General features: G+C 39.9%; 1 protein-coding gene across 2 annotated transcripts; it reads left to right on the top strand.

The window, feature by feature from the left end:
- The first annotated feature begins 25,476 nt into the window (after positions 1-25,476).
- LOC126266865 (isoleucine--tRNA ligase, mitochondrial) lies at positions 25,477-130,622 on the top strand. Of its 2 annotated transcripts, none has more exons than XM_049971487.1 (17): positions 25,477-25,567; positions 53,003-53,125; positions 64,841-65,000; positions 80,009-80,157; positions 87,337-87,386; positions 91,167-91,489; positions 99,449-99,618; positions 106,195-106,431; positions 106,520-106,686; positions 106,786-106,915; positions 106,994-107,151; positions 111,585-111,719; positions 114,784-115,000; positions 115,095-115,201; positions 115,282-115,427; positions 127,098-127,282; positions 129,286-130,622. In XM_049971487.1, exons 1-17 carry the CDS (start codon positions 25,532-25,534, stop codon positions 129,529-129,531), a joined length of 2,739 nt encoding a protein of 912 aa, XP_049827444.1. In that variant the 5' UTR covers positions 25,477-25,531; the 3' UTR covers positions 129,532-130,622. The 2 variants fall into 2 exon arrangements, with proteins under 2 accessions (XP_049827444.1, XP_049827443.1); XM_049971486.1 differs by lacking the exon at positions 25,477-25,567 and adding an exon at positions 43,192-43,489.
- The last annotated feature ends 13,557 nt before the right edge of the window (positions 130,623-144,179 follow it).

Genomic DNA, 144,179 nt, shown 5'->3' with positions numbered 1-144,179 from the left:
GTATACTCACTTCTTCCCATCCTATACCTTGCTGTTGGTCTTCTGCTTCAGCTGATCGTCTCCACGTCATTTTGGGCCTGCCTCGTCTCCATCGTCCCTGAGGGATCCAATAAAGTGCTTCCTTCGCAGTATGTTCATTTGTTCTAAGTGTATGTCTTAACTATCTCCTCTTCCTGCTACTTGTTTGTGGGTCAATTGGCTTCTGGCTGGTTCTACGAAACTGATCAGCAATACGGCGAAGCAGAAGTTCTAAGGACAAGACAAAAAGCGGTATGGAGAGGGCTCCTCTCCAGTAAACCCTGTCGGCTGGTGATCTGGGGAGTTAAGATGTCCATTCACTACGTCAGATGCATGAATGCTAGTAAAAAGATAGAATAGTACCTGACACGCAGCTTGATTGAGACCTGTGGCCTTGCGGATCTGCATCAAGAAACCGCGACTGATCGGTCAAATGCCTTTTGAAAATCAATAAAAAAAAAGGCTCCAGAGACAGAAGTCGCTGCAACAACCGAGACAGCGTCCCGACATTCGACAACCGAAGTAAGAATCGTGCACCCAGGCACACAATTTCGGTGAACAGCAAGTATTTTCTCTAGCAGTATCGACAAACGGCTGTTAACCGTTCGGGTGACAGTTTTGTAATCGGAATTAGGTGTATGATCGGGCGGCCTTTATCAGTGTCTGGACGTCCGGTTGTCTTCAGAATTAGATTTTACTAGTCTTGAAGGGGTCAGGAGTCAAACCCCCGGATCACCTCATTTGCCAGTGACGTAATGGTATCATCTATAAGAGACTGAAATGTACATAAAATTTCTAAGGAATACCGTCGAGTCCGATTTTTGCGATCATGAATTAATAATAACGCGATATATCTCATCGCGACTAAAATCACTTAGAAATTCATCGTTTAATGCGGGAGTAACCGCACAATAATGGAGAGGAGTAGATGCATCAGGGACAATTTTATCAGTAGCAGGGACACCATAAAAGTTGGTAAAGTAGCTATAGATCGCTCTGGAAACGTCACGTTAGGACGTCAGAACGTGACCATCTGTGTGAGTAAAGGACGTGATACTTGCTCTTTTTAGATGGGTACGCCGACGGATAAGATGATACAAGGAGGTCAGTTCATCCTGTACGAACGAGAAGGATTTTGATCTCACCATGAGTCCTTCCAGTTGTTGTCTCTTTAACTGAAGAAGTTTCGCCTTAACATGGCGGACATTCATAATCGGTAAGGGAGCTTGTCTGGCTCCGTCATAAAGTTGTCGGAGGACGGAATAATAAAATCTTTGGGTCCGACGGAAATTCTTCGCCCTCTCAGCGCCGTAAAGCAATAACGCTTTCCGGAGCAAAGGTTTGGCATGCCCTGACCACCATACCATAAGAAAAGGATAGCGGTACTACGAATGCAAGCTACGGGCCCAAATCTCTCTAACGACAATCTGGAGAGAAGGATCCTTTAAGAGGGATGTGTTCAACATCCATGGAAGGCGATACAGTTTTACTGGCTGCGGCACATGGTTCAAAGTTACAGCTACGGCATAGTGATTAGTGAAACAAATGGGTATCATGTTTGATGCTAACATCCGTCCACATAAAGAGTCAGGAAGATAAAAGCGGTCGAATCTGATGCTGGAACTAGCTGTAAAATGAGTATATCTGACGAGAGTGGGATAGTGACAGACCCAAGCATAGCGTATTTCCGAAGAGCGCACCAGATCGTCTAGTTCCTTACTGAAATTAAAGTTACAGATCTGACCCATAGGACACAGAACACAGTTACAATGCCCGCCTGACAGTTTCTTCGGAGTTTTACGAAACAAATAAACTATGTCTTCTTTACAAAAACGCACAAGATATGTGGAACGGCCAGATCCTGAGGGGGCACATAGAAGACTTAAAATAAGGTCACAAAAAGTGCTGCCTATTCCCGGCCGTTATCAAGAATTTCGAAATCAGTCACTGGTATTCTCTCACTGTAAAACAAAGCAGTATCGGTAGATAGTTCAGGAGTCACATTAAAGAAACTAGAAACGACAGGAATAGAAATGTGGTCAAATAGCAGTTCTTGCAAAAATGTCACGTCTCACTTGAATCGTAAATAAATTCCGCAGAGCCGCAAGTCTAAGCAAGGAACTAATTCTCTTCACATTTGAGGTATTTCACTCTTTCAAATAACTTCCGAGAATTTTGCCAGGTAACACTTTCAGCGACCGCCGATATTTCGGCGCGAGAACACACCGTCATTTTCAAGGCAAACTGCAACTGACAGGAGTCGCGACTGAGATGTCGCAGCGAACAGACGTGGGGAGTGCGCTCGCGCGCTTCGCGAACGATGCGGCAACCGCAACCGCGCCGGCCGGCCGCGGTCCGGCAGGGCCTGCCCTGCCGGCAGCCCCGCCATCAGCCGGCGCATCTATGACGACTCAACCCGCGGGCCAGGGAAGAAGTAGTACCTCGACCGCGGAGACATACATGGACGCTGATATGGAAAACGGTTCGGATTCGAGTGCCGCTACAGCGGAGGACGACAGAGTAGAAAGGAGGGGGTCCGCGCTGTACAGAAGAAGCCGACGAGACCGATCTTTAGAGCGTCACGCAACGCGCCGTGACACAACTACAGAGGGCTTCAAGCAGCCGCTGCCGAAGAAACAAGCCCGCGCGAAAAACCTTACGGTTGTAGCGCGAGAGCTGGACGTGAGCAACCGCTACCAGCCTCTGCAGGGGGAGGGGGCGACCCTAGAAGAAGCTGGCCGTTCCCTCGCCGAGCAGCAGAATCAGAGGGAAGAGCAACAGCATGCTGCCAACGCATCGCACCAGCAACAGGACGACGCTCCGCCATCGCCGGGCCAGAATGCAGGAAGCCGCGCACCGCCGCCTGGTCCACAGCGACGAATCCCGCCGATTGTGCTAGTCTACAAGGAATCATATACGGACTTCAGAAACTGGCTCCATTCCACGTGTACACAGCCGTTCACCGTGCGTCAAGCCGGAAACGGCGACACGCTGAAGTTGCAACTGAACTCAATCGATGACTATGTGAAAGTCCACGACGAGCTTGGGAGGAGGGGCGTCCCGATGTACACGTTCCAAGCTGTTCGCCCTCCAACTTTGAAGACGCTCATCAGACGCATTCCGCCGTCGCTGCCGAATGATGAATTAAAAATCGCCCTTGAAGATGCAGGGTTTGCAGCTTCAGTCGTTGACCACCATCGCATGCCGGGCACTAATGAAAAGACGGGACACAGAGTCGTTGTCCTGCCCGACACGCCAGCTCACAGGAAAATATTTGAGCTGACCAGGCTGTATGACTTGGACATCAAAGTTGAGAAGCTCAGGAAGTCAAGGGGGCCGGTTCAATGTTTCCGGTGTCAGGGCTTCCGCCACGTTGCCCGCCTCTGCACCATGCCTTGGCTCTGCGTCAAGTGCGGCGGGAACCACGACAGCCGACAATGCACCAGGGGCCGCGAACAACCCGCTACCTGTGGCCTTTGTGGCGGTAACCACCCAGCTAACTACCGCACCTGTGTTAAACACAAAGAAGAGAGCCGACGTCAGCGAGGTCTTCCACCTGCTCCGCCGAGGCCTCCCAGGAACCACAGACGCTGGCAGCAACTGCCACCACCAGCACCCCCGACGCCTACTGTGACCAAAGCGTGGCCCTCGCTGATAGAGCGGAGGGCAGCTCGACTTCACTCGCAGCAGACTGCTACGGATGCCATGAAGCAGACACAACCACCCTCGACCACGTCGACTGCCCTACCAGGACCAGCAGCACCGCCACCTTCAAGCCAGCCGACTCATCCAGCACCATCAACATCACAGACTGAGCTGAAGGACCTATTTACACTTTTGACGACCATCGCGGCGTCACTGGCAGAGGTCACCAAGACGCTGGCCCAACTACCAGCCACCATCACCGCCACTGTTGAAGTGTCGGTCAGCAGAGCCATCCAGGCACTCAAAGAAGGCAACGTCCACCATGCCTAGACACCTTCCTCTCGACGACCTTCGTATCCTCGAGTACAATGCAGACAATCTCACTCATGACGTCGCAGAACTCCAGCAATTCCTCAGTGATCATAATATCGACATCTGTCTTGTCAATGAGACTTTTCTTAAACCGGGGATCAGAAGCAACGTGGCCAATTACTGCTGCTATCGCACGGACCGCCTTACCCATGGGGGTGGCACTGCCATCTACATACGTCGCTCCATCAAACATTACGAAGTGCAGGCGCCTACCACAAGGACCATCGAAGCAACAGCGATCGTAGTGGAAACAAGGACTGGACCTGTGACATTTGTTGCGGTGTACCGCAGCCCTCGTCGCCTACTCGACCTCGACGACGCCAGAACGCTATTACGGATGCCGGGAAAGTTCCTTATAGCTGGGGACCTGAATTCCAAGCACGCTGCATGGAACTCGCTACACACGAACATGAGCGGGCGACTTCTCCTGCAGGCTGTTGAAGAAGCCCAGGCACACGTCTGTGGCCCTGAAGAGCCAACTTGCTACCCGTCCAATGGCACACCGGACATCTTAGATGTGGCAATTACTAAGGGAATTCCCCAATACATGACTGCGGAAGTGATCCATGGACTGAACTCCGACCATCTGCCGGTATTGTTCCAGCTTCAGGTTGCGCCGGAACTTTCTGCAGGACGCCTCAACCTGAAGCACACGAACTGGGACCAATTTCGTGATTCTGTTGCCTTCTCTCTTGACGTCATCCACGACCCAGACGAAATCGACGAGACCTCCGTAGAACGGTTCGCCACTTCCATCACGGACGCCCTGGAACTGGCCACACCACGTCCAAGGCCACCTCATCGTCCACCACCGGATCTGCCACCGCACATATTGGACTCCATACGCACCAGGAATAGACTCTGCCGTGAGTGGCGCCTCACGCGCGACGCAGCACTGAAACAACGCATCAACCAACTTAGACGAGACATACGGGCAGCCATAATTGAACACCGGAACTAGCGATGGGCTGCGAAGCTGCGATCGTTTACGCCCGACCCGATGAACTTTAACTCCATCAGGTTCTTCACAAATAGACGAAGCCGGATACCGCCGTTGACAAATGATGACCGCACTGTGTACAAGTCGGAAGACAAGGCCAATATGCTGGCGGACGTTTTCGAAACGAACTTTCGACCGCTGGACGACGGAGTTGACCCCCAGCGGGTTGCAGACATTGAAAACGAAGTTACTACCATACTTCGTGCAGCCGACGACGACGCCGACAATGATGACGACCTCATCCCTCCAGTAACGCCTGCTGAAATCGACGCTGGCATCCGGGCCTTACCCGCCAGCAAAGCACCTGGCTGCGACGACATCACGGGAAGGACTTTAAAACAACTCCCGTGGACCGCGATTGTGCACTTGGCAACCATCTTTAATTGGATTTTTGCTACGGGCAAGTACCCAGCAGCGTGGAAACATTCTATAGTGGTGGCTGTCCCGAAACCTGGGAAGAACCGACGACTACCCACCAGTTACAGACCGATAAGCTTGCTACCACACCTCAGTAAGCTCTTCGAAAGGCTCCTGTTGACGAGGCTCCACACCATCATGGACCGCCTCCAAGTTCTGCCACCGGAGCAGTTTGGCTTCCGATCTGGTCATTCCACGACACAGCAGATTCTTAGGGCAACAGAATATATTACGTCAGCCTTCAACAATGGAGAGTTCTGTGGTGCTGTTCTTCTGGACGTGATGAAGGCGTTCGATAGTGTATGGCATCAGGGCCTCATTTGGAAGCTTAGCGCCTTCGGATTCCCCAGGGCGTACGTCAAGCTCGTTGCCGCCTACCTCCACCAGCGCACCTTTGCGGTCAGAGTAGGGGATGCACTTTCCACGGCTAGACCTATCAGTGCAGGGGTCCCACAGGGCTCGGTCCTCGGACCAGTCCTGTACTCCGTCTTTACATCGGACCTTCCGACACCACCAAGAGTCGACAAAGCCATTTACGCCGATGACACCATGATATACACGAGGGAGAAATGGCTTGAAGTCCTTGTCCCACGACTGCAGAGTGCCTCCTATGCCCTGGAGGAATGGGCAGGAAAGTGGCGCATCCGGTTCAACCCACAGAAGACGCAAACCATCATCTTCGCCAAGAGGAGACCTGGCCCTCGCCGACTTCGACATCTTCGGAACCTCCGACTTTATGGAACCGAACTGCAGTGGACGGACTCTGTTAAATACCTAGGAGTGGCCATGGACAAACAACTTACATGGAAGCGCCACATCGACGACGTCCGCGCTAACGTGTCACGAAGGATAGGGGCACTTTTCCCCTTCATCAACGAAGGCTCGGACTTATCGATAGCCAACGGACTGTTGATATTCAGGATGTACATTCGCCCCATCTTTGACTATGCCTGTGAGGTATGGGGCAATGCAGCAAAGACACATCTTCAGCGCCTTCAATCGCTCCAGAATAAGATACTTCGCCGTGTTTTCCACGTTCCCCCGCAGTTTCCACACCGATACATTCATGAAGCAGCCGAAGAATTGGAGGTACCGCAGAGACATAAGCAGCTTGCACGACGATTTTATGCCAGGACTGAAACTTCGACCAACCCACTGATACGACACCTTGTAGCACCGCCTCAGCCAAGGGAACGCTATGCGCGACCCATTGCCATGCTTGAAAGGTAAAAATGTAAAAAGAAAACAATCCGAAATACGACGGAATCTGCACCCAAGATGGAAACTGATTCGTGCCCGCCCACACCCATGACACACAAACAAATAAAGATGTTCAACACAAACCTACCCCCCTGAGAGATGTAGGAAATGCTTACAAGTAAACCCTGCACCACCAAGCTGAAGCAGATCAGCCAGAAGAAATGCGGAAATAGCAACGGACAGGCGACGAACATGCAAATTTAAAACCTCGGTTCTCGGACTGAAGTAGGAAAGATAACACACACACTGAACACCAGTGCCACCAAAGACGACCAAAGTCAAAGCTATCGATAGTGATATGTAGCATTGACTTTGCCACTGTTTTTTGACGAGGGAGAGAGCCGGATTCCAAACAGAGTTTAAACAAAATCCTCCATCGCTGTTAACGAGGTTGCTCGCTAATTTAATCTCAACTGCCTCCTTTATAACACTGTCCCAATAGCTGGACGTGCATGCAAATATCTCGGTGTTATTACATAATATGGGGTGACCAGCATCCAAGCAATGTTTGGAAATAGATTTATTTGGTGTGTGCTGTTTATGCTCAGTACATCGGTCCTCCACGGTCCTGATAGTTTGACCAATATATACCTTGCCACAGCTACAAGGAATACGATATACACCCGCCTTACGCAGACCAAGATCATCCTTAACAGAACTCAAAAGCGCTCTAATTTTAGATGGAGGTCGGAAAAACACATGTCACGTCGTATTTCCGTAAAATACGACCGATCTTGTTAGAAGTGTTTCCTACGTAAGGCAAAAAGGCAGTAGACTTATGTGTCGACTCAGAATTATCATCAATCACCCGGTGTACACTTGGTCGATAGCGCAGCAAACGTTCAGTCGGTCTATCACTATTGTAAGTAGGCTGTTTAGGTTTTTATATTGGTAACGTCACGTAGCGCTTTGTATGAAAACCACTGGCTGTGCTGTGTGCAGTCTGTGGCTGGTTTGCGTTGTTGTCTGCCATTGTAGTGTTGGGCAGTTGGCTGTTAACAGCGCGCAGCGTTGCGCAGTTGGAGGTGAGCCGCCAACAGTGGTGGATGTGGTGAGAGAAATGGCGGAGTTTTGAAATTTGTAAGAATGGATGTCACGAACTATTATATACAGTTAGAATCTTTTATTTAGCTGGCAGTAGTGGCGCTCGCTGTACTGTAGTAGTTCGAGTAACGAAGATTTTTGTGAGGCAAGTGATTTGTGAAAGGTAAAGGTTAATTAATGTTAGTCAGGGCCATTCTTTTGTAGGGATTATTGAAAGTCTGATTGCGTTGCGCTAAAAAATATTGTGTCAGTTTAGTGTTGATCAGAATAGGTAAAGAGTGAAATGCCTGAATACGTTCAGCTTTGTTCAGCTATTTGAAAATCAACTAATGTAAGAGATTTATCAGCACAGTAATTCAATAATTTTTCTAAGGGGACGTTTCATATATAACCATTTTGACGAAATGCAACTTCAAGATGGGGCAGCTCAGCTGGCAAAGTCTCAGCGTCAGAAACGACATGTGCCCTGTGTACCAAGGTACGAAGTCACATAGGAAGGGGTGCTGGCGCTTTCGAATCTTGAACAGCAATAGACATGTTATCATCCGTTCTGAACTCGGGGAGAGGAAAGGTCCCCTGCCACGCAATATTTTCAGTAAGGCGGACAGGGGAAGAGGAATCGTCTGAGTCCTCGCCATCTTGCGACCGTCCACGCTTGTTTTGAAGTAGAGGCGGTGGTAGCGCGAAAGCTACGGTGGCAAAGTCCCCACGCGAGGTTAAGAGCGGAAATGCGCTACGTCCATCACGCAATAGCTCGTGTTGTTCCCAGAAACTTAGTCAGGCACAATGGCTGTCGTTTGGTGAACCAGGTCCGCTGAAGTTAGCCTTTTACGTTGTTCATAAATGGATTTTAAGACGGCGACGCGACGCGGGCTATTTGCACGAAGGTGTTCCACACATCTGCAAATGAGAGGGGATATTCCGTTTGGCCACCATGTTCACATATCAAACTCCACTATAAACTTGTAAACGATGTTGAGCGGAACAGCGTTTCCGCCGTATATTCCGTCTGTCTGCAAACGGAACCAAGACGATCTTGAGGAAACTGTCATCGATTTCGGACTAAAGGTTAAACATCCTAACATTCGTAAATTCCACCTCCGCATTCGTCAGAATAACCATACTATCAGAGCCATCGCAGTGAGTGAAAGGGATTTGTCGGTGCAACAAAAGGAGCCTGTCAACCCGAAGCGGGTCTGGAAACTTAATACAAAACACATACAGTTCAGAAGCTAAGTAAACCGTGTGAATCTATTTTGAAATGACCTTGATTGTATCTACAACCCAATCATGAATTTTTAACCAACTTGACTGCACATTCCGCATGATCTTGTGAAAAATAAACTGACGGTACCCGTGCGTGCAATGTTCCTGGGACCCTTGGACGACATCAAGGCGCAAGACAATGCCACGTCAAAAATGAATCACAAATACGAGACGCCGAAAGACAAACAACGTTGTAACGCACACTAGGACTTAAAAGACACATAACAGCTGGCCGGGGTGGCCGATCGGTTCTAGGCGCTACAGTCTGGAACCGCGCGACTGCTACGATCGCAGATTCGAATCCTGCCTCGGGTATGGATTTGTGTGGTGTCCTTAGGTTAGATAGGTTTAAGTAGTTCTAAGTTCTAGAGGACTGATGACCTCAGAAGTTAAGTCCCATACTGCTCAGAGCCATTTTTGAACACATAACAAGGAAGCTCTCGCAGCGCTACGGAAAAAATGGGAACAGGCAGCACCCCCACTCGCCTGGCGAGCGGTGGGGAATGTCCCATGGACCATCCGTAGACACTCGACCGTTTTCGAGTTTATTTATGTACCTTTCAGCCGGTAACAGGTTCCATTGAAGTGCATTCGGCTCATCGTCGTGACACAGGCGGACTTGCTCAGTGGTCTGAGCAGCGCCCCGCGTGCGTGTTTTTGTTTACACGTTAGCCCATGGTACTACATCACTATCTTTTAATTTATGTAGTAAAGACATTCATTTTCGCATATGAATAGTTACTTTTTATTAGTGGCTCAAGAAATAAAAAGTAACAACTTACACACATCCGCGACTTTACTTACTAAATAAATTAAATATTATTTGATCGCTGTTTCCTAAAACAATGTTCCAAAAAAAATTTTTTTTTTTTGAGTTCTGGCCTGCAATGGCGTTATCTTACCACCGTACGATTATAATGATCACGTTTCAAGCAAATCCTGCATGACGTCGAACACAAGGAGTGGGATAATTTATACGCGACGAATTTCATCTCGTACCTCAAGATGTTGCAGGGATTCACTTCTCCATCAAGAGTAGTGTCATGTACATCAGACTGCAGACAGAAGAAGTTTGTGCTGATATTGTGCAATGTATCACCCAGGGACAGAAATTCTAGAAACCTGTTGTCCTTGTCGGGGCTGCATCGGTTGATCATACAGGGTTCAGCCTCAGCGTCCTGTGTGGTTTTAAACTTCCTTTTCAGGTACCGCAAGACATGGTAGTAGCTGCCTTTCGACTTTACAACGTCTCGTTGCAGAAAAATGGCAGTCCTTCGAGACCTACCACTTCTTAATTGCCGTGCTTCAGATCAGACTAGAACTGAAGAAGCAAGTGCCTTCTTATTTGCTGACTGGCAGCATGCGGGCTATCTTAATGTGTGACGGTCAGCCGCTAAGTGTTGCGAGCTGTGGCCAGGAAGGCCACGTCTGGTCGGAATGCCTCCGCAGACGCCTATCCGGACGCCAGAAGAAGATGTCTCACCACCTGTGACACCTACTGTACTCCCTGTCATCTACGCCGCTGTTTCGAAGGTGTCAGATGCACCGGGACAGGTTCCTTCCGGTCTGCCTTCGTTGCTAGTCAATGTCGGGGTGGTGAGTCTTCAGATTCCCTCTCTGTCACCTTCAGTAGAAACGACGCCCTCAGGCGCCTGTCAGAACCTGAAGAGCGAAGTTACAGTTGCGATGGACTTTGACTCGAGTGTCGTACCAAATTCTGCTTTCCTCCTGGTTCGGACCGGTGTTGGATGATGGCCGATCCCACTCCGATATGGAACATGTTTTGGAAGCAGAAGTCACTGAGGATGTGCAAGAAGCGCAGTCGTACACTATCTGAAGATTGTCTCCTCAGGATGGCCAATTGCGAACCACATAACCAACTGAATCGATCTCGGAAGACCTGCAATTGAGCATGCCTCCTTTCCCGCCTACCTCAGCGGTTTGCCCTCCACCGCCTGCACCCTCTGTTAACCAGCTGTCTCTGGAGACCGCCGACATGTGGCGGCATCCTCATTATTCTAACCGTGGACCATGCACTGATGCTGTTTCTTGGGTGGACGACGTAGTGGAGGAAACGGAACAGCTCGTGAATACCGTAGGTGGGCGCGTTCTATCAGTTGTGCCCGCTGCTACCTCAGTACAGTGACTGCCACGGCTTCGAGCGTCTTGTGCAGTCTGCCTCGGCTGGATGCCTCTAATAGACCCATCTTTCGACAGCAGGAGCGCTAGAGCAGACATGTCGCCTAGCTATGATCAATGTCAGCGCTGTCTGTGACCAACATTAACTACGTGCAATGGACCTAAACGTGGCACTCTTACAAGAAGTGTGTATTGATGGTTTTCTTAACCCATTTGGGTAAATTTCTTTCTTTTCCCAAGCCATCAGATACCGGTAGCGGTGTGGCGATTCTCATCCGTGAAGAGTTACCAGTCGACGATCTCCATCTCCCGGATGCGAGGGGTACCACTCTCACACTATTCGGTGTCCGAATTATTAAGATCTATGCTCCTTCAGGATTGGGGAGCAAAGGAAACACTCTGCCTTCTTTGCGAAAGCAGTCTTACCTGTTTTCACGGGATGGCAAGATGCACTGGTGCCGGCTAGTGATTTTAATTCCACCCTCCACGCGAAATATCAGCTGCAGCGTCATTCGTCTTGTACAGAGCTTGCCACGATTGTAGACCGTCTCCAATTTGGACGTGTGGGAGGGCGACCGCCCTCGTTTCATGCACTATACCGCACATTATTCCAGTCACTTTGATCGCTTTAATATCTCGCACTTGCTTGTGGGAGAAACCCATTGGGATCAGGTTTGGCCTGTTGCTTTTTCCGATTATGTGGCATATGTCTGCACAGTCACACTCGACTGCCAGAGGGTGTAGTATGGAAGTAGTGTGCAGAAGGTGAATGTGGCCTTATGGGTGTATCAAGGCTGTCAGCAGCTTATCGAGGTAACTTGTGATTCAAGTCACCGCCACCTTGGCACTTGCCCATCTACGTTGTCATGGTGGCTGTCCTGTGCAAAATCTGCCCCCCGCTGGGCCATGATGACAGAGATTCGGCAGTATGAAGGAGGCAGTACCTGAACGTTTATTACCAGTTGCTGAGGGACTGCTATGTGATGCCTTTTTCGCATGAACGAATAGCAGTGTTGAACTGCATCAAATCACAGATCACAGCCCTTATCCATTGCCACTTTGAAGGGACGGTGGTGCGAGCCCACACTTGTGGCCGTATGGTTTTGGAAGTTCCGTTGCTGTACCACCCTCTAGCACACAGGCAATGACAGCGCTAGGACCTGATTCGAAATATCACTGTTGACAAAGTCAGCCAACATGACACCCAATGCGGCATTGGACGCGCCTGTCACGGCCGTTATGCTAGATTGTACACTAACCACTCCCATTCACCAGCTGTCATTGAAGAAGTCTCTCATTTCACATTTGGCACGATACCGGAGGATGCAGCATTAGCATTGAAGGCACCATAACAGAAGACAAAGTCATCGATGATATCCAAGCGAGAGTTGTTGACAAGTCATCTGGTCCTGACAACGTCCCTCTAGAATTTTATCATGCTTTACGACATCTCTTATCGCCTATTATCTATGGAGAACTGATGTCCCCCACAGTGAGGGTCCCTGATGCCTTTTAAAGGACATCATTCTCCCTATACACAAACACTACAGGCCTCCAAACATCAGAAAATATCGTCTCTTGACGCTGCTAAATAGCGAGATGAAGATCGTTACCCACGTTTTGGCAGTGCGACATAAGAGGATGGCTCATCATATCGCGTCCTGTGGTCAGACGTCACTAGGCTGAGCGTACAACATTCAGACTGCGCTCTGCAGTTACACACACTTGATTGTCCTCTATCGATCTCAACATTTGCCCATGGCTTTGGAATCCTTAAACTTCAACCAGACGTTTGATCATTCCATTGTTACTTATGTTCTCTGTCATATGGGATATCCAGAAAATATTGTTGAGGTGATCATGTCTCCTGCACAACCCGACTTCTTGGGTGCTGTATAATGGTCGGCTCAGACAACCGATCCTGATCAGGCATTTGGTGCGACAGGGGTGCCCCCTGTCGGTACTGCCATAGAACCATTGTTATGTGGATTATGACAATGACTGACGGGGATGTAGCTTAGTGAACACTGATTTCGCTGAACTGCCTACGCAGACAATTTGGTACTCTCCCTTCGAAATGCTGACTATACCGAGACAGTGCTTGAATGGATGGCGACCTACGGTGAGGCGTCGGGCAGCTCTCTCAGAGTACATAAATCACGAGCTGTGTGCCTCGGTGAGGCCTACCTGAGGGGGGTGTTGACCATTCAACGTGATCGATACCTTAAGCTACCTTTACATCGATTTCACTGCTGACGTATGGCATTTTGCGGTCCTTAACTGCAGACGGCTGTTGCAACGGATCAGGTTTGGACTTGAACATCGCCTCCACTCCCTTGACCTTCAGGAACACATGCGCTATGTCAACACTTTGTAATGGTTCTTTATTTACGTGACCATTACGGCACTCCAACCTCAGTTCTCGATACCAGTAATATTGTACTACTTTTCTGCGAAGTAACGGACATATTTTTATGACAATATTCACATTTGGTTTTATTAATGTATAGGTACTCCAATGTATCGATAAATTACAATGATATGTCTTGTGTGTATTCATTTCTGTGAGACTGTCATAATCTTTGACTTATTTGTAACAGTTTTGGCGCGAATGCACACAGAGCAGTCTTTGTTTCACTTTGCAGAAGTTAAGTTGTTATTTCGCTTTGTAAAAGAACAGTCAAGTCTTGTGTTTGGTTAAAGTGGAAATTCAATATATGAAGATTGATACAAAACTGTTTTCTTGATGATGTGACAATGAAGAAGAAGTATATGTGAATTTACAAGAAGTTTAATAAAAATGTGGATCGTGAACACCAAGTCAAAAATTATTTCTACCATACTATTGTTCTGACCTGGGATTGTTTGATCATTAAGAATTTCCTGAAAAACGCATTTGTTAGGTCTTCAAATATTGCTAAAATACAGATCTGGAACTTCTAGCAGTCAAAGTGGAGTCACTCTAGAATCTACAAGATGAGCCATAACAACTTCACGAAATTTCCGTGGGAATCCATTCAAGATAAGTGCCAAAATTTATGACTTTTTTACCGTGACTTTATTATTTCCATTCTGACAATACCACCCACAGTCAATAACTTTGTTGTTGCCCAATAAAGCGAACATATGCTGGGTGAGCAACATTATTAATCTGATTTCTAACCTACTTTGTAAGTGGTGGTATTGTTAGAACCTACATGGCGCTGTTAGTTTCGTAGTACAACAAAGAACCAATAGATGGCGCAGTCAGTCACAAAAGCGTTTTCGGGAGTTTACGTCAGTGACAGAATTGAGAACTTTACTAATACAAACTAACATTCTATTTACTTGACAGGGATGCACTGCTTTACTGGTTTTTCCTTATGTATTAAAAAACTCAACGAAACAGTTTTGCTTCTTTTGATAGGTTTCATTTATATTTGACTTCTTGGCTATGAAAAGCGACTGTATTGACAAAGTGATTGTATAAGGGTTTCGTCTTTACCGACTAAGATACTTGTGCCTGATTTCCTTATCCTGAAGTTTCTCCACTCTTATCCTCCTACATATGGACCTGACCTCCTGCATTTTCGGCCTCACAATCCCAATTTCACTGCAGATTAAATAATGATCAGTGTCATCAAAGAATCCCCTGAATACACGTGTGTCCCTCACAGCCTTCCTGAATTCCTGATCTGTTATTATATAGTCAATGACAAATCTGGTTCCCCTGCCTTCCCAAGTATACCGGTGAATGTTCTTATGTTTAAAAACTAAGCCCATACTGGCACAGAAATCCAAGAGTTGTTTCCCGTTCCTGTTGGCCTCCATATCCTCTCCAAATTTACCCATAACCTTTTCATACCCTTCTGTTCGATTTCCAATCCTGGCGTTAAAATCACCCATGAGCAGAACACTGTCCTTGTCCTTTACTCTAACAACTACATCACTGAGTGCCTCATAAGAACTATCCATTTTATTTTGATCTGTCCCTTCACAATGCGAATATACTGACACAATCCTAATTTTCTTGCTAGACACTGTCAAATCTATCCACATCAGTCGTTCGTTTACATACCTTATTGCAACTACGCTGGTTTCCATTTCTTTCCTGATGCAAAGCCCTACACCCCATTGTGCTATTCCTGCTTTGACTCCTGACAGGTAGACCATGTATTCTCCCACTTCCTCTTCTTTCTCACCCCTTACCCGAATGTCACTAACAGCTAAAACGTCCAGTCCTATCTTACTTGCAGCCTCTGCCAGCTCTATCTTCTTCCCAGAGTAGCCCCCATTGATATTAATAGCTCCCCATCTTATTACCATTTGTTTGCAAGTCGTATCTTAGGAGTCCCTGGTTTGTCAGTTAGATGTGGGACTCTGTCACCTCCAAAGGTCCGAGGCATTTTGCTCTGATTGTTGCCAGCATCATATTTAAAGTACCAGGGAAGCAGGTTGCTAGCCTTACTTGCCCCGAGTCCCATTGGGTTTTACCCCTAACGGTTGAGGGACTCACCGGTGGATTTGGTAGTCTTTGCCGTATGAGCACAAAGGTGACCACGACTCAGAATATGTCCGAGATGCCCAGCCTTATTCCAAAGTAATTGGTATCCCGACTGTCGGGACCACTTACTTGGCCACTCATACGTTGCCCGTGGTTCATGAACTAGGACATAACTACAGGAACCCACACCATGAACCACTGAACGGACAAGACGAATTCTTCACGCAATTAGTTGGATTTGAAGAGTATCCAGAGTGATCGAAAGATGTCATGCAGTTTAAGATGTGCAACTGAGACGTAAGAATAAATGAGAATTGTTTTAAATTCTTTCTTTTTTCATTACAAGAGGATGAGCTCTCATTTCAGTAACCTTACATCAACACTTGGCGGCTCCCAACTCACTGTGATGGTCTCTGCTAGCATAAAGAACTTAAAGGACATTATAAATGTTAGGGGATATCTATTTATGATCGCAAATAAAATAATGTCTACGTAATATATGAACAACTATAGCGTTTCTCTTCTCTTTTAACTACCTTCTTTGGCTAGTTTTAAGCATTAAAGAACAAGAGCATCGCTACGACCTTCCGCCGGAGCCTAGTACGCCCAGAAAAGTAAGCTGAGAGCTGCGCCTATACCCTTTACAGTTAAGAGTGCATTTCTTCAACAATCGTCTGAGGTACCATCAGACTTGCACGTATCCAAGGCTTGCCGGAGGTTGATAAACGGGCAAGTAAGTCGGGCATCGACTTGGGTAGCATCCGCCGGTTATTGCAAAATTTTTAAAAAGGCTGAATTTTGCATCCCGTAAAACCAACGCGATTACTTTCTAGCAGATGAAACCGACTTCCCGTTTACTGGTGCTGAGCCACCGGTTTCTCGCATTGTTTTCATTGCTTTTTGGCTCCTGATTTTAGGTAGTGGATCCATGTCATACACAATGTAACAAATCGCTGTACAAAATCAATTGGTTTCGTTATAATACTTTCCAAATGAAGCTGAGAAATTTATTTTCGAATATGATTTTGGTCAGCGTTCAATAAGGTCCCCGTACATTACAAAGTTTTCTCGTCGTTAATGCTTCGCATAAACTGTTTCGTATTCTTTCCTCTTTTATGTCTTTCACATATTTTCAGTCACAGATCACCCAATGACTTGCACGTTCTTGATGTATTCATTTGTGGTGACAAGTTTCCTGAGCCCTAGACATGGTTTGCCTTAAAAAGAGTACGTCCCAATCCGAATTAAGGTGCTCGGTCCTACTAAATTCCTTATCTATCACTTAACGAAGAATTTCACTATGGTTCAGTATTCCAGTTTATCCATTTGAGTGCAACATTTGCGTCATAACCTCTTTAAAAGCCATGTTAATAAAAATATTCTGCAGATCATGTTGATACTTGATTTATGTCATTTCACTAGCTCCAATGCAGAGAACACAAAAAAAATTAGTAACATGGACGATATCTCTAAGTCAGGCCGAGAATGTTGCAACTTGCCCTCTTATACCATATGGTGGACATCAGCTGTGTTTCACAATATTTTCTGCAGCTAGCGACACTTCACATTTTTTCACCTACATCTCTGCACTTCATTTGGGTGGTTTGGTTCATAGTTGATGTGTCTACTGTCAAACTGCTTTAGCATTGCAGATTTCAACAAATAAATAAACCCGTGTGCACACATGTAAGAGTCCGCTTCTTTAAATGACGTAAAGACTGCTAATGCATAACGGAATTTCACGCACCTCTGTACTGTTTAAATGAGCGCAAACGTTTATGGGATGTGTTACCTGACGACAAAGTCAAATATTCCTGTTTAATTTGAAAATGTCGCTCATCATATGTCATTTTTCAAAAGTGGGGGGGGGGGATACATCACACCAAGCGGTGTGTGGCGGAGGGCATTATTCGCGCCAAAGTCATATTTCCGTCCCTCTGTTCCACTCGCGGATCGCGCGAGGGAAAAACGACGGTCTGAACGCCTCAGTACGAAGTCTAATTTACCTTACCTTTGAATGGTGATTATTTCACGATTTGAAATTGGTGGTAATAATATATGCTCTACATCCTCGGCGAAGATCGGATTTTGGAATTTAGTGAGCAGCCCCTTCCGTTTAGCGCGTCGTCTATCTGCAAGTGTATCCCATTTCAAGCTTTCTATGAGATTTGTAACGCTCTCGCGATGGCTAAATGTAACAGTCACGAATCTTGCCGCTCTTCTTTGGACCTTCTCAATCTCTTGAATCGGACCCAAACGGTAAGGGTCCCATACAGACGAACAATACTCTAAGACTGGATGAACTAAAGTATTGTAAGCAATTTCCTTTGTTGAATGACTGCATCACTGCAGGATTCTACCAATAAACCACAAATTACAGTTCGCCTTACCCATTACTTGTGTAATCTGATCGTTCCATTTGAGTTCTTTTCGAATAGTCACACCCAGATACTTGACGGCTGTTGCCGCTCCCAAAGACTGAGTATTTACTTTGTACTCGTTCATTAAGGGGATTTTCGCTTTGTTGTACGCAGTAGGTTACACTTGCTTTCAAATTCGTGAAAAGAATCTCTCATTGATCTGTTGACAGTTGCTTTCGTTTCGCATAATTTCTGATTGCAGGCGGGGCAGCGACTACGTTTAAAACGACTGAAAAATTCTCTGCTTTCTCAGCGACTTCCTGATATGTTTTTTGAACCAAGGCGAATACTTTTCCTGCCTATATTTTTGCTAGACACATGTTTCTTTAGCACTTAGTGGACAATACCTTTAAATTCCGACCAAAAATGCTCAATATCTTTGTGTCCTGTGGTGAATGCTTGGAGCTGACTATGAAGCTATTCATTAATGACACTTTTATTTGCTTTGCCAACAAGAAAGCTCTACGCTGTTTGTTTTAAGCTCTACGCTGTTTGTTATTTATTTAATTATTTTTGTAACTTTCACTGACATAGAAGCAACAACAACGACATTATGGTCGCTAATACCTTCTTGTAGATTAGCTTCCCCAAAAAGATCAGGTTTTTTGTCGCCAAGATATCTAATATGTTTCCATCTCGAGTTGGTTTTCCAACCAATTGCTCAAGGTTGTATGTTGAGAGCGCTCCTAGAATAACTTCACACGAGTCTTTGCTTCTGCCCCCTGTGATAAACATGTAATTTTCCCAGTCAATGGATGTCAGATTAAAGTCTCCAGCTATAACTAGTGGATAATTTTTGATATTTATTTCCTGTGTGCTCAAGACTTTCCCTGAAACGTTCTGCGACGTTTGTGGCGGATGCTCATGGTATATAAAAACATCAGAATACAATGGTCAATCCTTGACTGATTGACAGCTTTATCCAGACTATTTCACAGTCCGACCCAGTATCAACTTCAACTGCGTTTAAGCAGCTTTTAACTGCAATTGACACACCACCTCCTATGGAATCAGTCCTATCCTTCCTAAACATCGTCCAACCCGAGTTCAAAATTTCACTGCTACTTATGTCTGGTTTCAGCCAGCTTTCGGTACCTAATACAATATTAGCATTGCTACTGTTTGTTTCGGAGAGTAACTCGGGGATCTTGCTACAGACACTTCGACAATTTACTAACATGAGATTTAGAGTATTTCAATGCTTTGGAACGACCTATTTAGGCGAACTAACAATTTTTACAGCTGGCACACCCACATCAGTGCCAAGAACTGGTAATTTTTCAGGCCAACAGTTTGTTTCCTGTGGGTGGGAACCTAAGCTAAAAAAAAAAAAAAAAAAAAAAAAAAAAACATGTGCACGCCACAGGTACTGTGCTACCCATGTAGCTGCTTCCTATGTATAGTGCACCCCCGATCTATCGAGGGGCATACTACAACCTTCCACCCCATTGCGTAGTTCGAGGAAGCTACAACCATTTTCGTCACAGAGTCGACGTAGCCTCTGGTTTAGATTCTCCACTCAACTACAAACCAGAGCACCCCAGTCCACCCTGGGTACGATACTGCAAATCGTCAGCTTGGCTTCCACTCCTCGACAGACGGAGGCCGCATTCGCCAGTTCAGCCAGCCATTGAAAGGACTTAAGGGTATCCTCAGAACATCGACAACTGACATTGTTGGTGCCGACACCCCACACGCTCAATAGCCGCAGGAAAAGCCTCTTCCACATCCCGAGCAAGGCCCCCTGGCAAGCACAGCGAGTGAACATTGGACTTCTTCCCTGCCCCAGCTGCTATGTTCCTGAGGGGCTCCATGACCCACCTAACATTGGAGCTCCCAATGACTAATAAACCCCTATACCCATGTGCCTGCCCAGACCTTGCTGAAGAAGAGGCCACTATCCTGGCAGAACGTGCATTCTGATCCAGCTCAGCCTCCCCCCCCCCCCCCCCCCCCCCAGCATAAGATAGCACCCTGAAGCTATGACCAAAGTGCATGAGATTTAGCAGGAGCCTGCGTCCCCCATGTAGCCTTTGCCTTGAGGCCTGAGACCTCGATACAATCCGCCACCTACACTGAGGTGAAAGTCGGTCGGTCGGCTCAGTCATCCCTGAGGTCGGCTGTGACAGAGAGCTGTGACATCGCCCCCCCCCCCCTCCCTCCCCCGCCCCTGCACATCTAGTGCAGCAGAGACTGCCCCAGGCACCCCATCCCCACTGCCCCTCAAGATGGCACTCTGGAGCCTGTTGACTGTGAACAACGAAGTTTCCAGCTGTATTTCGACTGTGGCCAACTCCTTCTGCATTCGCACACAACAGGCACAGTCCAAATCCATCTACCTAATATGTGATTTACTGTAAGAAACTTAAGGAAACCTACTACCACACAAGGTTAACAGCTTGGCAGAAAGGAAATTCAACAATGAAAAACAATAAAAATATGTGGCAGAAGCTAGATCTGGTACTTATTTTCCTGCTACAGGTTATCTAGTGAATACTACAGAAAAAAACAGTGACCTACAATAAACTGCTAGGAGCTATCTAGTGAATATTATTAATGCGTTAAACAGTAACCTACGGTAAGATAAACCCACTGATTATCCCTTGTATTTATAATGTAAACAAACGTTTACGTACACGCGAAAATAACCTAATAAAACCATAAAAACTGCTACCTTCAGTGTATCGAGTCTTAATGACACTAATAAACGTAAAAACTGAGTATTGTACACTGACAGATGCAGGTACAAACCAAAACCTTTAGCTAACAATAAGAGTGCAGAATGTAAAGCACAAATACGAACTCTACTTTATAGGAACTAATGCCCACAACAAGCTAAGGAATTTAAGCAGACAGCGAGGTGAGTTTTAGCTTTCTGCTAACTAAACAGTATGTAAGAAATGCTCAGAAGTTTTATTATAACACTGATTTACTCAGATATTGTAGTGTAACACTAATTTATCACGAATTTTACGTTTGATTAACTGTTAACACCCGCAGGTTGCGCTAGTCAAACGTATACAAGCGAGGTTACAGTTCACTGTCAGTAACACTATTCCTAATAAAACGTATAAAAACTGCTACCTTCAATGTATCGAGTCCAAACGACACTAATAAAGGTAAATACTGAGTATTGTACACTGACTTAATTGATAATCCCGCGTATTTAACGTCCGTTAAAAATGTCAACAAACGTTTGCGTACATGCGAAACTGTCCTTAATAGAAACTTCGCTTTTCCTATTCAGACGCAAATAAAATCTGAAACCTTCAATTTATCAAGTCTATCTCACACTAATGCACGTAAATACTGTAGAATATACAGCAAAATTATTAATTACTAACTACATTACTTATCTCGTTACATAGCAAGCGAATAGCGCTCGTAGCCGGCGTCAGGGCTGCTAAGTAAGCCAATTTTTCCAGTATCAGTTGCAAGCGATAGGCATAGGGCGTGCAGCTGTCAGGGCGTCAGATATCGATTTCGTTTATACGGTTGACATCAACAACGACGAAAGATGGCTAATTTAACTTATCATATTCGTCATCCAGATCTTCATCATCGACGATACTGTGTGCTGTGTACACAGCCAGAAGCAATCCTCTTTTTACTGTAGCTGCGATCCATTGTAGCTATGTTTCAGGAAAGGTGTGAGAGTTTTGCAAGAAGGTATTTTGCCATAAAGCTGCAAATTGTGTAATTGGAGGTGCTTGAACCAGGTAGAGTACATCATAATCACACAACACAAATCACGACATAAACCACAGTATTCGTAAACAATATTTGTAGACAATCCAGTTTCTCAAGCACCGACTTCTAGAGACTAAAATAAGACTCTAGTGTGTCTTCAAATTACATCTAACGAACCACGTGTTTTTCCTGATTGTAGCTGTATTTCGTGCAATATAATTTAAACGGGAAATCAAAGTGGATCTCTTTCTTCTTCTTTATCTAGTTTCACACACGTCTCCACATGAAAACCCACACAACTCCTAAAATCGTGGTCCGGCAATCAACAATATTTGCAACAAAAGTCTAAACCACTTTCAACAGTACGCAAACTCGAAAATAACTCCTCCAGATAAGAGTTGTGGATGATGTTATTGTGTTGTGTAATAATATACACTGCTTCGTACTCGAAGCTACGCCAACAAGCAACTGGTAGAAATCAAAACATACACATTTCATCCTAATTCTTCCTTTATCTGTTTAAGATAGAAAAGATAAAAATAAATACCTTTCAAAAGAGGAAACGTAGATGAAGTAAAATATGTACTTATACACCCAGGAAGGAAAATTGTTGTGCCTCCAAACAACAAAACAAATGTTCTATAATAGGTAAACACGTCTCAGAGTTATTTCTTTTGGTGTCCGAAATAGCACCTTGTGAAGGATGTTAACCAGTGACAGCAACACCCCAAGCGGCCAGCAAGCGACACTTCCGAATACAATACCGGATGAGAGCGAATATTAACGTTTATATTGACTTGTAGCATAGTTTTTACAGTAGAAAGTGTAGGAAGTACCATAAAAATCGTCAACAACTAAAAAATTTCACCACTTTTCTCATTATTTCTCATAAGGACCCTGGGAGATACGAAACGGTGCGTTACAGGACGGTTTATTTCCGATTCTATTGTAACGTGTTCACATTTACTGAATAATGTCATTTGCCTTTAATAATAAATATTGCTAATAAACACCAGAAGATTGACCTTTTACAGAAAGACGTCGTATGTGTCTCCAACAAAGAGGAGTCAGTCAAGTTAAAGAATGTGGAATGTAGGAAGCCTATATGAAATGTAATACTTACATTATTTAACCTCTCAAGTTAACCACCACTACTTAGCTTAAGGGAGAACCATACAGACGTGATAACAAATCGTCAGAAGCAATAAAACTGTTCCCTACGCCGGAGAGACCAATCCCACAATTGTTGCTAAATCTGGGCCACAAATGGTAAATTTACATTACGGTACATTCGCTTTTGAAGCATAATTAATTACATTTACAAAAATATTCGTGTATTAGAAGGTGGAGTGAAGTGTAAGAAAGGACAAATGGTTGGAGTCCATTAAATTGTTTTAAGTGTCGAGGGAAGAGCCTCTGAAAAAAAAAACACAGACAACAACAGAAATGTATCCTACTCATGAATGAAATGTGTTTATATTCTCTTCCTTTCAGCGAAATAAGCTGCAAATATCGAGATATTCGAAAGCATTTCTTCATGAATGAGTCGTAGCTTACGTCACTGTGTGATTCGGCTGTTTCACATGCAATTTGACGATAATTCATGTCTCTTGGTATCTTACTAACGCACGGAAAGCAAAAATATAACAACTATTCCATTAATTATGTAGAAAATAATTAAAAACAAACATTATCCTTGTCGCACTAGTGACTGTCTTCTTCCTCATTGCTTGGAGCGTTAGCGTCGCTCTATTTAACAAACGCTAACAACTTACGCAGAAGAGTGTGTCGTCACTGTACTTGTTGGACTCTGTTGTGAACTTATGTACTCCAGTGTAGCCATAAGAAATCTGTACCTATGAACTCCATAGAGTTACATTAAAACATAAAATCACACAGTGGACATAAGGAATCTGTAAACTGCGTTGTGCTCTGCCCGCATTAAATTGCTTAAGTTTTAATAATTTCGAACCAATAAAATTGTACAGCAAACGGAGTAAAATGCATGTACACCTCTGTCGAATTACAGCGGAGATCTGTGTAAATTTACTTACCTGTGCTCCAGAGCACTGGCTTCTCGACAGCATAATGATGGCTAGCATTACGAGTTTACATTGTCACGTTTACTTCCAGTTCCTTTTAGTTAGTAACATCAGCAACACCTGGAACAAGAGTATCGTTCACTAATGTAACGTCTCGGATGAAGTCTCTAATTCCGCCAGTGACGTAAAGAACAAAATGATTATACCTCAGAATACGTAACGACTACTGCGATCATACCATCTATTTTTGACCATGGTCTGAACCATAAATGTAAGACAGTATTTATTAAGCGAATTTTGTGCAACGGAAAAAACTCTAGTTGCAAATACGATGTTCGATCACAGGTCAATGAAAGAAATGTATGAGTATATAGAAAAAGAATCTAGTGAAGTAAGGGATACAACCAGTCGGGTTTGACCAGTGACATCATACATTATTCATAGATAATAATGTCTTCACTTTAAGCCATAGATAATAAAACAGTTCTGTGTTTCGGACAAGCGCTATCATTGTACATTAAAATAAGTGAATGTGTTTTTAAAAGAAATCGCTACATACTGCTCAAAATATTCTTCGTGTGCATTTATTTAAATAATTGGTTGTTTGCAATTCATTTGGTACTTAATTTCATTCTTAGTGATGTTGATGGAATTCGGACTATTAGTTTCTTATTTTAGGACAATTTTTAGTATCTCTTTTTCGTTTGGAGATATGGATTTATCTGTTCCAGTAAATCTGGATGATTTGAGAGAGGCTATGGGCGTAGTCATGTTGGCCACGATTTGATTTTTACAAATGTGTGGCCTCATTGCCGAGTATGTTCGATGTCGTGAGTGCAGCGAACATATGCGCCTCACAAGTGTATCTCGTCGCCATACTCACTACTTATTCGTATAGCGCTGCAACAAAGATCGGTTGTGTTGGTCCATTAGACGAGGGACGTGGTTCGAAAAATCTTAGTTCACCTTGAGAGACATTATGAAAATCATGTACTGTTGGTGTTTGAGATTTCCTGTGAGTAAGCGTACAGTTTTGAATTGGTACTCTTTTTGTGGGGAAGTTTGTGGGTAATACATGAAATATAGGGGGCCATTGGTGGAGCCAGATGTTATGGTCGAAATAAACGAGTCGCATTTTGGCAGAAGGAAGCACAAAAGGGGGAACCTCCGGCGTGATTATGGGTTTGGGAGGCTGTAGTTTCAGGTCAAGAGTGTGACGATGTAGTGTTTAAAGCAGTGCCCAATCGAAGTACGGAATTTTTGGTCAGTTTAATTGAAGATGACGTTGCAGAGGGTTCCATTGTAATTTCAGATGGTTTTTCTTCATATGGGGATTTAAGGGAAAGGGGTTATCAGCATCTTGTAGTTAATCACAGTATTGAGTTCAGATCATTATCCACAGGGTCTTGCACAAATACCATGGAGGGTTGTTGGTCAGCTGCGAAATCTCTTGTAGGGAAGGGGAAACGGCGGATTTCCACACTTCAAAGTCACTTGGACGAATATTCATGGAGGCGTAGTTTTCCAGAAACATACTGCCCGTTTAAATGTTTTGTTAAACGTGTTGGGCAAATGTACCTTCCGAAATATGTTAGCTAATTTCACATTAGGAGGAGCGGGGGGAGTGAACGTTTGTGACTGTGTGTATGTGTCTCTGTGTCTGTGTGTGCGTGTGTGCGTGTGTGTTTTCGTAACGTTTTGTTTCTTGTGTATGTGATTTTTGTTTTGTTTTTCTATGCGAGCTTCTGTTCTTTTAGGAAGTTCTCGTGTGGTAAGTTCAGTTTTCCATATTTTTCTTTTACTGCATTTGGCTATTTTGTTGCATTTTAGTGTTGCATTACACTATTACGTATGTTTTTGTGTACTCCAGTATGTAACAGAAATTTCGCAGCTGTCGTTCTTCTTTAGTTTCCCAGCACTTGTATCAGCACGAGTTTTTTCGAATCTGTACAAGCAATATTAAAGGCGAAACAGCCGACACAACTAAAATTTGTATCCCGTCCTTCAGTTGACCTTTACACTGACACTACCTATTCGTAAAGAAGGACATATGCAACATTGACGAGATTTACCTATTTTTGTCAACTGGAGAGCAGGATACAAATGTTATGTATAGATATATAGCTGAACTAAAGAATGGGATTCTATTGTCACTGCTGTGATGAAAGCTATAACTGTCAGTCGATACTGTTAGCATCGAAGGCGAAAAAAAATTGTACCCCATAGTGAAGTACGGGTTACAAATTGTATATGTGTCGTCTTATTGACTCTTCGCGTAGTTCAACTGAGGTATAGGTTGCAAATGTAACGTACGTCCATTTCCACGTTTTCGTTAGTAGTGTGCATATATATAGGTCAACGGAAGTATGTGATACAAATATCATGCACGTAGCTCCTTCTGCCATCAGTAGTACTACTATACTATCTACGTAAGAACAGACTAGTAGTGGTAGCGGAGGCGAAATAAACGACACCTAAATAGTTCAACTGAACAACAGGATATTAATGCTAACGACAACGAAGAAATCGACGTACGCTAAACTTGTATCCCGTACTGCAGTTAACCAATACAGTTCGAATGAGGTTCGAGATACAACCCACATATATGTGACGTGAGGTATTCTATGTTATCAATATTTCCATCCATTTTCCGCCCTTAATTTTCCACAGAAATAATACGATACAAACACGCGATATCCTTAACGTGAAAATACTATTTGCCTTGATATGTGTCAACTATATTTTTCGTCTCTCGTATTCCTTTGTTTCTGAACAGTCTTGCCAGCTCTTTCATCTGTGTAATAAATGCTCTCTGGCCAATTCTGACTTCATTGGTCAAAGCCAACGGGTTGTATCCCCTGTTTCACTAGATCCTAGAAAACAAATGTTTTACTCGTAGAGTGAGATAACACCACAAATAACAAAGATATTCCTCGTAAGGAAATAAATTTCGGCATTATAGCTATACAAATATATGTGTGAGTCAGGAGTATATCGAAACGGTTATCGCAAAAAAGAACTTCAAGTATTTATTGCAATGAAAACGAATCAAACATAATAAAGAAATTTTTACAGCATACTTGAAGATCATGAAACACACGACGAACTAGAAAGAAATTTCGTTAGGAAATTAACGTCAGCGTCGCAGCATAAACTTTCGCTGTGATTCAAGTAGAGACTACGATACACAGTTATCAGACGCACTAAGTCAATTACAAGACATAAGCGTCTATTAGGTACGTATACTATATGTGACACTAAACTGTTGACAGTAAGTATATCTAACACTTGACATCATAATACTACTCATGCACCTAGCGAGTTGGCGCAGTGGTTAGCACAGTGGACTTGCATTTGGGAGGACGGCGGTTCAATCCCACGTCCGGCCACCTTGATTTATTAGATCCACTACTTTTCTTCTGCCATTTCGTAATAGACCGCAGTAGCAGCAAGTGGGATTCTGGTGGTTGGTCATAGGTGTAGTACAATAAGCTTAGACGTCTGTAAAGATAATGCCATAAAATTATTAGTCGATTTGTGATTGTGGGAAGTTTTAATTTTCTGCTTTAACATGACGAAATCTGCGGCTGTGGCTCTTAAAATGCTGGGTAAGACCAATGGTGACGGAACTATTAGTGGAAGAACGTGTAGAGAATGTTTTCAAAGCCTTAAGAACGGTGATTTTGATGTTGAAGACCGGTGTGGCGGTAGAAGATAGAACGTTTTTCTAACTACTGAAACAGACGAAGACAGGACATCATTATCGAAAGCAATTGATGCGTTCGAGCCCAGCACTGCAACACAAACGGCCATAATACAGCTATAGACACGTAAAGGTAATTTTGAAACAGGTCAGTGCTCGACCCCATGTCGCAAAACCCCTCAAAATATACATGGAAACGTTGAAATGAGAAGTCCTATCCCTCCCCCCACATTCTCCATACGATGCTCTCTGAGTACCAGCTTTTTCCATCAGTGGCATACAGTCTGGCTGACCAGCTCTTCCGATCATATGAATAAGTGCAAAATTGAATCAATTCATGGATCCCCACAAAAGACGCCCAGTTCTTCCGCCACGGGATTCGTATGCTATCCTAAAGATGGGAGAGTGTAGTGGCCAGCGATGGGCAGTAGTATGTATCATAATTTTTTGTAAGTTTTTCACAATCAGGCCCCGAACTTCGAGAAAAAATAGCGGAAGCGAAGTTGTAGACCAAGTAGGTTTTTTGTGATTTCTCTAAATCGCTTCAGGCAAATGCTGGGACGGTTCCTTTGAAAGTGCCCGGCCGACTTCTTTTCCCGTCCTTCTCTAATCCGATGAGACCGATGACCTCGCTTTTTGGTCTCTTCCCCAAACAACTCAACCCCCAACTACTCACGCTCTACACAAGAAAATTACTTTTTAAGAAAAATATGAGAAACACGGCAGAGGATTTGGCAAGACTTTATGTTGACTGACTACTAGTTGTATAGGTTCACTACCATTTTTTGCAACTGTGATGAAATTCGTATTAACACTATACGCGTTTCGCTTTATTCTAAAGTAGTGGTCAGGTTTTTTGCTGACTATGTCATTCTTCCTATTCTTCCACATGTATGTGTTAGATTTTAGCAAACAGCACATCCACAGGACCACGTATATTTACTTTTCTGTGTTGTGAAGAATCACTGTCATTTCGCCATTTCTTAATTCACAGTTTATACTAGTATATTTGTTCACTTAGATTTATTGTTTACACATATCAACTTCACTTACCACACACATATATACTATTGCATATGTCTTGTGTTTATGACAGTTGATGAGAATGTAATTGTCGAAAGTTTGGACCTACAGTCAATTTAATTTGTTTTGTATTTCTGCTAGCAACCACTAATCAGGGAGACCGTATTTTTAGGAGTAGAGAGGTGTTTTAATACATTTTATCAATTGTATTAGGTAATTTCTACTCTGTTCTCAGTAAAGGAGTTGGAGTGTTGTCATTCTGGATATGTTCCAACAATGTTTGACTGTTTGTCTGAGATTTTTGCATAGACAATCCGGTCCTACATATTAAAAAATCAGCCACATCCATCATGACCTCCAGTGCGTATTCAGCAGTAAAGTATATATTTAATATTTGTAGGCATCCGTGAGGATGTTTCTGTGGTGGGTATTGGATCATTTTCTTTCATTTCTGTCTGAAGCTTGGCAAAGTTTATGCCTTTTCTTATCCATTCTTTATTTTGATTAATTCTTGTAACAGTAAACAAAAAAGTACAAGTTGTTGCTTTTCCATTCACCACTACCATGATTTAAGTGCAACACACCCCATGTAGAAATTTTCTGTGGGTAGAGGGCTGTGAAAGGCTGCAAGTCTTTTGGACTCACCCTTCTTTCATTTTATTTATCTAGTTCATGTGGGCACATGCAATTAGGGCACTAATATCTAGTTAGGATGACACTGTGACCAATACGAAGTTTCTGAAGAGGGTTGACAGCAGTTGTGTACTGAGTTCGTGATAGTTAAATGCATGGAGTAATTTTTAATCAGCTGGGCGAATGGAAGCTTGCAAGTGTCAAATAGGATCAAGGCCTTTTTATTGGCGTCAGTTCGTAGAACAAAGAATTGACTTGGACACAAATACAGCGACTGGGCCTTGGAGTCTAGGCCACTGCTTTTATGCAGAAGAACGGACACTGGCAGACATGGCCTGAGCAGAAGGGGTCTCCCAGCCACAGGGAGAGAAGTGCTCTCAGCGGATCACAGCTCATTGTCCTAGAGACATTCGGCACACTTTTTTTCAACTTCTTTAGCTGACTAGCGATCATACAGCGCTCTGATCATTACTCTATGTTGAGGAGAATGCAGTCTTCAGATTCTGTCCGTATGCACCCAATGTTTTCCTGTAAATTATCCTGCGAGATCTGTATCTGTTAGGTCATGAAACCATTTCGCCATGGTGGGTGAAATGGGCCACAACAGCAGGACACTCCACACAGTGTCGCCAGGACAGCCATTGCACTTTTGGAGCCACACAGATACCCACGTCAAGCTGCTTTCCACATTAGCGGAGAAGCAGTGACTTGATTTGGGCTCTGATAATGATGTCAGAAGACAAACAGGTGAGTACCCATTTTATGTCATAGGAATCAATAGGACTGGAGGAATGGATTATGTTCTGAGAGTGGATAATTATTTGACTGGCGTATAGAAGTGCTGCTGCAGTATGATTTCGTTGTTTTAGTTTTCAAGAATCTCCACATGGAGTGTTTTTGGAAATGGTATTGGGGAGACTGAGAAGTCGTGCAGATAGATTCAGGCTCTAGCCACAGGTTGATGATGTGGGCTATTGGCCTTGTGAGTTTATTCAGTTGGGTGTTGGTCATAAGGCAAGTTTGATCATATATTTGGGTCTGATCCAGAGGCACAGTCATGGTTTGTGGGACGAGAGAAGAGGACAGACCTCCATAGTCTGGGACAATGCAGAGACACACTAGAAGCCACATTGCAGACCCCTGCAGGTGTGTGGTGAGTATTTCACACCACTAACGCTTTAGGAACCTTTAATGTGAAATTTCATTGATCACAGTGAGCTCTTTCAGTAGCAGTCACTGTCCAATTAATGCATATTGTAGAAACTTGGAGCTTTTCAGTTCATAATCACTGTATGACAAGACAGTCAGCCAGGCTGCGTTATCCATAGTTAAGAGTCAAAGTAAATTTTCCGTCACCCCCAGTCTCTGTAAACTATATATTGGGACATATTTCATTTCACTGAACAGGAGCTTTTATATGATCCCAATTAGTGTCCAGTGTCATTCTTGTTTCTTTTTTAGTAAATCTCTTGTTATCTTGAATGTCACCAGTTATTTCAAAAGTTAGCTATCGTTGGTCACTTATTAATTTGATTCGTTTATGTGGGAGATAATAGGAGTTATTATGGAGAATTCTACATTGTGACGACTTCTGATCAATTGCCAGGGCCTCCAATAGTCATTTGGTTATAAATATCCCATATTGTAGCTTAAGGGTGGCTATGTGATATAGAATATTGCACAATAGAAGTTCACTGTAAGTACACAACACACCCTCCCATTATACAAAACAATGTGGAAACTGAGTTCTTCATATTACAGAATGAAACCATTCACACTTACATTTCAAATGTGTTTGTCAGTAATCTCCTGATGTATGTCTTCAAAAAAAATTGCAGTATAAAAGAATTTTTTCTTAACTCTAACACTATACTTTCTTACACTGTTACTCAGCATAAGAACATTGAAAATTTAGAATAATATCCTCCTTTAACCAGGCTTTATTCTTTTTCTCCACTTATTTGTGTGCATGCTTCCTTCTGATTTCTGGATTACATCTTGTTGAAGGCTGAATCTTATTTAAATACGATGGTAATCCAGGGAATAATTTTGACACAGCTTCTGATAAAAGCAGTGGCCTCTCTCAGAACAGCCCCCATAAGAGTCGTCATAAACTTCCACTCTTGATGCATCATGTTAGTCATACTGTTTAACGCAATTAACACTTGTGTAGGGTGGATTCCAGTCACTTCTGGAGATGCCTTTCTTCCAGTGTTTTCTGTTATGCTCTTCAGTAAAGACATTAAGCACTAAGATATAACCCTCTTCCATGCTGGATTTGTAATTGCTCTTGCAACTAGTAGCACAATATTTTCTGGCATCTGCAAATACAATGATGCATTAATTGTTAACACCTTAAATCAAAGTACTTTTGTGTAATAATAACAACAACTGAGAATTTCAATCGACTGGTTAGTAGGAACACCTGGGCATCATGAAATTCAGTCTATGAATTGAGATGAATGTATGCAAATATTCATAATATTAACACATAATCACTTAGGATAAGATTTACATATTAAATTTATGAATGCAAAACATTATTTTAAAGATCTGTGTAGAACTTTCTTCTGATTACATTGCCGAAAGTCGTTCAGATAGCACAGCTGCACACATATGTGTAAAAATAAATAAATAAATAAATGTTAACTGTTAAAAATGCTCCAAACTACACAGAATTTTTACCATGTTAAAATTGTGTTTGGTCTTTGCCTGTAGTTATGGCTATTTATGTAATTTTCGCAGAGTCCAGTATGGCACAATTTCACTTAAAGTCGGGCTAAGCAGTCAATGAAAAAGTACATAAACAAACATTCTATTCACGGCCACACAAGCGCAGCAGTTATGTAGGCCTTAACGCACCATTGCCACATTTCAACCCTTTGGCGTCTAATAGAATCGGATCTGTGTTTTAGCCCTCTACAGGAAACATATATCTTGCTTGGCGATCTGTGTGTTTTGCCTGCAACAAACGTGGAATGTGTCTGTTCTCTGTCAAACCACACACATCCTTCCCCATAGAGCTGTGTTGCACTGGTCAGCATCAAGCTGGTGCCCTCAGTCAATACTAAAACTCCACTGAAAGTCATGATCTTACTGGTCATCAGCAGTGTAGACATGGATTCCGAAATGGATACTGAAGCATTTGTATCTCAAGGTAATGCTGAAATATAGTAGTTTATTAGCTCATCATCATCCGAGGCCACTAAACATCAACTTCTACCATATAGTGATCGACCTGTTGGTTTGTAAGGTCACATATGAATGTAACACATAAATACATTTCGATTTTTCTAGTATCTTCACCAGTAGCAAATAACATTTTATTTTTATATTTTACTGGTTCCGATTTCAAATATAAAATTTATTTTTATATGCTTTTCTAGTATTCCATTTAGTGATTTGGACTCTTATTTAAGGAATACACTAAATGTAATATGAGTAATGCACAAACATTCTGAAGTACACTTATAATTAAAACCTAACACTAAACTGCATTTGTCCTGGGCTGGAGCAGAGCCTTTTACTAAGAGGGAAATATTAGAGCAGACGTAGATCATTTAGAGATATTATGTGTTTTGACTCCAATCACAAACAGCCAATGGGCATCACTTATGTTTGTAATTAAAAAGAACTAATGATACAATTCATATTTATGGCAATTTTAAAGCAGCTGTTAATAATGAGTATAGTGCAAAAACAAGTGGCACCTCAGTAGGCCTCAGAAGGGCTGAGTGCACCCCACTTGCCAATAGTGCTTGGAAGATTCGGACAGCCACCCAGCCAAGTGCTAGCCACCCTCAGCAGAGGTTAACTTAAGTATCTGATGATAACTGGTGTACACATTTCGAACTCCCGAAGATTGGCTAAGATTTAGAGACGCGCGAAATTTGCCACGGACTTCGATGCGAGATGCCTTTAATAGGTTCCACAACGAAACATTGTCTCGAAACTTGGTAGAAAATCCGAAGAAATTCTGGTCATATATAAAGTACACAAGCGGCAAGACGCAGTCAATACCTTCGCTGCGCAGTGCCGATGGTACTGTTACCGACGACTGTGCCACTACAGTGGAGTTATTGAAGGCAGTTTTCCGAAATTCCTTCACCAGGGAAGACGAATGGAATATTCCAGAATTTGAAACACGAACATCTGCTAGCATGAGTTTCTTAGAAGTACATACCTTAGGGGTTGTGAAGCAACTCAAATCGCTTGATACGGTCCAGATTGTATACCGATTAGGTTCCTTTCAGATTACTCTGATACAATAGCTCCCTGCTTAGCACTCATATACAACCGCTCGCTCACCGATAGATCTGTACCTACAGATTGGAAAATTGCACAGGTCACACCAGTGTTTAAGGGGTAGTAGGAGTAATCCATCTAACTACAGACTTATATCATTGACGTCGGTTTGCAGTAGGGTTTTGGAGCATATTCTGTATTCAGACATTATGAATCACCTCGAAGGGAACGATCTATTGATACGTAATCAGCATGGCTTCAGAAAACATCGCTCTTGTGCAACGCAGCTAGCTCTTTATTCGCACGAAGTAATGGCCGCTATCGACAGGGGATCTCAAGTTGATTCCGTATTTCTAGATTTCTGGAAAGCTTTTGACACCGTTCCTCACAAGCGACTTCTAATCAAGCTGTAGGCCTATGGGGTATCGTCTCAGTTGTGCGACTGGATTCGTGATTTCCTGTCAGGAAGGTCGCAGTTCGTAGTAATAGACAGCAAATCATCGAGTAAAACTGAAGTGATATCAGGTGTTCCCCAGGGAAGCGTCCTGGGACCTCTACTGTTCCTGATCTATATAAATGACCTGGGTGACAATCTGTACAGTTCTCTTAGGTTGTTCACAGATGATGCTGTAATTTACTATCTAGTAAGGTCATCCGAAGACCAGTATCAGTTGCAAAGCGATTTAGAAAAGATTGCTGTATGGTGTGGCAGGTGGCAGTTGACGCTAAATAACTCAAAGTGTGAGGTGATCCACATGAGTTCCAAAAGAAATCCGTTGGAATTCGATTACTCGATAAATAGTACAATTCTCAAGGCTGTCAATTCAACTAAGTACCTGGGTGTTAAAATTACGAACAACTTCAGTTGGAAAGACCACATAGATAATATTGTGGGGTAGGCGAGCCAAAGGTTGCGTTTCATTGGCAGGACACTTAGAAGATGCAACAAGTCCACTAAAGAGACAGCTTACACTACACTCGTTCGTCCTCTGTTAGAATATTGCTGCACGGTGTGGGATCCTTACCAGGTGGGATTGACGGAGGACATCGAAAGGGTGCAAAAAAAAGAGCAGCTCGTTTTGTATTATCACGTAATAGGGGAGAGAGTTTGGCAGATATGATACGCGAATTGGGATGGAAGTCATTACAGCAAAGACATTTTCGTCGCAGCGAGATCTTTTTACAAAATTTCAGTTACCAACTTTCTCTTCCGAATGCGAAAATATTTTGTTGAGCCCAACCTACATAGGTAGGAATGATAATCAAAATAAAATAAGAGAAATCAGAGCTCGAACATAAAGGTGTAGGTGTTTGTTTTTCCCTCGCGCTGTTAGGGAGTGGAATAGTAGAGAGATAGTATGATTGTGGTTCGATGAACCCTCTGCCGAGCACTTAAATGTGAATTGCAGAGTAGTCATGTAGATATAGATGTAGATGTAAAAGGATGTATGCATATGAAAGAGCTACTGGGAAAATAATCAGTGGGCCAGTACTATGCAAAAACGGATTTAATTAACACTTATTTGATATACCCTCACTGTTTTACAGTAAGCATTAAGTCTTTCAGGCCATATTAGTGTAACAGATTACCTTCTTTTATTATGAGTGCTCTTACAGTATCTAAAAGATAGAATTTCAAACAGCCACTTCAACCTACTATCTCTAATAGAGGAGAATTAATTAGCCAACTTCGTGATCTACAGGCTCCCAGGTACATCTGTGGTCTCATTAGTTGTCTCAAACATGTATTACAGTATCCCTGTGGATCTGGTCAAAATATTGTCAGTGACAGTTTGAAGCATCATAGTGGCAGGCCACTAGAGGAAGTGGAGGATGTCTCACACTCCTGGATTTAGTTTTAAATTTCAGCTATTTCAAATTTAGTGTTGATGTCTACATTCAGACTCATTGCCTTTCTGTGGATTCCCCTTTGTCGTTTTCTTTGCAGACTTTTTTAAGACTAACATAGAGCATTATATTTCCAGTGAGTAACGTGTGCACTATTTTATTACTATTGACATCAGCGAGTGACCTGTGAACTATAATAGAGTCGTGCTTTGGTCACTCTATGTCGATGCCAACTTTCTTCGATGTAAGTATTCACCCTGGAGTGTTACGACTTTTTCCATCGTCTTAGTTGTTTCAATGAGATTGTAAAATTCACAATATAACATAGTGTATATAGGATTTAAGATTTTTAGACATGTGAGTCACTATTTCAGGGAATTCCTTTCAGTACGACATTCATAGCAAACCAGCAACCACGGATTTGGCCACCCACATCTCTTCCTCCCACATTCCAAAGTATAAAATGAGAGCTTTTCAGCCAATACTTCGTAGAGTACATAACACATTACTGTCTAAAGTAGTTATGAATGTAGATATAGGCTCATCCAGGTAATAGCACATTCTAATAGGCACTAAGTTGATTTTGTATCGGATATTAGAAAGAGCCTTTTAAAAAAGAAAAGGAAAAAGAGCCATAAGTCTACTCTGGCCCAGAGTCAACAGGATATTTAACCTACATTACTCCCAATACAGGAAAATGACCCTAGGATCGTTTCTTATCATAGGATTCCATGCTACAGAACAGTTTCAAATAGGTTGGATATACAGTTGGCTACAAAAGATAATATCCCAGTACATTTCATTCCTAGAAATAATGGGCTGGAAATCAAACACGACAGAGGACAGAACGGGAGCCTCAAGATGTCAGTTATTTACAACATCACCTGTGATGATACACAATCTAAGTATACATGCCAGACTGGAATATCCTTAGAAGTTAGGTTTAAGGAACGTATTTCTGGTTCAGCTTCCATGTCTACCTTGAGTTCACGTTCATCTGAAACAGGTCACTCAGTTTCTTTTATTACATCTGGTGTTACAATTTCACATACAGAATGCAAGAGTAACGTTTCTAATATCTTGGAAAGGCTGGAATTTTTTTCTGTACTAGAAAAATCTTCAGATCAGATACTTAATTCTCAAACTGAATTAAGGCATAAAGCCATTTTGTCTAACTTTGATTACTTAAGGGAAAAGTGTCATTCGTTTGCCCTCTCGTCCTTACCTGCCTTACCTTGGTACCTTTACTAGGGATATTCCCCTTTTTGAAAAAAGAATCCTTAAAATATTTTATTACCAATGTTATGGTTATAAATATAGCACACAGGATCTAGGCTTTTTTTCCTTATTCGCTTGACATTTGCTATCTTTTCAACCTGCTTATTTTTGCATGCCCAGTTTCTGTTTCCTTATGTATGCTTCTGCACATGTACCATTTTGCTCAGGGCCTATATCTTGATACCATGCTAGATCGTGGTTGACAGTTGCAGCACTCCTTTTTTTGTGCAGCTTCAGTTGAGGTGCTATTTGTTCTACACTTTGTCTTTTCCATCCCTTCCCCTTCTTTCTGGCGTTTTTCCAACCTTTCCTCTTGTTCGATTATTTCATAGAATCCATTTTCAACATCATGTTTAATTAATGATTATCACTTTTGGGAAATTACCCAGATTTAAAAAAAATTATTAGGATCAGTCTGTAAATCTCTTATAATCTCTGTGACACTGTCTTTGCACAATACTGTTTATAGTCTACATTTGCTTTTTCTTCAGATTTGCACCTGATGATGCAATTTAAATTACAAAACTTGTCTTTAATAAAAGATTTACAATGCCTATAGTAGATTTTAATGAACATCTATAAATTTATCTGTGGGTGCCTGTCCAATAAACTGCATATTACACATTAAAAACAAAAACATGAAAAAACACAATTATGTTGTACACTGGTTTGTGGTAGTCCATAAATTGCACAAAAATATTTATTTACAATGCAAGATACTTCTCATATTTCAGCATTTGTTTTATTTCCTTAGACAGAGTGTATTCTTTGCCAGAAAGATAGAGTGGGATGGCGGATTGAACTTTTTGGCTGCACTGCATCGAATTTGCTCTCATAACAATTTATTATGGCAGTCTTTTTATTAAAAACATAAATTTAAATGGTTAGAATGTCTTTCAGATTGACATTCTGCTTATTATTACTGTGTCTCAATGCAATAAGCCCCTTTGTAATGGCCATGGTTAAATCATTGACAGGCAAAGTGTCTACAGTGCAAAAACGATTGCCTCCAGTTTTGGTCCCCATTGTCATTACCTGTATCCTGGTACACAACTGCATCTGGCATTAGCTATAGTTAGTAAGTCTGCCTCTATGATGTGGCTGGCCAGTCGTAGGACAAATTTTACTGCAGGGAAGTCTACTATCAGCTACTAAGCTGTAAATAACAAGGGGGTGTGTGTTTTACATGCTTGTCCCTTAAGTCTTATTGTGAGACTGGCCTGTGGTTTTACAGTCTTACTTCACATTCTTGCAGTACCTTATATTCCACATGTAGTGACTGGTAATGTATGCACCATTTTCTTTTCATAAATCCTTGTGGAAAGGCTGTCGACACTGAAGCAAATTTGACTTCAGAATCAATTATTGCTACATTATTTATGTCCTCTACTTGAATAACAATAAACAGTTGTTTTTTAAATTTCCTTAACTCTAGAGAGTAGTCAATTTAGCGACTACAAATTATTTCATTTGTGTCTATTTAGCCACCAACACATTATTTACTTTTCATTTAATCAGTGATCCACAATGTTGAGAACAAAAACGTGTAAATTCATGTAAGCCACATGAAGATTTCAGAATCTGGAAACTAGTTGTGTGTTAAATAAAATCACCTTCTATTGTGACTGGTAGTAGCTACTGTTCTACACCCTATGTGTCTGTTCGTTTGTGTAGGCTGTGAGCTGAGTATGTGAAACTCTTAACATTTTTCAAAGTAAGAGGGTGCCAGTTGTAAAAGAGCTAAATAAAATGATATCTATCTTCAACTTATTGGCTCAGTTATCACTGATCTGGACAGTTAAATTTTACGATAGATGCATATAGCATGTGTAGAAAATATGCCACCAAGATTTTTCTATAAAAAATTATTCATAGAACAAAATTTATCTACTGTTCCATTGCTTTACGTATTTGAAACAGCCATGTGGATGAAAATTATCAATGCTGTTTTGTTGAACAGACATACATGCACACATACATACTTGTAATATAGGGATTAGAAATGTCATATATGTGTGAGACAACTTCATTTGGCTAACATGATACCTATAAATGCCACTCGCATTTTACGAAACAGACTTCCAAACTGTGCAGAATGATAGACATTACTTCAAAGGTAAATAAAAATGTGGCTTAAGTAGGTGTTTAGAGCTGAGTTATCAAAGACTTATTTAGAACAAATAAGAATCTTCCAAATACTGAAAAACGTTCAGCTGAAAAAGTAACTAGTTCTGTAAGATGGGTGAAGTGATACAGTTTGCAAATTAAAAATGTATTCACACATTTAATTTAAAAAAAAATGTTTATACCAGTGACTTATTAGGTCTATGTTAGGAGTATCTGTCCATACAATCCTTTTCAATTTTGTATTTTTTACCTTTTTTTTTCAAAAACCCTTTTTATCACTTCACCTCTGTTAAGGGGTTCTGACAGTGTTGGGGTGAACTGAGATACACAGCATGTTTCTAAAAAAACTATTTATTCACAAAAAAATATAAAAACATTTTTTTTTGGAAATTGAAGGCAACCATAGTGAAGAGTCGCTGGCTTTGGGAAATATGCAATAACTTCATGAGGACATACAACACCTGACTCCTTGATTTCTGGCCATACAAAACCGTCTCTTTGGCATCTCTAATGTTTTGGAACACCTTTCTTCTATAACCTTATTACTAGCACTGCTGGTTTGTGACACACCTGAGACTTGCAAACTTCTCGATTTTGTTATTTGGTATTTTAGTTTTACAAGTGAAAAGTTTCCTACAGTGAGGGTCACATAATCAACATCTGTGATTGGCTCAACTACATCAGTTTCTTTCTCACTTTCTTCTGAGGCAGCCATATAGTATTCCTCATTCTCATCATTGTTGCATGGGGCGTTTCTAACTCTTCTGATTCTGGTTCATATTCCCCAACATTCTTGACACTTCTTCTTGGTGCAATGTGGAGCTTTTCCATCTGCCTGGTTATTTGTCTCAGTGTTTCTTTCCCATAGCATAGCTCCCAAAGCAGGCCTTTAACAGATTCATCAATTTTTTCTTCAATACCAACAGGATTTGAGTTCACTCCTTTGTTAGGCAGCAGATTCAGAATTTCCTGGTGATATAGTGGAACAATGCCCATTTTTCAATGAGTTTCTTCAACATAGGTGGAAAGTGTATCTTAGAGCAGAGAGCTCTAGTTACCCTGGTTTCTCCACATTTGGAGCAGAGACCTTCACTTACTTTCCAAATGTTTAAAAAAGGCCAGATGAGTTGAGTGTTTGGGCAGCATCATAAATGTGATTCCATTGTCTCCAAGATGTCAAACCACCTTCAGAAAAAGTGTTTGACTAGTTGTTGCCAATGAGAACACTTGGTTGGGGCTGTTTCTGCAGATAAGGCAAAGCTATTGTAAAATACAAGTTCTCAAAACGTTTTTGGTCAAACCAGCCATCCGTTGTACACCTGTAAAGTGTGAACTTCGACCCACCTATGTGCTATGAATCATACAAATTTTAAGCTTTTTAAACAATGTAATTTGCTAGCAATTTACCATCACTACTGCAAGCAAACATCAAGCTTGTTGGTTATTTTGCAATGTCATTTACTTTTTCATGGTGCTTTTGATCCTTCTTCAAATAATTTTTTTGATTTCCAGATCGTATGTCAAATTTGTCTCACCATAGTTTACGATACTGTAGGACTCTACACCACTAACTGTTTCTTCAAAAGTACCAAAATAATCATTTATTGTTTGTGCAAAAATACCTGCTCTGGCCCTTTTTATATTTTGGCTCATTCTTGAGATAAGTTGCTCTTTGTGCCTTGTAAGAAAGGAAATGACCCACTCTTCACCTGGTAAATTATTTTTGAAATTCTTTACAATCCTGCCCTTGCTTTTCCAAATATCCTTTAACAACAGTACGCAAATACATGTATGTTAATGTAAAACGCCATTCTCTGAGAAGAATGATTTTATTTGAAAATGTAAAATGCTTAAATAGCATAGTATGTTTGTGTTATTAGGTAATTTAATTATAGTATAGGATACTTGGCCTAGTTGGATTCTGCCTAAACATTGTATCTACAGTGTCGATACTGGTACTGTAATTATCTACAGTAACTGTTTAATAACTTAGAATTAAACTGGTACTTTACTGTACTTTAGCGCAGCAAATTAATAGGACCTACTTTTCAAAACAGACTTTTCCACAGAACTCAAAATTGTCTGCCCAGTGTGAGAATTTTGATGGATGTTTTTGCATTTTCGATATATTTTCATCTATGTGATACTTTTCTGGAGCAGCACACCAAGTTAATTTTCCGCTTTTTACTTCATTCACAGCTTTACCTAAATCAGCATCATTGTACTACTGATTCGACGGTTTTGTCTCTTTTGCCTCTTGTAATTTAGGCATTTTTCTCTAGCCAAAACAATTAAAAACATTGAATTTGTAGAATTTAGTTTCAATCGAGTGAAATGATACATGTGCCACTTCACCCCAGGCTTTTTAAAGTTTTAAAGAAACTTTTTTAAAATGTGTAATAACAATAGCAAGTTAATGATCTTAGATGTATTCCTTATCTTTAACAAGAACTTCAGCTTTATTCAAATGCAGGATATGTGTTAGTTGAGTAAAGTTTCCAGTACTTTAGGAAAAAAAAGCACAATATAATCTGTCAGAGTAAATAATACAACTGAGCAGCAAAATTGGTGGGAAAAAACAGTAGACTGTCACAGCTTTAGAATAGACCATGGAGGTAAAAATTAGAGGAGTTGTCATGACGTCACAAACTTGAAGCCGACCCAAGTGAAGATCCGCCATATTAGCTACCTCAAAACATTCGCTTCTGGTGGTTAGATTCCGTGTAGTCGTGAAGTGTTTTGATAAAAAATGCCGGCCTGCGTTGCTTACGGGTGTACTAATCATTCTGATTGTAGTCTAAAGTTTAAACAAATCAGATTTCCGATCAATCCAACACGAAGAGCTCTCTGGAGATGAGCGATACACTTGGCTTTCATTGTTTGGTTATTCCCAAGTAACTGAAAAGCCCTGGCAAGAAATATCCTGGAAATGGAGACTAATGTTTTAAAATGCAGTGACTAAATACAAAAGTAATGTAACTACAAGTAGTTAGTTAAATCTTCAGTAAAATGTGTGGCACACCTGTTACAGTGGTTAAATTATAAGTACTTAGTGGGTTACATATTTGTCAAAGCAAAGTTCCCTATCTAAATCCAGGCTATTTAGATCATTACATTAATCACTGTGTTTTCATGTTACCCCGTAAATTGCTGTCATTTGCCGCACTGAATGTCACTTCGTAGGTACAATTTAAAGACAAAGCAGATGCGTAAACTACAATGGGCCTGACAATCTTAAATTCAGTTCTCTTCCTTCGTAATTTAACGAACCTTTCACTTTGTTGACGTGAGAACTGGCTTGTTTGTATCATCCCTGCGTACATCTAAGGGACACCAATGGAAATAAGGTAAGTTTCTTGCCAACTTGAACATTTAAAATTTGCATTTGACTTGAAAATGCAACGAATACAAATCGGTGCCTCTAAACTATCAATCATTGCTTTTGGAGTTCTGGCTTTATCAATTATCGACACAAACACAATGAAAGTGAATAGAAATGGATTACGAAAGCACGCTTTTCATAGCACATACTTCTCTTCTCGGTTATTCGAAGTGTAATTAAAAAGGAGTTAAAGTACTGAGGCCAGAAGCGTCATATTTTCGTGTCGTATTACTGCATCGAAAACGCATTTAAGACCAGAAAAACGTTTGAAGTTGCGTACCTTATGCTGTGTTGTTCACTAAAACAGTGCAACATTAACTATATAAAACAAATATCGCGTGAACACAGACAGAAATGACAAACGAGAAGCAGTTGTAGACACTCGTCTGCTAATGTTTTGGGGGATCCAAGATGGCGGCAGGCCCCGCCTACTGGCTTCAAAACGACGTACAGCGTAAGTCTGTAGCGCCATCTCCCCTTATTCTACCTCCATGGAATAGACCTAAATGGTCAGAGAAACATCATTGTCGCCAACATTTACTTTGTATTGCTAATACAGAGTTATAACAAAACTTGCATTTTGTCTCAGTTCATCCCATTATATCACTTCATCAGAGATTACGGTACGTATTTTCGTTTCTGCATGAGACTGCAATATAGTACTCTATACGGTTCGAGACGAAAAAATGATTGTGCTTTTCGTGACGTGTATCTGCTCCAAAAATAGTGCCTAAATTTATGCAAAATTTATTGTTTACAAATTAAAATATAGCTGCAAATACGTAAGAATATAATTTCGGTTCACGTTGCACAAGCCAGAGTCTTCAGGATGTAATATCATACCAGTCATGTGGATCGCAAGTGTTATCGTACATTTAAAAACAAGCTGTGCTATTCTGTAGTAACTGAATTTATTATTTGGTTATCGCGTGTGCACGAGAATGATTCACTAATATAGCCAAGATTGGAATGATTCCATTATTATGAAACGCCAAAAAATTACATTGTGTGTAAAACTGGGTATAATTAATGTGTATGCAACTGAAGTTGGTGATTTCTGTACAATATCGGTTCAAACATCGAGTATCACAGTATATCAAAGATGAAAATAGAGACCAAGGAGGTTAAATGTTCTGGAAACTCTATGGTATAAATGTGTATGTGTCTTTCTTTTAAAGTCTTTGTCAAGTGTAATTCAAATCCAAATGTAAATATTTTGGTTTTGTGATGTGCTATGCATCAATATGACTGGATTTAATTATTTAGTGAGGAGGCCAGTGCATTATCGTTGTTTCAAGAAGTTGAACCGTTACAGTTCTTCAGATACAAGCGCCAAACATGAAGGAAAGGCTGTTAGAAAGAAGTATTCGGACACAGTGAACCTTCCTAACACTAAGTTTCCAGCAAGGATAGAAGGCAGAAAAAGAGCTGAGCGAGACAGGTTTATTTACGAAGTACGATACATATTGCCTTATAAACGTTAAAAAGAGGCTTATCATTAGCTATATACTTCAAATGTTTCTCAGTTGTTCTTGCTTGGAGAAACAGCCATGTTGTAATGTTCGTACCGGTGAATTCTTCCTTCGTCTAGACTCACCTGAAAATGTTGTATCCGTATTGCGCACTTAATTATTTTTCTGTTATATTTGTGTCAATTAGGCTAGACTACAAAAGACATTATTTAGATACGCCTAAAGTCATGTTTCATACTATCGCATGGATCACGTTTCGTAAGAAGACAAGCTATGTCGTTTGTTTGGAATTGCAGCTGTTGTTAATTGTACTTGACATGTTAAAAGATGCTGAACAACATTTATCTTAGTTGTGGGTGGCCTGGGAACGTCACGGTAGGAATAAATCATTTGCTCGAACTACAATTTAACTTTCTGGGATTCTCACATTTTGCTGCCATAGTGGTGGATGGAATTAAGGAAGTGTTTGCAAGTTACCGATATGATGCATATATAAATGTTAGTCTTCACTACTGGTCAGTTTGTTACTTCAACCAGATTTTCTGCTTTCACATGCATTGAATTTGCCAATTCACAACCAAATTGTGACCTTCCACTGTAACCTAGCCTGGGCTGCACTACAGATCAATATGTCGCCACAACTAAGATTTAAGAGTTGGGCCAATATCACACTTTAGCTGATAATTCCAGATACTATAACACGATAAAAAATATTACTGAAGCATTAAAACTGTGTTTGAAAAATGTGATAATGGCCCACCAGTGGGAATATTTATATCATAACCTTCATTAGATACAAGTTTCTTTTCCAAGTGATTGTCATTTGGTAGAGTGATCTGTGGTAAATTTGAACTGCTCACAAGTGTAGTTTGTATTTCACATAGTTGACCATGGTTAATTTGTACATTAGCCTGTTGGCTGTACAGTATATTCAGTTTAGGATCCTCTTAAAGCCATTTCTCATCCAAGTAAAGTCCTAGGTGTCTACAGGTAGTTGTTTATTTTGGAAATATTTCATGTAATGGATGTTCCCAAAGTTTCTCATTCAGTACCAAAGATACAATTTTGTGCTGAATTTCGTCTAATTCGTTCCAGCTCACCATTGGAATGCTCTCATAATATTGCACTACCAATGTATCATATGTATTTTTAGTGATTTCTTTCATTCCTTTGTCCTTATTCATTTTTAAGGAGGTTACCAGACCTCAAAAACATGTTCAACATATTGTCCTTTATGAGCACACTTTTGCAATCTGCACGATAGTTTTGTGCAGTCTGTTATATCATTTGACCTTTACAATAATCTGTGAAACATTGCTACTATGTTGTGGTAATCAAGAATATGCCAAGAATCCATAGTGGTGGGGGTGGGGGGCAGTTAGTTTCATAGAGCATAGAGAATGATGGAATTGGTCACACACTTCATCCTGGCTCCTCTATGATTGGTGGAAGTGGACTGACATCACACTGCTATGGAGTGTTTACGCTCGTTGCCAACTTTAGCTGTGTGACACTATTGTGTGCCATAACAATAAATAACCATTGAGAATATAGTGTTGATCCATTGCGGTGTTGTGCATAGTGGTTGTTAATATTATTTTACAAAAATATGAGCTAAGACGCTGTAGCTGGTGCTTTTAATGACTTAACCATCAACAATCAATTCTGCCATGAGCTGCTTGCTCTGGGAGGACAAGTCAGGGCTTGTCTCAGTAGCCAATGTGCTAAGAGCAGATTGCAAGCTTCCATCATAGTACCCACTGCTCAGGGGCCAAGTAAAAGCTTGTGATCAGTAGTTGTGGTATTTCACAAGATATGGCTCTGTGTACTCTTGCTACTAGCCAGTATCCATTACCTACTGTAGTTTTCTTCAGACTGATACTGAATTGATACATATGCCTGTTAGGCAGAGAAGTTACACACCATCTACAGAATAATGATATAGGGCCAAGGCTGTTATGTCAGTGAAATTCTGAAATTAGTTCTAAGAAAAAGTTAACTGGATAATGAGCAAATTCAGTTCTAAGAAAAACTTCTGTCTCCTTTTTTGAACTGAAGTAACTGACAGTTATAGATCCACATATCTGTGCGCCATTACTTTTTGTTGACAACCACTTAAGTGGACCTGATACCCGGTTAACATATGCCATCACGGCACTAGTAGCACACAGGATTTTAATGTAGCAAGGCGGAGACTAACAAAGACTAGAAACTCTCACGAAATAACATGTTAAAGTTTTTCAAGTAACTTCTAGGTCCCTGACCTTATGTTTCTAAAGTTAATATTTACACCTATGATTTACTGTTGGAACATCTGCTCTGCAAGATAGCAGAGCTGTTTGAAATAAACACTCTTTAACATAGGTTTTTAATACTATTGATACTGAAGTAAACTGAATTTTTAAGGGTCTTCCTGTAGGGAAAACCACTGCTCACAACTGTGTGTTTAATAGCTATGCACATATTCTGCTGTGAATGGTCAGTGTTTTCTTATTTTTTCCTGATTCATTCAGTCTTCGCGCAATACTTATTTTGAAATGCTCAGCTGCCACTGGCTGTTTCAATTCACAATGGAAGTCTTCTGTCTTTAATTACCTACATTCTGCAATTTCCCCAGTTTTAAGCTGTAGTCTACAAGCAGTAAATTATGATCAGAATATACATCTGCCCATGGAAATGTTTGCAGTTCAAATTGTGTTTTACCAAAACATAATTCATCCAAAGTCTTCTTGTATCTGCGGGTCTCTTTCCATGTGTACAAATTTCATCCACAAATATTTAAAAAAAAGTGTTTGAATTAATTAAGTTGTTATGTATAGGTCTAACATTCTAGTAGGTTTAAAATGTATTATGTATAGGCCTAACGTTCTATTAGGTTGCTTCCCCTTTCATTTCTTTACCACATTCATGTTCTCCCATTGTTTTTCCGTTCCCTTATTTTTCCTGCTATTGAATTCTAATTCCCAGTCACGGTTAAATTTTTGTCTCTATTAATGAATTGAATTTATTTTTATGACATCATACATTATTTAGTCTCATCATAATATGCAAAGCTACTAGGTATATACACTTGTACTACTGTGGTTGTTATTGGCTTTGTGTCTGTGTTGGCTATGATAATGTGTTCACTATGCAGGTAATAGGTCACCTGCAGTCCTATTTTTTACTCATTATTGGTCCTACTCATGTGTTATCCCTGTTTGAGTTTGCATTGATAACTGTATATTCATCTGACCAGAAATCTTAGTCGTCCTCTCTACTCTCCACTACTTCCCACTATATCTATCTTCAACATATCCATTCCTCTTGCAAAAGTTCTGTAATCCACCTGAATGGTTAAGAATCTGATGTTCCACTCTACAGCCTGTAGAAAACCAGATTTATTTTTCTGGTGGAAACTTCTTACCAAGCAGTTCTCACCTGGATGTCAGAACACAGGACTTTTTTTACCTCCAGATTATTTTATCCCAGAGGATGCATAATCAAGCCACACAGCAGAGTTGCATGCCCTCAGGAAATATAATGGATTCAGTTTCTCTTTGCTTTCAGACGTTCAAACTAACAATATAGCAAGATCATATGGACTAAGGTTACAAGTCCAGATCAGCCAGTCATCCAGCATGTTGCTATTGGAGATACTGAAAAGGCTGTTAGATACACACACACACACACACACACACACCTTTCTCTAAACACCAAAAAATATACGTTTAGTGGGAGACCTGCTAACACACACACACACACACACACACACACACACGGATATCTGGTTTGATGCAGCTCTCCATGCTACTTTATCCTGTGCAAGCTTCTTCATATCCCAGTAACTACTGTGTGATTTTGACCCTCCATGCTGTCTTCCAGTACCAAATTGGTGATTCCTTGATGCCTCAGAGCATGTCTTACCAACCGATCCCTTCGTCTAGTCAAGTTGTGCCACAAATTTCTCTCCTCCCCAATTCTATTCAATACCTCCTCATTAGTTACGTGGTCAATCCATCTAATCTTCAACATTTTTCTGTGCTCCACATTTTGAATGCTTCTGTTCTCTTTTTGTCTAAACTATTTATCACTCCACACAGATACTTTCAGAAAAACTTCCTGACGTTTAAATCTATACGCTATGTTAACAAATTTCTCTTCTTCAGAAGTGCTTTCCTTGCCATTACCAGTCTACATTTCATATCCTCTATATTTCGACCACTATCAGTTATTTTACTCCCTAAATAGCAAAACTTATTTACTACTTTAAGTGTCTCATTTCCTAATCTAATTCCTTCAGCATCACCCAATTTAATTTACTACATTCCATTATCCTCATTTTGCTTTTGTTGATGTTCATTTTATATCCTCCTTTCAAGACACTGTCCATTCCGTTCAGCTGCTCTTCCAGGTCCTATGCTCTCTCTGACAGAATTACATTGTGATCAGCGAATCTCAAAATTTTTATTTCTTCTCTATGGATTTTAATTCCTATTCCAAATTTTTCTTTTGTTTCCTTTACTACTTGCTCAATATATAGATTGAATAACATTGGGGAGAGGCTACAACCCTGCCTCAGTCCCTTCTCAACCACTGCTTCCCTTTCATGACCCGCGACTCTTATAACTGCTATATGGTTTCTGTACAAATTGTAAATAGCCTTTTGCTCCCTGTATTTTACCCCTGCCACTTTCAGAATTTGAAAAAGAGTATTCCAGGCAACACTGTCAAAAGCTTTCTCTAAGTTCACAAACGCTAGAAACATAGGTTTGCCTTTCCTTAATCTATCTTCTAAGATAAGTCTTAGGCTCAGTATTGCCCCATGTGTTCCAACATTTCTATGGAATCCAAACTGATCTTCCCCGAGGTTGGTTTCTACCAGTTTTTCCATTCGTCAGTAAAGAATTCATGTTAGTATTTTGCAGCCTTGGCTTATTGAACTGATAGTTTGGTAATTTTCACGTCTGTCGACACCTGCTTTCTTTTGGATTGGAATTATTATGTTCTTCTTGAGGCCTGAGTGTACTTCGCCTGTCTCATACATGTTGTTCGCCAGATGGTAGAGTTTTGCCAGGGCTGGCTCTCCCAAGACTATCAGTAGTTCTAATGGAATTTTGTTTACTCCCGGGCCCTTGTTTCAACTTACATCTTTCAGTGCTCTGTCAAACTCTTCATGCAGTATCATATCTCCCATTTCATCTTCATCTACATGCTCTTCCACTTCCATAACATTGTCCTCAAGTACACTCATGCTCATAAATCTAAGGATAATTGCAGAATGTGGTGCCACACAACGTGGCACTACACAAAACTGGTGCTAATTGCATCTGCACATGGGGAACACACACACCGCAGATCTGTAAGTCCACAGTGTTGGTGATAAATTGAGAAAACCGTACAGGAACAGATGTGCTACAAAAAGCCATTGTTTCCTGCACATGTACCCCGACATCAATATGGGATATGATCACCATGCACACATACACAGGCCGCACAATGGGTTGGCATACTCTGGATCAGGTGATTGAGCAGCTGCTGGAGTATTGACTCCCATTCTTGCACCAGTACCTGTTGGAGCTCCTAAAGTGTACTAGAGGTTTGAAGACATGCAGCAATATGTCGACCGAGAGCATCCCTGATGTGTTCGATGCGGTTTAGGAGAACAGGCAGGCCGGTCCATTCGCCTGATATCTTCTGTCTCAAGGTATTCCTCCATGATGGCAGCTCGGTGGGGCTTTGCATTATCATCCACCAGGAGGAATGTGGGACCCACTGCACCCCTGGAATAGCAGACATACTTCTGCAAAATGATGTCCCATTAAATCAGACCTGTTACAGTTCCTCTGTCAAAGACATGCAGGGGTGTATGTGCACCAATCATAATCCCACCCCACACTATCAAACCATGGCCTTCATACAGGACACTTTCAAGGACATTAAGGGGTTGGTATCTGGTTCCTGGTTCATGCCAGATGAAAACTCCACGTGAATCACTGTTCAGACTATACCTGAACTCGTCCGTAAACATAACCTGGGACCATTGTTCCAAATTACAAGTACTGTGTCGATACCAGGCTTTGCGGGCTCTCCTGTGACCAGAGGTCAGTGGAATGCACCTTGCAGGTCTCCAGGCAAATAAACCATGTTTGTTCAGTTTTCAGTTGACTGGAGACGACTGTTCTAGAGGCTATGGTAAGGTCCCAAGCAAGGCTACCTGCAGTACTCTGTGGCCGTCTGCGGTCACTGATGGTGAGATATCGGTCTTCTTTTGGTGTTGTACATTGTGGATGTCCCATACTGTAGCTCCTGGACACGTTTTGTGTCTGATGGAATCGTTGCCGTAATCTTGAGATCACACTTTGTGGCACACAGAGGGCCCATGCTATGACCTGCTGTTTCTGACCAGCCTCCAGTTGCCCTAGTATTCTACCCCTCATAATGTCATGAATATGTGTTCTTTGAGCCATTTTCAACACACAGTCACCATTAGCATGTCTGAAAACGTCTGCACACTTACTCGCTGCACTGTACTCTGACATGCACCAACACACCTCTGCGTATGTTGACTGCTACCAGCACCACTGCGCGACAACCACAGGTCAAATGCACTGAATGGTCATACCCGAGGTGATTTAAACTCGCAAACCTCCCACCAGAATGTTGTGTCAACATTATCCTTAGTTTATGAGCATGAGTGTACATCGTCCTTGTAAAGACCATCTACGTAATCCTTCCACCTTTCTCCTTTCCCTTCTTTGCTTAGAACTGGGTTTCCAGCTGAGCTCTTGATATCCATACAGGTGGTTCTCTTTTCTCCAAGGTCTATTTAATTTTCCTGTAGGCAGTATCTGTCTTACTCCTAGTGTTATATGCCTCTACATCCTTACATTTGCCTTATAGCCATCCCTGTCGATCTCATTTTTGAGACATCAGTATTCCTTTTTGCCTGCATCATTTACTGCATTTTTATATTTTATCCTTTTATCAATTAAATTCAATATTTCTTTTGTTACCCAAGTATTTCTATTAGCCCGTGTCTTTTTATGTACTTGATCCTCCGCTGCCTTCACTATTTCATCTCTCAAAGCTACCCATTCTTGATCTACTGTTTTTCTTTCCCCCATTATTGTCAATTGTTCCGAAATGCTCTCCCTGAAACTCTCTACAACCTCTGGTTCTTTCAGTTTATCCAGGTCCATCTCCTCAAATTCCCACCTTTTTGCAGTTTCTTCAGTTTTAATCTACAGGTCATAACCAATAGATTGTGGTCAGAGTCCACACCTGGCCCTGGAAAAGTCTTACAATTTAAAACCTCGTTCCTAAGTCTCTGTCTTACCATTATATAATATATCTGAAACCTTCCAGTATCTCCAGGCCTCTTCCATGTATACAATCTTCTTTCATAATTCTTGAACCAAATGTTAGCTATGATTAAGTTATGCTGTATGCTAAATTCTGCCAGGTAGCTTCCTCTTTCATTCCTTACCCCCATTCCACATTCACTTACTACGTTTCCTTCTCTTCCTTTTCCTACTAACAAATTCCAGTCACCCGTGACCATTAAATTTTCGTCACCCTTCACTATCTGAATAATTTCTTTTATCTCATTATACATTTCATCAATCTCTTCATCATCTGCAGAGCTAGTTGGCATGTAAACCTGTACTGCTGTGGTGGGCTTCGTGTCTGTCTTGGCCACAATAATGCATTCACTACACTGCTTGTACTAGTTTACCTGCACTCCTATTTTTTAAATTCATTATTAAACCTACTCCAGCATTACCCCTATTTGATTTTGTATTTATAACCCTGCCACCGAACTTCACTAATTCCCACTATATGTAACATTAACCTATCCATTTCTCTTTTTAAATTTTCTAACCTACCTACCCTGTTAAGGGATCTGACATTCCACGCTGCGATCCATAGAATGCCAGTTTTTCTTTCTCCTGATAACGACATCCTCTTGAGTAGTCATTGCCCAGAGATGGGGGACTATTTTTACCTCCGGAGTATTTTACCCAAGAGGACGCCATCGTCATTTAACAACACAGTAAAGCTGCATGCGGTAGGGAAATATTATGGCTGTAGTTTCCCCTTGCTTTTAGCCGTTCACATTACCAGCACAGGAATGCCTTTTTGGTTAGTGTTATATATACACAAGAAAACTCCACATATTTTGAGACCTGGGTAATAAGTGTAGACAGGCAACAATTATCTTAAGTAGAAAAAAAAGGTAGAATTAATTGTGAAATTGGTCAATTTTTATATTGTTGTTGTGGTCTTCAGTCCTGAGACTGGTTTGATGCAGCTCTCCATGCTACCCTATCCTGTGCAAGCTTCTTCATCTCCCAGTACTTACTGCAACCCACATCATTCTGAATCTGCTTAGTTTTTATATCACTGGAAGGCAAATGTGTGTATCTTAGATTGTTGATAGAAGCAACATGACATTTTTGATCACAGAATTGCAACGGCGTAAGAAGCACACCCAGTGTGCTAAAGTGTCATCAGGTTTATGGAGATATCCCCTGTACTACAATCATTGCTGTTATTTTCAAGTGCAGGGTGTTTATAAATTAGGTATACAAAAGCAAAAGTCATCTTTAATTGTGAAAAGCGTAAATAACTTACAGAAGTGTGTGATACAGCACTGAAAGCTGTATACCTTAAGGTTTTATTTCCGAGTAACACTATTAGTTCCCAATGTTCCCACCAGGTGGCATGCATGAGTAAGTTATTCCAACAGTTGTCATGGAGTCATATAACAATGCAGAATGAGCACAGTGTTGTTTATGCTTTCACAAATCCAAATCTACTACTACGCTCCAGAAACAGTCCAGGTCTAAATATAATATGCCACCACCTCATAGACAAGCTGTTGTTTGTAAAATTGTTTCACTGAAACTGGACATACATCACATAGCATGCTGCATTTGGGACATTAGGATCGGTCAGCACTCTCCAACGATTGTACCAGTTAGTAACAGTTTGTCTTTGAGGTGGCAGCTTGCAGTATTTAGTCCAAAATTGTCTCTGAACAGTAACACTGTTGTATAACACCATGATGACTGTTGGAATAATTCATTTGCGCATGCCACCTATAAGGGATGTTAAGAATTAACAGTGTTAAGTGGGAATAAAACCTGAAGATATATTGCTTTCACTGCTGCATCAAACATTTTTTGTGTTATTTACCATTTTCACAATTTAAGGGTACTTTTGTACAAGTAACTTGTTAAAACCTTATATTCTGCACCTGTCTCACATTATAGGTAGATACATAGATAATGAGAATGTATATTTTGGTTAGTCTGCTGTGTTGAAAATTCCGTTCTTCTACAGAAAATTTTGACAACTAGATGAATAATCAAATATTGTGTTGAACAATGAAAATGTTATCTCAGATTTGCAGCTGATAGTATAAACTATTTTAGGTACTATCTTTTTGAAGATGACCAGTGTTCTGTATCATATTTGCTCATCATACTCATAATATATTGTTTTATTTAGAAATGCAGATTCTCCTCGTTATATTCATGGCAAAGAGAACACACTAAGGATCCAGAGTTCATATTGCATGATGGCCCTCCATATGCCAATGGAAAACCACATATGGGACATGCCATTAACAAGGTGAGGATATTAATTGTGAAAGAGAAAATATTTACTTAACATTGTAGCAAAAGTATTTTAAGGCTAATGTAAATCATGTGAAATAATTTATTTATAAAATATTTATATTAATTAACTGTAAAGCAACTGAAAGTATTGCTTGATTTTACTTGCATTACAATAAGCAGACGTGTAGAACAGTCTCTTCCAAAATAAATGCTATTTTATTGTTTACTTAATTGTCATATTATTTATTTACTTCCTTGACCTCTAACAGGCATGTAACTATAATTTTGTAACAGCATAGCTGTAAAATGTCAAACTAATGTTTCTCACTTTGTAGAGTAAACATATTTGAAAATTAAACAGTGGAAAGTCCATATTGGGATATCAAAAATTTTTCATATTATTGTAGACATATGAAAATTATTCGTGTGTACAACATCAAAAGTTATTTAAAATGTTTAGGATAGTGATCCTTTTTTGTGGAAAGTAAAAAGTCATAAAAAAATGGTTGTTGAGAATTACATTTCAGTAGTATTCAGACAGAATTACATTAACAAAATATAATCAAGGTTAAATTAAAACTGTGTTTATGGGGAGGGGGGGCAGTTTTTAAGTATAATTGTATGAATAGGATTAAAAATAGTGTGTTTGTTAATCTTAGCACTAATATTACATTCATATTCTGTAAACTTACTTGTTCCACTTCTTATTTATAAAAGAATTGTTCAAATGTTCTATGGGACATGTAACTGTCTAACTTTCATTTTTCAAAAGGCTTCAACCTTTCACTCATGTAATTTGTAGCCCTTGTTAGGTAGACAACCAAATTACAATCATGATTATTTCATTAGCACTCTTTTTAATTGTGCTTTAGTATTTTGTTGTGTGATACCTTTCTTTTATTTTCATCATCGCTTCTTCGAAGTACAGATTGACTACGTACCTGTCTTTACCCTTTTTAATCTGAGCTTTTCATTTTTCTTCTTCCACTCATATTATTCCCTCTTGGTTCTTGTACATATTGTATATTATCCATCTCTCCCTATAGATTACCCATATTTTTCTTAGAATTTTGAACATCTTGCAAAATTTTACATTGTTGAACACTTTTTCCATGCTGACAAATCCTATGAACATGTCTTGATTTTTCTTTGGTCTTGCTTCCATTGTCGACTGCAACATCAGATTTGCCTCTCTGGTGCCTTTACCTTTCCTAAAACCAAACTGATCGTCATCTAACACTTCCTCAATTTTCTGTTCCATGCCTCTGTATATTATTCTTGTCAGCAATTTGAATGCTTAAGCTGTTAACCTGACTGTGCGATAATTCTCGCACCTGTCAGCTCTTGGAGTCTTCGGAACTGTGTCCATGATATTTTTCCGAAAGTCAGACGATACATCGCCAGTCTGGTACATTCTACCCGCCAATGTGAATAGGCATTTTGTTGCTACTTCCTTCAATGATTTTAGAAATTCTGATGAACTTTTATCTATCACTTCTGCCTTATTTGATCTTAAGTCCTCCAAAGTGCAGTGTATTGTCATGTTGTGGCCTGCACTTGAAGGAAGACATATGTTGCCGATGACAAAAGAGGTCCTGACTATTATTCATTTATTGAGAATCATACACTGCATTTTATGTTACACTCTTCCAATACATATTGCATATGTGTAAGAACAGACTAATTATAAGCGTAAAAATAATGGCAAGAAATAAATAGCTGAGGGCTCATAAATACTTGAGTCATACGTGGAGGAGAGAGTATACAGTCCTTGAATATACAGTGCAAGGAAAATAGTGTAGTTGGTGTGATTTGACCCAGGACAGGCATATTGTTGGTTTCACCCAACGTATTATTTAATCATTCTAAATCATGGTGTGAGGTTTGAAGTGTGGCAGGTCACGGAAAGCACTCAGTTCTCCGTCATCTATAGAGAAATCAAGAATAACTGGTAGCTACAAAAAGCTGAAGAACTGCAAAAACTATCTGATGGCTGTGACCTACAAAACTTCTATGCAGGCGTGAAGGAGATATATCATCCAATTCAATCCTCATCTAGAACACTGAAGACTGCTAGCAGTTCCATCATTTTAACTGAGAATGAAAACTTAGGGCGTTGGAAGGAACATTACTCTGTGCTTCTGAACTGTGCCTTCAATGTTCTATATAATGTCCCTCAGCAACCCCAGCCATCATGGATGGCACTTCCACCCACATACAGAGACTTTATCAAAACACTCAATCAGTTGAGACCAAGAAAGCCTCCTGGTACTGACAACATTCCTCTGGAACAGATACAAAATAGAGCTACACCCTTCAAGATTAGACTTTTTATACTGATCCTCTTAATTTGGGAAACTCAAGAAGTACCTGATGACTGGAAGAATGCTACTATCATCACTATCCCTAAGAAAAGTGACCGTAGTGTGTGTGGGAACTACCATCGTATATTGCTGTTGTCAGTTACAGGTAAAATTCTCTCAAGAATTCTATTAAATAGGTTCCAAGATAAGATTTTGGCAGAATCTCAGTGTGGTTTCCAAACCTCCAGAGGCATGATGGATATGATATTTTGTGCTAGACAGCTCCATGAAAAATGCAGAGAGCAACAGTAGTATCTATATTTAGTTTTGTATGCCCTTGAAAAATCCTTTGATTCAGTGCCTAGATCTGCCATGACGAAGGTAATGGACACTTTGGATGTCCTGAGCACTATGTGGATATGGTTCAAGCTCTACGTGATTTCTTGTCTGGGCAGGTTCTTCATGGTAACACTGCACTGGGTTTGTTTCCAGTCAGTCAGGATTTGAAACAACGCTGTGTGCTTGCTCCAACCCTCTTTTTCTCTGTTCATGGCTACCATGCTGTATTAATCTGCAAACAACCAAGGCATGATGATTAAATTTTGTTTTTATGGAAGTCTCTTCAATCTGACAAGACTTTGTTTACAATGACGTGTTCAGGTTACCTGGGTGACAGAACTACAGTATGTTAATGACACTTCATCTCCTCCTCTAACACTGCCAGAGTTACAGCTGTCAGTCAGCTGCTTTAAAACTGTGTATGATTGCTGTGGTTGAATCATCAGTGCGGGGAAAATGAAGGTACTCAGAATTAACTCTCCCTTAATTCAATATCTCTATTGTAGACACAGCGCTGGAGCAAGTTGAGCACTTGTCATATGTCAGAACTATCTTTTCTAAACCTTTACCTGTGAAGATGTTGATAAAAGAACAGGGGCTGCCCATGCAGTGTTTGGACAGTTAACAGACAGAGTCTTCATAAAAAAAGACCTAAAGCTGCATACCAAACTCATGGTGCACAGAGCTGTTGTCACTTCTGTGTTGCTGTACAGCTGTGAAACTTTGACACTCTATTGCCATGATATCAAGAAACTTGAACACTTCCCCCAGCAAAAAGGCAGACACATCGTGAACATTAAGTGGAAGAACCACGTTACCCATGTTGCGGTTCTTGAGGAAGCACATCTAAGCGGCATTGAGGCAACCATCATCGCTCAACAACTGAGATGGTTAGTCCATATTCATCACATGAGTAATGCAAGGCTTCCCTGCCAAATCCATTATGGTGAACTCTGCTCAGTCAGTAGCGCTTCAGGGACCAGATAAAACACATCACGAGGACAACTGGCATAAAGATACAAACATGGGAAGAATGTGCTGTGGACTGCTTACTGTGGAGGAACAAGACATCCATTGCTGTCAACTTTTTTTGAAGGAAAATGCAGCAAAGAGGCCAAGTGACAGGCAAGGAAGCTCTGTCAGTTACAACTCTGCCCTCCTCCAATTATTCTGTGTGATGTAAGTGGACGAATGTTTTGTGTCAGGATTGATCTGTTCAGCCACCAGAAACACATCAATACATTGAATTGAAATGCTCATAATACGCAGGAAGAAGCTGTGCATACTTGTAATCAAGTCGCAGCCGACTCAACCTAGGGTGTCACATGTGGTTAAATTATCTTGATATGTCTCTTGGTCTGAAGTTGCAGCTGCCTCCCATCTATTGCTCCACAAAAAAACCCCTGCTAATTTACACTTACGATCCAGTGGATGAAGATAATGTCAAAATTGCTAGATGCTTTTGGGCTAATTGCAGAACAAAATTTCTTGTTTTACTGATCACATCATGATCAGGCAGAGATTCCGAAATCAGATGCTGAATTGTACCCGGGAGCAGATATAGATTCAGAGCACAATGCAGTAGTGATGAAGAGTAGGCTAAAGTTTAAGACATTAGTCAGGAAGAATCATTATCCAAAGAAGTGGAATACAGAAGTACTAAGGAATGACAAGATACTTTTTAAGTTGTCTAAGGCTATAGATACAGCAGTAAGGAACAGCTTAGTAGGCAGTACAGTTGAAGAGGAATGGACATCTCTAAAAATGGCAATCACATAAGTTGGAAAGAGAAATGTAGGTGGAAAGAGGCTAACTGTGAAGAACCCTTGGGTAACAGAAGAAATACTTCAGTTGATCGATGAAAGAAATAAGTACAAAAATGTTCAGGGAAATTCAGGAACACAGAAATACAAGTTGCTGAGGAATAAAACAAGTAGGAAGTGCAGGGAAGCTAAAATGAAATGGCTGCATGAAAAATGAAACGAAATCAAAAAAGAAATGATTGTCGGAAGGACTGACTCAGCTTATAGGAAAGTCAAAATAACCTTTGGTGAAATTAACAGCAAGGGTGGTAACATTAAGAGAGCAATGGGAATTCCACTCTTAAATGCAGAGGAGAGAGCGGAGAGGTGGAGGATGTACATTGAAGGCCTCTATAAGTGTGAAGAAATGTCTGATGGGATAGAAGAAGAAACGAGAGTTGATATGGAAGAGAGAGGGATCCAATATTAGAATCACAATTTAAGAGTGCTGTGGAGGTCTTAAAATTAAATAAGGTAGAAGGGATAAGTCCATCAAAATTCCTAAAATCATTGAGGGAAGTTGGGGGAAGTAACAACAAAATGACTATTCACGTTGGTGTGTAGCATGTATGAGACTGGCGATGTACCATTAGACTTTCGGAAAAATGTCATCCACACACTTCCAAAGACTCCAAGAGCTGAAAAGTGTGAGAATTATCACATAGTCAGCTTAATAGCTCAAGCATTCAAGTTGCTGACAAGAATAACATACAGAAGAATGGAAAAGAAAATTGAGGATGTGTTAGATGACAATCAGTTTGGCTTTAGGAAAGGTAGAGGCACTAGAGAGGCAATTCCGATGTTGCGGCCAATAATGGAAGCAAGACTAAAGAAAAATGAAGACATGTTCATAGGACTTGTCAACCTGGAAGAAGTGTTCGACAATGTAAAATGTTGCAAGATGTTCTAAATTCTGAGAAAAATATGGGTAAGCTTTAGGGAGGGACAGGTAATACACAATATGTACAAGAACCAAGAGGGAATAGTAAGATAGGAAGACCAAAAACGAAATACCCAGTTTAAAAAGGATGTAAGACAGGTATGTAGTCAATCTTTATTTCGAAGAAGCAATGATGGAAATAAAGGAAAGGTTCAGGGGTGGAATTAAAATTAAAGGTGAAAGGATATCAGTGATGCAATTCGCTGATAACATTGCTACCCTTAGTGAAAGTGAAGTAGGATTACAGGATCTGCTGAATAGAATGAACAGTCTAATGAGTATGGATATGGATTGAGAGTAAATTGAAGAAAGATGAAAGTAATGAGAAGTAGCAGAAAGGAGAACAACAGGAAACTTAATATCGGGATTGATGGCCACAAGTAGATATAGGTAAGGAATTGTACTACATAGGCAGTAACTAATGACGGATAGAGCAAGGAGGACACCAAAAGCAGACTAGCACTGCCAAAGAGGGCATTCTGGCTAAGAGAAGCCTACTAGTATCAAACATAGGCCTTAATTTGAGGAAGAAATTTGTGAGAATGTATGTTTAGAGCACAGAATTGTATGGTAGTGAAACATGGACTGTGTGAAAACTGGAACAGAAGAGAATCAAAGCATTTGAGATGTGCTAGAGACGAATGTTGAAAATTAGGTGGACTGATAAGGTAGGGAATGAGGAGGTTCTGTGCAGAATTAGAGAGGAAAGGAATATGTGTAAAATACTGACAGGGAGAAGGGAAAGGATGATAGGACATCTGTTAAGACATCAGAGAGTGATTTTCACGGTAGTACAGGGAACTGTAGAGGGCAAAAACTGTAGAGGAAGACAGAGATTGGAATGCATCCAGCAAATAATTGAGAATGTAGGTTGCAACAAGTGCTGCTTTGAGATGAAGAGGTTGGCACAGAAGAGTAATTCATGGTGAGGCTCACCAAACCAGTCAGACAACTGATAACTTAAAAAAAAACAGAAAAAGTATATATTCCACTCTTTATCCACCATTACAATTCTTGTTCTCTATGGCTCTCTGTAGTACCATAGAAGCTATTCTCTGGTGTCTTAACACATCTCCTATTGGGTCTCACCCTTTCCCTTGTTTTAATTTGTTTTCTACTTGTTTCTTTTCTTGGCAATTCTCCAGTGAACCACATTTATCACCTTTGTTGTTGTGGTGTTCAGTCCTGAGACTGGTTTGATGCAGCTCTCCATGCTACCCTATCCTGTGCAAGCTTCATCATATCCCAGTATTTACTGCAATCTACATCCTTCTGAATCTGCTTAGTATATTCATCTCTTGGTCTCCCTCTACGATTTTTACCCTCCACGCTGCCCTCCAATGCCAAATTTGTGATCGCTTGATGCCTCAGAACATGTCCTACCAACTGGTGCCTTCTTCTTGTCAAGTTGTGACACAAACTCCTCTTCTCCCCAATTCTATTAAATACCTCATTAGTTATGTGATCCACCCATTTAATCTTCAGCATTCTTCTGTAGCACCACATTTCGAAAGCTTCTATTCTCTTCTTGTCCAAACTATTTATCGCCCATGTTTCACTTCCATACATGACTACACTCCATACAAATACTTTCAGAAACGACATCCTGACACTTAAATCTATGCCCGATGTTAACAAATTTCTCTTCTTCAGAAACGCTTTCGTTGCCATTGCCAGTTACATTTTATATCCTCTCTACTTCGACCATCATCAGTTATTTTACTCCCCAAATAGCAAAACTCCTTTACTACTTTAAGTGTCTCACTTCCTAATCTAATTCCCTCAGCAGCACCCGATTTAATTCGACTACATTCCATTATCCTCGTTTTGCTTTTGTTGATGTTCATCTTATATCCTCCTTTCAAGACACTGTCCATTCCGTTCAACTGCTCTTCCAAGTCCTTTGCTGTCTCTGACAGAATTACAATGTCATTGGCGAACCTCTAAGTTTTTATTTCTTCTCCATGGGTTTTAATACCTACTCCGAATTTTTCTTTTGTTTCCTTTAGTGCTTGCTCAATATACAGATTGAATAACATCAGGGAGAGGCTATCACCTTATACCTCACTTAATGTTCATCATCCTCCTGTAATCCTACATGTAAATGATTTGATTCTTTTCATTTCCAGCTTTCTCAAAGTCTGTGATCCCTTTCTATATAACACTGCACGCCAAACGTACAGTCTCAGAAAGTTATTTTTCAAATTAAGAACTATGTTTAATGCTAGCTGACTTTTTTTTGTCAAGAAGTGCTTTCTTTGCCTGTGCAAGTCTGCTTCTTATGTCTTCCTTACTTCATCTGTTACGTGTAATTTTGCTTCCAAGGTAGCAGAATTCTTCACTTTTTGTCAACTCTGCGCGCCAGTTTTGATGTGACGTTCAATGCTAATCTCTTTTCTGCTACTTCTTAAGCCTTCCCCATGCTTTTTTTTGTTTTGTTTAATATTAATCCACATTTTGTGCACAGTAGACTGTTCATTCCACTGTGCTTGGAATTCTTCCTGAATTTCAAAGAGGATATTGATGTCTTCGACAAATTTTATCAACAATTTCTTGCAGGATTTTGATCCCACTTCCAAATCTTTGCTTTATTCCTCTTATTGCTTCTTAAATATAGATACTGAATAGTAGAGGAGAAAGACCATGTCCCTGTCATACACTCATTTAATTCAAGCTCTTCAGCCTTTGCATTCCATTTTTATTGCCCCTTTTGTTTCTTTCAGATGTTGTATGTTACTTGTCTTTTTTGTAGTGTATACCCACTTCTCATATGGTTTTGAACATCTTACACTACTACTTTGTGGTATCAAATGCTTTTTCCTTTCACAGCAAATAGATTGTCAGAAAAGTCTTGATTTTTGTGATTATCATATGTAACATTTGAACCACCTCTCTGGTGCCTTTAAATTTTCAAAAGTGAAACTGATCATCATCTAACATAGCCTTAATTTTCTTTTCCTTGTTCACTATATTTTCCTCGTTAATGACATGAATGCTGGAATTGCGAAGCTCATTGTGCCACTGTTCTCACATTTAGCTGCCCTTGTTATCTTCGAGATTATATGAATGATATTCTTTCTGAAGTCTGAGGATATGTCTATAGCCTTGTACATTCTACATGTTAATTTGAGAAAAATTGTTTGGTTGCCACTACCCCTCATTATTTTAGAACTTGTGGAGAGGTGTTGTGACCAGAAGTCCTCCATATCTCTGTCAAATGCTGATTCTCATGCTAGACCCCTTAGATTCTCCAAACTGACATCACTTTCTCATTTTAGAATATTAAAAACGTCTCTGCTTTTAAATTTTCTGAAATTTATTGTGAATTTCCTACAGGCTGAATCTGTCTTGACAAACATTTTCCCTTAGGTTCCTTGCACTTCATATTGATTGCATGATAAGTTCACACTACTCTGCTATTTCACTTCCTTTTCCAGGACTTTTTTTAATTGAAGTATTTCTTGTGTTGCTGAGTTTCTGGGCAGTAACACACAAATTGGTCCATCCAACTTCTGTTATCACCCTTTTTAGGGATGTCCATTCTTCTCAACTGAATTGTCAGCTCTCATATTCATTTCTTTAGTACCTACAACCCGAAAGAACTTAAAATGCACTTAGTCATTCCTCAATACTTCAGTTTACCACTTCATTGTATGTCGAGTCTTCCTCAGAATTCTTGAAAATGTGCTCTTCATTATTATTAAATTATGATCTGAAATTCTGACAGCTATTGGGTAAATCTTACAATTTCATATCCAATTTTGGAAGCTCTGTCTCCCCATGATGAAATCCATCTGGTGTCTTCCTTTAGCTCTTAGCCATATCCGAATTTACTCCCTCCTCTTGTGATTTTTGGATTTTTTATTTGTTATTATTAACTGACGTTTATTACAGAGCTCAAGGGGTCTTACCCCTCTCTCATCATTATTCCAAATCCTGTATTCTTCCACATTTCTGCTGTTACTTCCCCTAATATAGTGTTTCAGTTCCCCTCTTGTACTCACTCTTTCTCATCATCTTGTGCTGTTAGTGTCAGCATGTGTACTTAAAGTGTAGCTGTTGGCATTGGTTTGATTCTGATTCTGCTCTGAAAAATCCTTTTACTGAACTGTTTCCAGTAACTACCTCTTTGCCCTGCCTTCCTGTTTGCAGTGAATCCTACTCCCATTGTATAATTTTCTGATGCTACTGATATTAACCTATATTTACCTGACAATTTACCTCTCTCTGCTTACCATTTCACTTCACTGACTTTTATTACATGTAGATTCAACCTCTGCATTTTCCTTTCAAGATTTTCTAGCTTCCCTACCACAATTCAGACATCCGACAGTCTACAATTTGACTTATTCTGCAGAGCACATTACCTTACTGACTTTTTTATTTCCAAAGGCTACATAAAACTTTCATAAATATGAACACCTAAATACATAGTACTTTCTGTTCTTTTTATTATTCTTTGTTCATATATTTGATTAATAAGACGTGTGATATTTTTGACTGTGAAAAACTGAATAAGCTGTGTTTCTTTAAAGTTTAAAGGGAACATATTTGTGTAAATGCCTGTGGAAGCTCTCTGAGCTTGTGTGTCATACAACACTAGACCTGTTATATGGGATTCATTGGAAGAAAGTGATGCCCATCGCAGGTGGCTCTTTGCTGCAGCCCCATGGATGCAGCAAAGAGTGCTAAATAGGTGCCAACATTTCTGAAATGCATGTTGCAATCGAATCATCTCACAAGTAGTGCTCACACTTATAATTGTGTTGCCATCTTTTCTGAGAGTCAGGCTCAAGAATTGAAAAGAGCTGGCAGAGATTATGATTCATAATAATTAATAAGGTGAAATTTGTTTCCGTGTGAGTAAACATAAAATTTCATAAATTCATGGCAAAAATTGTTACCAGGTGCTGTTTTTTGACAAACACATAATTGACTTGAGCTGCATTTCATGTTTTGATTGTGAATGCAGTGGTTTGTTTGCATTTATTGGCGTTTGCATGGTGCAATATATGACACCCATGCAGTAATGTGTAATGCATCCATCACATGTTAAAAGTGTGCAGTAATGTCCATGGTTAAATATGGTGCTTATTAGAATTAAGACTTGAACATAAAGAATACCTTGTCTCCTCATTTATTAATGAGATAAATTCATCTGTGTCCACTTTTACAAACAAAGACTTTCTTAAAGTTTGTTTGGCTGTTAACAGGTTTGCCAATTCATAAGTGTAAAAATGTTCAGGTGAATGCCAGTGCAAATGACTGCAGAACAGTCAGGACTCAAATTAAGAATATCAGGTACACTGTAGGTGGTTGACTAAAGGAGTTCAAATGCAGGTAGTTGTAAGATAATGCAATAGCCTGTGGAGTTGAGTGCAAATGAATACTGAAGTCACAATTGTTAGTGAAAGCATGTGTCACACTTGCTCAGAAATTGTTCCAATTACTGTCTGAAGCCCAGAAAATGCAAATGTTGTGACAAATGTTGTGTCTGCCTACTTTCATGTCCTTGCAGCTTCCTGCATGTCGTTCTGGGAATACCTGCATCTAGCTTCTTCTTCTTCTTTTTATGATAGTGTCTGTTGGTGGTTGACTTTGGAACTCAATAGTTGGTCTTCTTCTCATCTCCTGAGGCTCTGGTATTGCTGCTCCCTGCAGATGACTTCTTGGAGTCTGCTGAGTAGTATTTCTAAATCCATTGGTCTTTACATGGTTCTTGATCTGGGCCAGCAGCCAATGTTGCACTTGAAAATTATTTGTGAAAAGGGGAGGCGATGGGAACTGCTGTTCAGGCCGCTGTTCCTGACATCTGTGTGCAGTTACAGTGAGTAAATTCCAAACTTGGTGGTTCCTTACTGTTGCCAAACCAAACCATAGTGGAGTGCTGAAGCAAGTTGGATATTACGTGACAGTGGATTCACAGGCGTACACTTCCTATGCATATACCTTGTAAGTAAAGTAATGTGGATTATTTCATAAGTTCTTGTTGCGAGCATTTGATGATGATTCTTGATTTCTGAACATTGGTATCAACGGACATTGCTAGACAAGAAAGGGATGCGTCAAGAATGAAGCATCGTACACACTAGAAGTAGCGCTAATTCAGAGATGAAAATTTATGCAGACTTCAACCCAAAGCCCAACTGTTCTAGTAGGCCTCCCAAGCTTGCTTCCTGAAGTAATTTTGACTTTGTTGCAATTTTCATATCCAAAGAAATGTTTGTAACCAAGCAGCTTGTATCAACAGTAAGAGATAGCAAAATTGCCAGACATTGTAATAGTTTTAGTTTACATTTGTTAAAAATATCTCATACTATTAATTCTGTGTTTTGCATTTACAGATTATGAAAGACATAATATTGCGTCACAGGGTACTTCAAGGTCAAAGAGTGCATTTTATTCCGGGATGGGACTGCCATGGTTTGCCCATTGAACTGAAAGCAGTATCCAATTCACGGGGAAAAGAAACAAAGCTTTCACCAGTTGAAATAAGATATAAAGGTGATTTGAATAGCTGTTAAAGCATTACATTGTGGCTTCAGATTATCTTTAGTGATGAACTATTTGGCAATCTAAGCATGTTATCGCATTTTTGAAATGTTGCAGTTACCAGAGTTTCCATGAAAGTAGCAAGTATAAGTCCCATAGGCATTAGCAAATAATATTGCAGAATGTAGGAATAGTTAAACATGTATTATATTTTTGCTGGAGATTGCAATTACAGATTGATCTGGAAACTGCTCCTCATATTTGCTTGTTACGTTTAGGTTACAGAATCAAGAAACGATAAGAAAGGCTGGATTTTTGGAACTTGGGGAATGAGAGGGGGCACAATAAATCACAAAATAATTTTGAGCCATTTGGTAATTACCTTGTAATGTGGAGGGACCCCTTTTATCACTGTTTTGGTGGTGGCTTTGAAAGTTACAACCTTACTAATAGTTTTACATGAAAGTTTGATGTATTGTTTCTGACTCATCAGGTAAGTTGTTGAAAGTGGCATTGATGTGTACTTGACTTTGTATACCTCCAGTTATGCCCTCTTTCTTAAAAAAATGCTTTACTGAGTGAAAAGCTTTACTAAGGTCTAAAAATGTTCCTGAAGTGTCCATGCCCCATTCTACAACACTGTGTATTTCATGGTCCGATAACAATAGTAGCTGTGCTTGGATCTTTCATTAATGTATTCCGTGATTAGGCAAGAATTCCCGGCCCTGCGTGGTGGACAGACAACAAAAGTGGTCAGGTGATTGTCTGAATGCTCACGTTATGACATAAATTTCCAGACTCCTAAATCATCCCTAGGTCCACTGTTTCCAATGTGATAGTGAAATGGAAACGTGAAGGGACATGCACAGCACAAAAGCATGCAGGCCGATCTCGTCTGTTGACTGACAGAGACTGCCGACACTTGAGTTGGGTCGTAATGTGTAATAGGCAGACACCTATCCAGGCCATCACTCAGGCATTCCAAACTGTGTCAGAATCACCTGCAAGTACTATGACACTTAGGCGGGAGGTGAGAAAACTTGGATTTCTTGGTCAAGCGGCTGCTCATAAGCCACACATCACATCGGTAAATCCAAACGATGCCTCGCTTTGTTGTGAGGAGTATAAACATTGAACAGTGGAAAAAACGTTGTGTGGAGTGACAAATCATGGTACACAATGTGCCGATCCAATGGCAAGGTGTTGGTATGGCTAATGGCCTGTGAGCGGCATTTTTATGCACATGCCTTTGGTAGTGAATTAAAGTGCAGACATAAGTCAAGTCTCCTATTTGCTTTTGGTACTCCTTAAATTTTGCAAACAAAGTTATCAAAGTGATAGATACACAATCTAGAATATTCATTTTATTTTTGTGCATATGGGTACACTTTTTTTACACACTGTACATCATAATAACTGCTTTATCTTGCCTTGGGTCTCTAAATTGAGAAATACAAAAATCACCTACTTACAACAGGAGCATACTGCGTACATAATTGATGTTTCCTATGTTACTTCTCAGGTTTTTTATCTGGTACTTGTCACAATCTGCAGCACTGTTGATCATATAAGATCTGTGAAATAATGTGAAAAGTTAGTTTCAGAGTGCACAAAAAATGCGTATATTATATGTACTATTGATGTACCAGCCCCTTATTCTCAAAATTAGTAGTTTCATACTGGTATTCAATTCATTTTGGTAAATAAGCCCCATTGTAAAGTGTATGTTTTAAGTGTTATGCTTGATGCCATGTATGTGAGCTGCTGCATTTTAGTGGTGGCTTTAATGTAGTGTGAACACACAAAAATTATGATGTGTGTTTTTCTCTATATACTGAAAATGGAGAAGTGATTGTAGTTACAAAATTTTGTACATCCCCTTATGCAGAAACTCTCATGCTATCATATCTTTCACAGTTCACTTAATGTTTCCCGATTACCATTACTTTCTTGTTTACAACTAGCTATAAAAGAAACTGTGAAACTTTCATGTTCTTGCATAGCATTACGGTCAACACATTGCAGCAGTTCACACACAGGAAGCATCACACTTAAAAGTGTCACAATACAGTCAGAAAACTTATCTGATGATGGGAATCAAGTGGAGTAATATGTCTTGCATGAAATAAATAAAAAATTGTAGGATATAATGAAACCATTATTTTTTATCATTGTAAGCTTATGCCATAGTGGATAATGTGAAATTGTGAAATCAGGCCTATGTCGACTTTGCTGCCAAAGTAACTTCTAGAGCTACATTCCACGTGGGAAAAATATATCTAAAAACAAAGATGATGTGACTTTTACCAAACAAAAGCGCTGGCAGGTCGATAGACCCACAAACATACACACAAAATTTGATCTTTCGCAACCGGCGGTTGCTTCGTCAGGAAAGAGGTATGGAGAGGGAAAGATGAAAGGATGTGGGTTTTAAGGGAGAGGGTAAGGAGTCATTCCAATCCCAGAAGTGGAAAGACTTACCTTAGGGGGGAAAAAGGATAGTTATACACTCGCGCACACACACCCATATCCATCCGCACATACACATGGCAAAGAGTCTTTGCCATTACAAATCTCTGCTTGTGTCTGTGTATGTGTGGATGGATATGTGTGTGTGTGCGCGCGAGTGTATACCTATCCTTTTTTCCCCCTAAGGTAAGTCTTTCCGCTCGCGGGATTTGAATGACTCCTTACCCTCTCCCTTAAAACCCACATCCTTCCATCTTTCCCTCTCCTTCCCTCTTTCCTGACGAGGCAACCGCCGGTTGCGAAAGCTCGAATTTTGTGTGTATGTTTGTGTGTCTATCGATCTGCCAGCACTTTTGTTTGGTAAGTCACATCATCTTTGTTTTTTTTTTTATATTAAAGATGTAGAAAAGCTGCTGAAAAAAAGATAATATTTTGAGTGCAATTTGGACTGAGCGAGACCATGAAATGTTTGGGAACTGTTGTTTAAATTTGTTGTGTACACCAGAAACCAATGTTGACAGTGAGTGGCTTTCAACTCACTACAGCAGTGCATTCATTTGACCAGTAAAAATACAGGTTTTAAAAAAGGTTGTGTAAAATACTAGTTTTATTTTCTCAAAGAGATTGATTAAACAAATGTAAAAATAAGTTAAAGGACTGCAGCTGGGTGACACCATCGACAACCGTCAAAATTTTGACAGGTGCACACCCTGCCATTTTCAAAGAAAAACTGCATCAAGAAAGCACTTGCAAGGGAATTTAAAACCTCAATTTTCAGAGCAGTTCTGAAAAGAACCCACACACACACACACACACACACACACCAGTGCCATCATGTGGCCAAAGCTGGCCAACAGCAGCAGTTATCAGTAGTGAAAATTAATGACCAACAGGTAATGCAGCATTAATTCTGTCTCGCTGCTTTTTTGGCAACAGAGTGCAGAATACGCCACACAATTTAAGCAAATACCTCCATCTCTGTTTATAAGGTTACTTGCTAATTTAATTTTAATTTCTTCCTTAATAATACTATCTCAGTAGCTGGAAATGCATGCCAGAATTCTGTGTTGTTATTTCCCATAGGATAACTGGTGCCAAGATAATATTCTGGAATAGCAGATACATTGAAGAGCCAAAGAAACTGGTACACCTGCCTAATATTGTGTAGGTCCCCCACGAACATGCAGAAGTGCCGCAACACAACACGACATGAACTTCACTAATGTCTGAAGTAATGCTGGAGGGAATTGGCACCATGACTCCTACAGGGCTGTCCATAATTCTGTAAAAGTGAGAAAGAGTGGAGATCTCTTCCAAACAGCATGTTGCAAGGCATCCCAGATATGCTCAGTTATGTTCATATTTGGGGAGTTTGGCAGCCAATGAAAGTGTTTAAACTCAGAAGAGAATTATTGGAGTCACTCTGTAGCAATTCAGAGTGTGTTGGGGTGTCACATTGTCCTGCTGGAATTGCCCAAGTCTGTCAGAATGTACAGTGGACATGAATGGATTCAGGCGATCAGACAGGATGCTTATGCAAGTGTCACCTATCAGAGTCAAATCTAGGTGTATCAGAGTTCCAATATCACTCCAACTGCACACACTCCACACCATTACAGGGGCTCCACCAGCTTGAACAGTTCCCTGCCAACATGCAGAGTCTTTGGATTCATGAGGTTTACATGTCCTTCTGCTCCATACAATTTGAAACGAGACTCATCTGACCAGGTAACATGTTTCCAGTCATCAACAATCCAATGTCAGTGAGAACGGGCTCAGGCGAGGCGTAAAGCTTGTCCAATGTCAGTGATGACAGGCCCAGGTGAGGTGTAAAGCTTTGTGTTGTGCCGTCATCAAGGGTACATGAGTGGGCCTTCAGCTCTGAAAGCCCATATTGATGATATTTCATTGTCTGGTTCGCACGCTGACACTTGTTGGTGACCCAGCATTGAAATTTGGAGCAATTTATGGAAGGGTTGCACTTCTGCCATGTTGAATGATTCTGTTCAGTCATCATTGGTCCTGTTCTTGCAGGATCTTTTTCTGGCTGCTGCAATGTTGAAGATTCGACATTTTACAGGATTCCTGATATTCGTGGTACACTCATGAAATGGTCGTATGGGAAAAATCCCCACTTCATCACTATCTCAGAGATGCTGTGTTCTATCGCTCATGTACCAACTATAACACCATGTTCAAACTCACTTAAACCTTTTTTAACCTGTCATTGTGGCAGCAGTAACTGATCTAACAACTGCGTTAGATGCTTGTTGTCTTAAACAGGCATTGCTGACTGCATTGCCGTATTCCGCCTGTTTACATATCTCTGTATTTGAATATGCATACCTATACCAGTTTCTTTGTCACTTCAGTGTATGCTCAGCTGTTGTAGTCGTGTGTGTCACTTATACTCAGTACATCAGTCCTCCACAGTCCTGATAGTTTGACCAATATATAATATGCCACAACTACAAGGAATACAGTAGAAACCCACATTTCACAACCGAAGATCATCTTTTGAGGAAGCTAAAAGAACCCTAATCTTAGATGGCAGTCAGAAAACTTATTTAACTTCATATTTCTGCAAAATATGACCAATCCTGTTGGAAATGTTCCCTGAGTAAGGCAGAAAAGCCTTAGACTTTGGTGCCACTTTGGTACTATCATCACACACCTGGTGCATGCTTGGTTGATATTGCAACACATATGGGATCTGCCTTTTGCTTTAACCATTCTGGTGAAAGGTGACCTCAAGATGGGCTAAACTCTCAGGGCCTGAGGTGATGTGGGTCCTGTGAACCAAGGTGCGAAGTACCCCTTCACACTAAACCGAAGGGTGACAACTATCAGCCTGTAGATACAAGTTGGTGTGAGTAGGCTTCCCATAAGTGGCATGCTCCAATGTACTATCAGTCTTTCTTCTGACCAAAATATCAAGAAATGGAGGGCAGGCATCCTTTTCCACTTCCATCATGGAACAAATATCGGGGTCACTTGATTCAGGTGTTCTAAAAAGATGTTCAAATTCTAACTGCCATGAGGCCAAACAACAAAAGTATCATGTACATATCTGAAAGAAACATGCAGGATCCAAAACCACTGACTCCAAGTCATGTTCCTTGAAGTGTTCCATAAACAAATTGCAGCTATACGTGACAACGAGCTTCCCAGTGCAACTCCATCTGTCTGCTCATAGTACTTGCCATTGAATAAGAAGTAAATGGAAGTTAATATGTCTAAATAGGGTTGTTAATTCAACACCAGCCTAACCTCATTTCACTTTAATGAATCAGTCAGAGGAATGAGAGTGACGAGAGAGAGACCAGATCAAAAGTGACTAGAGTATCAGAGTCATTCAAACACATTTCTTATAATCAGCATAAGAACTCTCCTGCATTCTTAATGTTATGTTCACACCAACCTACTATTAGATTCAACAGATCGCAAGATACATGATTATATGAATGTGTGGTGTCTGCTCTTTTGGACATGTTCGAAAGAACAGATACCACACATTCATATAATCGATATGCCTAGATGGGCAGTGGATCCAACTTCTTCAGTGTGGATGCACAAGTTCATCCAATTGCCTGCAGGATTCTCAGAGTGGCAAGCATTGAGGAAATGGACAAGGACTGCAGATAGATGGCACTCGGTGGGAATGTGTGTCGTCCATGAGACATGCTGAGATATTCTGTGCATTTGCAATAAACAGAGTGTCCTGGGTGGCACATTGGTTGATGCAACTGCCTAGTAAACAAGTGATCCTAGGTTCGAATCCCGGACCAGCAAACATTTTCACTCATCACCATTGATTCTGTAAAATGTCCCAATGCAGCTGACCTAATTAATTCCTTCCCTTCCCTTTATTCACCCTTCTCCTTCAGTTCAATCATATATAGATTAGAAGGTGTTTTGCTTCACAATACATGAGAGCACCAATGTTACAATCGACCTAAGGGGAACCCATTCCTTGTGGACCTTTGAAGGCCATATAACATAGAAACAGTACAATAAGCGTTAAGAGTCTCGATAGTCTTATGCAATAAGGAACTTTTCTGGAGTCACTGTTAGTCTTTCTCTCAACACTTTTTGTGGGATCAGCACCATCCTGCAATACTCTGAATCGGATAGCAAACACTGTGTCTTTTGAACGTAATCTTGCTTGTCTAAAACAATTATAGCATTGCCCTTGGCTGTAGATAAAATAACAATATCTGGATCAACTTTAAGTGAATTTAAAGCAGTCCACTCCTTTGCTGTTATATTACTCTGAGTGGATGTGCTCCAGTCAATACACAACATGCCTCCCTCCTAGACTCCTCTGCAACATCAAGATGTAGTTTAAAAATGGCCTTTTCAACAGAACTAATGAAGTCAACCACTGCCAAGTGCCTGGCCACTGGTGTAAAATTCAAACATTTCCCTAGTGCGGATAAAGCTGTGTCATCAAAACTTTTCACCATGAGATTTATCATAGAATGTCAATATACAGTATTAGACTCTTGAGCCATGGAAACGTTTAAACTTTGCCAAATGCCGAACAGTTAAATAATGAAATTCCCAGTCAGATTGTGACCATAAAGCACTGTCCAGCCAATCCCAAGAAAAAGCCAAATTTTTTGAAACAAGCATTAAATGAAGCCAAAAAAAAAAAAACCCTTGGAAACGAAATCCAGATGTCATGAGTGTAATGGATTCTTCCATGAATAAGAGCTAGGCCAGATCTTTGCTTGATGTGATTGGCAGTAGGAGAATTAATATGATGCACAACTTTGGCAAATGTTGTAACAACATTTGTATCATGAAACATCAATGAAAACGACAGTGCACATTGCAGTCTTACTCTAATGCTGTGAAGTTTGTTCAACCTGTGCAAGCAGTGATAAATTTCATCCCCTTACGGAAAAACAATGTGAGACCTGAGTTTCTCCTACAGGTACACACCCAGTCATTTTCAAAGCAAAGCTGCAGCAAGTAAGTGCTAAGGGAGTGTAAAACCTTGGTTTGCAGAACAGTTCCAGAAACACACACACACACACACACACACACACACACAACCACAGTCTGTGGCTACTGAGGCCAGACTGCCTTTCAAAATATTGTCATTATTCCATCCTGGATTTTCCATAGTTTGGTTATAGTGAAAGATAGATCAGATGTGTATTGCCCTATCAACCTATTGTGCACCAGGTCAGTGATGGTAATACTGAGGTGGCTCCAAAGTCTATAGCCCTTTTGACATACTCAGGGAACATTTCCAAAATGATTGGTTGTATATTGACAAAGTGTGATGTTAAACGTGTCTTTTTGACAACCATCTAATGTTAGGGTCAGTTAAGGTTCTGTGAAGGATGATCTTTGTTTGCATAAGGCAGGTGCACAGCACTGCACCTAAAATATTTGATCATTTACCCAGTGACATAAAATATCGGACAGAGACCAGAATAAAATTTGAAGACAACCTGAAAAAGTTTCTCCTTGACAACTCCTTCAGTTCCATAGAAGAGTTTCAATTTTGTATTTAATAATTATAAATAAAACAAAAACTTGACCAGCATGTAGCATATTTACAAAATAATTTGTGTTGTAAATGTAAAATGACTCATTCCACATAATTTATGGAAATGATTCATGGAACATGAAACTAACTACTTAGTGTATCCAGAGAATTCATTCTGTCTTTCCAGATAACGTGCCACAGAATGGAATAAACACAATGGCCTGAGGTTCTTGTTCTGTTTTCACTGGTTGTACCTTTGGTATAGGATGTAAGGCTATCCGAATTTGACACTCTGTGTAGCCATTCTCGGATGAATACTGTGTAAATGATAAGTTAAGATAGTTTCACACCCACCGGCTGAAACACAGCACTGCTTGGTTTTGTATTTGGATTAACTTGGGCCACAGAAATCAGATATGCTCCCATTGTGGCATGACATACATATATATTTGATGGTGTGTGTGCTGCTAAAGGTTGTTGCTGACAACACCAATAGTACACCAGATTGCAGTAGCTTATCAAGCCAGTAATCATGGAACATTACCTATTGGTATTACACAGAAAGGATGATGACCATCCTAAGTTTCTGACACAGATATCTTAACTTGTCATTAAAGAATCTGTTAAGATTTGAGTAAGGAAACTGCTGAACAGTCACGATAGTGGTTATATCCTTAGTAAGGAATGAGGACCCACAATCAGAAGAAGGAGATATTCCACAGTGAACTGCCTTTGTGGGCAGGTGGAGGAGCAGCTGAGATGCCGCCGCACATATTCCTTGGCACAAAACATGGGCAGTGTGATTTCTTTATGGGAGGAGGAGGAAGAGATACTGGACATGCAGCCACCCCTGGGTGTGGACTGTGAAAAGAGTAGCAGGTCAGAGGGATGGGGGTTATGAAAGTGTTACCTCAGCTCTTAAGCAGTCGGTTCATCAGCACACATGGTGATAGCAACATGATTGTCTGCAGAAATAATGTGCCCTTTGGACAATGACATCCTGCTGTTCAGCAAAGAACTGTTTCATTACACAGATTATGGTCTCCCTTAAGGATTATTTTCAGTTCCATTGCTCTGTAGTAATTATATTGGTTACAGGCCTAACACACAATCACAGAAATTCATTATACCAATGACTGGGTTGTCAATACTCGTGTATTATTATGCCACCATAAGATCAATCCCATCACAGCTTTTCATGTCTTGCAAAGCATTGCCCACTTGAGTTACACCAAGAAATTGTTCTTGTGAGAGAACGCATGATAATTTTGAGTGGTCAAACCTTCCCAATCCATCAATATTTTCTATATCTTCAGGCTAAAGACTTTCATTTAGGATAGCCGTTGACTTGTTTTTTAGTCTTCAGTCATCTGACTGGTTTGATACAGCACAGCATGAATTCCTCTCCTGTACCATCCTCTTCATCTCAGAGCAGCACTTGTTGCAACCTGTGTCCTCAATTATTTGCTGAATGCATTTCAGTCTCGGTCTTCTACAGTTTTTGCCCTCTACTTCCCTTGACTACCATGGAAGTCATTCCCTGGTGTCTTAACAGATGTCCTATCATCCTGTCCTTTCTCCTTGTCGGTGTTTTCCACATATTCCTTTCTTCTCCAATTCAGTGCAGAACCTTCTCATTCTTTGCCTTATCAGTCCACTTAATTTTCAATGTTTGTCTGTAGCACCACACCTTACATGCTTCAATTCTCTTCTATTCTAGTTTTCCCACAGTCCATGTTTCACTACCATACAATGCTGTGCTCCAGATGTACGTTCTCAGAAATTTGTTCCTCAAATTAAGGCCTATGTTTGATGCTAGTAGACTTCTCTTGACCAGGAATGTCCTTTTTGCCAGTGCTAGTCTGCTTTTGATGTCCCCCTTGCTCTGTCTGTCATTGGTTATTTTGATGCCTATGAATTCGTGAACTTAATCTACTTTCTGATCATCATTCCTGATGTTAAGCTTCTTACTCTTCTCATTTCTGCTACTTCTCATTACTTTCATCTTTCTTCAGTTATTCTCAATCCATATTCTGTACTTGTTACACTGTTCATCCGATTCAGCAGATCCTGTAGTTCTTCTTCACTTTCATTCAGGATACCAGTGTAATCAGTAAATCGTATCACTGATGTCCTTTCACTGTGAATTTTATTTCTACTGATGAACCTTTCTTTTATTTCCATCATTGTTTTTTCAATGTACAGATTGAACAATAGGTGTGAAAGGCTACCTTCCTGCCTTACACCCTTTTTAATCTGAGCACTTCAATCTTGGTTGTCCAGTCTTATTATTCCCTCTTGGCTCTTGATATTACCCATATCTTCCTGTACCTTACCTGTATTTTTCTCAAAGTTTTGAACATCTTGCACCATATGATATTGTAAAATGCTTTTTTCCAGGTCAACAAATCCTATGAATGTGTCTTGATTTTTCTGTAGTCATGCTTCTGTTATCAACTGCAACATCTGAATTGCCTCTCTGGTACCTTTACCTTTCCTAAAGCCAAACTGACAGTCATCCAACACATCTTCAATTTTCTTTTCCATTCTTCTGTATGTTATTCTTGTCAGCAGCTTGGATGCATGCAATGTTAAGCTGATTGTGCGGTAATTCTTGCACTTGTCAGCTCTTGCAGTCTTAGGAACTGTGTGGATGATATTTTTTTTTAAAGTCAGATCTTGTGTCGCCAGACTCATACATTCTACACACTAACATGAATAGTTGTTCGATTGCCACTTCCCCCAATTATTTTAGAAATTCTGATGGATGGTTATCTATCCCTTCTGCATTATTTTATATCAAGTCCCCCAAAGCTCACTTAAATTCTGATTCTAACACTGGATCTTCTATCTCTTCCAAATTGACTCCTGTTTCTTCTTCTGCCACATCAGACAAATCTTCTCCCTCATAGAGGCCATCAGCATACTCTTTCCAGCTTTCCACTCTCCTCTGCATTTAAGAGTGGAATTCTCATTGCTCTCTCAATGTTACCACCCTTGCTGTTAATTTTACCAAAGGTTATTTTGACTTTCCTATAAGCTGAGTCAGTCCTTCCGACAATCATTTCTTTTTTGATTTCGTTTCATTTTTCATGCAGCCCTTTCATCTTAGTTTCCCTGCACTTCCCACTTGTTTCATTCCTTAGCAACTTGTATTTCTGTGTTCCTGAATTTTTCTGCACATTTTTGTACTTCCTTCTTGTATCGATCAACTGAAGTATTTCTTCTGTTACCCAAGGGTTCTTCATAATTAGCCTCTTTGCACCTATGTTTTTCCTTCAATCCGAGTCTGTATCTACTCTTGGTCATGCCAAACAATCCAGTATCTGATTTTGGAATATCTGGCTCCCCATGATGTAATCTAAGCCTGTAACACCCCTATTCCAAGTGTATCTCTTTCTCTCTCAATTCTTGAACAGAGTTTTCGCTATTACTAGCTGAAGTTTATTACAGAACTCAATTAACCTTTCTCCTCTGCCATTCCATATTCTCATATAACCTTTTCCTCTACTCTTTCCCCTGCAACTGCATTCAAGTCCCCCATGACTACTAGATTTTCATATCCCTTTATTTACTATGTTACCCTTTGAATATCCTCATATGCCTTCTCTTCTATCTCTTCATCTTCAGCTTGCAGCCTGGACTATCGTTGTCTGTGTTGGTTTGCTGTCGAACAACCCTACCACTGAACTGTTCACAGTAACACACCCTCTGCCCTACCTGCCTACTCACAATGAATCCTACTCCTGTTATACCATATCTTACTGCTGTTGATATTGCCCTATACTCATCTGACCAGAAATCCTTGTTGTCTTTCTATTTAACTTCACTGACCCCTACTGTATCTAGATTGATCCTTTGCATTTCCATTTTCAGATTGTCTAGCTTCCCTACCACATTTATGTCATTGATCACAAGTTTATAACATCTGAATACCAAGAAAGAGCGAATTCTAGCCTTAATGGTACATGGGAGCTCTAGTGGGAGCCTTATTGCACCCGTTGTCAGCACATGTTACGCTATCTACTATTGTGCCTCCTTGGAACTTTAACTTGCCCTGTAGGGGGTGGGGGATGGGGGGAAACAGGTGAAATACACGAAGTGCAAGAGAGAGGGATTGCATACCCAGTATGCCCACCAGTATTCATTTGTTGTCTGTCGCACTTACTAAATTATTTCAGTACTTTGGATGCTACATGTCAAATTAAATTTTTTGTAGCAAAGGAACATGACAGTAGCATTCACATACTTTGAACATCAGTTGAATTTTTTAAGAATAAGTTTTTGATAATAGAAAGGTTTTTCACATGGTAACCATGTACTGTTAGCAATATGAAAATTCACCTTGTTTAGCCTGTTATTGATTGAGAGAGGTGGTGCAGTAAGAAGATCTTGTGAAACCCAGCTTGCTCTGTTCACCCACAAGACCAGAAAGTAGTAGATACAGGCGGACAAATTGATGCTTTTTTTTTTTTTTTACTTCTGGAAGGCTGACTAATGAACAAAAATACAAGCATATGGAATGTCAGTCCAATTATGTAAGGAAATTGAAGAATTTCTAGCAAACAGAATGCAGTGTGGCTTTCTCAATGGGGAATAATCTTCAGTTGTAAAAGTAACTTCCATTTCACACCAAGGATCTTTATTGGACCATTACGTTTCATGATATGTATAGATAAATGATGTTGTGTATAAAGATCCATGAGGTTTTTTGCCAATAGTATGGTGTACAGAGAAGTTGCAAAGTTGGAGGAGTGTAGCAAAATGCAGGAGGACTTTCAGAGAATTGACACTTGTTGCAGCAAGTTGCAGTTGACCTTCAACAAAAACAAATGTAACATATTGCATGTATATAAACAGAAAGACTCAGTATTGTAGTATGATTACATTTTTGCAGAACAATTACTCAAAATAGTTATTTCCATAAAGCATCTCTCTCTCTCTCACTGTGTGTGTGTGTGTGTGTGTGTGTGTGTGTGTGTGAGTGTGTGTGTATGAATCCTTGGAAACATAGACTATGAGCAAAGGAGGTAGATTGCAAAATACTCATTCTACCAAGACTTGAGTACTGCTCATCAGTCTGGGATCTATACCAGATAGGATTGATAGAGGAAATAGAGAAGATAAAAGGAAGAACAGCTTATTTCATTACATGATAATTTAGTAAGCGCAAGAGCGTCACAGTGATGCTCAGCCAACTGGAGTCGCACACACTTAAAGAGAGGCATTCTGCGTCATGGTATGGCTAACTGTTAAAAGAGTGTATGTTCCTGGAACAGTCAACCAATATATTTCCTTCTGTTACATGCGTCTCATGAAAAGACCATGAAGATCAAATCAGAGAGCTTTGAGCTCACATGGAGGCTTACCAGCAATTGTTCTTCCCGCAAATATTTATGACTGGGATAGGTAAAGGGGAAGTGACACTGGCACCCTAATTACCTTCTGCCACACACCATGCGTGTTTTGCAGAATGTAAGTTCAGATGTAGATGTAAGACAGTGCACTAGTATTTGGGAGGACTGCAGTTCAAATCTCCACCAGACCATCCATATTTATGTTTTCCATATGTTTTGTCTGAGGCCAAGGGGTTACCAGTGAAGTGCACAAGTGTGGAAACAACTGTTTATTATCGATAAAAGAAAGGGAATTCAGATACAATGTCCATGGATGAATGCTCACACAACTAAACTAAAAGCAGTAATGTCTCTCCTAGATGTTGCCTGTGATATGCCTACACAATGAGGTTTGTGAGTAGTGGTAGGAGGCAGAGCAGGAGGGGTCGGGGATGATTGATGGCAGGATCCAATCTGGAATTCAGAGTATGTCCTCGAGAACAACAGGCTTCAGAGATATTGGACTTCTGCATGTGTTGGAGTCATAGGTTGACGACAATAAATGCTGGTGGGATGACGGTACTTCTGGAATGCTGGACATTGGCAGATGTCTGAGGCAATGGCTCGATGATGATAGTTGCTGATGTTGGGCGTCGGTAGTTGTCGGAGGCAAGGGCTTGATGACGGTGATCGCTGGTGAATGGGAAAATGTGGGGTCTGATGTGGCACCTGAGAAAGGCAGACAGCAGTTCTGCATAGCATCGGCAACAGGTGCTCACAATAAGGTTAATGCCTCCGATTGGTGGGCTGCTGGTGCAGCCAGTGTGAAGCCTGGAGGGGTAACTGACCGCAGCATGGTTCTGCATTGGCCTAAACGTCACCTGGGGAGGGGGGTGAGGGAGGGAGGGGGCGGGCTACCTACCTGGTGCTGAAGAGGCATGTCATTTGGTGTAAGGAAGTGGTGCCTGCTCTCTTCCACAATAGGCATGCTGCCTACTGGTGAGGTTGGCACCACTGGACACCATGGAGGCTATGTGAAGCTAGAAGATAAGCAATCCGAGCTGTATGAGACTAGGCATGTAAACAGTTCAGTGACTTGTATTGATGTGGGCTGTTTACTTGCATCTTTCTGGAGAGCCAGCAGCCCACAATACTTGCCTGGTATGAAGAGCAGTATAGTCCCAAGCAGATCCAGTACTATGATTTCCTAAAATCGATCTAGGTAAATGCTGGGATGGACGCTTCAAAAGATACAGCTGTTTCCCTTTCCCAGTCCAAACATGTACTCCATCTCTACTGACCTTGTTGACAGTAGGGCATTAAGCACTAATCTTGCATTATTTCGTTTTGCTTGTCACTTTGTGATGTTGTTCTATTAGTTCAGTTGTTGACAATAAGTTGTATATTTCCATGATAAACTTTTTGAACACCAGCAGACGTTATTGTGTGCACTGCCAGAAGCTGAAAACAGGGCAGCCTCTTTGTAAGTGACAAAACTTCTGCAGAAATGTAGTAAGAAATTTGTACAATTTTGCTGTGAAAATATGAGAAAGAATTTGAGTTTTCAGAAGAAAATAGTGCATGTTATTTTTTTATTTGCAATTTTTTTCATCTCTAGATAGTTTGTGGAAATCAGTAAAAGTTCTTTATTCACTGAAATTATTTATGCTGACAATAAGAGCATTATTTGAGTATATATTATCTCATTTCAGCACGGAAATTTGCTGAAGCTGCTATTGCAAATCAGAAGACAACTTTTAAATCATGGGGAGTAATGGGTGATTGGGACCATTCTTATCACACATTTGACAAGAAATATGTGAAAAACCAGATTAAGAAATTTTATGATATGTTTGAGAAGGTATGTTATTACATAGTGTATAATTTATTGTTTAAGTTCTCGTAAATGTTGTTCATAGTCATGAAAAGTTTGTAAAAGACATCATGGCCATCTTTGACCATAAAATTCTTTATTTGAACTTCTCACTATTACAGTTTTGCTTGCATGGCCATTATCAAGGGGAAATGGTATGCTTTAACTCATGTCAAAACGTAAAAATCACCTGACATATAAGCACATTGTCACAACATTTGTGCATTTTGTGTTTTACGTAAAGACTACATCTATATTAGATAAGAGTGAAGCTAGCTAGGCACGTTGTGAAAATGATCGTCGTACTGTTGATTTGTTACATCAGATTGTTGCACAGTACACATTCTCATCAGCATCCAATGAAGTAATATTAAGTAGTATAACATCTGCACTTTTAACACTGGAAAGTGACACATGTTGAGAAACACCACCTGTAACTTACATGTTGTCAAAAGTGACAGAGATAATTGCGACCAGTGTTGCGTAGAAAGCCTGGAGTACCATCTTGTCTGTTTCATACAATTTGAAAGATGAAATTACCATATTTGATTAGATATTATGCTGGACGTGTAAAAATATGGACAGAAGTATAAGAATTGATTAATGAATGTTGAGCTCTACTTAAAAAATAAGAAAAGAGGCAAGAAAAATAAGATAGGAGGGAAGAAGAAGGAAGGAAGAAAAGAAATGCACTGGATGCTGTATCCCTGCCTTGCCTATGTACATCAAAGAGGGTGTGGTGGCTCTAGATCTTCGTAGCTAATGTGCATCTGTCGTTTCATCTGGGATGGACTGACAAGTGTCCGTGTGTGCAGTCACTCTGACATCTCTGGATGCAGTGGCCCCCTGGTGTGAGTAGCAGTCTTAGCTGAAGTAGGAACTGGGGACACAGAAGCAGCAGGGAAGGAAGGGGATGGCATAGGAGGCTAGGGGTAGGGGACGATACTGTAGTATGTAGTGCAAACTGTGTGCGGGGATGTGGCAGGACAGTTCTATGGGCTGCTAGGTGTAGTATTGGGAGAGTTTTACTTGAGAGGGAGCAGGGGGGTAGGTGTAGTGGTGGTGAGAAGCAGATAACGAAGGTACAGGACTATCCGAGTGAGTTGGTGGGAGGGGGGGATAAAAGGTGTATGTGAGACTGGAATGGGACCAGGGAAGGGGACAGAAGCAGACGGAGGATAGGGTCGAGTACACATGCTACTCTCAACTTTTGCTAGCTGGCCCTCTCACTCGACTCACTGAAATCTCAATGTCAGAGTTATTTTAACTGGAGTATTACTATTGTTTTGCATGTAATATTGTGGGTTCTTCCACTTAGGCATAATTGCAAGTCACTGTTTTTGCTGTCGCTCTAGCTTATTTAGTTATCGTCTCCTATTTTTGCTAAGTTTGGTTGCATTGTAAACACCATGTATATCACATTTTTGTATGATCTAAATGCATGTGTGCTGAGTCTGTTTTATTCATAGAGGGGTGTCTGAGATAAACTGTGAGCTTGTACCTGACAAGGGATTATGTTCAGGGGAGGAGAAAGATGAAAAGAAGGAAGAAAGTAGAGGGAGAGGTAGACTGCAGTAGAACTAATAAACTGAAGTAACAAATGATATCATTGTACTAGCATTATGGTAGAGGGTTGGCATGTTTTTATTTATTATTTGTTCTGTTTTTGTGTTTTTATTGATTCAAACTATATTTCCTTTCTTCACTTTTATTTCTTGTTCTCCAGCTAATCTCATCATTTCAGTATAGCTGCTGTATCCCACCAGCATGAACAATCTGTCTTATATAGGCCCTGCCCATACGTGTCTTTCCTTCCACCATCCATTCAAATACATTTTTCAGCATCAGCTCATGTTATAACAGAGCCCAACCATTCAATCTCTGTGATTCATTGTGTTATTTACTTGATATTTTTTCTTGCCATCTTCTTCATCCCCAACTTGATCGATCCACTTTGCCCTAACAGTCTCCTGTAAACAACATTTCTAAGGCTTTCTGTCATTCATTTGTCTTTGCCATTTGTCCACATTTTAGGCCCACACTGAGCCATGCTCCAAGTGTGGCTTTTCGTGAATATCCTCTCAATATTTATATTTTTGGATATTGGCAGCTGTTTCTTTTTATAGAAATTTCTTTTGCTTGGTGCTTTCCTTGCTGTTGTGTATTTCTTACATCTTTGTTGTTTTTTTGGGTTATGTGAAGTATCAGGTCTTGACCATGTTCAGCATTTAGCCATTCATTGTATCTACTTGGTATGCCCACAGTTAGCTTAACAACAAAAACAATCAATTATTGACACAATTATTTTATTGGATAGTTAAAATATCTACTCACCAAATGCCGACAGAACACACACATAAAAGATGGATGTAATTAGCAAGCTCTCAGAGCCAGTGGCTCCTCCTTCAGGCAGAAGGGCTCAAGGGAAAGGAAGAAAGGATGAAGGAAAAGGACTGCAGAGGTGTAGGAAAAGGTGTAGATTTTCGGAAAGTCACCCAGAGCTGTGGGTCAAGGGAGACTTACCATGCAGGATGAGAGGGAAAGACCGAGTGTTGGGGACTGCATCTGACGAGATTTGAAAACCTGAGAGCTTAAAGGTGGAAGACAGGATAATATGCAGACTGACATTACTGCTTAAACATCAGGTGTGAGTTAATAAGAGTGTAAATACAAGTGCATTGTACGAAACAGATGTGCAAGGGGGGCAGTGAAAAATAGATGGGAAAAACAATGAAAGACATAGAAAACTAAACTGGAAGGAAGCAAAGAGTAGTTACAGTGAAGAAGGCACTGGGATAGAAGAAATTAACATAAATCAACACCAGATAGGTGGCGAGAACTAAAGACATGTTGTAGTGCTAGTTCCCATCTGTGGAGTTATGAGAATCTGGTGTCTGGGGGAAGAATCAAGATGGTGCGTGTGGAGAAACAGGTGCTGAGGTCACGAATGTCATGTTGAAGAACATTCTCTGCTACAGGATATTGCAAGTTGCCAGTATACACCTTCTGCCTGTGCTCATTCATCCTAATTGATAATTTGGTGGTGGTCATACTGATGTAGAAGGCCGAAAAGTGTTTACATAACAATGTTTTGTTTTGTAGGTGCCTCTCTGTTTGATAGTATATGTTTTACCAGTTACAGGGCTGTTTAGGTGGTGTTAGGAGAATGCATAGGGCAAGTCTTGCAGCAGTGACAGTCACAGAGGTAGGAGCCATACAGTAGGGAGATGGCTGCAGAAGGAGCACAAGCTATGAAAAGAATATTGTGGAGATTGCAAGGGCAACAGGAGGATATTCTAGATGGGGTGGGCAAAATTTCAGATAAAATGGATCTCATTTCAGGGCATGATTTTAGGAAATCATGGCCCTGTTGAAGTAGCTGATTAACACATTCCAAACCAGGATAACTCTGAGTCACCAATGGTGTTCTCTGGAGTTGTTTTTTGGAGGGATCAGGAGTACCAGGATTGGATGTGATGGCCTGGGATATGTGCTTTTTAACTAGGCTGGTGGGGTAATCATGTGCAGTGAATGCTGAGGTGAAAACAGTGGTGTATTGCTGTAAAGAATCTGTGTCCGAACAAATACATTTGCCTTGGGTGCCATCACTGTATTGGAGGGAATATTTGACATGGAAAGGATGGCAGTGGTCAAAATGTAAGTACTGTTTTTTGTTGGTAGGTTTAATGTGGACAGAAGTGTGTAGCTGCCCTTCAGTGAGGTCCATCAACATCAAGGAAAGTGGTATGGGATTTGGAATAGGACAATGTCAAATTTTTGATTGGGAGAAGGTATTCAGAGATTCCAGGAATTGCAGTAGGTCAGCCTCACCATGGGTTCATGTGCTAAAGATGTCATGTTCGTATCTGAACCAGAGTTGGAGCTAAAGACTAACGGATCACAGAAATCCCCTTCCAAGTGACCTATGAAAAGGTTGGCATAGGAAGGAGCCATCCTTGTTCCCATGGCCATATCATTGATCTGTTTGTATGTATGCCCAACAAAGGTGTAGTGGTTGTTGGTAAGTATAAAGTTGATTAAGGCGAGTAGGAAAGATGTCATAATTTTTGAATCTGGTTGGTGCTGACTGAGGAAATGTTCAGCAGGAGACAGACCATGTACACGGGGGATGTTGGTGTGGAGGGAGGTGGCATCAGTGGTGACAAGCAGCAAGGTGTGTGGTGGGAGTGGGACAGGCACAGATTTCAGATGATTTAGGAAATAGTTGGTATCTCTGATGTAGGTGGGGAGTCTTTGTACTATGGGTAGCAGGTATTGGACCACAATCCCAACTTGATCCACCACCACTACCTCAAAATCATCTATTACAAGCCTCCCAAGAATTCCTCACATCCAGCATTGCTTCACAACCCTTCCTCAGGTTCCTACAACATGACCCTAACTTGTCCTCTGCAGAACTCTAGGCTCTATGTTCCCTAAAAGCTGATGACTCCACCATTATCTTCTCAGCAGACAGAGGATCTATCACTATAGTACTTGACCAAAAGATGTATGTTAGTGAAGGTCTATGCCAGCTGTCTGACACCTCTGCAATACAGTGTCTGCCATGAAGATCCCATCCCTGTGATTCAAAGTGACCTGCAGTCCTTCCTTAAAACCTCAGGACCCTCACATGGACTAACACCTCAATCCATAGAACTTCTCACCCCACCCAACAACATACCTCCACCTTTACCTTCTTCCTAAGGACCGCAAACCCAATCATCCTGGCCATCCTATAGTTGCTGGCTACAAAGCACTCACCGAACATATATCTGCCTTTGTTGACAAATACCTGCTACCCATAGTACAAAGACTCCCCACCTACATCAGAGATACCAACTATTTCCTAAATCGTCTGAAATCTGTGCCTGTCCCACTCCCACCACATACTTTGCTTGTCACCATTGATGCCACCTCCCTCCACACCAACATCCCCCATGTACATGGTCTGTCTGCTGCTGAACATTTCCTCAGTCAGCACCAACCAGATTCAAAAATTATGACATCTTTCCTACTCGCCTTAATCAACTTTATACTTACCAACAACCACTACACCTTTGAGGGGCATACATACAAACATGTCAGGGATATGGCCATGGGAACCAGGATGGCTCGTTCCTCTGCCAAACTTTTCATGGGTCACTTGGAGGGGGCTTTCTTGCGATCCGTAACTCTTCACCGCAGGTTTGATTTAGATACATTGATGACATCTTTACCATGTGGATTCATGGTGAGGCAGACATGCTAAAATTCCTGAAATCTCTGAATACCTTCTCCCAGTCAATAATTCAACATGGTCCTATTCCAAATCCCATACTACTTTCCTTGATGTTGATGGACCTCACTGTAGGGCAGCTACACACTTCTGTCCGCATTAAACCTATCAACAGACAACAGTACTTATATTTTGACAGCTGCTATCCTTTCCATGTCAGACATTCCCTCCCATGTAGCCTTGGCATTCCGAAGCAAATGTGATTGTTTGGATGCAGACTCTTTACAGCAATACACCACCATTCTCAACTCAGCTTTCACTGCATGTAATTACCCCACCAGCCTAGTTAAAAAACAGATATCCCGGGCCATGACATCCAATCCTGGTACTGCTGATCCATTCAAAAAACATATTCAGAGCACACTATTGGTGAATCAGTATTATCCTGGCTTGGAACATGTTAATCAGCTACTTCAACAGGGCCTTGATTTCCTAAAATCATGCCCTGAAATGAGAGATCCATTTTATCTGAAATTGTGCCCGTCACATCTAGAATAGCTTTCTACCGCGCATACAATCTCCGCATTATTCTAGTAAGGCCCTATGCTCCTTCTGCACTCATCTCACTACTGTATGGCTCCTACCCCAGTGACTGTCACCACTGTAAGACTTGCCCTATGCACTCTCCTACCACAACCTATAACAGCCCTGTAACTGGCAAGATATATACTATCAAACGACATGTCATATACCAGTTGATAAATAAACACTGTTCGGCCTTCTACATTGGCATGACTACAACCAATTTATCAATTAGGAGGAATGGGCATAGGTAGAGGGTGTATACTAGCAACTTGCAATATCCTGTTGCAGAGCTTGTTCTACAACTTAACATTCATGACCTTGGCAATTGTTTCACCACATGCGCCATCTGGATTTTACCCTGAGACACCAGTTTCTGATAACTCCACAGGTGGGAACTAACTCTACAACATGTCCTTGGTTCTCGACACCCACCCGCCCTTAATTTACATTAATTTTTTCCATTCCAGCACTTCTTCACTGTAACTACTCTTTGCTTCACTCCATTTTAGTTTTCTAGCCTTTCATTATCTTTCCCATCTATTTTTCACCAACCCCTCACACCTCTGTTATATACAACGCTGCTGCTAGTTATTGAGTAGATATTTTATATATCCAATTACACAATTAACTTAGAATTTTTTTGGTTTATGGAGATATTATAGCCATTTTTCACCATTGACACACTTAACAATGACAGTTTTATTGTTGTGCAATTTGACATGTGATGTTTATCCCTGGTTTTGTTATGTAAATGCTTACATGTGCCCTTGAAAAAATACAAGTATTAAAACAATATGTTTTACACAAGAAATGTTCACACATCTCTTGTCAGTATGTCTTTTTTTTTAAATTTTGTATAAAAGTCTCAAAACATTGCTGTGTTTGTGATCTAGGTCATTGTGTGTGAATAGTGCAAATTAACATGAAGTAAGCAAAATTTTGCTGTGGCCATATGGGCATAGGCAAAGGTAGACTTAGGTCATACTGTGCAGAAAAAGTAGTTAAATTCAAAGCTATTGCCCTGAACTGTGTGAAGAATACATAATGACATGACTGTATGTAAACTGAAATTACATGTGATTAATATTGATTGTTTCCAAAAGTTGGTGGGCTTTCAATTTATCAGTGCTACAGGCTCTGTATGTAGGGGCTAAGAACAGCTAAAAGTTGGAGGAGAGAGAGAGAGAGAGAGAGAGAGAGAGAGAGAGAGAGAGAGAGAGAGAGAGCAGATACACACAGTTTTATTCTTTAACTTCCACACAGGGTCAAGTACTTACTTTCAATACATTTGAAAAATATTCTGTTAAAAGACCATGTTCTTAAATGTTATTGCATTTGCTTCATATGGCAATATTTGTTTTCAGGGTTTGATCTATAGAGCATATAAACCAGTTTTCTGGTCTCCATCATCAAGGTAAGTAACTTCTTCTTTTTATTATACGTGTGACATTTAAGCTAATATATGGGATAAATGGTGTCATTTACATATTAAGACAGATTTAACATTAGCCATGAAAGTGAAATAAATTTTTTTTATGTTCCTCAGTTTTGTGTAGCTGTAGGTTTTATTTGTTACTGCTTCTTAATAATGTAGTTGTGTGGTGCTTAAGTTATGGCTACAAATCCAATCTCCAGTTAGTGTTATGATTATTTTTTCTATCACAGATTGCTTTCTTTCACAACTGATAATACTTTGTGTGTGTGTGTGTGTGTGTGTGTGTGTGTGTGAGAGAGAGAGAGAGAGAGAGAGAGAGAGAGAGAGAGAGAGAGAGAGAGAGAGAGAGAGAATGGCAGGATATATGATGGCTCAATGTTCATTCTAAACTATAGGCTCCATTATAACTGACCGGTAAATCAGTTCAGAGAATGGAGGAGGGCAACAGCATATCACCTCCAATAGGGCCATGGCCAGTGAAGCACTGAGGTGCTCATCCAACCTATAGGTTGAAGACAGTTTTATCATTATTATTGTTATTGTTATAGTAGGAAAGTTCTGGAAAAATGTACATAATTTAATACAGGAGTGTGCCTGTTGATGACACAATGTTCTGGTATTCAGGCAATGGTCTAGTTTACTCCTAAATTTTTTTAATAATAATAGTGATATGATTTTTATTATTGTAGTATATGGAAAACAAAAATTAGAATTTTACTCACTGCAGATCTATCATTAGTGATACCTGTTTTTTTGTATTTCTTATTTGTAAATGTAAAAACTTCTCATTGATTTTTTATTCCATCTTTATTTCCTCTACTGCTTTTTATATTAAAGCTAATTGTAAGATTTCTTCATCTCTTCAAACATATCCTGCTCCACAGTCTTGTAAGATTGTAAAAACTTCCTTTGCTATGTACTTACGATCACTTTTAAACTTTGTGACCTGGAATATTAACTCAGTGCTATGACCCATGTTTTATTTTCTGCTCCAACTTTTTATTTACTTTTAATTTATAGAATTTGTGAATAACTTTGAATGAATGATATGACCTTTACCAGATGATTTTCTCTGGCAATACCAGTTACATACAAACAACTGAGCAGTGAATAATGTACGTCTCAAGTCGAGAGGGTGCTGCTGTGTGCAGTTGACGATATGTATAAATAAAACCGGGATGCAAATGTTATTGGACCACTGTTATTTCGATCTGAATTCTCTTAGCTGAATGCTGGGGACAGATTCTTCAGTTAGGACACTTCTCTTTCTGGTCTCTTGCCTTGACATTTTGACTTCATGGTTGTAAAACAAGCTTCCTATTCTGCTATGAAGTAACCCTCTAAACGAGTGCCAAATTGGATGATAAGAAATGGAACTCGTAAGTGAGAAGATGAAGGTTCAAATACCCATCCAGTCATGCACGATTTGTGTGTGTTATGGTTTCTGTAAATGGCATTAATCAAATGCTGGCATGGTTCTGTGAACAAAGCAATGAATGATTTCTTTCTGCACTCTTGTCTGTCTGACATACTGCACGTGTTAGATGACCTCTGTCAGAGAGAAGTTACTGTTTGTTAAGCTGTACTTTGGCCTAAGTTAAGAGAAAAAGGCATTTCAATTTGTATGCTAACTCTCCACAGTATGGATCCCCAGTACAGAAGGAAATAACCCATTGAAAATCTTCTGTGTTGGACAGGATTGGTTGTTATTGATGCAAGTTTTGATTTCCCAAGGAAGTTTTAACTCCAGTAAATGGATTCGAAAGTGGTCTTAGATGTTATAACTATCTTCTTTACAACCAAAAATAATTGAATCAATTAATGTAACTATTATTCATATGGTCGAAGCATTGAGCAGTTTACAGACATGTAAACAAGACTGAAATCATCTCTAATATTGTGGACAATGTTATATCTTGAGGGGGGGGGGGGGGGGAGGAGGAGGAGGAGGAGGAGGAGGAGAGGGAGATTAGTGTTTAACATCCCATCAACGACAAGGGCATTACAGACAGAGCACAATTGGGTTAATTGGATTAGGGAAGGATGGGGTAGGAAATCAGCTGTGCCCTTTCAGAGGAACCGTACCAGCATTTGCCTGAAGGGAGAATGGAAAATCACGGCTATTTCTTGGAGCTAAAAGACTAACACACAAACAATTGCTGTGGCACTGGAGTCGAATTGGGATAGTTGCAGTTGACCACTTTATTCCTCAACTATATGGTGTGTAGTTACCTTTACTTTTTGCATTATTGTATTCCACTCAGAATTTTCTAGATTAATGTACAGTAAGACTGTACTGATGATCGAGTGTGTGTTTCTGAGAAGACTCAAAGAGTGGGCCATGTCACTCAGTTGACAGATCCAAAATTTTAAATAACCAGACAGGGATGTATGTGTTTTAATAGACATGAAACTTCATTTTGTTCCTTTCTGCATAGCTGGATGCATAATGAGACATTGCACAGTAAAAAAGTACAGCATTGTTAGGCAAAATTATAGTTATTATTGTGAATGCATCAGTCATTTATAGTATATAATTTTTTAATTTTTAAAAATACTTATTGCCCCCGGTAGAAGTCCCCTTTTTAGCCTGTTCAATTAACAGAGTATGATGAGTAGGGTGCATAGGACTGAGCCCACCTCTATCACACCCTCCATCTTATCAGCAATGAAACCGACACCCATACTCAACCCAGCCTTCTCAGATGTTGCCTATGTTTGTAGTCTAGGTCCAGTGTTCTTCGTATTATGCATTTTAAAGTTCTATGTACTGTGCTTCAGAACTCAATTTTTTTGATTTAGATGCTTTAGTTACATACATCACAATAATGTAAAAACAAATTGGGAAACTTTCCTTGTTTCTTTAAATTTGTAGCCTCATGTCATTTTAATGTTTCTGAGGTATACATTTGGAGCCCAGGATGAGTTGGAATTAATACACTTCTCCACATAAAAATACATTGTTTCTACATCTACATTTATACTCCACAAGCCACCCAATGGTGTGTGGCGGAGGGCACTTTACGTGCCACTGTCATTACCTCCCTTTCCTGTTCCAGTCGCATATGGTTCGAGGGAAGAACGACTGTCTGAAAGCCTTCGTGCGCGCTCTAATCTCTCTAATTTTACATTCGTGATCTTCTCAGGAGGTATAAGTAGGGGGAAGCAATATATTCGATACCTCATCCAGAAATGCACCCTCTCGAAACCTGGTGAGCAAGCTACACCACGATGCAGAGCGCCTCTCTTCGCTCATATTGAATAATTACTCTCAGAGATATAACTCCATTTACTGATATGTGTTGAATCTGTTAAAGCAAAAGTTCTGGCTGGCATGAATGCCAGAGCAGTGCTGGCATAGACGTTTATCTTTCCTGTTTAGAATGGTGACACTGTGCCAATTTTTAGGTGAGTTATTGAAATATTAAATTACTTTAATAGAACTGTAGATTATTTGGACATAGGTACCTCTCCAACCTTGGCACTGATTTTAAACTAAAAGTTAAAGTGTTGACTCTGATGAGGTGGCTTCGTAGGGCTTTGACTTTGGTTTGTGCGTAACTGCACAGTTGTGTATGTGAGCCTTACATGATGAGAATAATTCTTCTTTGAGCCAGGTATCAATGTTGAACTCTCCTGCCTTAAAATCCCATGTTACTACCAAACTGCAGAAGTCTCCCAACTGAATATTTTGTCTTTAGATAATACTGATCAAAGAAAACTTCATTTTTATTTAGTTTAACACCCAAAAATTTTCAGGACAGCACTGGCAGAAGCTGAACTGGAGTATAACCCAACTCACTGCAGTCAGGCTGTTACGGTACGCTTCCTGGTAAAGGACCTACCACCACAACTGAAAGAAATTACACCCCAACATGTATCACAAGTGTATTTGTTAATATGGACCACAACTCCTTGGACTCTGCCAATGACAAGTGCAGTATGTTATAGTCCAGAGATGACATACAGTGCAATTCATTTGGACAATTCAAAAGATGAAGTGTACATTTTAGCTTCTGAATGTATGAAGGACCTGCTAAATAAGATTGGAGCACAAGCAGAAGTTATCTCATCCTTTAAAGGTAAATTAATTCTCTGTACTTTCCGTACTTGCTTTTTAACAGGGCCACAGCTGCAGAATCGAGCAGATGTGTTAGGAGCAGCACCAGTTTCTGTTTATAAGCAGAATCTGGTTTAACTTTTGTTCTCACTTGCCTCAGAAAGGAAGTTAATAGCATGTGTGTATATTACTGTGTTGACTAGTGTATATTAATTTACTCATATTCTAATTTATTTTAAGTTTTTCCACAAATTTTAGTACATTTGCATTGGGTGAGCTAACGTTGGAGTGCTGTGAGAATGTGAAAGCCAGAAGTAGCATAGCAACATATGTTCTTTGGTATAGACAAACATTGATGGATAGAGAATGCATCTGCTGTGTATTGATGCAGGGGAGAATTGGCCACTGTCCATAAACAGTAGAAAGCTGTATTGTCCACGGTGGATGGGTCTCATTGCGCTCTTCCTGGGGTGCAGTGGTGTTGGGTAACCTGTGACAAATGTTATGGCATCTGGGTGCCTACAGCATCACATGGGTTTCCTGATATCACAGAGACTTTTAGCATCCTGGTTCTCAGTCAGTGTTCACCTGATGGTGAACGGTGAACAGTGGCAGGGCTGCGAATCTCTGTGTTATAGGTGACACTTAGTACTGACTGAGCAGCTCTCCCCTTATACATTAAAAACAAGTTTGAGTTATTGCCCTCTGCTGAAAGTACATCTGTAGCAGCATGGAATGCCTTGCTGATTTGGACTGTAGACAACCTTCCTGAAAGGCCTGAACAAGTGTAGAGGGTGGGATTGCTTGTAATTGGAAGCTCAAGAGTTAGGTGGGTGGTGGAGCCCCTTAGGGAAAAAGCAGAGAGGTTAGAAAGGAAGGGCAGTGTCAACTCTGTTTCCTTGTCAGGTGGGAGGGTGGGGGGATTGCATCCAAGATGTAGAGGAGGCTTTACCAGCAGCAGTTGAGCATACACAGATGCAAATCATTGTTGATATCAACATGAATGACACTTGCTTGTTGGCATCACAGGCCATTTTCGAGTACTGCAGGCAGCTGTCTGCTTTGGTGAGGACAATTAGTCGTACGCATGCCATGAAACCACAGTTAGCATTTTTTGATATGTTTCCGGAGCTAATCATGTAGTTTGGAGCCGAATGGAAGGCTTAAACCAGAGGCTCAAACAATGCTGTGATTACCATGTATGTTGATTTCTTGAATTTTGCTGTTGAGTGAAGAATTGTAGGAATCTCTCCCCCACTCCCCCCAGCTCTCCCCAACCCAGCACCCTTCGTAGGTCAGGTGTACACTATGTGCAGGAAGTGGCTATATAAGGTTAGTGAAGTATGTGTTATGTGCAAATGGTTATTTTTTTTTAAAGGGTAGAAAAATTGCTCCACAAGTGCAGTATGACCCATTCTCACTCCAGAAATAGAATAATGCTATCTTCTTCTTCTTATTCTTGTGCCTTTATTCTATATAGTCATGGGGGTGGCTTGCTTAAATAGGTCTTGGCCTTGTTAATGGATTAGATGCTGGGTGCCCTTCTTGTCACGTTAGAGTGTGTGAAAGAGGTGCTCCTATTCCAGCGGCAGTGTACTGTAGGTGTCTGGAGGAATGAAGTGTTCCTAGTGATTGGAAATAAGTGCAGGCTCTTCCTATTTTCAAGTCGGGCTGTCGAACAGATGCACAAACTAACAGCTCTTTACCTATGATGTGCTGTGAATCCGTTGTGGAATTTTTTAATATGTTTTACATTCATGAAAATATCCTCCGTAGAAATCAACGTGGATTTCAGAAACAAAATCTTTGCTCACTCAGTTAGTCCACTATACCAAGAAAGCAGAAGATATCGTTGCCCAGGTTGATGCTGTGTTCTTTGCCTTCAAATACCAAGTTTTAGCAACAGTTGGAATATATATCAGCAAGTAGTATAAAGCCACCCCTGCCCTCCCCTCCCCAATCCAGTTGTACAGGCAAGGCATATCTGTGCTACAAAGTTGATGATGATGTCTTTAAATGACAATATGGCTGATGTTTGTGAATCAGGTGGCCATTGCAAACATCCAATCATTAATTTAAATTCACCACCTCTCCTGTTAATCTTGTCCACAATAGTTTACATTTAAATTCACTGCAGATGTTGTTGGTATAACACTACACTCCTGGAGAATCTAATCTTTCTTTCTGATACTCGTGGTTACTCTGATGAAGCCGTATTTGAAATGGGGGTGCACTGTTTATGTTGACTATTGGTATTGAAGCCCAGGCCTGTTCCTCTGGCTTCATAACCATGGAACAGCCACATATGGTACTGATTTTAGGAACATGCGCAACTAAAATGAAGAAGGATCTAGTTTGTGTTATGTCTAAGTGGTGGGACCAAAGAGAAATGTGGATGTTGACCATGTGTAATACCGTGTAAATGTTTCTGGTGAAAGTCTCAAGAAACCTCAATGTATTACACTTGATTGTACTGACATGCTAATGAGTCCCCCAATCAGTGTGAAAGATCGTGAAGTGGTATAAAGAATTCCTTTCCCACTTACTCGACTTACGTGTTTTAAATGCTCATGCTCTCCACTGAGTAGTAACAGGGCAAAAAATGTCAACAGGAGACTTCCCTTTGCTCTGGGAAGAGAAATTATAGGCTTATACCACAGAATGGAGGCAAGGTGGCAGAGGGAAGTGCTTTGATGACAAGATTCCTCTACAGTTTTTGGAGGCATTGTCCAAGTATTATTGAGAGTGAACATTCAAAGAAGAGTATACCAATGTAGAGACGCACTGTTTGCTTTAAACAGAAAGTACACCAAGAAACAAGATAAAAATGCGAACATGAAGTTTACACTGACATGTCTCTAAAATTAAATGAAAAAGAAAATATGACGACAGAAAAATGTTACTAACCACAGATACATACACAGGGAAGGTAACATTACATTGAAATGCCTCTAAAACTCAATGAAAAACGAAAAAATGAAAGAATGTTATTAACCATGATACTGACAGGAAAGGGACAATATACTGATATGTCTCCAAAACTAAATGAAAAACAAAAAATAGACACAAAAAAATTGAAAAGAATTTTTAACTTTATGAGTATTGGTTCAAAGCCCAGATCCAAAAGAAGGATGGAAAATGCATACAGATGGTGTGGAAGCTACTGTAGCATTTAAAACATTCTTACTTTGACACTTCTATCCAGACAAATTGTCGCTTTCACAAGCAAAAAGAGTCACAGTTTCCAGATGCTTTAACGTTGATTTTGTATGTGACATATAAGAATTAAAACCACAGCTTTCATTGTATCAATATAACAAGATTATATATAATTGCCAGTTCTCAGTATGCAACTATTATTTGGACACAAGTGAAAAGTATTTAGAAACCATGATTATATGGCTTTGGAGATTGCCTAGAGAATTGTGTGGGGTATCACCAAAGACAGGTAAAGAGTCCTCTTCCAGTGACAAAGTAATCAGTTTGCTGTCGTGTGTGAAACAAATTGTGCATGAAATTACCAAAAATGTCTCCTAACATGGGATCAACAGACGTGAAATGAAATTTTTTTTTACTGTAGTTCATGCAAATGCAACTCACACACATGACTGCAGTCTCAGGCAACTGAAAGCTCACTCAGTGTGAGTTGTGTTTGCTTAATGGAGGGAGAGAGAGATAGAGAGAGAGAGAGAGAGAGAGAGAGATGAGAGAGAGAGAGAGAGTGTGTGTGAGTATGTGTGTGTGTGTGTGAGTATGTGTGTGTGTGTGTGTGTGTGTGTGTGTGTGTGTGTGTGTGTGTGTGAGAGAGAGAGATCTACTTTTGACAAAGGCCTTATGGAGGACAGCAGGTGTTATGGGAGAGTAACTAAGAAAGAACACTCAGATGAATCCAAAGTGACACAGAGCTTTCACCACGGACTACTAAAATTGTACTAAAAACTACAAGAAAGATTTAATTCTTAGGCAGAATGCAATATTGACATACATTTGCGTTTGTCTGTGCAGTAATTCATTTCTGGAGGAGCTTTAGAATGACAATCTTTAGGTGTCACAGTAACTATATTTATTTTGTATGGGGGGGGGGGGGGAGGGGGGGAGGGCAAAACCCAGAGTGGCATACAGTCATCATCCCCAGTGCTCCAAAAATATGCAGCTCAGGCGAGCCGGTCTGTGCAACAAAACCAATCACAAGAGCAGCTCAAATACCATCTCTCAGCACAGGTAACAGTATTAGCAAAAACAGAGCTGCCCTCAGCGTGGAATACAGCAAGCATGTTTGTTGTAACAGTCAGAGGCTTAATTTAAGAAGAAACTGTGAAAGACCTTCAACAACATATAAAATATAAACAGTCCTAACTATGATATAATTTTTCTGCAGTGTTAATTTTACCCATTGTTGCACTCTAGAAACACAGAGACTTCTCTCAAACTATGTAAATGGTATTGCGATAATATGGTGAAGAATATGGTCATAGCACAATTCAATATTAATATCATAAGTACTTCATGTGTGGCTTGGTAGCTCAGTGGATAGGTGTCAGATTACAAACCAAAAAAAAGTAGTGGCTCAGTCCTCAGTCGTACTGTGGAATTTCTTTCACTTCTTTTACCATTGAGTTTGTGTGTGTGTGTGTGTGTGTGTGTGTGTGTGTGTGTGTGTGAAAAGAACTGGCTGGGTAAGCTAGTTTAAATGCTGGGGAGAGGAAGGGGCGTATTGCCCCCTAGAGGACCATGCCTAGTAAAGCATTGTGTTCAAACCAGTCTTCAGGTTGTCAACAGACTTATTTTTTTAAGCACCTTGTGACAGATTCTGTGCATCTGCAGTTTTCATGTGTGTGTCATTGTTATATAAAGATTACTAACAAATTAGATACACAGCCACATTTATTTTACTTTTTACAAATAATCTTTGTTTCGCTCAGTGTACTTATCTGTCCTTGGAAATTTCCCACAAAACATGTACAGTGAATCCCCATTTTTATGTTCCCACATTTTAAGTTTTCCCACTGTCTATGTTCATTTTTGTCAATCTCAACAGAAGTCCTGTTGTCTCAATACTCTTTCCCATCATTAATGATTTCCAAGGTTTTAGGTTTTCTTTGATGTTATCACAATGTTTAAGACTGAGTTTCATATAGATTTCTGCAAAACGAGCATTGTATTCCTACTCAGTCAGCCTTGGAATAAAGCAGAAAATGCAGATTATGTGCAAAATTATTGTTTACATAACTTAGTGTTATTGAGGCAATCAATATTTTCATTGTTGGAGTGTTCGGACATGACCATCTGCATTATAAGTTCATAAGGTTTGGAAGGGTGGGAAAGTATGCTGAGTCACTGCCTTATGATAATCACAATTTGATGACAGTGACTCCAGTAGCAAACTTCCTTCTGCTCATTTCGTTGTATTACAACAGCTTTAATTTAGTTTCACAGTCATTTATACAAATAAACATTGGTTTTGAACATGGCTTTCTCTGTAGTGGCCTTATACGAATTGTTGTTACTTCCACATGAAGTATGCTAATCTGTACTAGGCATGCAGTCTTAGGGTAGTATGACCTGATGGCTGATGTAAACATTCATCCTCAAGATCGTCCATAACGTGACGAGAATTTCTGCCCTCTCTCTCACACGGAATATCCCTAAACCAAGTGACCTTGTCAGCAGCAAGCTGTAGGTTTCATGCTTCTTGTTCCTTTTCTTATCAACTTTAGTGTTATAACCAGTATTGTGTTGCAAGTTGAGTTTACCATAATTTTATAATGATTATCGGTAATAAGTCCCACATGAGAACACAAGTATCTCTGTGATGTGGCCTCACAGAAGACTTCTCCTTCCATATTTTTTTTACGCCATTGGACAGTATAGGAACAAAGGGAAACCTCTGTGCATGTTTGTTTGTGTCAGCACTCAGCCACTGCTATTGTGACTATGACGAAGGTAGTGGCTGAATGCTAATACATACAAAAACACATTTCCTACTTCAATCCAGTCATGTCCAATGGTGTAACTGAAAGACAGAAGCAAAACTCTTTTGTGACATTGGGCCTACATTCAAAAAATATTTTGTTTTACTGTGAGACTTATTATTGATAATCATTATAAAATTATGGCAAATAAAACTTGTAACACAATGTTGGTTAAAACGCTGAAGTTGTCAGTCTTTATAAACAGAGGCTATTAGGCAAAAAATCTCCAGCATGTTGTGTTTCCTATGCTTTCCTGTATTGTACACTTTTGTGTGTTTTACACTTTTTTGTGCCAGTTTGCTGAACTGTATAAAAAGCAAGTTTTACTGTATTTTCAGATAGCATTTGGCAGCTGAAGGGGTCTTCATTTTCAGAAAATTTGTCTTTTCGGGTATGTGTTACATTCAGAAAGAAGAAAAAGTCACAAAGAATCAGATTGGATTTATGAATATGATGATCAATAGCTTTTGAAGCCAATTTTAGTCAGCCAATATACATCTTGAACCATTACACTGAGGTGTTGCCCTGACAAAAGAACCATATTTTGAGCCCAAGTCTTGGCTTAATGGTGTTAAGGGTCTTTGTTACAGAGGCAAGCATTGTTGCATGTTTCACATTTCATGTTACTTGTGTGTGCAACATCACAAATATCAAGGCTCCTCTTATGATAAATAGGTCTCTGCCTTTCTCTTCTCGCCAGACAAAGAATATTTGATTACAACAGGTGCACTGACCAACTTTTTGTTTTCCAAATTAGTTGGGGCATCAAGTTACATTGTCAATGCCTGTAACAGTGCTATTCACATTGTAAGAGGCAAGGTTTCCGAACTTTATGAGCAATACTTTGTTTTGAGAGGTACACCTTCTGGTATCAGGCTGCGCAGAAGTTGAAAGCCTGCCAGAGCAAATGGATCTCGATGGTCAATAGAGGACTGTGTTGCTACAGCACTGCACTCACCTAGTGAGTGCGCCACCATCTCACCACTTGAATACATTGGCCCATAGTGCCCTCTTCGCTGGCATAAATAACACTGCACCTCAACCACTCAGTCAGTCATGTACTTCATTCGATAGCATTTTTCACTATTTCCACTGTACTGCTGTCTATTCATTGACAACTTCCCTTTGGATTGTGGCTCGTACTTGGCCTGTTGACAGCATTGTGTCGAACTTACATTGCACATTGTTGTTGCACAGTTGCTATTGACTTGGTCTTGTCTGAGGTCTGCCATTCAGTCAGCCTGATTGCTCGACTCCGGCACGGGTTTGAATTCCATTCACAGGCAGTCTTCTCACCTTGTGTCATTGCTGTTTCTCTCCTGTTTTCGGTTGTATTTGGCTACTTGCTGACATAGCACCTGTTTCTCGCTCACATGGTTTGGTGTCCTCACTTTAATCTGATCTTGCAGAGAGGCTTGAATTACAGATTTAGTTAGGACCAAGTGTAATTGTTTCTGGTGGTAAGGCAGGCACAGATCTTCAGTGCATAATGAAGAAGATTGACCTCCATAATGTGTATCCTCAGTAAATCTAAAAATACATTAGAAGCACCTGAATATTGTAGAATTGTATGTGTTGTATGAAGTCTCTTGCAAGGATGGAAAACTTGCCTAGAAACACTGAACCACATAAATCAACCCCAGCCCCCCCCCCCCCCCCAAAAAAAAAAGAATAAGAAGAAAAATAAATTCTCCAGTGTGATGTTTCTTGCTAATAACTGACTACAATAGTCCCCGAGTTTCTCTCTGTGCATGATGATAGTTTTTCATTACTGAATTGTTTTACATTAATTTTGGCAACAACTGTTGTCTGGCCCTGGCTGCAAAAGTTATTTACAAAATCACCTCAAGTATTAAAACTCATATTGTTATCTAGAATTCCTAAGACAAGGTACATTTCTTTGGTATTTTCAAATTACTTTTAGCTTTACTTTTTGAAATTCAAGTGATTATTATTTCTTTTTGCACACTTCATAACGATTTTAAATCCTTTTGTCTCTACTGTTGTAGGTGACATGTTGAGGAATACATTCTATGAGCATCCTCTAAAGCAAGGATGCAACTTGCCTTTGCTTCCTTCAGACCATGTCTCAACTGGTAAAGGCAGTGGATTGGTTCATACATCTCCAGCCCATGGCCATGATGATTTCTTGGTTGCTTTGAAACATGGAATTTCCTTGGTTTGTTCTTCCTTTTTCATTTTCGTATGATGCAGTTTATTAGTATAATTTGCAAGAAAATAAAAGAAATATTATTTACTGTTTAAAGTTATGCCCTCTCTTCCATTGATTAAGCATTTCACAAATCAAAATATGTTTCACTGGTATTAAATTTGTATACTTATGGTTGCAATTTTGGCATGTGGGCCATTGTCAAGTAATAGCTCACAATGCAATGTTGAGGCATAATGAACTATTTTAAGAGGACATCGTCCTTGTATCAACCATATATTATACGTTGGTATGGAAAGTTCTTGCAAAATGTAAATAATTTAGGGGTTAATAAACTAAATGGCTTATAGAATAGTAGAAGTGTGGAGTCATTAAAAGGCACACAGAACTTCACTTGCTTTTGTATGAATCCTTCTTGAGATAGAGTACACACACACACACACACACACACACACACACACACACACACACCTATACAGGTACATTGTGCTGGCTGAATTCATGTGTGTGTGTGTGTGTGTGTGTGTGTGTGTGTGTGTGTGTGTGTGTGTGTGTGTGCGTGCGTGTGTGTGCACATGTGCACATCTCACACTTAACCAAGAATGTTAAATTTATGTAAAACTGCATCCATATGTATCACTGTTTGTGCACCAGGTGTAAGTGCAGTATTTATGTAAATTTGATAGTAACTATTGTACGAAGTGCTGTGCCCATTCATGTAGATGACAAGGAAGCTAGAGACTAATGATTTTACTTATTGTCTCAACCTCAAGCTACACTGTTACTGGTGAAGTTTTGTTCTGCAACTTACATAATTGTATATATTGTTGTTTTCCTAACAAATTTATTAATCATTTCTTCTGTTGGTGTACTTGATCTCACTTGTACTATTACCACAGTCGTGGCGGTCTGTATTATCCAGAACATATCTCTTTGTTTTTCATTGTGGCATACAACTATTTACTTCAATAGTTTCTAAAGAAGAAATCACAAAATGTCAAAACAGAGGTCTATAAAGAATCTGGGACAGTTAACCATTTATCGTAATATAGGTCTTCTGCGGTTTCCCCAATATCAGTTCATTCAAATACTCGAATGAATTTCTGCTCCATCTTTCTGTTTATGACAACAAGGTATACGCCTGTATATCTACAATAGAATCATTTCAGTACTGTACTTTGGTAGTGTGAGCTGTAATATTGAAATACTAATAATAATATGAGTGCGTAGGCATTTGTAGGCATACAAGTTTTATAAGTGTGGACCCACGTCATGTAGTAATGAATGTCACTAGATGGATAAAACTGATGTTTTGGCCATGTTTAAGAGAACTTTCTCTTTATCCTTGTGAAGAACCTTTACAAAATATGATTGGGGTCTCAGCAACATTGAACAGAAGTTTTCCCATTAGTAGACCCAGAGGAGAGTTAGTAGAGTTGTGACCAAAATATCAGTTTTGCCCATGAAGTGTCAGTTGTTTCACATGGTGTGACTCTTCACTCAAAAAATGTTTGTCACCTGACTCTGGCTGCAAGAGCTCATGCACTTAAATTAGCAAAATCTGTGGGCAGGAATTGTACAATGTTCATAAGCACTAGAAGAACAACAACTCAGTGATCTTGTAAACTCAAACAGGTATTAGTACCATGGCTGCATACCTGAATTCCTTCAGTTGAAATTGTACACTGACACCACCAGTGAAAGAAACATCTACAGGCAAGTCATGAAATATCTTTATAGGGAGTGAATTCAGCATGTACACAGAAACCTTGATTTTCTCAATAGGAAATACTTTCAAATAAATCTTTCATTAGCAGCTACAGATCAGTGATAGATTGGTACAGCATTGACAGGATGAGCCATCTGCAGATGTGTGCACCAAATGAAAAAGTATCAGCTGACGGAAGAAGAAATTTTAGTAGCTAATGGAGACTCAAACCTCGACATACTTTGAACGGTCATGGACATCACAACTTATTCCATCAGAACCACCACCACTGGAACACTGGCCAAGTGATTAAACTTTTTTGTCACAGTTGAGCAGAGCACTACAGAATAAATCTTCGAGTCCTTGGAAGCAGCTTGTGATCACAGATTTAGGTTTGAAGCTGAGATGTTAGACAGGACACAATAAGAACTTTGCTGCTTGCCAACTCACAAAAACACTACCTTAGAAGGGACAACTAATACAGAACTAAAAAATAACAAAGGAACATTGATATTGCAAGCTGACAAGCCAATACTATCGTCATCTAGGAGATCAGTCAGTACAAAGACAAGCTGAAAAGTTTATTAAATAACTCATTTTCAAAGAATTGAGACCAGACCTTGACTAATATGGTTTGAAAATCAGGGACATGAAAATGGACACCAGTGCAACCGAGCAGCTCATACAAGTGCTCCAGTTCCACTAAAAAATTATGGAGTGCCAAAATACACAAAGAAGGCCACCCTTCGGCACTGCTAGTAAAGGGCATTTCTGACTACATACAATTTCACAATGTATTTAACCTACAACTTATGACCCCTTGTTGGTGAAACAGATTTTAACACAAGGAATTAGGTGCATTTATGGAAAACATAAAGAGGGAGATAAATTTTCTCACAGATTAGATGGTTAGCTTCAGTATAAAATCTCTTTTTGTCAAAATGCCATTAGAGGAAACTATTCATGTACCAGCCAGACACATTTGATCTGGTTCAGTTAGATTTGTGAACATATGTTAATAACAGGTATTTTGTCAAGGGCTACCCATGGCTATAGGTTGTTGGCTGGGAATATTTCTGCTAACAATATGCAGCCTTAAGCATAATATTTTATTTTCTTATGTCAATGCAATGCTTTTCAGAGCTACCTTCCAATTTCCAGAACTACAGTGACATTTTTTAGGTGTCACTTTTGCTTAAGTTTATCATCCTCACTGGTACACGAAGTGTTCATCTTTCAGGTCAGTGAAAAATTTCCACAGTTGCAGTTACAATTCCAATAATGTAATGTGCACACGTGGAAGTTTTTCACTGATGAAGGAAATGAACATTTCATGTACAAATGGTGATGATAAACTGAAGTATATATGACATGCAGAAAGAATGTCACTGTAGTTCTTGAGAATGGAGTTGTAGTTATGAAACATCTTGAGCTAAAGCAAGAAAATAAAATACCATGACTGAAGACAATGTACTAATAACAAATCTTCCTAACTTGTCATCAGCTTACTTCAAATTATCATCAGTGTTCTGCCAAAAGGCAGGTTTTCACATGGTAGTTCTCCAGGCTGTCCAGTCTTCTGCCATCCTCTTCAGATCAGCACTTCAAATGGCAGAAAAAAAACTACGACATGACAGATGGTAGTAGTGCTTCCCGCCATATCTCCATTAGGCATCTGACATATTGACAGTGAACTTTGGATTATTGATGCTGAGTTTGATTCTATTACACCCACACTGCTCATTCAGGTCTCTGAACAAAGATTCAATTTATGGTCAAATGGTGTATCAGAGCTACATAATATTCACAAGTATTTGCATAACCTGCATGGAAAGATTCAGTTCATGTTTGAATTAGAGGAGCATGATGTGATTCCATTTCTAGATGTGAACATATGTAGGACATTGGGTGGCAGGTAAGGACACTGAAAATACCAGAAGCCAATGAAAACACACACAGATAAGTATTTAGATGTCACATCCCAACTGCACCCAGTGCAAAAGAACTTGGCGATCCACTCGTTGATGACTCATACACAGAATCTCAGTGATGTTCACGATAGAACACAGGAGCTTAAAATCGTGTGTCTACCTTCTTGGTCAGTGACTGTACAAATGCTTTGCACACTGCAGACATATACAAGATGTGAAGAAGAATAATTAAAGGCCAATAGCAACACAAATCCTGTAACATGAGCAGTATTTTCAAATGGCACTACAAATCAGCTCTGATTGATGTCGAAAAGAGAAATGCAGGCAGATAAAATTTAATCAGACTTGTATACTTGCCAAACATCCAGGAATGCTGAAATGCATAATCAAGGAGGCCATTGACATACTAAAACTTCCTAACACTATGGATAGAGAAGAATGCTGTAGTCTTGCACCATACCACATGGCAGCCACCAGAGCCCAACAAGCCACACTGATGATGTGATTTATGAGTGTTACTGGCAAGGAACTCCATTTGCTTGTCCAGTAATTCACAAGAGGAAAATAACACTCATAGTAGTCAAAATACTGTTCGTCAAGTGACTGTCAGTCGTTGCTTCTATTGAATGAGGCAATCAGCAACACCAGATCTTCACTCTGACCACTAAAGGAAACCAGCCAGTTGTAAGATTCCCATTCCCTCCAGCCCAGTAAGCCAGTTTGGCAATTTTTGAAACTGTGACATGATGCCATGTGCAGAAGAGAAATCATAACAGAATATTGAATAAAAGTCTCTTGGTGTACATGCCGCATCAATCCAGGATAAAACTCCAAGCTTTCGACCACTACCTCCACGGTTGTCGTCAGGGTTAAAACTCACTGTCATGAACTAGCGAGGCTCCCACTTTTATATGCAAAGGATGGCGCATAATGAAGTGGTGCCCTCTACTTCCATAGATGTAGTTTCTATCCCGTGTTGCTTGCAGCGTCATCCCTTGAATCAGGAGGTAAAATGTCAGAAGTTTTCCTCTGTGATTTTTCTTTATTCATTTTGCGGTGCTACCACAAGCAAGATAGGCAGAGTCCTAAAGAGGCAAGTAATAAAACTAGTTTTCCGACCACCTAGGAAAATTTAAGGAAATGTTGAGATCAGTCAAAGATAGTCTCGGCTTAAGGGTGCTGGGAATTTATAGTATTCCTTGCGAATGTGGCAAGAATTACGTGGGCCAGTCTGTAAGAACCGTTGCCGACCATTGCATCGAGCACCAGTGCCACCTGAAATACAGGTATTTGGAAAAATCAGTGGTGGCTGAGCATAGCCTGCTTAACAAGCATAAGATTTTATTTGAAGAAACAAGAGTAATAGCCCACGCTTCAAATTACTGGGACTCTGTGATCCGGGAAGCGGTCAAAATTAGACTTAGCGATAATAACTTTAACAGAGACAACGGCTATGCACTTAGCAACACCTGGAAGAGTGCATTGGGTAAAGAAAAATCACAGAGGATAACTTCTGACACTTTACCCCCTGATTCAAGGGATGGCACTGCAAGCAACACGGGATAGAAACTACATCTATGGAAGTAGAGGGCATCACTTCGCTACGCGCCATATCACTGTTACTATGACGTATTCTAGCCAATCAGAAGCCGTTCTTTGCTTATAAAAGTGGGAGCCTCGCTAGTTCACGACAGTCAGTTTTAGCCCTGACGACGACCATGGAGGTAGTGGTTGAAAGCTTGGAGTTTTATCCTGAATCGACACGGCATGTACACCGAGAGACTTTTATTCAAGAAATACATCATGAAAGACTTTGTAGCCATAAAAGAATATTATTGGGCATTTGGTAATACACTTTATCAGTTTCTACATTAGTAGACCCAGAGAAAGGCCACTACAACTGGGGTCAAAATGTTGGGTTTATCCATATTTATATTTTATAACATGATGTCCCTCAACACCCAGAAAGCTTTTATATTAATTTACAATAGTATTTAATATATTACATATTATGTAAACTTCACAGAGTAGGAGCAATCCCCTTAATTTGTCGAAAAGCACAATGTAAACTTTTATAACAACTTCTTGTCCCAGGCACTGTTTATCCTTCAGTCCGCATTATACTACATATGGTAGATAATAAGTTTGTACTAATGAAGTGTAACATTTCTGTCATTTCCATCAACTGCAAATCCATTAACAAAATTTGTGTGATCTTGGCACATTATGTACTTTACTTGAGTTGAATTTGAAGTTAAGATTTTGTTTTGCAAATGGTATGGTGCTAATACCAGAAACAAAATGGTTCAAATGGCTCTAAGCACTATGGGACTTAATATCTGAGGTCCTCAGTCCCCTAGAACTTAGAACTACTTAAACCTAACTAACCTAAGGACATCACACACTTCCATGCCCGAGGCAGGATTCAAACCTGTGGCCGTAGCAGCAGCACAGTTCCAGACTGAAGCGCTTGGAACCGCTCGGACACAACGGCCGGCTATGCCAGAAACACTAAAACTCCATGTTCACTCCTAAAACTTGACAAATGCAAAACTACAATATTCAGTTGTACTTATTATGGGGTCCAAATTATAACTATATCTCCATTCTGGAGGATTCTGCACAGTAAATGGCAACCACTGCATAGTGGATGACAAAGGATTGGCCTGGTACGTATCAGTGGTACTCATGGCCATTCTTGCCCCCATCAGTAAATGGAATTAGATAAATGTATGTTTCTGTACATGGTGGGTATTGTTGTTTTCTACTATTATATTTGTCTGTTGACAGAACTTGAAATTTCCACTTCCTCAAGATAAGTAGTCATCAGCCATTCAACTTACTTGTGAAAAATAAATGTTCATACCTTTTACCAAGTGTGCATCTTAGCAAAACAATGTTTCCTTCAGTGTGTTAATTCATACAGTACTTTTGTTTCTCTTATAGGAGTGTTTGGTTGATGAAGATGGCTGCTTTATGTCTAAAATTGGGCCAGAGCTTGAAGGTTTACCTGTGTTGTCTGCAGGCAATGAAAAAGTGTTGGAATTGTTGAAGAATGATATTTTGCACCAAGAAAAGTATACACATAGTTATCCCTATGACTGGAGGACAAAGCAGCCAGTTATAATCAGAGCTAGCAAGCAGTGGTTTATTGACACTGATGCAATTAAACAAACAGCAATTGTAAGTCTTAGATCAAAACATTTTTTAAAACTTTTTGTCTCACATTAAATGTTTTACACAGTCTCTGATTGATGTTATTAAATATTAGAACAAACTCAGAGCTGTTAACATATTGCCAGAAAAATTCAGTGGAAGTGGTCAGCTAATATCGCAGCTGGACAGGCGACCGTACTGGTGTATCTCAAGGCAGAGAGTTTGGGGTGTACCGATCCCAGTTCTTTACCGACAGTCAAATCAGGAAATCTTGGTAACCAGGTAGAGCCTAAAAATTTTTTATGTTATATGTCAGTTGAACATGTTCATTATACATGACCTAATAATTAGTATGTAATATTATTATACAATAATTTTTAGACCACTGATCGATCACTTCTGTAATCTTTTGGAAGAATATGGTCCAGATTTCTGGTGGACACTGCCTACTGAGAAACTTGTTGAAGGTTGTGTCTCAGATGTAGATGTACAAGACATAGAAAAAAGTCAGGTGTGTAACATATACTGCACTTCATTAGCACAATTTATCTTTTTTTGATACATTTAACATTTTCTTTTTCTGTTTTAGGACATCTTGGACATCTGGTTTGATAGTGGAATATCATGGTCTTCTGTTCTGGATCAAAGAGTGGCTGACTTATATTTGGAAGGTGTAGACCAAATCACTGGTTGGTTCCAGTCTTCACTAATGACATCAGTTGCACTGCGTAAGGAGCCTCCCTATCGGTCAGTGAAATAAAGTGCTCCCTCTATTTCCTGACACATAAACATTGCTCTTCATTCAAGTTTATGAGTACTAATAATGAAACTGTGAAACCATTGTATCTGTCTGTTCGAACATGCTAATCTCCAAAAACTACTAGCTGAATTTTCATGGTGCTTTCATGGGTGACTTGAGTATAGCTCCAGGCAATGTATAGGCTTTATTTCATCAAAGCTGGAACTTGCAAAAGAAGTATACCATAATTTAAAGTTCTATGTAAAATCATCTGCTTAGCTTAGTAATTTGGATTCTTAATTGTAACAGTATAATACACAAAAGAACCAATAGGTGATGCTGTTAGTTTTGTAGTACACCAAAGAACCAGTAGATGTTGCCCTTAGGTTTTTTATTTATTTATTTATTTATTTTTTATTTTTTTAACTCAGTGCGAAGATGCAAAGTAGACCTAGCTGTTGTTATAGTAATATGCCTTTTACGTTGTATGCATGTTCCTGTAGAAAAGTTAGTAATGATGAAAAAATTCATGTATGGATGAAAGGACTTGGTGTACTTGCTGAAAATGTAACTTTATCTGGAGATATTGCTTTGTATTATAATTATTATTAAAGTGTGATCCTTGACTCCTGTAACTGCTAGTCGTACATCACGAACCGGGGGCTGAAGGATGTAACAGTTTGAAAAAGTTACCAAGCATAGTGCCGCACAGTCTGCTGAGTGCCTAGCGAGTCGGTGATGCAATGTTCACGATTTGGCTCAGCGCCACGTGGCCTGGAAACACCAGCGGAGCGCGCTGCTAGAGCTACTACTGCGCGTGTCCGAGATAACACACTCCGGCTGGTGCGTACTTCGAAAAAAAATAGATTGCTTAAGTTTGATTTGTGACTTGGGTGCCAACTCATTACATTTTGATTTAGTGTTGGTTGTGAAAAAAATATGTAGAGAACAGTTTAGTCTTGCTGAATACACAAGAATGGCTGAAAAACTGAGGACAATGCACTCTCAAGAATCCAATGAAGATCATGAGGCGAGACTTACAGCAGCTCGAGAACATCAAGCTGTAAGTCGCTATTTAGAAACTGCACCCAATAGCAGGGCACAACATAACTTTAATCAATAGCATCATGAATTATCTCACCCATCAGAATACTTACCGTACAGTCGAGGTGCTGAGTTGCAGATAGGCACGCGCACACACACACACACACACACACACACACACACACACACACACACACACACACACACACACACAACTGCAGTCTCAGCAACTGAAACCACACTGGGAGCAGCAGCCCCAGTGTGTGATGAGAATGGCGACTGGGTGGGGTAAGGAGGAGACTGGGGTGGGGAGGGATAGTATGGTGGGGATGGCAGACAGTGAAGGTTAGATCGAGGGCAGGGGAGAGGGGGGGGGGAGTAGTGGAAAAGGAGAGAGATAAAAAGTGTAGGTGTGATGGTGGAATGATGGCTGTGTAGTGCTGGAGGGAACAGAAAAGGGGCTGGAGGGCTGGATGGGTGAGGACAGTGACTAATGAAGGTTGAGACCAGGAGGGTTACGGGAACATAGGAAAGGAAAAGTTCCCATCTGCACAATTAAGAAAAGCTGGTGTTGGTGGGAAGAATGGATATGGTACAGGCTGTGAAGCAGTCATTGAAATGAAGTATACCATGTTTGGCAGTGTGTTCAGCAACAGGGTGGTCCACTTGTTTCTTGCCTACAATTTGCCAGTGGCCATTCATGAGGACAGACAGCTTGTGGGTTGTCATGCCTGCATAGAATGCAGCACAGTGGTTGCAGCTTAGCTTGTAGATCACATGAATGGTTTCACAGGTCGCCCTGCCCTTGATGGGATAGGTGATGTTAGTGACCGGATTGGAGCACGTGGTGGTGGGAGGATGTATGGGACAGGTATTGCATCTATGTATATTACATGGGTATGAGCCATGACATAAGGGACTGGGAGCAGGGCTTGTGTAGTGATGGGCGAGTATATTGTGTAGGTTTGGTGGACGATGGAATACCACTGTGGGAGGGGTGGGAAGGATAGTGGGCAGGATATTTCTCATTTCGGGGCATGACAAGAGGTAATCAAAAACCTGGAAGAGAATGTAAGCAGTTGCTCCAGTCCTGGGTGGTACTGAGTTACGAGAGGAATGCGTCTCTGTGGCTGGACGGTGGAACTTTATGATGTGGTGTGAGACTGGAAAGATAAGACGTGGGAGATTTGTTTTTGTATAAGGTTGGGAGTATAGTTATAGTCAGTGAAGGCTTCAGTCAGACCCTCAGTTTATTTTGAGAGGTACTGCAGATACAATGACTACGGGTGGCTAGGATGTGCAGAAGGGGCTTCCTGGTATGGAAGGGGTAGCAGCTGTCAGAGTGGAGGTATTGCTGGTGGATAGTAGGTTGATATGGATGGAGGTACTGATGTAGTCATCTGTGGGGTGGAGGTGAACATCTAGGAAGGTGGCTTGTTGGGTTGAGTAGGACCAGGTGAAGCAAGTGGGAACGAAGTTGTTGAGGTTCTGGAGGAATGTGGATAAGGTGTCCTCACTTTCGATCCAGATAGAAAAGATGTCATCAGTGAATCTGAACCAGGTGAGGTGTTTAGGATTCTGGGTTTCTAGCAAGGATTCTTCTAGATGGCCCATGAATAGGTTGGCGTAGGATGGTGCCCTGGTGGGTGCCCATAGCCATACCCAGGATTTATTTGTAGGTAATGCCTTGAAAGGAGAAGTAATTGTAGTGAGGATGTAGTTGGTCATGGCAACTAGGAAGGAGGTTGTAGGTTTGGAATCTGTCGGCATTGGGAAAGTTAATGTTCAGTAATGGTAAGGCCATGGCCATTAGGAATGTTAGTAAACAGGGAAGTTGTGTCAATAATGATGAGCAGGGCACTGTGTGGTAAAGGCACAGGAATTGTGGAGAGTCAGTGGAGGAAATGGTTGGTATCTTTTTCATAGAAGGGTAGGTTCCGAATAATAGGTTGAAGGTGTTGGTCTACAAGAGCAGAGATTCTCTTAGTGGGGGCACAGTAACTGGCCACAGTGGGGCATCCTGGGTGATAGGTTTATGGACTTTGGGAAGCATGAAGAAGGAAGGAGTGCGAGGAGTGGTAGGGGTGAGCAGAGAGATGGACTCTGGGTGAGGTTCTGGGATGGGCCAATGGATTTGAGTAGTGACTGGAGATCCTGCTGGATTACTGGTATGGGGTCACTGTGGCAAGGTTTGTAAGTGGAAGTATCTGGCAGCTTGCGGAGTCCCTCCACCAGGTAATCCTTGTGGTTTAAAATGACAGTGGTGGAACCTTTGTCCGCAGGAAGGACTATAAGGTTGGGATCAGTTTTTAGATGGTGGATTGCAGTTCTTTCTGCAGACATAGTGTAGTTTGCATGTTGAGGGATTTGGGGAATGATGGTGAGGCAAGGTTCGAGGTTAAGAAATTCTGAAAAGTTAACAGAGAGTGGTCTGGGGGCAGTGGGGGTGGATCACTGTTGAATGGAGGAGTGAACTGAGTTCCAGCCTGGATTTTCCATCATTTGATCTTCAGAAAACTTCAGCCACAAGGCTTATAAAGTTTTTTCCCTCTTGTACTTTTCTTCAGCGTAACACTATAAAAGCAGAAATTTTGATGAAAAGTGGCATAGGCGAGTGAGTTTTTATACCCCAAATTATTCTTATTCCTAACAATTCACCATTTTACTTTAAATGTGTACAGTTCCTGGTGAGCTTATGTTATACCATAAACTAAGCACAAGGCCAAACACTGCATATTTTGGGTGTGGAACTTAGTGTCAGTTGGTTTTCCTACTGCCATCTCTCCTGTGTTAGTGAACCAACCAAGATCTTTGTTCATGTCTTAAATCATACAACTTCAAACATTGTACTAACAAGCTTTATAAGTAAAAAATAAACTACACGTGTACGAAGTGTCAGGCACAGCTTTAAATATATACCTGTGTAATGCCAGGTTTCTCAGCTGGTGAGTTAATAATTTCATAACAGGTTCTTGGGAGTCTTCCATAAAGGAGATATTTTTTAATGAAAATAACAGTTTATGTCAAAATTATAAATTTAGTTGTGGTTTACACACACACAAGGTTAATCGTTAATCTTATTGTAGCCACAAGTAGTTCTGTTGTTTTGCTTTTTCTTCCTGTGCTTCAATTATATGACAAGTGATTACATTTATTCCTACCGATATGATTGTTGCTCAATAGGGTACATGATCCTTTCACAAAATTTTTATTTTACTTTCATATCATACATGAAACTAGTGTTAGTAAGAAATATTACAGGGTTTCATCAAGCAAAGAGGTCATTCTCTTTTATGGACAGATTAAATAATAATTATGTGTAGGATTTAGACAATCAAAATCTGATTGTTAAAGGCTGAAAAAATACTGAAATGTACCTTTGTTTTGTAATTCACAGGGCTATATTTGTTCATGGATTTGCAGTTGATGGAAATGGTCGAAAAATGTCAAAGTCATTGGGAAATGTTGTAGATCCAGTTGACATTACTGAAGGCAGCAAACACATACCAGCTTATGGGACTGATGTTCTCAGGTATAAGATCATATCAACTGAAACAATGAATCAAAACTAAAAATTAAGTGCAGCACATGCCTTATGATCTGTGGCGGGATTTTGAAGATTACTGTAGTTTGATAAGTGATGGTGCCAATATTGGAAATACGAAGAGTGTTCAAGAATTATTCCAACAATTTTTTTCTGAAAGCAGGTTGGTTTTATTCAGGAGGATTCCAGTACACAGTATTATTCCCCACTCTTTTGGGTACAAAACTCTTGTTCTTGACATAATCTCCATTCAGTGCACACTATCTTACTGCAAAGGGCTGTATGGCCACATGTTATTACTCTACTGGTTGAGGTCAAAGCCAGTGTCATATTTCATGAGTTACGTTCCTAAAATCCATGTACTGCTTCTTGCAGCCTCTACTGGGCCAAACAGATGGAAGTCAGAAGGTACAAGATCTGGGCTGTAGGATGGATGAGTAAGAACATTAGAATGAAGTATTGTGAGCTCCTCTCAAGTGCACAGATTGTGTGAGGTCATGCATTGTCATGTAGAAGGAAAAGTTTGTTTGCATTTTTGTGAGAACAAACACACTGAAGTCATTATTTCAATTTCCTAATGGTAGCAAAATACACTTCAGAGTTGATTGTTGCACAGTGAGGGAGGACCTCTAACAGAATAACCCTTCCGAGTCCCAGAAGACTGCTACAATGACTTTATCATCTAAGGGTGCGACCTTGAACTGTTTCTTTGGAGGAGAGGTGGTGTGATACCACTTCATGGATTGCTATTTTATTTCCAGTTCGAAGTGATGAACTCATGTTTTAAAACCGGCCATGATGTTCGACAAAAAATTGTTATGATCGTCCTCATAATGTGCAAGCAATTCTGCACAAATGGTCCTTTGTTTTTCTTTATGGTCGTCTGTTAGGCGGCCAGGAACTCAGCGGGCACACACCTTTGAACAACTCAACAGGCGGATGAGCGTTTCAGCACTACCAACAGAGACATCTAGTTGAGCAGTGAGGTGTTTGGTTGTGATCTGTTGATCACTTCGAACAAATCCGTCCACACGCAGCTGTGTACAGCTGGACGACGAATGGGAGATCGGGCAGAGTTGCGTGAAATTGTTGTGATGATAAGATACCTCACCCAAAGACTCACCATGCTTTTGTTTGCTGCAGGAGGTCATAGCAGTTATTCTGCAAGCGTTTATGAATGTCTGTGATGCTCTGTTTTTCTGCCAATAGAAACTAAGTGACAGCTCTTTGCTTGGAATGCACCTGTGTTACAGATGCCATTTTGGAGGCTACTTTTAGTGCCACCACCAATCAGAACTTAATGAAACCATAGGGGCTAAATGGGAATATTCCACCCTATCCTACAACAAATTCCACATTTTTTCAACTGAAATTGTCCAAGAAAAGAACGTGTTACAATACTTATTGAACACCCCTTATACAGTTCAGTTATCAGTGTAAAAAGATGCACAAACAGCCTATAATTTTTCAGGCGGTGTATGGAGAAAAACTATAAAAATGTTCTAGCTATGTTGAACTTACTGCTATTATTGTCATTTGTGTAGATGTATTATGAGCAGACCATTAGTGCATCAACTTTAAACCCATCGGAATAGTCCGTGGGATAAGGGTCATTGTTTAAACTGATTACACACATGTTATGAAATGTTATGGCGTAATATGAATAATGTAGAATTAATGAAATGTTATGGCGTAATATGAATAATGTAGAATTAAAGGTAACAACTTACAGAATAGTGGAGCATTAATTCGAATCAATGCTTCAACTATCCAGTGATTTGTTACCTTTACTCCTAAATTATCTGTAGTACACATGTCATATTTAGAGCTTTCTGTTGGAATTCAATTTCTGTTGTGATCCACTGTTCATACCACAAAATGATATTCTTCTCATTGCAACAGTGATGATGCACTTAATAATACATTAACAGTTAAATGAGACCTCAAATAATTTTGGAGGGTTAGGAAATGTTGTTTCATACATTGGGAATTAAAAATGGGAAAGGTCTTCGGAGGGAACAATGCTACAATTGCTGGTGAATAATGATCTTATTTCAGATCGATTGCACAATGTATAACAATATAAGGTGGTTGGGAAGTCAGCAGTCATATTTGTATCATGCTGCTAATGAATTTCAGTTGTGTACCTAAATATCATACAGTACGTGGAAATTATTGCTAGTACCTTGCCTGCTTTAAGTTTTAGTATTATGATATGATCGCTCACAGCTTATGTATGAGAAGGTAACACTTTTGCACCACAAATTGTATTCATTTTGTGTTTTGGATTCTACAAATTGAATGAATTTCTTGGATTTAGAGCAATTGTAAGTAACTGACTGTGTCTTCCAAAATTAAAGATTTCAGAAATTTTAGTGCTCTGGTAATGGCTTTCTATTTGAAATGCAGTTTAATTATTTTATTGCGGAGATGCTGAGCCACAATTATTCTTACATTCCATCCTGGATTTTCGATTGTTTGAATTAATCACTTTGTAATACCACCTGTCTTGAGGAAGTGTCTTGTCATTCCCTTATGATTTGTCCTGTATTAGGAAAATTGTGATTTTCTTTTGAAAACATTCCTGAGTTTACAATAATTAATTGTCACCCACTTCTACACAAACCCATGTACATCAGAGATATTTGTTATCTGAGTGTGTTTATGAAGGAACAGAACACATGCCTCCAATCAGTTTCTTAACAACTGAAGTGCACATTCCTTTTTAGGCACCAGTAGCAGTTTCTTTTCTTACAAAAATGTTTGTGTGTAATGTTTCACAGATGGCATATTGCACAGTGTGAATATCTAGAAGGAGAGTACTCTTATGTGAAGGATTTTGCCTTCCATAAAAAAACATTCTGAATGAGCCTCGTATCCAGCAATTTGGTACCAGTTGAAGGAATGTGTTTAAACTCTAAAAATTGATCAATTGGTCAGTATTAGTAATATGTGATACATTTTACAGTCTTATTTCACTTACTCATCATATTGATTTTATGTTGTGCAATAATTACATCTTTTTCCCCAAATACTGTACTTTCAATTACAGGTGGTGGGTTGCTTCACATGGTACGCATCATGGTAACATAAGTATAAGCAACAGTTTGTTAGACAGCTCTGCAGATTCTATCCAAAAAATACGCCTTGTGCTGCGCTTTATCCTTGGGTCCATAAACGATTTCCAGAATAAGAGTGACAATGATGCTCTACATTTATACAACTTGGACAAGTACTTACTCAATCTGCTCTTTGGTTTGGAAAAAGAGGTACTTGTTCCCAACTAAATTTTTTATTACGGAAGTTGAACTTTTGACTTAAGGTCTGTTTATTCTGATACATACAAGGATCATCATGTTTTAGGTTGTGGCAATGTATGACACTTATCAGTTCAACCATGTTTGTAAACTCATGACAAACTTTGTCACCAATGATCTATCAGCACTATACTGTCATCTGATAAAAGACAGGTGAGTGGTGAAGTCCTTTTCTTTATTGTTTATTTTTATCTCAAACTAATGGTAGAGGCAATAATACAAATAATTTTCAGACTTTATTGTGAATCGCCTAACTCTCCTAAGAGAAGAGCTTGTCAGTTGGTGCTGAGCCATATACTGGAAGGTGTTACACATATGATTGCCCCAGTTTTACCATTTCTTGCAGAGGAAGTTTATCTCCACCATCCCTATTTTGTGGGTGAGTTCAATGCCTAACTTTTTGTTTGTTTTCTTCTTCTTGTATTACGTGATGCAGCATGTTGTTCAGTAATTTCTTCTTCTTGTATTTTTAGATGCAGGTTGGTGTTCAGTAGAGGCCATGGATTAGCATTATTTCTATGGAGAGAAATTTCTCCGTGGGACAGTGAATTATTTACTTGAACTTTATCTTTGTTTGTTCTGCATGTTTGATGTAACTGATTGTTCATTCCCTCCCCCTTTCTTTTTTTTTTTTTTAATGTAACATGCGCTTCACAAGAAACTTGCTTGAAATAGATTAGTTGCAACTAAATTAGAATGTGTGTAAGAACAAATGGCAATAATTGTATGTTCACAGTTCACAGTATTCAGTCATTCAGTTAGCTAAGGTGAACTAAAGTGGAGCGTTTCCACAAACTGCATGAATATGGGTGTAATAAATGTCATAAAATTATGTTACGAAAAGGATAGGTTGCTACCACCACATATAGAAGAGATGGAGTCACACACACACACACACACACACACACACACACACACACACACACACACACACTCACACAGGACCACTGTCTCTGGCCTAGCCGTGTGTGTGTGTGTGTGTGTGTGTGTGTGTGTGTGAGAGAGACTTTTTTTGTCAGAAAGCTTAAACATTCAGCAGTCTTTTTCATTCTGCCTGTGTGCGACTTAATGCCACCTCTATGTGGTGAGATGCTGTCTGTCCTTTATAATATTGTTATGATTCCAACATGGACTTGCATTGTTTCATAAAATTATGTGGTAGTTTTGAAGTAATGTTGATAGATTTTCATTTGTTCTCTAATTAAAAATGCGCTTCAGTTACAATATGGTATTAAAATGTATAACTAAGGCAGAAATAGCACCTAATATTAAAAGGTGAAATAGAATGTCAAAAGACATAAGGAACACAAAAAATGCTTGTAGAAAGTAATCTCTTATGACCTGGCACACAGAAAATCCAGGTTTATATACTACAGTTTCATATCATCCTACTTTGTCCTCCTCCTCCACTTCCTCTTCCTCTTCCACCTCCTCCTCTGCCCCCTACGAACTCCACCCTCTCTTCCTATTCCACCACCACTACCGGCACCACTTAGATCCAAAGAACTTCAACCACAATCTTCAGTAGAGGTGATTCTGCAGTTTGCACAGTGGACTGGTATGTGGGAGGATGGCAATTCAAATCCCCATCCAATCACCTGGATTTAAGCTTTTTATTGTTTTCCAAAATCATTTATTGCAAATGCCATGTTGGTTCGTTTGAAATAGGCATGGCCAAATTCATTTCCGATCTGAAATTGTGCTCTGCCTCTAATGATCATGTTATAGAAAGGATGTTAAACCATGATATTCCTGTCTTCCTTCTTTCATCATCATATCCTCAATTGAGGAGTATTCTTTACAAGACTTTCTCTGGACTCCCAACCTATGATATTTTGGTTTGTCTATGTGCCACTTCTGCCCCTAGAACTGTGCACCCTGAAGCTAAATGTTTTTAATGGCCCAGATTTCTGACATGCATGTTGCTCCTGTGCATCTCTCCTTATACTGATCTACCTCATTAAATATAGAACTGTATGCACAAGCTGACTATCAACCCTGTTAAAACTGCTGACCAGCATTATATGTGCACATGAAGCCAAATAGTTTAATGGGCATTGTAAAATCATTGACAGGGATAAAGCAGATAATATAACTGCAGAGCAAGCTTCTGTACATAACTCAGTTGATTTCAACAGCTGCTTTAATACTAGTTTCAAGTCCACCTTTGTGCTAATTCCAAGTCTCCAGCACAAGTCCTCCTGTATAGTAATATGTCTCTTGCTTACCTCCCATGGGCAAAACAACCCTTCTCGTTTGAACCTCTGCTAGTCTCTGTCATCCTGCTACTTTGTCTTCTCTTCACTCACCTAACTGTGTTCTTCCATTCATCTAGTTTCCATTCTTTTTCCTTGCTTGCCTTAGACTTTCCTTTTTTGGAATCTTTAATCAATCAGTAAAAACAGAAACCTTATAGGATCACTTTGCTGTCCATCTGTCTTCCTGTATGTCCAACTATTAAGAATTTTTTTCTCATCAGTAGGCAGACTTAGAAGTTCAAATTTATGTCACTCACTATGGTCTACAATCCCTTGATTGTGTAAGAAATGCAAGTTTCTAAGTCACTGTAACCAAGAGATACAGTCATTGTGTATACTCGCAAACTCGCAAAACCTATAGGATACTTCCCGTTGATCTAGAATCATGAAATTGGGCAAGCAACAAGGTTTCACAATAAAAGTAAAGGAAAAATTCCCAAAATAGTTAATTTGTTATTATATCACATGAAAAAAATGTTTTTTGTCATTTTTTAGCTGACTGACTGTCTGCCTTTCCAAATGTTGTTGTTGTGGTCTTCAGCGCAGAGACTGGTTTGGTGCATCTCTCCATGCTACTCTATCCTGTGCAAGCTCTTCATTACCAAGTAACTACTGCACCCTACATCCTTCTGAATCTGCTTAGTGTATTCATCTCTTGGTCTCCCTCTACGATTTCTACCCTCCGCGCTGCCCTCCAATACTAAATTGGTGATCCCTTGATGCCTCAGAACATGCCCTACCAACCGATCCTTCCTTCTCATCAAGTTGTGCCACAAATTCCTTTTCTCCCCAATTCTATTCAGTACCTCCTCATTAGTTACATGATCTACCCATCTAATCTTAACATTCATATGTAGCATCACATTTCAAAAGCTTCTTTTCTCTTGTCTAAGCTATTTATTGACCACGTATCACACCAATACATGTCTACACTCCATACAAATACTTAGAGAGAAGACTTCCTGACGCTTAAATTTATACTCGATGTTAACAAATTTCTCTTCTTCAGAAATGCTTTTCTTGCCATTGCCAGTCTACATTTTATGTCCTCCCTACTTCTACCATCATCATTTATTTTGCTCCCCAAATAGCAAAACTCGTCTATTACTGTAAGTGTCTCATTTCCTAATCTAATAGCCTCCAGCATCACCTGATTCAGTTAGACTACATTCCATTATCCTCATTTTGCATTTGTTGATGTTCATCTTATATTCTCCTTTCAAGACACTGTCCATTCTGCTCAATTGCTCTTCCAGGTCCTTTGCTGTCTCTGACAGAATTACAATGCCATCGGCGAACCTCAAAGTTTTTATTTCTTCTCCATGAATTTTATTTCCTACTCCGAATTTTTCTTTTGTTTCCTTTACTTCTTGCTCGATATATAGAGTGAATAACATTGGGGATAGCCTAAAACCCTGTCTCACTCCCTTCCCAACCACTGCTTCCCTTCATATCCCTCGACTCTTATAACTGCCATCTGCCTTCTGTACAAATTGTAAATAGCCTTTCACTCCCAGTATTTTACCCCTGCCACCTTTAGAATTTGAAAGAGAGTATTCCAGTCAACATTGTGAAAAGCTTTCTCTAAGTCTACAAATGCTAGAAACATAGTTTTGCCTTTTCCTAATCTATCTTCTAAGATAAATCATAGGATCAGTATTGCCTCACATGTTCCAACATTTCTATTTAGTCCAAACTGCTCTTCCCCGATGTCGGCTTCTACCCTTTTTCCATTCGTCTGTAAAGAATTCATGTCAGTATTTTGCAGCCATGACTTATTAAACTGATAGGTTGGTAATTTTCACACAAGTCAACACCTGCTTTCTTTGGGATTGGAACTATTATATTCTTCTCTGCTCAGCAGACGGTAGAGTTTTGTCAGCGCTGGCTCCCCCAAGGCTATCAGTAATACTAATAGAATGTTGTCTATGCATGGGGCCTTGTTTCAGCTTACATCTCCTATTTCATCTTCACCTATGTCCTCTTCCATTTCCATAATATTGCCCTGAAGTACATCGCCCTTGTATAGATCCTCTATATACTCCTTCTGTCTTTCTGCTTTCCCTTCTTTGCTTAGAACTGGTTTTCCATCTGAGCTCTTGATATTCATACAAGTGGTTCTCTTTTCTTCAAGGGGACTTTAATTTTCCTGTAGGCAGTATGTATCTTACTTGTAGTGATATATCCTTCTACATCCTTACATCTCCTATTTCATCTTCACCCATGTCCTCTTCCATTTCCATAATATTGCTCTGAAGTACATCGCCCTTGTATAGACTTCCAGTTGATCTCATTTTTGAGACATTTGTATTCCCTTTCACCTGCTTCATTTACTGCATTTTCTCCTTTCATCAATTAAATTCAATATCTCTTCTGTTACCCAATGATTTCTACTAGCCCTCGTCTTTTTACCTGCTTGATCCTCCACTGCCTTCACTGTTTAATCTCTCAAATCTGTCCATTCTTCTTTTACTGTATTTCATTCCCCTGTTCTTGTCAATCATTCCCTAATGCTCTCTCTGAAACACTCTAAAACCTCTGGTTATTTCAGTTTGTCCAGGTCCCATCTCCTTAAATTTCCACCTTTTTGGAAGTTTCTTCAGTTTAATCTACAATTCATAACCAATACAATTTAAAATGTGGTTCCTAAATCTGTCTTACCATTATATAATATATCTGAAACCCTCCAGTGTCTCCAGGCCTCTTCCACGTATACAACCTTCCTTCATGAGTCTTAAACCAAGTGTTAGCTGTCATTAAGTTACACTCTGTGCAAAATCCTACAAGGCGGCTTCCTCTTTGATTCCCTACCCCCATTCCATATTCATCTACTACTTTTCCTTCTCTTTCTTTTCCTACCATCGAATTACAGTTCCCCATGATTATTAAATTTTCTTTTCCCTACACTATCTGAATAATTTCTTTTATCTCATCATACATCTCTTCAATCTTTTCATCCTCTGCTGTTAAAAACCCTTTTTAAGGGACAGATAGAAGTATTATATTGAAATTGATGGCACATAACAGGGTCGAAGATCCCTTGGCGATACAAAGAAATTGAATCTTTTAAGTCATTGCAAGCAAAAGATATGGCCATTTATGTCACGTTTCTTGATACTTGCAAACTCACTCATCAAAACCTATGTCACGTAATAAGATCTAAGATCCACTGTTGGTTTAAAAAATTGGAACTTCTAAGTCACAACAGACACCACACATTTATATAATTGATAAGCCTGCCTGGAGAATGGATCCATTTTCTTCAGTGCAAATGCATGAAAGATGTCCAACCTCCTGTGGGGATCTGAGTAGCAAATAGGAGTATAATGGACAGGGACTGTGGATAGATGCTGCTCGGTGGGAGTGTGAATTGGCCGCAAAGCTTACTGAGGTAGTCCGTGCAGTTGCAATAACACTGTGTCCCGGATGGCGCAGTGGGTACCGCACGTGCCTAGTAAACAGGAGATCCCGGATTAAAATCCCAGTCCAATACACATTTCTGTTTCATGTTTCGCTACAGCTGACAGCAGTTATTCCCCTTCCATTCTCACTCATCATACCTGTAAGGTAATTTTTGTTGATTTAGAATCATTAAATTTGGAGGAAGCAGGGTTTCACAATACAAATAAAGGAAAAAAAGTCATAAAATTTTTAACCTGTAATTACATCACATGAAATGTATGCCGGCGCTTTCCCGCTTGGTAAGTCTTGGAATCTTTGTTTTGAAATGTATATTTATTTTGTCATTTTTCATCTGACTTCAAACGTAAAATATTCTCAAAAGTCTTGGTATTTCCAGAACTGATATCTTGTTAATAACAATGTTGATAACAGGCAAAAGTCCTCAAGATTCTCAGTGTCCAGAATGGATGAACTGCCTGTATACATAATTAAGTTTTTGCAGAAGTCTCAGAGTGCAAGTCCTGCTCGCACCTGGACGATATTTTTTTTTCTATGCCTTTGCTTCTTTATCATCATTTATCTTCAATTATTCATTTATCTTCAGTCAGTTTATGAGGTTGCTTGTGTAATTAAACCTCCTCCTCCACTGTGCCTGTCAGCCCCTCCTTCTCCCTTTTCTATGCAACCTTTCAGGAACTTCCTCTACCTTTCATTCCTGCCCTTCCAGTTTTCAGATCTCAGACTTCAGCTCATGCTAGTTTCACTGTAAATCAGATCATGTGTTCATTTCTGCAATTATGGAGACAGCAGATGTCAGATGCATAAATAAGCAGTAATTTCCACCTTTTTTAGCATCTATACCCCGCCCCCATGAACCATGGACCTTGCCGTTGGTGGGGAGGCTTGCGTGCCTCAACGATACAGATAGCCGTACCGTAGGTGCAACCACAACGGAGGGGTATCTGTTGAGAGGCCAGACAAACGTGTGGTTCCTGAAGAGGGGCAGCAGCCTTTTCAGTAGTTGCAGGGGCAACAGTCTGGGTGATTGATTGATCTGGCCTTGTAACACTAACCAAAATGGCCTTGCTGTTTGGTACTGAAAGCAAGGGGAAAATACAGCCGTAATTTTTCTCGAGGGCATGCAGCTTTACTGTATGGTTAAATGATGATGGCGTCCTCTTGGGTAAAATATTCCGGAAGTAAAATAGTCTCTCATTCGATCTCCGGGCGGGGACTACTCAGGAGGACGTCGTTATCAGGAGAAAGAAAACTGGCGTTCTATGGATCGGAGCGTGGAATGTCAGATCCCTTAATCGGGCAGGTAGGTTAGAAAATTTAAAAAGGGAAATGGATAGGTTAAATTAGATATAGTGGGAATTAGTGAAGTACGGTGGCAGGAGGAACAAGACTTTTGGTCAAGTGAATACAGGGTTATAAATACAAAATCAAATAGGGGTAATGCTGGAGTAGGTTTAATAATGAATAAAAAAAAAAGGAGTGCGGGTAAGCTACTAAAAACAGCATAGTGAACGCATTATTGTGCCAAGATAGACACAAAGCCCATGCCTACTACAGTAGTACAAGTTTATATGCCAACTACCTCTGCATATGACGAAGAAATTGATGAAATCTATGATGAGATGAAAGAAATTATTCAGGTAGTGAAGGGAGATGAAAATTTGGTAGTCATGGGTGACTGGAATTCGAGAGTAGGAAAAGGGAGAGAAGGAAACATAGTAGGTGAATATGGATTGGGGCTAAGAAATGAAAGAGGAAGCCACCTAGTAGAATTTTGCACAGAGCATACCTTAATCATAGCTAACACTTGGATCAAGAATCATGAAAGAAGGTTGTTTACATGGAAGAACTCTGGAGATGCTAAAAGGTATCAGATAGATTATATAATGGTAAGACAGAGATTTAGGAACCAGGTTTTAAATTGTAAGACATTGCCAGGGGCAGATGTAAACTCTGACCACAATCTATTGGTTATGAACTGTAGATTAAAACTGAAGAAACTGCAAAAAGGTGGATATTTAAGGAGATGGGATCTGGATAAACTGACTAAACCAGAGGTTGTACAGAGTTTCAGGGACAGCATAAGGGAACAATTGACAGGAATGAGGGAAAGAAATACAGTAGAAGAAGAATGGGTAACTTTGAGGGATGAAGTAGTGAAGGCAGCAGAGGAACAAGTAGGTAAAAAGACGAGGGCTAGTAGAAATCCTTGGGTAACAGAAGAAATATTGAATTTAATTGATGAAAGGAGTAAATATAAAAATGCAGTAAATGAAACAGGCAAAAAGGGATACAAACGTCTCAAAAATGATATCGACAGGAAGTGCAAAATGGCTAAGCAGGGATGGCTAGAGGACAAATGTAAGGATATAGAGGCTTATCTCACTAGGGATAAGATAGATACTGCCTACAGGAAAATTAAAGAGACCTTTGGAGAAAAGAGAACCACTTGCATGAATATCAAGAGCTTTGATGGGAAACCCAGTTCTCAGCAAAGAAGGGAAAGCAGAAAGACGGAAGGAGTATATAGAGGGTCTATACAAGGGCGATGTACTTGAGGACAATATTATGGAAATGGAAGAGGATGTAGATGAAGATGAAGTGGGAGATATGATACTGCGTGAAGAGTTTGACAGAGCACTGAAAAACCTGAGTCGGAAGAAGGCCCCACGGAGTAGACAACATTCCATTAGAACTACTGACAGCCTTGGGAGAGCCAGTCCTGACAAAACTCTACTATCTGGTGAGCAAGATGTATGAGACAGGCGAAATACCCTCAGTCTTTAAAAAGAATATATTAACTCCAATCCCAAAGGAAGCAGGTGTTGATAGATGTGAAAATTACAGAACTATCAGTTTAATAAGTCACAGCTGCAAAATACTAACGCGAATTCTTTACCGACGAATGGAAAAACTGATAGAAGCCGACCTCGGGGAAGATCAGTTGGAACACGTGAGGCAATACTGACCCTTCTACTTATCTTAGAAGAAAGATTAAGGAAAGGCAAAACTATGTTTCTAGCATTTGTAGACTTAGAGAAAGCTTTCGACAATGTTGATTGGAATACTATCTTTCAAATTCTGAAGGTGGCAGGGGTAAAATACAGGGAGAAAAAGGCTATTTACAAGTTGTACAGAAAGCAGATGGCAGTTCTAAGAGTCGAGGGGTATGGAAGGGAAGCAGTGGTTGGGAAGGGAGTGAATCAGGGTTGTAGCCTATCCCCGATGTTATTCAATCTGTATACTGAGCAAGCAATAAAGGAAACAAAAGAAAAGTTAGGAGTAGGTATCAAAATCCATGGGAAGAAATAAAAACTTTGAGGTTTTTCCAATGACATAAGATGAACATCAACAAAAGCAAAACAAGGATAATGGAATGTAGTCGAATGAAGTCGGGTGATACTGAAGCAATTATATTAGGAAATGAGACACTTAAAGTAGTAAAGGAGTTTTACTATTTGGGGAGCAAAATAAATTATGATGGTCGAAGTAGGGAGGATATAAAATGTAGACTGGCAATGGCAAGGAAAGGATTTCTGAAGAAGTAAAATTTGTTAACATCGAGTCTAGATTTAAATGTCAGGAAATTGTTTCTGAAAGTATTTGTATGGAGTGTAGCCATGTATGGAAGTGAAATGTGGATGACAAATAGCTTAGACAAAAAGAGAATAGAAGCTTTTGAAATTTGGTGATACAGAAGAATGCTGAGGAGTAGATGGGTAGATCACATAACTGATGAGGAGGTACTGAATAGAATTGGGGAGAAGAGGAGCATGTGGCACAACTTGACTAGAAGAAGGGATTGGTTGGTAGGACATGTTCTGAGACATTGAGGGATCACCAATTTAGTTTTGGAGGGCAGCGTGGAGGGTAAAAATTGTGGAAGGAGTCCAAGAGATGAATACACTAAGCAGATTCAGAAGGATGTAGGCTGCAGTAGGTACTGGGGGACGAAGAAGCTTGCACAGGATAGAGTAGCATGGAGAGCAGCATCAAACCAGTCTCAGGACTGAAGACCTCAACAACAACAATAATACCAATATCACTAATGTGTGCCACTGAGCTGATGTTCAGCCTTGTGTGTTGTTGAAATATATTTTCATCACCGGTATTTAGCCAGCTGTGGGAAGAGGTTGCTACTTGTTCTTTATTTTTCAGAAGATTCTGGGCAGTGTAAGGTTCACCATTCTATTCAATTTCACTGGTTTGCCTAGAATGAGTGCACTTTATCCAAAAAAGGTCAGAAGCACCATTTTTGAGAAAATTTGTTGGAATAGCTGGTCTGAAGCACTGTATACATGTGAATAGGAATACTCAGTATTTGTGTGGTTGGTAAGGGGGGGAGATGTCTAGCAGTTCCTTAATAACAGGTGTAGTCTAACTGCTTTTGTCTCATGTAGTTGTAGTTTTGAAATACTGAAGGGAGTTATGGGATAACTTTATCATGACTAATGGCAAATATATTTATATACTTTATGTGAGCTTCAAAATTTTCATCACCACATATCTTTCACAGTAGCTGTGTTTATTATGCAAGAGCTGTTGACTAGAACCAAGGTAGTTTATCTTGTATGCCTGCATATGGATGTAGGTGCTCAAGTATGAATAGCTTTTGATAACTGATGAGGATTATTTGGAAATAAAATGCTGTTTTGTTATTCAGTCAATTCATATCTTACTAAATTGGAATTATACAAAAAATGTTATAATTTTGAAACTATCTAGTACAACCACTTGTAACTATTGTAACCGAATAGATAAAGTTTTCGTGTGGTAAGACAAATACCAATACCAATATTCAACTACCAGATGAAGACTTCATGTGTATTTCTACTGCTAAACCACAGTCTCGGGTACAGACAATGCAGCTTACAAGAAAGAGAATGTTCTTGTAAAGTCTTCACACTTAGCACATTAGTTTTTATGACCCCAAACTTTGGTTGTTGAAATTGTTTCCCTGGTGAAACACTGCCACACAAAATCTGTTATTTCTCATGATATGTGGAGGCTAAGTTGTTGACCCTATTTACTTATTTTATCTTTTTTTTCCCCAAACCAGCTGAAAATATGATACAAAGTTGATATTTGGGTACTACAACATCCTATTTAAAATTAACAAAAACAACATGTCCATATATGAGGACCCAATGACACTTTTTATGGAGTGAATAGTGGCTCACTATGAATGCTCCACGTCTTACAATATGTGATTCAGACAAACTACTTTTGCATCCTTTGAACAATTAGTTCTTTGCACCATATGCGTATTTGGAAATTGGGTGAGTGGTGTTCATAGGAGATCAAATGTGTAATGAACAGGTGTTTTCTAAGTGCTTTTTTTACCTTGTTTTAAGAGTAATTTGTGCCAGTATAATGTATCAGCTATAAACCGAGGTCCTTTGTTATTGTTTCTCCACTTTCATGTATCACACTGTATTTTTTACACATATGGAAACACCATTTGCACACTCATGGTAAACTTAAAAAAAGGTAACAATTTATTGGTTGATGTATTTTAGACATAAGCTAACAAACACTTTTCTCTAATGATGAAATGAAACAAAAAGTCAGAACTCATACAGAATATTGAAAGGCAAAAGATTTTTTTTTTAAAAAAGAAAAAGAATTTTTTTTATAATGTTGTTTCATATGTACATTTGCTATCTGCAAGCCACCACATAGTGTGTGGTGGAGTACATAGAAAACTACTTAGGCCTACACAAAAATTTTGAGTGTTTAGAGGAGATAAAAAGAAACATTTTTTGAAAACAAATGTCACAGGTACATTGTTTTCTCATTAGGAGTCCTTGAAGTTTTGATGCTAGTCAGAGGCAGTTTTCCAGCTGCTGTGTGATGAATATTGTTGTAGAGATGGTGCTAACCGTCTATGGATTTCTTTTTGTGGGAGGGAGGTGAAGTGTTTGGTGCACAGGACACTGGTATACAGTCAGGAAGACCCTGTGGCCCATTTATCTGAAGTTGATCCATTATTTATTGCAACATCTGACTGTTTTGAGCATTTTAGACAATCATTAGCACACAGATGCAAGTTGTGCTCTACTATAGCTGGACATCATCTCTAAAACAATATTCATCAAATGACAGTTTGAGCACTTTTTCTGATGATCACTAGTATCAAAACCTTCATATACCCCTAGCAGGGAAATGAAACACCTACTACATTTTTATCACACAAAAATTTGTTTCTTTTTATCTAATCTAAACATTAAAATCTTGTATACATAGTTGTTTTACAATCTACATACTATACAGATGCACTGTGCGTAATATTATACTATGTGTTCTCAAATAACAACTGCCTTTTATTCATTAAATTTAATACAGTTTTCTTTTATTTTTGTTCACAACAGGTACAGGTGTTTTCCGATCTGGAGTTTGGAAGCCTCCAAAAGAGTGGGAGAAAGTTGACATTGACAATATAATGTCAACAGCATTGAAACTGCGTGACTTACTTCACAAAACCTCTGAAGAATCCAATACTTTGAAATTAAGTGTGAAAGTTTTGGCAGGAGATAAAACTTTGCAGATATTGAAGGTAATTTTTGAATTTGATTATATGACTCATAGCTGGAGATGCCTCATTTGTTTTAAGAATAGTTCTTGGTTATTAAACTAATGTAAAACAGATTTGAATGTACCTGCTGGATGAGAAGATGACTTTGGCAACATGTAGAAGGCACAGTTGCCGTTGATGTTTGTACTGTGATCTCTACTCCAGTCATGTGCATTGCATTTTCAGTTCTAGTGCCCTCCATTGCTTTCTTTTAAGTTGTTAATTAGCTTGTTCTTTTGTATGTCTTCTCTGTTAATTAAGATTTCGTCTGAAGCACTGAGCTCTGTAGTGGTCTTTGTCTTGAATAAGTTTACCAGTTTGTTATATCAAAGAAGCCATTAATTAGTAAGTGAGGTAGTTTTCTTTGAGCTGTTTTTGATATGGTCTTCTGTTGTGCCTTGGGTGTGATGTCTCAAGTTTTTCCAGCATGATTACATGATGGTGTGCTTTCGAGTGTTCAGCCAAGTTGTTGTTTCCATTTTATCCATAATGCTATTACAACTAATCTAGGCATCCTTTTCAGGTGGTGTAAGTTTTGTGGTATGTGTACTCCCAGTCCTGAAGATGATGACTGCATTGATCATCAAAACATTATGCATAAAGTAAAACTAGTAACATGGCCGAGCAACCAGAAGCACACCACTTTAAAGTCAATTATATTGAACAATGCGTAAGGATAGTTGCCAAATTATATAATACGCAAAACCAGGTTTCCATGCTGGTGGGTTGGGCTGATGTACGACATCTAAATTGAAATCACTTCACAAAACTGAAATCACTCCACAATCCCCACTCCTTCATACACCAGACAGCATCAGAACTTACTGTCTGAACAGCCTTCATAGTTTAACATTGAATTATATGCAGGATTAATTTGGTCTGTGATTTGGAATCCAAGTACAGAAAATAATATTTTAGTCAAATTTGTTAGCAATTACTGCAGAGGCTGTTAGAAGTAATGTTGCTCTTCAGAAGAAATTTTTCTAATTCTAATTAGCTGTTACAATAATTGTCCTGGCAGTGGAATCTTTCAGCCGTTGTAGCGGCAGAGTCCCGTTATGCCAGTAAACCTCCTAATTAAAGATAACCAGAGCTGGTGTCAATTTAGTATTTGACATTTCCCTTGTTTATGCATAATGACAGCATTAGTTTTGTTGGCATCTTGACCTGTAGTTGGTGATCAGTTGAATACTTTACATATGGACCATCTGTTGTTGTGTCACAGATTTGCTGAGGTACACAGTTTGCCAGGTTCACAAGTTTGTTGCAAGTGAAACAATTAATTTTGTGTTATAATGTGGACAACAAAACAGTCTGGATAGAATTTACAAGAAACAGTTTACGTGGGAAGCAATGTGGGGACGGAGTGTTCACTTGTTATTGGTGTTTGAACTGACAGAATGTCAACCATCACTCCAGTATGATGAAAGTGATTGACACAATGGATAGGGGGAGGGGAGGGAGGGAGTAGCAGGAACTGCTTTTTCTGCTTACAGTTGTCAACGTTGGGGGAGAGCAACTTTTTGTTTACACTCCATCTGCTCTACAGGCTCATTGTTTAACTGTGCACTTTTACTTTACTCATCTATTGACAGGAAGGAGGAGTCAACTGACATCTATATTATATGCATATAAACTGGATTCTGATGAGGATGATGAGTACTGTCACCCTGTGAGAGACATATGTGACACTTTCTAATGTTACTACCTTCTGAGGAAATACAATATCAAAACACTGAGAATAACTGTACATTTTTCCTGTTAGATGTTTGTGTATTTGACATACTTTTTATGGGAGAGGTATATGTCCTTTGCTTCGGGAGTCATATGCTTGTATGAATGTGAGAATTGTACTTCTGTTAGGTTTTGACATGTGATAGCTGTGAAGATAATTTGTTGATTTATGCAGGAAAAATTCTAGCTTTTGTTGCTTTAAAGTAAAGGGACAGACTTGTTGATTTAATCTCATTGCACTTAATTTGCAGTTGTTCCAGGAAGAAGGTCGAAGTGATTTTTCCGAGTTGACAGAACTACTGCAGGTATCAGCTGTGGAACTGGTCAAGTCTAATAAACAGCTATTAGATAATGAGTTTGAAATTGTATGTGAAACATCAGAATTCCAGCTGTGTCCAAGGTGCCGACGTTATACCTCTAAAGAAAAAGATGTGCTGTGCTCCCGCTGTGAGAAAATAGTAGCAAAACAACCCCTAAAACAAGTTTTTTGCAGCTAACAGTGTATTTATTTGTATTTTAATCAGTCTCATGAATAATACACTGTCTTTTTGTGTTCAGTGTGTTATGTAAGCATTTGTGTATTCTCAATTTTCTCTTGGAAGAGTTATTCTTTTCTGTAATTTGCTGTTATTCTTTGAAAAAAAAAAAAAAAAAAAAAAATCCAAAGGTGCAATGGTTGATCTGTGATTGCCCATAGAATTTTGCCTGGTAGGTAATGTGACTATCACCTGCCATAATTCAGTGTGTAGCTGTAGAGATACATTCCCTTAATGGTTTGGATTCCATCCTAAACTGCAAGTCCTCATTTGATGAACTGGGTGGGGCAGTTCTCAGATGGAAGGAGGACATGTAAGTGGAGAAAGACAAGAGTATACCACCTGCAGTGATGTTTTAGTGTCAAAGAATGGCAGCATACAATCTTAGATTAATTGTGTGTTGGGAGATTATGACTCACTAGTGGCTAGATGTAGCTTGTATCTCATGCCCCTTGAGCAGTGTGCAAGTGCAAAATTCACACCATAGCACAAGCATGAACTTGCTGCCCTCTTAGTTGCTTGTAGTGTGCTGTGTGATCTATATTGTGTGTACAGTGGATGCTAATTCATCAACTACTATCACGTAATGTTTGTGTTTCCCATGTGCCGAGTGGAATATGGACTCCACAGGGGTTATAGAGATATTTTAAAAAAGCACGTTCTTTGAAAGAAAAGAAATTGTGTCAAATAAAACAAAGAATGAAAGAGAGGGTATGCAGTTTGTGTAACAAAGGATTCAGTCAGGTGTCAGCTCTTCGGCAGCATGAAATTCAGATCTATGCCAGAGATTCATTTTGTGACTGTAGAATTCCTATTGGCCACAGTATTGGTGTCTTTTCTGCTTTGTGAAAAGTGAACATTAGTGGACATTTTAAAATTATTCATAATATTCAATCAGTGTGTTAGGAAATATAATTTCAGTCAACGACCTATATGAACAACATAGACTGGCTATGGCACCTCCATCTTCGAAGCAACTTGAAAACTGAGTCGCCATGTCTTGTAACATCAAGGGGTGCAGCCTACTGCTGGCCTAGTCGATGTAGGAAATCCTCTGAGTTCCGGATGTGATGTGCACATTTGCCCACATGTGGTGTCAACATCTTCTTCAGGTATTTCGCAGTAGGGTAAGTTGCTGCACCAATATTGCTGACAATAGGTCGCAGTGGAACCCCATCCTTGTGAATCTTGGGGAGCTTCTTGATGACTTGTTCAGGCAGGCCTGTCTCCTTCAACAGAGCCCTGGTCTTTTTGTCCACTTTCTCTGTAGGGTCGCTGGCTATTGACCTGTATGCAGGATCCTCCAGAAGTTGTTGCACCTTTCTGTCATATTCTGTTTTTTGTAGGATGACTGTGGAGTTCCCCTTGTCTGCAGGCAACACCACAATGCTGTCATCCTCCCGGAGTCGCCTCAGTGCCACCCTTTCATCACCTGAAATGTTGGATTTGGGTGGCTTGGTCTTGGTGAGTGCCCTGCAGGTTTCTCTTCGGATCTCTTTGGCCACACTAGAAGGAAGCGTGATGGCTACTTGCTCAACTGCACTGACAAAGGCTGTGACAGGAACGTTTCTAGGGGTCACTGCGAAATTGAGGCCCTTGCTAAGTACTTTTAAGGTGGTCTCATCGAGCTTCTTGTCAGTTAGATTGACCACTGTGCGTGTGTCCAAGAAGCTGCGTCCCAAAGCGCCAACACCCCCTAGACTTTACGGACTCCCCAAGATTCACAAGGATGGGGTTCCACTGCGACCTATTGTCAGCAATATTGGTGCAGCAACTTACCCTACTGCGAAATACCTGAAGAAGATGTTGACACCACATGTGGGTAAATGTGCACATCACATCCGGAACTCAGAGGATTTCCTACATCGACTAGGCCAGCAACACATCACAGACACAGACATCATGGTTAGTTTCGATGTGGTGTCTCTCTTTACACGTGTACCACTGAAGGAGTCACTTGAGCTTATTGGAGAGAAGTTTGATGGGGCTCTCCTTGACCTGTTCAGGCATGTACTGACATCGACGTACTTCCTATATGGGGGTCAATTTTATGAACAAACAGAAGGGGTGGCAATGGGTAGCCCTCTATCACCAGTGGTGGCCAACCTATTTATGGAAAGGTTTGAAGAGGAAGCACTCTCTTCAGCCAGATATCAACCCAAGTGCTTTTTTAGGTATGTGGATGATACCTTTGTCATCTGGCCCCATGGTAGAAGAAAGTTAGATGAGTTCCTGCTACATCTGAACTCTTGCCATCCGAACATTAAGTTCACAATGGAAATGGAGAAGGATGGAATACTTCCATTCTTGGATGTTCTGGTGAAGAGAAAGGGAGATGGCACATTTGGACACAGTGTGTACCGCAAACCTACGCACACTGACTTATACCTTCAAGCCAGCAGTTGCCACCATCCGGCACAGAAGAATGGAGTGCTCAAAACACTGGTCCACAGAGCACAAACTCTGTCAGATCCTGATAGTCTGGCCACAGAAATAGAACACTTACAATCAGTGTTCAGCAGGAATGGGTACTCCTCTAGAGATATCCAGAAGGCACTTCAACCTGCCAACCGGCCAAAGGATCCAGAAGAAGAACCAGAAGAGGCAAAGAAGATGGCATACTTGCCATATGCCGGACCTATCTCTACCAAGATCAGCAGGATTCTCCAGAAATATGACATCAGGAGCATATTTTGCCCACCCACAAAAATTGGGGCTATGCTGGGGACTGTAAAAGATGACCTGGGGCTACGCAAGCCAGGTATTTACAACATACCATGCCAGTGTGGGATGTCATACATTGGCCAGACCACCAGAACTGTGGATATCAGGTGTAAAGAACACCAGAGACATACCAGACTCAGGCAGGCAACTAAATCAGCCATAGCAGAGCATTGTCTGGCACTTGGTCATTCAATGGATTACAATGACACCAAGATTGTGACACAGACCTCAAGATATTGGGACAGTGTCATTAAAGAAGCAATTGAGATTAAGGTCACAGACAATCTAATCAACCGTGACTCGGGATACCAAATCAGCACTGCCTGGAATCCAGCGCTTGAGCTTGTGAAAACTCAACGCAGGACACTCCAGGATTCAGCAAGAAATATAAGTGGAGACCGAGGGAACAGCCGTGAGACAAGGTGTTGGACATTAGAGACCAGATCTGACACACCCCAGGTCATGAACTCGACTTCAGAAGACGGCCAGGCCGGCGGACGGCGGAGGGAACACCGGCCACCAGAGAGGGACAATGTAGCCGCGTTTGGCGGGCGCGGACCTCAGATGGAACACACGACGCGGTGCGGACCGATTAGGGAGCGCCCAGCACGCAACAGAAGTGGAAACCGTAGTAACAGTCATGAGATAGAGTACCTAACATCTCATATTGGGTCTGACACACCTCAAATGACAACCACAACCGTTGAGGACGGCCAAAACCGGCGCCGACGGCAGTCGGAACATCACGACTGGAGGGGTCCGTTGAAGCCGAGTCTGGCGGGCGCGGACCACAGATGGAACACTCGATTCGGCGCGGACCGATTAGGGAACGCCCAGCTCCTCCCAGGCATAAATACTGGACTCGATCGACCCAAGGACCAGTCTCAGGTAGCACCTGAAGAAGACAGCGAGGCACGCTGTTGAAATATCGTGCGAGAACGACGCGAACATCCGGCTGGATTCCCGAATATCCAAGATGTTAACAGATCGCCGGGAAAGTATGAAGAATTACACTGAAGATTCAGTCCACACATACCTTTCAGCCACTTGTTTTAAGCTTAAGAGATCTAACACCATTCCAGAAACACCCGTTTTTCTACCTGATAAATATAGTAGATCACCAATACAAAGTTTCAATTTCATAAAATACTGAATGGATTTTTCAATAATTTTACAGACTGTTCTTTTATTACCTTTAAACACTAGTGTTTTGGTGCCTTTGTTCATAAGGTTGCACGGATTAAGTAAATCAAAAGCAGTATCCACCATTTTTATGAACTTAACAGTGCCCTCACAATTGACAAACTCTGGTAACTGTAAGTCTCTTCCAAAAATCATTGCATCAGCAACAGAATTACTCAGAGCCTGGGCAACCAATGCTACCTTCATTTTTTGAGATTCAAATTGAATGTGTGTCGTCCTCATTTTATTTGCCACATGCAACCCTTCCTGTTCTTGCAATTCAACTAGCCTATTAAAATATTCACACTTAATTACTTGACCATCCTGATATAGTAATTCTTTTTTTTTTTTGACATAAAGTGTATTCCTCATTAATTTCAACATGTGAGCAGCTTTTTTTTTTTTTAAAAAAAAAAAAACTTTTTTGACATCATTTGAAGGATGAGGAAACCAGCATTGAGAGTCAATTACACCTACCTTAATTCCTAATTTGTCCATAACACACCTGTTAGCTGCAGCTCCATTACAACAACACCAACTATATGCACTCCTGTTTGCTTCAATTTACGGAGGTACTGCTGCAGTAAATTAAGTTTCACACTTGCTGTTAAACAATTAAAAAAACCATAGCCAACAGGAATTTTCCAACTCCTATTAATCCCTGTGACCATAAACACTAGAGTCTCTTTTGCTATTTGGCTATCACTACTTTCCTCACATCCTTGCCCTAAGTCAACATAACCCCAGACCTTATTACCATCTCATATTGTCTTTTTTAATGGCCACCTCATCGAACGTAAGTGCAGCTAAAATAGGTCCTGAACTACTATGAACCTCATCTGCTAATTTTTTAAAGCTTTCTTCTGTGAATCCAAGACTGCCATTTACTGTAGTTGCCTACCTGCGGAGTGTTCGAGGAAGGGGTAATGTGGCGTTTGCTGTGTTATTCAGTGGTTTGGTATTTAACTAATTTGTAAATGGAAATGATAATCTTATTTTTTATTACATTGAGTAATTACTAAATAATTTTTCTCCTGGCTAAAGATTAGATCAAGTTGCTAAAGAGCTCCAAGTTAACGTCATGTTAAAGTGTTGCCTGTAAGTTGTGTTAGTGTCACTAAATCACAGTTCATACAACAGATTCAATACAACTATTGATTAAGATGGAAGCAGTTATCTTCAGCAAAATGATCATTAAAACCACCGAATATCAGCCGCACACAACACTGCCATATGTTACCTGAAACAATATTATTCACAACTCGTGCATAGTTAATTTCGGCTCCCTACATCAGATAGAAAAGTTTCTTATAAGGATCGTGCTATGAGCACTGTTTTTAAAGTACCAATCTGATTCGGATCATTTTCATTAAAATGAGTTCGGGACCACCGGTGCACATTTATTTTCACTCATTTGTATTAGCTATGGCATTTATTGTGCAGAGTTGCGTAATTTAAATTTGAATTTGCCGCTGAGATAATTGTTAAGATGGCGGCAGACAATTGATAGAGACTTTCTATTGTTATAGCAAATAAGTAAATATTTAAAATGCTTATTAAACGCTATAAAATCTACTTTCGTATTGTGCACTATTTAGACTTCATCAAGCAAACATTTGATTTATTTCTAAGGAAAACACAGACAAAACGCCATACAAATCGCTATCATCAATGGCTGCGCTCCTTACAGTGGAAAGAAATAAGTAACACAGATAATGCTTACTGGGAGAGTAATTAAAGTTTAAATAATTATTCACTCATGCTTATGGTAATAATGAACTCTATTTTCAAGTAATAACTAACAAATAATTACAATTTCTTAACAGACCTCAGTTCAATATGTGTTCGCAACCTACAAAAGCCAACCAACAAAAGGTAAAGACAAAGGAAGACAAACGCAGATCATAAAAGGAATTTACAATTATCTTTGTCTTTGTGTGATACACATCGATATGTCCAATTACATCATAGAATATGATATAAATAATTAATATTTATCATAATTTTCATTCGTTTTCACTGTTTTTTCATACGTCGAATAGATAATGTTTATAACATTAGAGGCATGATTTTCTCTTTCCGCAATGTTGCTAAAATTTATCTCGTGGATGTTACAATGCCCCTTGCGCTGAGAAAAAATAATTAGTTTATCTATTGTATATTTTTTTTATCAGTCCACGTAATCCACGTAGATTTGCTATGCTGAAGATGCAAATGTTTAGTTTCAATGTTGTTTTAGACATGATAAAATTATAGTTGAATCGAGTACTTTAAATGACTTCAGTGACTGTATTACCTCGGAAATTGCTGCGGATACTTCCCGGATTAACCCATTGCCCCCCCCCTCATTTGGGTTCACTGGACTCGGAAAACTGGGAATAAAACCGTCCAAGGGGCTTCAAGAAAACACAGACACCTACTTTTAACTGTCAGGCTTGACATGAATATAATAAAATATGCTGTAAAATGCAAATTTATGACTCTGCTGTAAGCATCTGAGATAATGAATGTTTTTTCATGGTGGTATATCATAACAATTTCCAGAGTCACTCATTTATCGAATGTCATAAGAATTTGTCGCCGTAGTCGTTAATAAAAAAAGAAAAAGAGAGGAGAAAAGAAATGATTAGGAAATGTGGGAAGAAATGTTGAATAAAAAGAGGGTTTTTAAAATCGTAAATGAGCGTGAAAAAGGGAAAGAATGAATATCGGACTTCGTGTTGCAGAAAAGCTATCCGACTTCGTGATTCGGAAAGCTATTGTTAGGGTGGTCCTTGTGGCGTTTTTGAGCAAAAGTTAAACCAATTTCCACTACAAAAATTATTGAAAAGAAACAGAGAATAACAAAATGTAACTGACGGGGGGAAGTGGCTTAGATAAGAGTTCATCCTTTACCAGGTTAACTTGTCTTCTTTTGTGCAGCGTCCAGGTCTTAAAAAATCTCCTTCATTTCTGCGTGAAAATCCTGCTCCGAAATCTTGCAAAATCGTCCAGGAATCACTAATTTATACCAATTAAAATCATCTTGATACTGTATGCAATTTAATTTACTTTGCTACTTCCATCCTCTGAATTTCTTAACAACTTCCACAATATGTCTACACATTAAAATCAGATCAAGACTAGCTAATAAGTTTTTTTTACGTCTTCATCAGATCATGTCTGCCTTAAGCATCTGCTCTCGAGAGACAATAAAGAAACAGATAGGAAACAAAAAAGAGTTACTCTCTGCCGTCGAGCGCTCATACCGCTGCGACGGTATAATTTTTATCTGAGGGAACGAGTGTAGCGCGGCGAAATTCAAAGTCCCGCTACATCACTGACGTCGCAAGGCTGCCCCCGTGTTGAGCTGTTGGACCGCAGACAGGTAGTGGCTGCTGCTGGACCGCCCCGGCCTAGTCGGTGGGGTGTCGGTTGCCGTCGGCTGCATTGTGGTTTGGATCTGCAGCTGGCTAGAAGTCGCGCTGCACCAGGTCTTGTTTCTCCTTTCCCACGTCCCTCAGTTTAAGACGGGTACATGAAATGTCAAAATATAAGCATCAGTGGCAAGATAATTACTATTCTCATCCTGTGGAAAAGTTTATTAGCGCCCATTTCACTTGCATTCACAGGGATGGTATTAGACTGTTTTTGGAGTATGTTCTGTATTTTGACACCGTTCAACACAGTGTAAGTTTATCACAATATGCACATTTTGTACACTGCACCGTTAATCATACAAGTGTCCGTAGTGTGCTTCGTTTACTTAAAGCGGAATGTAAATATTTTCGCGATGTGCTCCGTAGCAAACATTGCATTATTGTTTTGCCACGCGGATGGCTGTACAGTCTGTCACACTAATTTGGCACGCGGAGACACTTCATATCAAACTACTAAAGGTCATCATTTCAAATTAATTATTAATACAGTCAACAGTACTCAATGTTCATAGCGTTGCTGCTAACTTTGAAACTCCAAGAGCGTTCATGAGGTTACGTGATCACAGTCGTTATCACTGTTCATCATTATTCACAATATAAATCACAGTCCTTCACGCATCCACTAGTTCCGGTGAAACATGTTTCACTGTTCTGATTGCTGTCAGCAGTTTTCCACAGTACTTAACAGACAATCTATATGCAAATGACACCTTTCAAGCAATGAGGTCTGGTACACTTGCACATAAGTTCATATTACCATGACTGAATAACAAAATTTAAAATTTTACACCGTCACGTAAACTATATAAAACTTTCAGAATCTGCTACATTGTCTTGACTATGAGATCATTACTGAACTGTCCAGATAACAGTGCATTTCCATTTTTATTGCAGATACATATATTTCAATTTTAATTTTTTAAATTGTTATTTACCATGCTTTTGGGACAGATGTCCATGTTCAGTTTATCTAACCGGGATGTTGCTCATAAGAGCATTTTAAATGACTTTGTAATGAAACCGTGTATGTAAATCAGTACACATTCAGATTTCGCTTCACTAGTGGTGAAAGCAGTTTATTTTATTTTTTATTTATTCATTTTATTTTCCTCAGTCACACAGCTCACACACCACAAACACTCACTATGTGTGTGGGACTACATGACTCGATCTTATGAAAATATTTTTGTTATATCCATTCTTACACACGAACTAATATATTACTTAAGCATTTTAATCATTTCTATCCTACGTATAGGAAGGTAAAATTCCTCACATTTAATGCAACAACACTCAAGTGTTTATCAAGTTATTTGTCCCTTTTAGAGTAAAAATACATTTATTATGGGGATTATCTACTCCTTGTTCAAATAATTCAACAACATTACAGTGTAATACTTGACATAAAAAGCTTATAAACTAATACATACATAATATTATCAAATTATTACTGCTAATTATTTTACCATAAACATTATATATACAGTTATGGGGTAGTGCACTTGCACTTCTGATTGGTCCTTTGTATCACTTCGTTTTTCTTAGTCCAGGGGACCGAGTAAGATGCTCTGCAATAGGTCTTGTGCGGATATACTTTCATATTATACTGGTAATCTTTTATGATTCCAGGGCATTCAGTGAATACTTCGAGGTATCCGGATAATAATTCTGTTAATTCTCTAGCCTCTGAAGCGTTAATGCAAGTTGCCTCTTGTAGTTTCTCTTCTATTGTTGTGATGATGTCACTCACATTGCTGGGTGCTTCGTTATTTCGATTTTTGTGACACATTGTGGGTGCTTATGATCCAACACTGACAACTTGTGTTTGCTGACAGAAAGATTCATTTTTCTCATCAGCGGATGGTTTGCACTGAACTCCCAATTCAGCATTAATGTTATGGGTCGCTGTTGGTACTTAAGTGCACATGTCCCATGGGCGAGATCAATTACAGCTTCCCTTTCCCGAAGGATCTCAAGACCCAGAAGCACTGGTACTGACAAGTTATCCATTAGTAGGAATGCGCATTATAAGCAATCATTTCCCAAGGAAACTTCCAACTGAGTCTGGTATTTTATACTCTGTGCCTTTTTTCCCAATGCCCCTATAACCTTACAATTTGCAACCAGCAAAATCGGCAATCCCCTTATCTCCGATACCTCCTTGAAAAACTGCATGTTCATAACTGATACATTAGCACCTGTGTCAAGCAGAATAGTAGTAGTTACACCATTTACAGCTCCGGTGACACTTGCTTGGATATTTTCCCTTTGTGTCATATCAGAGACAGCAGGTTCCTGATATAGCTCATCTTCGATCCTGTTGCCACCCTGATACCGTATCATGTTTGTTTTTTGTTCTGTCGACCTATTGCCTTCATTGTTGGCCTCGGTCACCTGGTGAAGGTCTACAGGGACCAAAATTAGTTTGTTGGCTTCTGAGTGTTATGTTCTGTTTCTGAAGGTACCTCCACTATTCTAACATTTTACGAGTTTTCAGTCGGAGGAGGCCTGCTTGGATCCCAACACAGTGGATATTGATTGCTTGGTATAGGTGTAGCCTGTACATAATTTATTGGCTGACCTGAATTGATAGAATTTTGCTGTGGCTGCCAATGACTTGGCCCTGGCTGTCACCAATATTCACTGTCACCCCACATATTTTTAGGCTTGTCTTCATATGAACTGTCTAACCTATTGTCATTTCGTCTCTTTCGGTTGCTATTGTTATTGTTTGGGTTTTCATTGTGGTACGGCCTCTGATGACCATTCGGTTGTTGGTGTTCTTTGGTCTTATGATAATTACTGTTATTATTATTAGGATAACCAAAATTGTGGTTGTAGGGATTTCTACTAATATTATTATTATTGTATTTTCCGTTGCTATAAGCTTTACTTTTATTTTTCTTTGGACTACCTTCGCCCCTATTTCCATTATTTCCATTCCATGAATTTCTTCTATTAGGACTATTATTATTTTTTTTCTGGCGTCTTCTTGCACTAGATCCAGAGAATCAATTACAGACAGAAATTCTTTCAGATTAGTGTCTGTAACATTAAATAATTTTTCTCTAATATGTGTGGGTAATCTAGCTTTTAACACTCGCAATAAGTCACTGGTGGTTACTGGCTCATCCCAGTACCGGATCATGTTAATATATTTTTCAAAGTACTTTCTTATGGAACCTGACTTCGGATTGTACATTTCTGCATTGTAAACAATTTTATGGAGTCGCTCTTGAGTAGACGCTGACCAGAACTGATCAAGGAACGCCTTCTCAAAGTCGTGGAAAGTCTTGCAAGTTTCTGCTGCATTTAATGCCCAGAGCGACGCATCACCAGAAATATGTGAAATCACAAACTGTATTTTCTGTTCTTCCGACCATGATTTTGGAAGAACGCTTTCGAAGTTTCAAATGAAACTACTGGATGTATGTTTTTCTTGCTTTCTTCGTTAAATATTTGAAACTGTGTATGCTTAATTATGCTTTCTTCACGCAGCAAAGTAGTTAAGTGCATGGAATTTCTATCATTGGCAGGTGGTGTGGTTACTTTATTACAGGTACATTCTATTCCACTGTTATTGTTGCTTGGTGTCAAATATTGCTGTGGTAATATCGGTTGATTACCAAAATTTGATCTTCCTTGTGGTGCATTAAAATTCGCCGTCAGATTATCTGCGATCTTTTGCCTGTCAGTACCAGTGTTGTCATTACTGCATAATGTGAGATTTTCAAAGTTTTGATTTTCAGAGCTCAGCACCCTGGCTACTTCTGTTCGGACTTGCTTTTGGATTTCCAAGAGAATGTCCTCCTGAATTGGTTCTCTAGTCTATCTACTTCAGTTTGAATACTGTTGACCTGAACTGGAATGTTTGTTAACAGTTCAATAGTGGTTTTTACTGCCTCGATCTCCTGCTTAAAATAGGTTGCTGTTTTTCTATAAGCTTTTCCTGTCTACGTTTTTCCTTTTCCTGCTGACGTTGTCTTTCACGCTCCTGCTCTTTAAGCTTGCGTTGTTTTTCACGCTCCTGCTCTTTAATAGTAAACTTTTCAAATAATGCTGTTAGCATATCCTGTATGGACATAGCTTGAGCATTGCTAACTTCTGCCTCTTGCCCAGAAGAAATATTGTCATTAATTCCTAACTGGTTGAATGCAGGAGTGTCAGTTTGTTTTGGCAACTCCTCAGTTTTACTATCACTTCGGACATCAGTTTTTAAATTATCATTCATAATTAAATTTTTTAATAATTCGAAAGAAATATGGGTAGATTGTTCTACCTGAGACTCTGATGTCATCTCTGCATCAGTATGCTCATTCGGTTTATTTTTCTATTGTTTAACCATTCCATCACCAATATATCACAACAAATATATAAATCACTGATAAGCACGAATTGACACAAAATAATCTTATAACTAACACATATACATAAATAACACTTAAAAATATTATTCTCGCAGCCAGAATATTCAATTATTACTACTTATGGCTGCAGGTACTGATTCTAATTTAAAATTTCACGCACAGTGAATGTCAATTGTGTGTTGCTGTTAATTACTGAACATGAACATCTGTTCTTACCTGTAGGAGGGTGGTGGACTGCACCGCTTATAAGAAGTTACTCGTGTGTCTCGCACCAGTGCAGATACAGATTTGTACAGCAGTTCGGTAGGAAGATGTAAATGCTCATGAAACAAGTAAATAAACAATGATTAATAGTTTGTTTTGGTACTCCATACCTGTAATAGATCACAATTTCAATTATTAAAATGAATAAATGAGCATTGGTGGCCCCACGTTGGGTGCCAGTGTGGTGTTTGGTGTGCTATTCAGTGGTTTGGTACTTAACTAATTTGTAAATCGAAATGATAATCTTATTTTATTACATTGAGTAATTACTAAATAATTTTTCTCCCGGCTAAAGATTAGATCAAGTTGCTAAAGAATTCCAAGTTAACGTCGTGTTAAAGTGTTGCCTGTAAGTTGTGTGTCACTAAATCACAGTTCATACAACAGATTCAATACAACTATTGATTAAGAGGGAAGCAGTTATCTTCAGCAAAATTATCATTAAAACCACTGAATATCGGCCGCGCACAACACTGCCATATGTTACCTGAAACAACAGTATTTGCAACTCGTGCGTAATTAATTTCGGCTCCATACATCAGTTAGAAAAGTTTCTTATAAGAATTGTGCTATGATCACTGTTTTTAAAGTACCAATCTGATTCGGATCATTTTCATTAAAATGAGTTCGGGACCACTGGTGCACATTTATTTTCACTCATTTGTATTACCTTCGGCATTTATTCTGCAGAGTTGCATAATTTAAATTTGAATTTGCCGCTGAGATAATTGTTAAGATGGCGGCAGACAATTGATAGAGACTTTCTATTGTTATAGCAAATAAGTAAATATTTAAAATGCTTATTAAACGCTATAAAATCTACTTTCGTATTGTGCACTATTCAGACTTCATGAAGCAAACATTTGATTTATTTCTAAGGAAAACACAGACAAAAACGCCATACAAATCGCTATCATCAATGGCTGCGCTCCTTACAGCGGAAAGAAATAAGTAACACAGATAATGCTTACTGGGAGAGTAATTAAAGTTTAAATAATTATTCACTCATGCTTATGGTAATAATGAACTCTATTTTCAAGTAATAACTAACAAATAATTACAATTTCTTAACAGACCTCAGTTCAATATGTGTTCGCAACCTACAAAAGCCAACCAACAAAAGGTAAAGACAAAGGAAGACAAATGCAGATCATAAAAGGAATTTACAATTATCATTGTCTTTGTGTGATACACATCGATATGTCCAATTACATCATAGAATATTATATAAATAATTAATATTTATCATAATTTTCATTCGTTTTCACTGTTTTTTCATACAGCGAATAGATAATGTTTATAACTGTTAGAGGCATCATTTTCTCTCGGCACACTGTAGCTATAATTTATCTTGTGGATGGTACAAGGAATTTTCCAACTCCTATTAATCCCCATGACCATAAACACTAGAGCCTCTTTTGCTATTTGGCTATCATTACTTTCCTCACATCCTTGCCCTAAGTCAACATAACCCCAGACCTTATTACCATCCCATATTAAGTCTTGTTTAGTAGCCACCTCATTGAACGTAAGTGCAGCTAAACTAGGTCCTGAACTACTTTGAACCTCATCAGCTAATTTTTTAAAGCTTTCTTCTGTGAATCTAAGACTGCCATTTACTGTAGTTGCCCACCTGCAGAGTGTTCGAGTAAGGGGTAATTTAACAAACTTCCTCAAATAATTATAATCTATGGAGAAGTAAAAATTGAGTGTAAGGGCAAACTGTCTTATTTCTGTAAGATATTCAGGAATTGAAAAAGTTGTTTCAGAATATCACTATTTTTGTCACATCCTATCACTTCAGAAGCACAGCCTTGAAGTCCCTTATTTAGGCCAACCACTGTTTTATCTGTCACAATTTGTTTTCTCTTTCTTGAACCCCCTTAACTTGCATGCTTCACTTGCTTCCTAAGCTTCTCGGTCCTGTTCTGTAGTGCCTTAGTGCTTCATAACTCTGTTTCAATTTTTTGGGGATAGGCAAACAGTAAGAATGATCTGTATGATCATTCTGATTCACTCTTTCACCTACAAAATGAAGTATTATCATTAAGCTTTATTTTTCTTTAAACATATGTTGCTTAATAGTAAAATTCACATATGAAAGAAATACTAACAAAGAGATAGAGGGGCTGGCCAGTACTTACCTCAGCTCTGTACAGCCGATAGAAACACAAAAAACAACCAAAAATTTAAGTTCCTAGCTTTCAGAATAAATGTTCCTTCATCAGGGAGGAGAGAGGGTAAAGAAAGGGAAGAAGGGAAAGTGGATTTAGTTACTCACAACCCAGGTTATGAAGCAACGGGGAAAGGAAAACAGGGAGGGTAGTAAGGATGGAGGCATGGTTGTCAGAGGGAAGCCAAAGATATTGTATTGTAGGTACTGTGCCAGCTTCAAACCAAAGAGGATGCATACAGAAGTAAAGAGGTATATAGAATAAAGATGTAGGATGAAAAGATGCCTGAATGGCTAGAGAGGAAAGGGAAAGAGGAGAACACTGAAGAGTAAATGTGAGTGAGGTTGTTTAACGTAGGTTCAGTCCAGGGGGATGGCGGGATGAAAGGATGTGCTGGAGTGTAAGTTCCCATCTCCGCAGTTCAGAGGGACTGGTGTTGGGTGGGAGAAGCCAAATGGCACATACGGTGTAGCAGGTTC

The sequence above is a fragment of the Schistocerca gregaria genome, chromosome 4 (genome assembly GCF_023897955.1).
Source record: "Schistocerca gregaria isolate iqSchGreg1 chromosome 4, iqSchGreg1.2, whole genome shotgun sequence".
In the NCBI taxonomy this organism is placed as follows: Eukaryota; Metazoa; Arthropoda; class Insecta; order Orthoptera; family Acrididae; genus Schistocerca; species Schistocerca gregaria.
Note: the sequence above shows the minus strand (reverse complement) of the source record. Positions and strands in the feature narration are given on the sequence as shown.

Excerpts from the sequence above, each read along its gene's own strand:
- LOC126266865 (XM_049971486.1), top strand. The coding sequence starts at position 43,280 with ATGACTGGATTTAATTATTTAGTGAGGAGGCCAGTGCATTATCGTTGT. Across the intron at positions 91,490-99,448 it reads AGTTATCTCATCCTTTAAAG|GTGACATGTTGAGGAATACA; the intron begins GTAAATTAATTC and ends CTACTGTTGTAG. Across the intron at positions 106,916-106,993 it reads AAGACATAGAAAAAAGTCAG|GACATCTTGGACATCTGGTT; the intron begins GTGTGTAACATA and ends TTTCTGTTTTAG.